This window comes from Beta vulgaris, chromosome 5 (genome assembly GCF_026745355.1).
Source record: "Beta vulgaris subsp. vulgaris cultivar EL10 chromosome 5, EL10.2, whole genome shotgun sequence".
NCBI lineage: Eukaryota > Viridiplantae > Streptophyta > Magnoliopsida > Caryophyllales > Amaranthaceae > Beta > Beta vulgaris.
In genome coordinates this window covers 59,208,927-59,330,822 of record NC_079206.1, presented here as the reverse complement: position 1 = coordinate 59,330,822, position 121,896 = coordinate 59,208,927, and the positions used below count along the sequence as shown (strand labels likewise).

At 35.2% G+C, this 121,896-nt stretch overlaps 7 protein-coding genes and 1 long non-coding RNA gene across 11 annotated transcripts; 1 reads left to right on the top strand and 7 right to left on the bottom strand.

Moving 5' to 3' along the window:
* Nucleotides 1-567: 567 nt before the first annotated feature.
* On the bottom strand, nt 568-13,059 carry LOC104894143 (AAA-ATPase At3g28580). Its single transcript, XM_048644199.2, has 2 exons — nt 12,544-13,059; nt 568-2,206 (listed from the first exon to the last, which is right to left on the bottom strand). The coding sequence occupies exons 1-2, from the start codon at nt 12,685-12,687 to the stop codon at nt 914-916; spliced, it is 1,437 nt and encodes a 478-aa protein (XP_048500156.1). The 5' UTR covers nt 12,688-13,059; the 3' UTR covers nt 568-913.
* A 1,938-nt stretch (nt 13,060-14,997) lies between these two features.
* On the bottom strand, nt 14,998-26,256 carry LOC104894142 (DDT domain-containing protein DDR4). Of its 2 annotated transcripts, none has more exons than XM_048644201.2 (12): nt 24,979-26,256; nt 24,779-24,889; nt 22,853-22,939; nt 22,720-22,757; nt 22,559-22,640; nt 21,853-21,959; nt 21,431-21,599; nt 18,021-18,113; nt 17,741-17,864; nt 16,715-16,757; nt 16,420-16,599; nt 14,998-16,324 (listed from the first exon to the last, which is right to left on the bottom strand). In XM_048644201.2, the coding sequence occupies exons 1-12, from the start codon at nt 25,606-25,608 to the stop codon at nt 15,571-15,573; spliced, it is 2,418 nt and encodes an 805-aa protein (XP_048500158.1). In that variant the 5' UTR covers nt 25,609-26,256; the 3' UTR covers nt 14,998-15,570. The 2 variants fall into 2 exon arrangements, with proteins under 2 accessions (XP_048500158.1, XP_010678621.2); XM_010680319.4 differs by having other exon boundaries at nt 14,998-16,333; nt 24,979-26,249.
* Nucleotides 26,257-29,499: 3,243 nt separating this feature from the next.
* Nucleotides 29,500-34,423, bottom strand: LOC104894141 (HIPL1 protein). Its single transcript, XM_010680318.4, has 7 exons — nt 34,298-34,423; nt 34,046-34,203; nt 32,322-33,122; nt 32,015-32,228; nt 31,322-31,500; nt 30,601-30,842; nt 29,500-30,013 (listed from the first exon to the last, which is right to left on the bottom strand). Exons 1-7 carry the CDS (start codon nt 34,386-34,388, stop codon nt 29,590-29,592), a joined length of 2,109 nt encoding a protein of 702 aa, XP_010678620.2. The 5' UTR covers nt 34,389-34,423; the 3' UTR covers nt 29,500-29,589.
* Nucleotides 34,424-35,898: 1,475 nt separating this feature from the next.
* LOC104894383 (protein NUCLEAR FUSION DEFECTIVE 4) lies at nt 35,899-40,335 on the bottom strand. The gene is made up of 2 exons (XM_019249685.3): nt 39,661-40,335; nt 35,899-37,509 (listed from the first exon to the last, which is right to left on the bottom strand). Exons 1-2 carry the CDS (start codon nt 40,111-40,113, stop codon nt 36,364-36,366), a joined length of 1,599 nt encoding a protein of 532 aa, XP_019105230.2. The 5' UTR covers nt 40,114-40,335; the 3' UTR covers nt 35,899-36,363.
* A 5,044-nt stretch (nt 40,336-45,379) lies between these two features.
* Nucleotides 45,380-50,787, top strand: LOC109135026 (uncharacterized). Its single transcript, XR_007274121.2, has 4 exons — nt 45,380-45,632; nt 46,059-46,133; nt 46,271-46,373; nt 50,275-50,787. It is a non-coding gene; the product is annotated as an uncharacterized LOC109135026 (long non-coding RNA).
* On the bottom strand, nt 46,315-50,278 carry LOC109135025 (protein NUCLEAR FUSION DEFECTIVE 4-like). Its single transcript, XM_019249686.3, has 2 exons — nt 49,425-50,278; nt 46,315-48,139 (listed from the first exon to the last, which is right to left on the bottom strand). The coding sequence occupies exons 1-2, from the start codon at nt 49,893-49,895 to the stop codon at nt 46,991-46,993; spliced, it is 1,620 nt and encodes a 539-aa protein (XP_019105231.2). The 5' UTR covers nt 49,896-50,278; the 3' UTR covers nt 46,315-46,990.
* Nucleotides 50,788-51,034: 247 nt separating the features above from the next.
* Nucleotides 51,035-58,580, bottom strand: LOC104894139 (hypothetical protein). 2 transcript variants are annotated; one of them, XM_010680316.3, is made up of 2 exons: nt 58,074-58,580; nt 51,035-52,206 (listed from the first exon to the last, which is right to left on the bottom strand). In XM_010680316.3, exons 1-2 carry the CDS (start codon nt 58,542-58,544, stop codon nt 51,106-51,108), a joined length of 1,572 nt encoding a protein of 523 aa, XP_010678618.2. In that variant the 5' UTR covers nt 58,545-58,580; the 3' UTR covers nt 51,035-51,105. The 2 variants fall into 2 exon arrangements, with proteins under 2 accessions (XP_010678618.2, XP_010678619.2); XM_010680317.4 differs by lacking the exon at nt 58,074-58,580 and adding an exon at nt 53,130-53,863.
* Nucleotides 58,581-63,550: 4,970 nt separating this feature from the next.
* On the bottom strand, nt 63,551-76,180 carry LOC104894138 (uncharacterized). Of its 2 annotated transcripts, XM_019249684.3 has the most exons (13): nt 76,036-76,180; nt 75,030-75,142; nt 74,829-74,946; nt 74,440-74,521; nt 73,740-73,836; nt 70,532-70,634; nt 70,311-70,444; nt 68,908-69,085; nt 67,753-67,910; nt 65,707-65,916; nt 64,320-64,667; nt 64,043-64,169; nt 63,551-63,866 (listed from the first exon to the last, which is right to left on the bottom strand). In XM_019249684.3, exons 2-13 carry the CDS (start codon nt 75,135-75,137, stop codon nt 63,715-63,717), a joined length of 1,815 nt encoding a protein of 604 aa, XP_019105229.2. In that variant the 5' UTR covers nt 75,138-75,142; nt 76,036-76,180; the 3' UTR covers nt 63,551-63,714. The 2 variants fall into 2 exon arrangements, with proteins under 2 accessions (XP_019105229.2, XP_048500159.1); XM_048644202.2 differs by lacking the exon at nt 75,030-75,142 and having other exon boundaries at nt 76,036-76,172.
* Between the last annotated feature and the right edge of the window lie 45,716 nt (nt 76,181-121,896).

Sequence of the window (121,896 nt, the reverse complement as noted above, 5' to 3'; positions counted from 1 at the left end):
ACGAGGGTGTTCAAAAGTGTTAGATCTACTCAACGATCGTGGTTTTATCATATTAGAATGTATTTATTTCATTTTGATATGTATTTGTTTAGTTTCTACTTCTATTGTAGATGTCGTATGACTTTGAATCAATGAATTGATGTTATTTTTTTTTTTTTTAAAAAAACAACTAACTTAAGACAGGGGGAAAAAGAGTATTGTCTCTAACCACTTCAGTTATTTATGTCGAAAGCCTAGGATGTTTTAAATTTACATGAGCGATCTCAATGAATTTAACCAGAGTTGTTATTAGTTAGTATGCTCAAAAAGGATTCATCGCCCAGAGTCTAGCATGGTGTAGGTGACATCCACAAGGTAGAAAGACAATTTGTTAGCCAAGTTCATGACATGGCTAACCATCATCGTCTAATGATGTTTTCCTTTAACAAGTAGTTCTAGTAGTTAGTTTGTATTGAACCAATAATGTCCCAAAAAGACCTCCACATAACATACCTTCAACAACAAATAAAAAAAGATTTCCACAAAACATAAGTGAATTTGATTATTAAAGCAATACTAAACCCCATGAACTCTTAAGTACAAACATAATCAAGTTCTAATTCTGTTCAAATAAGTGTTTTGATTACCTTACATCATTTTATTGCTTGAAGATTAATATGCATCTTGTCTTGTGACAAAAATCATCTTGAAAGTAAAATCTTCAAGTTCTTAGTAGATCCAAACAAACAAAAATGGGGCCAGAAATGGTGAATAACAAAAAGGCCATTTAGAAAGCTTAAACTAAGTAATGATAATGGTTACTCTGATCATCTTGTCTACTGCATACTTGTAATACTGTAAGTAATATCCTAGCTAGATAAGTATAATCAACTTCCTGATTGTTTCAATTATTTGTTCCATTAACTTGACATGCTTATTCATTCTTTATGGTACTTGTTTCCTTCTCTTCCTCCTCGACTTCTGGTTTATCATCTTTGTTCTCAACCAACTCTAGTTGTGCTTGCTCCGCTTTTTTATCCCTTCTCTTAGCCTCCTTAGCCTCCTGATCTTCCTTGGCTTTCTCAAGCGCGCGAATGAGATTCTCCAAACATATATCAGCATCATCATCTGGGGACTTAAACAATAAATTCTCAGCAACATCAGCAGGTGTCATTTTGGTTACTTCCAACAGAGCTTTAATCACATCAAACTTAGAATGGTCCTCAACCAACAAGTAATTCTTAGCAAGCACTTTAAACCCTTCAAACCCACAATAAGACAGCTCAATATGCTTGTCCATCCTTCCTGCTCTTATCAATGCCGGATCCAACTTAGCCACAGAATTCGTAGTAAAGACTATAATTCGCTCACCACCAAGCGAAGACCATATACCATCAATGAAATTCAACAAACCCGAAAGAGTCACAGTGCTAGCCTGCCTAGAGCCATTGGCAGAAGAAGTAGCAGTAGCAGTAGTAGTAGTAGTATTCCCTCTTGTTCCTACACTACTACCACTAGTACTAGATTTCTTTGTGTCCCTTTTTCCTGTAAGATTAAGCGCGCAATCAATATCCTCAATCGCGATTATAGCCCTGCTATTCGTGTTAATCAAAAGCTTCCTCAACTGCGTGTTGTTCTGCACTGCATTAAGCTCAAGATCATACACATCATACTCCAACAAATTCGCCATTGCAGCAATCATAGTAGACTTTCCAGTCCCTGGAGGTCCATATAGCAAGTACCCTCGCTTCCACGCCTTACCAATCCTTGAGTAATACTCTTCACTATCCCTAAACTTCAAAAGATCAGCAATAATCTCTCTTTTCTTCATTGAATCCATAGCCAACGTTTCGAAACTCGCAGGGTGTTTAAACTCAACAGAAGTCCATAAATTATGAGGGACATAAGAATGTTCAACTTTATTCAAAAACAATCTTCTTGTCCTGTTTTTTTCCCTAATTTTCTTCCCTTCCTTAATCACATAATCTAAATACTTCCCTGCTATAATCTCCCTATTTTTCCTATGAAAACTTAGCTTATAACTCCGTCTATTAAACGATGTCTTCAAAACGGCTTTACGGTTTCGAAACGTCCACCAAACTGTAATTCCATCAAATTTATCAGTCATTTCTTCATCATAATTCATGCAAAATATCCGTTTTTCACCCATATTGTTCAACAAACGTAGTTTCTTTGAATTTTTGGACCCTTTTTCACCCAGATAAGCCTGAATAGAAGCAAAATCATCGTTCTGGTAAATGTTTTCATCAGAGGAAAACTCTTCAATGCAGAGTTCAATATAAGGAGACAAAACGTCGAAAATTTGGCGTGTAAAGCGAGAAATAAAGCGACGAAATTCTGAAGGTGCGTATTGTCTGAGAATTGACCATAAAAACATTAGGGTTGCAAGCGCAGAGCTTGTGTTTACCCATTTTGCGAGGGTTAGATTAGGGTTTGTCTTCACCTTTGATTTCGCCATTTTTGCAGACTGAGAGTTTTCGGGGGTATTTGAACTTTTTTCTTACCAAGACTCAAACAAAGTGTTAGGACAAAGTTTCTATCAACCTTAAAAAAAAAATAGCACTTGTAAGGTTTTTATTTTTTAGGAAAGATTTTAAAAAAACTACCTTTTATAACAATGTTTTTCAAAAAACTTCCTTTTACAAAATAAATCTCATAAAAAATTACCTTTTATAGTAAAATCCTTTCCAAATACTACTAGTTAACGATTTTAGCTAAGTTTGATCATTAAAACAAGGATTGACCATCACATGCTATTCATGTGATCATATTATCAGAAGTTTCGAGTTCCCCCCTTCCGAATAGCCCATGTTCTCGTCGGAGCAGAACTCTCATCCCTCCTGAATGACCAGGACCTCATCGTAGCCCAACTACATTCCATTTGAGTTTGGTATATAACGTGCTAATGTGAATAACATGTGATTTCATACCTTGTTTTAACTGTCAAACATAACTAAAACCTTTACATGGTAGTGTTCTAAAAAGAATTTACCATAAAAGATGTTTTAAAAAGAGTTTGTTAAGGTAATTTTTTTGTAAATTTTCCTATTTTTTAAAAGAGAGATAACTGCCTCATTTTTAAGTGTGTTAACAATTAATATCTCTTTTTAAGTCACTTAATGAAATATATTAATTGTCCTATCAAAACGGTTTCATATCACATTTAATTAGTGAATACATCTTTTTTCTTTCTTCTTAACATAATATGCAACAAATGAGTATTATTTGTGACTTGTGAAATATAAAATAATCATTTGTTATGTTTATTTTATTACAGAGGAAGTATAAGTAATAAGAGAAAAAAATGTATATTTTGTTTTTCCTTTTAAGTAAACTGCAGCTTTGTTGTGGTTGTTTGGGTGTCACTTAAATTCTCATGAAGTGTATTTTTTGAGCGTGGGAAATTGTTGAATTGTTTGGTTGTGAAAAGTTTAGGAATTAGGATTTTGTAGAATATTTCCTACTAAACGAGGAGATTGCTTACTTAATGGGCCTAGGTGAGACTTTGTATAGGAAATTCTACTTCCATTGTTCAACCAAACACATATATTCATTTTCCATGTTTCTAAATTTATGCTGCCTCCTTCATAATATAGTGCTCGCATTTCTTTTAATTGTCCCAAAATGTTGTGTTTGTTTTCTTTTTTATTGATTTTCTTGGACTAAATTATCCTCAATTTCTACACAAACTTCCAAAATACCACTACTTTTCTTTCAAAATATGTTCCCCTATTTATTATAAAGTCCATTAAGCGAAAGAGGTCAAAAGTCAACAAAATTCAAAGGAAGATCATCAGGATTATCAAGAGATGAAAATCAAAGGAAGTGAAAGAATAGCAATCAAAAGACAATCAAGAGATGGTTCAACATAAAGACAAACGTGCATTAGTGGACAACGATTATTCAACGCCAGAAAACAGTGCATTAAAGTTTGAATCAAATATGATTCAAATATTTTTCCCCCAGCATGCATGAAAATTACACATTATGATTCTTTATAAAAAGAGAAATTGTTATCAAGAAAAGGGACAATCCATCAAACTCTGGCATTTCTTGATTCCTTAGCGTAGCTTAGCACTAGCATAGCCCAACCCCCTTATGGGGTTAGAGTTTAACCCTTATTATATTTAGCTTAGGTATACAGGCATGTTCCGGCGCCATTAGGCAAGATCTCAAATTCTCACTCCAACTGAAGTAGGGAACCATGGAGGTAACAACCTTCGTGTCTCCTCTTTAGTTGTCCAACCCGACTTAGGGCCTGTTCTCTTCGGCATAAAACAACTAAACTGAACTGATTTGAACTAAACTGAACTGAATTGAACTGAACTGAATTGAATTGAATTGAACTGAAATGAATAGTGATATGTGAGAGTAAAAGTATTGTCCAAAGCTGAACTGAACTGAATTGAACTGAACTGAACTGAACTGAACTGAAAATAAAATGGGGAGAATAGGCCCTTATCCTTTGTGTGTTGTAAAATTCATCTATAAGTTTGTGGCATGTATGTGGATTTTGTGCTTCAATTAAAAGCTTGATTATTGTTTGCTCTATTTATTGTTTTTCGCCTGAAATTAATTTATGTTGTAGTTTGATATTAAATTACAATAGAGTACGTTAGCAAGGTTTTATCTAATTAAGATCGGTAACCCCATGGACTAAGTCTCCCAAATTGTTCAATGTCAAACTATTGGGTGTCCATTAACTTGTTTGCAAGGTCAACGAACTGACTTTAAACCTACAATTTCTTATGTTAATTTTAACCAAACAACTTTTCAGTATTCAAATTCCCATCAATTTCTGTATCCCGTCTTTGTCCTTTTTAACTAAGCAAACATTCCTTTTCAAAAAAAAAAAAAACTAACGAAATAAAGGTTATTAAATTCTTGTTACTTTGAAGGCAACATTTGCTGAATTCCATTATATGGAGCAAAAACTATGGATTCTAACTTTATAAGAACATTTATTTATAAGTCTCCTTTTGAGCTACACACTCTATATTTTGACACTATAAATATCTAATTTAGATTGATCGTTGTTTTATACATAAAGGAAAACATAATCATGTGAGATCTTATTAAATCTGTCTCAACATACTTTCGACATATCAATTTTTAATAATATTGACTTATTCATAGTTGAATATATTAATGGTCAAAGTGGTACATCGATAAGCATGAAAATCAACCCGTGTTGTACTGTTTAAAAAGCATTAGAGGTAGTAGTTCGTTATTGTAGCACCTTTACATCTTAGGTTCTGTTTTGTAGGGTGTCAAACAATTTCCTGAAAAAACTGCTATTTTCAATTTTACATTGTTTAGTTTATAAAGGTGTGTAAAACTATTCTCCTTAGGAGCAAAATTGCTCTTCAAATGATGGAAAACTATTTTTCTTATATCTTTTGTACACTTCCTTCAGTACTTCCTTACTTTCCCTTTTATTTTCCTTTCGTTTCATCATTTTCTTTCATGGAACCAATTAACCAAACAATGAAAGATTAATTTTGACATTGTGTTTTTTTTAAAATTGTTTTCCTTGAATATCATTTTATACTAAAAATATTTTACACCCGAACAAACGCATCCTTAATGTAACTAGGAAAGTAAGGAAACTAAATAGAACATAAAATTATATATCACGCAAACAAATCTTGGTCCTTATGACTTTGCCGACAATAAAATCTTGGTCCATAATTTGCATCTTAGATTTCGCATTGCTTATTACACTTGCATTTATATGTATATGACACATTTTCGACCATGAATCTTGACATTGCACTCATCGGTACGATCTAAATGAGTTGATATCTAATTTAACCAGTGTTACTCCGACACCTTCATTTACCTAGGAGCGTGTCGTGTCCGGCACAATACTTTACTTGGATACTTCATTTTAAACTAAATACTAGTTATCAGGTCTGGGCTATGTCCCAAGTAAGAAAAAAGTTCATTTATTAATATAATACTTTATGATAATAACACTAAATATAATTTAGTCTAGTGGTTAAGACTTTAATATATGTACTTGAGGTTTCGGGATCAAATCTTATACTACGCAATTTCTGAAAAAATTTATTATACATGGATTACACTTGAACACCCGTATTCGAGTAGACACTTCATCCGTATCTGAGTAACATACAATTTAACATCTTGACATCAGTTACAAACACCAATAATAGGCAGCAAGCATATGAGGGGAACAAAATAACCCCCAACACCAGGAATGTTCATAGATATATTCAACATGGGTCCTGCTGCCGTAAGTAAAATTCCTAGCATCACTAGCATGTTGCTAGCTACCCGCCTTCGGGCATGTCCTTCAATGGCTCCTTTCGATCTTAAAAGCACTCCGCTTAGTAGTGAAATGAACGCCATACAATTGGCAACCATTGCGACGTACTTAAGGCCGGAAGATGAAGCCGCCAACGACGACGACCACGGCATCTGCATTGCATTTTGGCCAGTCACCCCGACCAATGTGATCAGCAGCTCATCCTTGAATCTCTCAGATTTTTCCCCTATTACTTGGAGTTTTTTGCTAATGATTTTATACAAATTCAATGAAGTCGTATTGATAACTTTGTTTTCTACTAGCATAGATGCTTCTTGTGCTATAGGATTAGGATTTATATTGGTCTCTTCCATGATGATTTCGATAGAATGGAACGTCTCTGGCTTGGGCGAACCTATATATTGAAGATTATGTATGCAAATAATTAAATTCAGTTTACATAAACAATACTCTCATATTGTTATGGCTTAAATTATGTGCCAACTAGCCTTCATATGCACGCGATGCGTGCGTTAATTTCAAAATTTGTTATTCTATTAGATACTCCATTCGTACTTTATTTATGATCAAACTTAAATGTGAAAAATTCAACAGTTAGATGAATTTAGATATATTAATTCGCTAATGTAAAAAAATAAAAAGGTTGTGAGTGATTGTTAACATTAATTTTTTGTGAATGAATATTGAACAGAATGAAACAAAAATAATGAGTTGGTTTAACTGAATTAAATAGTATCAAAGATAGTGAATGTTCAGACTTTTCATGTGCACGTTATGTATGCCATCTTTTTTATAAGGTATAAATATTTTGTCCATTTAATTTTTGATTGAAGTATTTGATGCATATACCATTTTAAACTTATTTTAAATGGCAAGTTGGAATGAGAATTTTTAAATGATTTGCTTTTGTAATTTTTTTCATTCCATTAATGAGATCATTAAGGGTATTTTAGTCACTTCAAAAGAGGACACCACACCTCCTCCCTTGGCTTATACTCCCTCCGTTTCCTAAAGATCTTCCCACTTACTGTTCCTACAGATACCAAGTAAAATCAAGTTGTGTGGGGCATGGTGTGAGTAAAGTAGGAGAGAGAAAGGGGTAAGATAAATAAACAAATAAAAAGGGGTTAAAGTAGGAGAGAGAAAGGGAGTAAAATTGAATTAATAATGTAATGGTGGACCATATGATAGTGACATGAGAGGGTAAATAGGGAAATTTGTTTTGCCAAATAAGGAATAAAGCAAAAGAGGGAAGATCTTTTGGAAACACCCTTAAACGGAAAGAGGGAAGATCTTTAGGAAACGGAGGGAGTATAATAGAGATCTTACTAGAATTTTTTGCACGCGATGCGTGCTTGATTTTTTTTCAAAACAGAAACTCGATTTTCTTCGCCATAAGAGTCAAAATTTGAACATTAGACATACGAAGGGTCTGTTCTCTTCGGCATAAAACAGCTGAACTGAACTGAACTGAACTGAACTTATCAAAGCTGAACTGAATTGAACTGAACTTATCGGAGCTGAACTGAACTGAACTTATCAGAGCTGAACTGAACTGAACTGAACTGAACTGAACTGAACTGAACTGAATTGAATTGAATTAAATTGAATTGAATTATATTACATTGAAATAAATTGAATGTAATAAATATATAAATAATATTTTAAACAATAATAATATGAATATTAAATAATAATTATAATGATAAGTAATAATAATGAATAATAATAATAGTAGTATTTTGAATATCTTTAAATGATAGTTATAAATAAATAATATTAATAATCATAAATTAATAATAATAATAATAATTAATGATAGTAATGATAATTAATAATAATTATTTTATATTATATGTATTAATATATTAATACTTGACGATGATATATAATAACAATAATATCTAAGAAGTAAATTAATATTACTATTTTAATAATTAGATTTAATAATTTAAAAATATTTAGTAATAAAAATAATGATTGGGTTGGACCGCGAAAATTACATCATAAACCGTCTTGACGCGATTTGATTGGTTTATGGGCTAAAAAAAGTGGGTTTATTTGTGCTTTGACCTAAACCATGTTCCTCCTAATAATAATAGTAATAATAATTAGTAAAGCTATAATAAAAAAAATATATAGAAACAACAACAACAACAATAATAATAATAATAATACTTAATAGTAATGATATATATTTAAATAATAATAATAATAATAATAATAATAATAATAATAATAATAATAGTAATTAGTAAAATAAATTATACCAACATAATAATAATAATATTTAACAAAATGGTTATAAAAGAATAGAGCTGAACTGAACTGAACTGAACTGATCTGAACTGAACTGAACTGAACTGAACTTATTGGAGCTGAACTGAACTGAACTGAACTTATTGGAGCTGAACTGAACTGAACTGAACTTATTAGAGCTGAACTGAACTGAACTGAACTGAACTGAAAATAAGCTGGGGAGAACAAGCCCGAAGTATAATTGTTTTTAGTTGTAAAATTTGATTGGTTTTTTTCTGTCACTTAAGTCTCTCACCATTCTTTTTGTTTTTTTTTAATTCTTCCAAGTTAAATTCTATGAACAAAATAGAAATTTTATTGAATTTATTTATGATTTCTAATATTATAATTTTTTAGTTGATTTTTGAATTAAGTACAGTACTTCATAAATTGTAAAGAAAGTGGAACTTTGATTTCAAGTCAATTTTTCTATAGGTTGTAGTTTGTAAGTGAATTTTTAAGTTTTTGTAAAGTTCCTCATTTTAGTGATTTGCATAACGCAAATTATGCAATTTTATGATTTTAGTTGACTTATGAGTGATTGTTATAATTATATTTTTGGTATTTTTGTTTGAAGTCCCCTTTGATTTGTAACTGAACTTGTAATTTAGAATGGGAAGCAGGTAACATAGTCTCTTCATTCGGGGACACCATAACTCCCCCCTTCTCTTATATAATAGAGATATGTTGTACTTTAATTCTTGAATGATATTTTACATAAACTTTTTTACCTTGATAATTAATCGCTATTATATATAATAGAAAAAGATAGGTCCAAATATATGTAAAAGTATCATTATATATAGGAAACACTATAAAAAAAGTAAATAATTTTTTTCCTTGTCTAACTTCTAAATTCCGATTTTACTACAAATACACCTCTATTTTTTATCATGGCCCACCATTAATTGATTATTAATGGTTCTTGAGAATAGTGATTTATAAGTAAATTTTTGTAAATATTTTTGTATGTTTTGACGTTCTAGGTTATTAGTTTTAGTTTGTATGTTAGTTTTAAGTTTTAATAAAGTTTCCTGATTATTTGAGTGATTTGCGTGACTTTTATAACGTGATTTTCTCAATTGTATGAGTGATTTGTAAAGTTTCTTCTTTTAACTGATTTGTAAGTGATTTGTGAGTGAGTGTTGTAAATTAATTTTTTGGTAGTTTTTCTTTTGAGTGCCGATTTTGATTTTGACATTCCTTTTGTAATTTAGAAAGGGAAGGGGGGTAAAATAGGCATTTCAAAAGAGGACACCATTGCTCCCCCCTTCCCTTATTATATAATAGAGATAAGTTTCATAATTGATTTTATTAGTGTTTCATATTTTTTTTTGTAGTGCGAAATTGTAAAATTGACGTTATGACATGATTGATTGTTTTAAAAAGAAATTCAAGAAATTGGGGATAAAAATAACAATGTCAATGGAATTGGGTAAAAGAACGTTATTACCTTAAAAAAGTATTAGAGATCAAAAGGCTTTGTCTATGTTTTCATAGTTATATACTAGCTTTCATATGCACGTGATGCGTGCGTTAATTTCAAAAGTTGTTATTATATTAGATACTTCATTCGTACTTTATTTATGATTAAACTTAAATGAGAAAAATTCAAAAGTTAGATGAATTTAGATATATTAATTCGATAATGTAAAAAAAATAAAAAGGTTGTGAGTGATTGTTAACATTAATTTTTTTGTGAATGAATATTGAACAAAAAAAATAAAAATAATGAGCTGGTTTAACTGAATTAAAGAGTATCAAAGGTAGTGAATGTTCAGACTTTTATGTGCACGTTATGTATGCCATCTTTTTTTATAAGGTATAAATATTTTGTCCATTTAATTCTTGATTGAAGTATTTGATGCATATACCATTTTAAACTTATTTTAAATGGCAAGTTGGAATGAGAATTTTTAAATGATTTGCTTTTGTAATTTTTTTCATTCCATTAATTAGATCATTAAGGGAGTGTTTGGTTCATATGATTTTGGTATGAGGTATGGGTTTAAAATGAACAAAACCCATACCTAATGTTTGTTTAATAATTTAATAGATTTAAAACCCATACCTCAAACCCATAAGGTATGGGGTTTAGAAACCCAAGGGGGAGGTGGGTTTGGCTCATACCAAGACCTCTAGGTATTAAATAGAAGAAAAAATTTCATTCCCAAACAAAACCAAACACATGGTATTAGGTATCAAGTTCCAAACCTATACCATCTTGATTTCATTCCTGATTCCAAACCCATACCACTATATGAACCAAACGCCCCCTAAGGGTATTTTAGGCACTTCAAAAGAGGACACCACACCTCCTCCCTTGGCTTATATAATAGAGATAAGTGTTTAGATATTTTTGGATGGAATGAGTATATTCAATCAACAAACTACAACGTTTGTCAACACACAACTTTGACCAAAATTATATTCAATTCTCAATTAGGCTCCGTTTGGTAGGGCGTAAAACGTTTTCCTCTATTTTCAGTTTTACATTGTTTGGTTGGCAAATGAGTGTAAAATCATTTTCGCTTGAAGTAAAATTACACTCCCAATGATGGAAAACCATTTTCCCTTCAAAATGAGGGAAAAACTATTTTCCTTATCTCTCTTACACACTCCTCTCATTACCTCTTTACTTTCCCTTTCATATTTCTTTCATTTCATTATTTTTCTTACATAGAACCAAACAACGGAAAACTAATTTTGGAAGTGTGTTTTTCATTGTAAATTATTTTTCATGAAAATCGATTTACACTGAAAAAGTTTTACGCCCTACCAAAGAAGCCTTAGTAAAAATTATAAGTGTATATTTGTGTTTAATATATACATTGAACAGATAAGTCCAAAATCGTCTTACATATATATATAATTCCTTCGTCTTTTATTGATGTTTCTACTTGGAATCTTGACACTTTTAAAATTGCATAGAATCTTCTAAATTTTTCCAAATACTTCATCCGTTTCAGTAAGTGAAAAATAGAGTGAGTAGAGAGTTATCAAGGAATTTAGATAGAGAAAGTTGGGACCACAATAGAGTAGAGTGAAGAAGTATTGAAATTGTAGTGTTCTCTTACTTTTTGGTGGTATATTTGTAATAAGAGTGAACTTTTTTTTGCTATTTGGTGCTTGGTTTCACTTATTGTGCTTATTCCAAATAAGAAAAGTGTTTCACTTATTGTAAAACGAAGGAAACATATAAGAAAAAACATAGTTGTGTGGGGTCTTATTTCAATTTTTTATAATTTTTTAATAATACGTAATTATGATGTAATAGGTCGGAGATGGGACAGGTGGACCCCAATCCTCCCGCTACCCGCAAACCAAATCTCCATCTACACTATCCATCACCCTCCAAAAATTTCACCCATATCCGCCCCATCCATCAACCATGGATGGGCGGGTGGAAAAGGGATGAAACTAGAAAAACTATTTGTATACTTAATTGACGATTTAAAAAATTATTAATTAAAAATTTAATCATTGATTAATCGCAAAACGACTAAATATCAATTGTCAATTCTAAAACATGTCAAAATTTAATACTAACAATAATATATATAGTAGTATATTATATATTATTATATATATATATATTGTATTTATTAGTATGTTAATATATGTATGACATGGGTGCGTGGATGGACGGAGCGAGTATTGAGTCAGAAAAATCTCATCCATATTCGACTCGCCCCACCACCACTCCATCCATTACCAACTTCATTGCTGGTTTTCACCCATTTATCCGGAACGTTTTAAGTGGATAATCCACTCACTCATGAATAATTATCAGCTCTATTTGCAAAAGTTCAATCAAACTAGGAACATAAATTAGGAACATAAAGAGTACTAGAATTTGTTTTACATATTAGTAAGAAAATTATACTATAAAAATCGAAAAAGTCAAAATGTTGCGACTATAAATATATAGTGGGAGTATTAATTATGCATACCCATATAGAATTGTTGATGATATTTAGAGGAAGATTCTGAAGCAGAAGTTGTGACGCACGAAGATGAAGACGGCAGCTCGAAGTCGGAGAATGCATTTGTAAGCCGGTCGAGCAAACCTCCCGGAAGTGCGAGCTCAATGTCATCGCCTTCGCTATCAAAAGGATCGACTCTGAGGCACATCTTACGTTCAGCTGGAGCAACAAGTAGAGCAAGAAGAAATCAAATACTGTATAATGCGATGTTATATGGTTAGATTTTGTGAAACTCCTTGAGTTTGAGTGTTATCTAGTGATGGATATTTATATTTTCTATCACATATATAGTCAGTGGTAGTTGAGGAGATGATAAGAGATCTATGTTCTTTTTGACGAGGTTTTTATTAAATGGAATAATTATCGATTGCTTATGTTAAGTTAGTTATCTTCAGGATGAGTATGATTGAAGTTGAAGCTGTGGGTAGCTTCTTGTTTCATGTGTGAAAATTGAAATTCTTCGTTACTGGTTTCATTAGTCGTTGGGCCAAAACAGGGGGGCAACAACGTAGTGTTTGACTTGCTTTTCAAGTCCACGATATATCATTTATCAACTAGTTTTTAGACTTGCGCTACCAGATATATTTAGTATTAATCATTTACTTTAGAATTCCCCTCAAAAAAAAAAAAAGTTAACACTTTAGAATATAAACTTGAAGTATGGCCTCCTAAGACCAAATCTTACAAGATGGGAATGTTGGGTGCCTTCATTGAAAAAAAAAAAAAATAGTAAGTTTTTCAGCAAAAATATGTTCTCATAAGTTTTAATACTAAATTTATATTTATTATTTTTTTAAATGTAAGATGAAGTCTCTTGTAAGGAAGGGTGGAAATTGGGGATTTTCATCTGCAAGGGGTGAGACTCGATCCCTTGACTCTGAGATCGAAGGTGATGCCAATACCACTAGGTTATCATGTGTTGCTCAATACTAAGTTTATATAGGCTGCAACAAGTTATCTATTTGTTTTTGGCCCCCCACTGGGGACCCCATGGTAAAATGAAGGGCCCTGCCCGACTAAAACCTCTCGCAAGTTAACCTTGCATGAATTTGCAAGAAAACACTTTGATGGTAAGGGAAAATTCGGTCTCAAAGTGGCTCTAGTGGGGATCGAATCTCAACTTTAAGGTTGAAAAGTTCTTACCTTAGGTACAAGTTATTTTTTATTGTGTAAGAGTAATTCTACTACTCACTATGTAGTATAAAACCTAGTGTTGTTTGTAGAAAACTATCCTACAGAAGTTTTGAAGTTCTAAATTTATTATGTAGTTAGACTAGTTACTAAAACACTTCATACTTTACATTAACATTCATAATATGATAATTTCTTTTGCATTTAATACTTGAATCATATGGGTTACACTTACACATACTTCATCTGTTAATTAGTGAATGATTTGTACTTAATTTGTTCATCTACCTTGTCTAATATGGTCCTAAAATTGTGTGCCAAACAAATTAGTGAACAATTTTATGAAATAGAGGAGGTCTATATATCTTATTTCACCACAGGATTTTATTAATATGTATAATCTTGTTGAGATTTGATCTGCCTTAGAGATTATCTTGATGTGATTACCGCTTCTATTCTTATTTCAATACCATTGCAACAATAAGCATCTTGTTTCTTTAGTAAAATACATAAATACATTTCTTCTGATCTCCTTCAAACTTTTGGGCAATGCTTTCAATTGTTCTCTGTCTATTTCGAAGCAGCTTACCAGTGAGCAAAGGTCATGTATTTCTTAAGGTTAGTTAATAAAGGTCTGTGTGTACGGTGTGTGGGTTAGGACAATGATATTGGTAAGTTGCTAAGTGCTCGTGCATTTCAGGGAGGAGGTCGGAAACCTAATTGGGCATGTTATTAACCGCGATAACCAGGAAAAAAGAACACACGACATAAATAGAAGAATGAAGAACAAGAGATTATATTAGAAAGTCATTTTCATTTTTCTAAATACCATTGTTGTACTATTGTTATTAATAATTTCATCATTGATGTCATTATTTATAATTATACTACCACAATTTTCATTTTGAGATGATACTACCAAGTACCAATAGCTCTTATAGTTAGAAATGTGTCGAATTATTATGAATAATAAAAAAAGGCAAATCTAAAATAGACTAAGACTGCATCTTTCCACTTTGTTTTTTCCCGAGCTTATTAGAACTTATTGAAACTCTTACAACTTATTAAAACTTCCCATACCTCATCTTATAAAGTATTAACAACTTATTTGAACTAATAAAACTTATAAAAACTTAAGGCGAAGAATATACACCCTATATACATATATAGCCAAGATTTGCAGAATTTTGGATGCATCATGATCTGGCTCTGCAGTTTCCATTCAGAAACTTCTATTGTCAGAAGCAGAAAAAAATTAACTGCACCCCAAAAAAACAGGAAGAAACAAAATGAGGAATTCCAGTATATGTGCATACTACATAATGGGAGCAACAAGGCAAAAGAATTACAAGTAGTATTATTTTTAAAGTTACAAAGAAGAACCAGAATAAGGCACTAATAGCGGGTGGAGGATCGAATTACAACATGAAATCCCATTAATAATTTTATGAAACAACCCAGCCAACCCAACTGCATACTAATACATAATAGATATATTCGTCGTCACTGTCAACAAAAATTTAAGAACAGGGTTCTTAATCTGGAGAACCTCGGTTATCGATTTGGTTAAGAAGCTATTGTACACTGAACGAACTCTTGATAATTCAGCTCATCTCTGTCAAACTCCATCGATGAGCGAATTCTGAAAAATGACTACTCAAATCTACCATTCCTCTGCACTGTGTTGCTCCCCTGCTGAAAATCCAGAGTATATTGCACAACAGGATTCCCTCGAGTATCCTTTCGTGGGCTCAATGTAAACTCATAATTTTGATATATGATACAACTAACCACCCTAGAGAGGGAAATGGATAAAAAAGAGAAGGAAAACTCCAAAGTCCGGGCTTTTAAAATATATATCACCTACTCACCTTTATGATCATCATCCTTCACTAGGGCACTGGGTCCATCATCAAAACCGGAACCCGGTGCTAATTCATTAAGATCAAGAAACCGCCTTGTTGCTCCAATCCCATCTGGGTCATCTTGTTTTGGACTTTCGGACTTTGTTGGGGGTCTATCTTCATCTTTCTCGAGATCCATAGGGATGGACTCACCAAATCCTCTTTCTTGCTGCTCGTCCTCATTACCCTCATCGGAGTCCTGACTTTCCATCGAGTACTCCGGATTATCAGTTGCATCATAATGTGCCTCGGATGGAGCATTTGACTTCCCATGTTTCATGGATGTCTCAGTTTCAGATTCGGATATCTCGTATTGCCGATAATCAATACGGTTCCTTGTGGCCCGTTTGCTGCGCCTCAAACCCGAGTCAAGGTCATCAACAGACCTTATTTTAGTTCCTCTTCGGGTCCGGCCCTCGGGTTTTTTAAACCTTTCTCTAGGTTGGTCACTGTCTTCACTGCCACTTGGTGAATCTTCTTCCTCTTCTTCTTCCACCTCATCTTCACCATTTTCCTCGCTCCAATGATATTCGTCATCTCCTTCGCCTTCAGAGCTGCTTGTTAGCCTCTTCTTCTGTTTACGCTGCTGCAAATATTCATCGTCGTAAACAGCTTCTCCAACTATATCGTCATCACTGTCTACATATTCCTCATCATTGTCTGAAACCGCTTCAACAAACTCTTTCATTGAATATCTCTGAGGTCTTTGTCTCCTACGGTTACTAAATGTCACAAGTACTTAATATAATCAGGAAAACGCAGCATTGAAGTTAATAAAAAAGAATATATGAAGTATAAAGAATCTAACCCACGATCCAATTGTTCAGAGTGGTTGTCTACGTCCATTTCATCATAATCAACAGGGGAAGGTGGACTAAATGACCCATGAAGAGAGGGGTGAGAAGAGCCATTCCATCTACCGTTGGCAGACGGTTCAGATTTCAAAACATCTCTTTTAACTCCAGGCTCTGGAGACGGCTGTTTACGCCTGATTTCAGAGATGAAAAGAAAATTTAAAACAATCAGAACAGAAATCATAAATTTTCTTACAGCTCCATAGCCAGAATTCACATGAATCTATTAATGTCCTGAATTTTCCTTACTTGGTGACCTTGATAGCCTCGTTGATTGACCGGTCGAAATCATCTGCATAAGAGTTAAATAAAACCATTCAATCTTTACACAAGCACCAATGACCTATTACATGATTACCATGTGATATCATACGGTGAAGATGAAAAACAAACTCTAAAAGAAAGCACGCCAGCTGAAGTGTATGCTAAACATACAGTTCGAATTTCTCGAAAGAGTTTCACATGAAAATCATATAAAAAAATTGCCCCCAAGTTTTGGAGAAATAGTATTAAGTTAACTTTTTGAAGCCTCTAAGAAGTATATTTGACCATATTTATCACCAATAATTTTCCAAAGGTATGCAGCCCTAAGGGTTGCATATAAGAATCGAATGTGGAAACACCATGCAAAAACTAAATAGTTAGTGTACACTAATCGACGTGTGATTTTGCCATAAATTTCTAAATCATACCAATTCAAAAAATATATTTAATGCTTATTGTCAGGGCTGCAGACTCCCTCTGTTCTTTTTTAACAGTTGCACTATTCACATTCACCACTTTGACTATCATTTGTGCTTTATACATAAGGAAAAATATAGTCATATAAAGGATCTTGTTTGATTTGGCTCAATACGTATTTTGAAACATTAAATTTTTACAAACACGTAATTAGAGATATTAATGCTCAAAGTTCTACATCAGCAAGCATGGTTTTCTTTTTATATGAACGTATCGGAAGTTATACTTTCTCGACTTAGTTTGCATCTGTCTAATAACAACAATTCATCATATACTATGAGAAAATATAAAACCTTCATCAATCATGTATTTCTCTCATCCCCCAACCCCCACAACTGGTAGAAGCTATATACTATGCTCATTCGCTACCTGTTAATGCAAAATTGGTAAGACTGACAAGGCATCCTTGCACTAAGAAAAGTCTCAAAAACCTTATCAAAAGTTACGGTAAATTTAGATGTAATTGTATGGCAAAAGGTTCTGCAAGTCTTAGGTTGATGCAAAAGCATCCAGGAGTAATTCTAACATTCTTACCAAATGTGTAAGTCACAGGTTTCCTGTCACGAAGGGAGCGACCACCAACAAGCCCATCCATGGTAGCGAAATTATCCAGAAGAAGAGCTTGCCTCTGTTGCTTCTTCAGCAATTTTTCTTTCCTCTGTTATGAGAGAGAGAGAGAGAGAGAGAGAGAGAGAGAGAGAGAAACAACCAACAAAGGCAATGTCCGATAAGTACAAAACCTCCATTCAGAAAAGTGGAAACTACCAAGAGGCATCAGTAAAATTGAACATCAGCAAGGAAAAAACTGTTTTACCTTATGAACCTTCTCAATCTCAGTGAGCATGTCATTCTTTAACTTCTTTCCAAGTGAAACTTCTGTTCTGTTCTTGCTTGAGAAAAGCTTCTCCTGCAGGCATAAACATGGGTATTAAGAAAGAAGACAGAAAAGCTACATAAAGCATGGTCTTCTCATAATTTGATTAGATATTCCAACCAAAAGTCAGGGACACTTGACAAACAACAAAATGGTAGATACTACCTCCGTCTCACAATACATGCACCATTTGCTTTTTCACGTACTCCCAACATATTTTTTTCAACATTAATATCTCTAATTGCATATATGTAAATAATATAAAAAGTTGATATTTGGAATCCTCGCACTGACAGGAATTTAACAAGATCTCACTTGACTATGTTTCTTCTTACATAATGGTAGAGAAAGATTGTCATAATGAGAAATGATGCATGTATTGTGAAACGGGGGTAGTATACGTTAAGGACCAAGGTAATTACAACTCGAATCAAGACAGCATACAGCCTGGAGAATCAGATGATTTGACCACTCTCGCAGCCTGTTTGGCATGCAATGATATGTGGTAAAGGTGATCGAATTCAATGTGATCTTGTAACAAAAAAGTCCATGCTAATGTCCATGATGATGTAGTCCTATTCCAAAGATGTAATTGTCTTCGACAATTTTTGATACCACTCAATAGGACCTTGTTGATAATGAATTTTACGAAGATGTTCGGGGATGAACAGGCATATAACCATGGACATTGATATAAGACCACAAAATTAAACTAAAATCCAATTGCAATACTGTCATTTATTGGCAGGTACCAAACAGGCTGTCAAAGTTGTTTATCCCTCTTAAGGTCAACTCTTCTCAGGGAAAGACACAAAACTAATGGCTAAGCCACAGATAATACCATATCCTACAATTAATTAATTATCAATCAGATTCAGAAATCTCTGGTAGATTCTCGCAAAGCACATAATAAGCCAAACCTATATACACACCACAGATAAATCAAAGAAAACACGGGCCGTGAATGCCAAGCCTAGAGGTGTTCTTTTACAGAAAAAACACCACTCACAATGCTTTCAAAAATATATAGAGATATATGGTTTGGCCAGATAAAACAGACCAGATTCAAGAGGTCTGCTTGATTGAAGAAATCCTTATGACTATCAGAAATTCCAATATAATGTAATTTGCTTTTAGCTTGCTTCTTCTCTCATCGAATGCTTCTATCTCTCTTCATTTTCTCTTTTCTCATTCTACATTTCTCCCTAACTCTCCTCTGCCCACCCCCAATTTTCTCTGTTCATATCTTGATTTCTTGCACTTCTATGGTTCTACCCTATAAGAATCACTATTCACTCCAACCTTTTCGTGCCTCCTCACTCCTGTAAGGTATCTTTTTTTTTTTCTATCCTCAATTCAATTCATTCGGCTTTCTTTCTCTCTCATCAGCCACTAACAATTCAAGAATAATATAGAATCAGCCAATTGGGGTCACAAAGCACTACAGCTTATAAAGATTATCAGATTGTTGGAGGTAATATTAGATGCACTACCACCTTAACATCACACTTATACATTAGTCTTTAGGACCATACACACCCTTCTTGTGCTTTCACAAATTACCGACATCCTTAAATCCAATATAAAAGGGAAATTTCTGAGGTACCCTTGAGGTTTGACTTAATTGTCAAAATACCCTTATTGAATTTTGAAGTTCAAAGTTAAAGTTTTAAGGGTACCTTAGGAAATTAATGCACTTGAATTTCGGTGTATGATAAGGGTATTTTGAGCCCAAACACAAAGTTCACGGGTATCTGAGGAATTCCCCTAATGTGAAGGGTAATTTGAGTATTACGTCAAACCTCTGAGGAAATTTCCCCAGATAAAATCCTTCCTCCGATACATAGGCAATCCACTACACAATCAGATCACGATTACAAGATGATATCAAAAAACATTTATTTATTACAAATCCTTCCTATAAAATACCCTTTAAAATTCATGTGTGCGCTTCTACAACTCATGGCACTTTTTGTTCCCTGTCTATCACAATGTACAATTGATAATACTCCTCAAACCTTGCACTTCTCTTTATTTTCTTCATTTTGGTTTCTTACTTTCCCTGTTTCCCTTTGCTATTCCCATCCTATTTAAGAAATTCATCCTTGAAGCCTGACTCCCCTATATCTCCAAATACTCCCTCTGTGCCATTAATAAACCTCATTTTTGGATTGGCTACAAAAATTGAAAATAAGTGCTAAAGTAGAATACGGAATTTCAAATAGATAGAGAGGGAAAGGAAAGACGCTGTTGGAAAAGACTAAAAAGCACCCAAAATAAGACAACCCAACTATAAACAGAACCAAAGTCCAAAACTAACCTGATTCACTGTATAAATTTGAAAATTAATATACTCTATCGCTTCAAATTCCCATATTTTTCTATTAGGGGGTTTTCTGAAAAAAAAAACTTTGCACATATATAGAAAACTTCTGTTCCAATATCTTCATGGTATGAACCCGTTTTGTGCTCTACATCCCAACAATTTCTTTAGCTTTAGAGAGGCAAACAAATTTTAAGGGGCTAAACTGCTAAGGTCTTCAAACAAGCTTTCTAACTGAGTCAAGAAACACAAAAGCTAATATTCGGCTCCAAAGAAGAAGAGAAACAACATATCCCAAAAAAGCACAAACTACTCCTTGACTGAATAACTGAACCTAATTAAGGGTTATATGTCACACTAAAAAGCTTTGACATTAAGGCAAGCATCTTTCAAATGAAGCAAGTCTTTAAAGTGCAGCTAGCAAGTTTATGCAACATGTCGTCATTTTGCCAGCAAAGTATAAGCTACAATTTCTACTGCTACTTGTATATGTCACAGTACGAACAAAAGAGCCAGCAAATGCAAGAAGCATCAAAACAACTTCAGGAACCCTACAAGCAATAACAAGGGGGTTCTTCCACTAAACAGGCCATACTTCAAATTCAAACTTAAAAGTAAAGGGAGTCGAAAAGAAGGTCCAACTCACAAAATTAGGCACAAAAAGACGGTATACAAGAGCATGGTACAGGACATGATAATAATCTCTCGCTTGGATGTAGGTAGCCTTCAAAAGACTATTAATGTTAACATCATAACTGCTATTATTCTGAGGAGTGAGGATTACAATGAGGCAGAAATTTAAGAGTTAAATTTGGGTTGTTCATAAAGTATAACCTTTACCAGTAGCCAAAACTTCAGGTGCATTCATGGAGGAAAATTCTATATAACAACAATCAAAATCTGCTAAACTGGAACTTTTGGTATCTTTTAGTTGTGGAAAGAGTATAAAAGAAAACAATGTGGCCATTTCCTTCAAGAAAAGGGGGAGAAAGAACCAGTCACAACAAAAGTAATTTCAATTACTTACAGAAACATCCAAGAATTCATCTAAATTAGTTGCCACCGTTTCCCACTCATAAGTTGTGCTAGGAAGAACATGAGAACCCCTGGTCTTTCCTTTTTTCATCTCAACCTTCCTCTCAACTCTCCTGATTTCTCGATATAGCCTATGGCCAACAAATTCGTCATCTTCATACCTGCAGAGCAACACCAACTTGACTTCTTTAAACTTGATGCATAAAGCATATTTACTCATTTTCAAGTAAGAAATTATAATAAAAACAAATCATAATGATCACTTCAGATATAAATGTCTTAAGTTGGCACTTGGCAGTATAAGACAGTCAGATTGAAGTTTTTCATAACACTATCCTGATCTTTTTGAATATCTTTCCTATCCAAAGATATGAAAGATAATCAGAAACTTGGATAACAGATAAGTTGTAATACCAATATGATATTCCATGTGAATCACCCCCAATCCGCTCTTTTCGAAATCCTGAAAGCTGACCACCATGTTTGAGTGAATTATCGATATAGCTCCTGATATCATCTTGCTGCAGATTACAGGCAAAAATGAATGACAGTCAGTATCTTGGAATCTGATACTGTACAGACATATAGAAATCAGAAGGTATCCCCAGCCATTATAAGTTGCCATGGACTCCAATTGATCCAATAGCATTAAGTACAGGAAAACAGATCACATAAGTCACACAAAGGACCCAACTATGGCAAAGTGCTCACGACCAACAATATTACTCCCTCTATAGCTCCGTTCCAATTTTGTCTTCCACTCAGGCTTTGACACGTATATCAAAAAACCAGTAGGGGTGGTCATATGCATCTTCAACGTTACCAAATATATGGAAGAGGATAGACATAGACAAAAGTTTGTAAGACAATTGTCTAAAAGGTGAGACAATTAGTAGAGCAAGATAGTAGGACCCAACTTCATGTGGGGGGGTGCTATGTATCTGTTAAGAGAGATTAAACTGGGAGACGACCAATATATTGATAACAAGATAATATTGTGATGTAGAAAGTAACAAATTGTGCAAACAACAAAACATTTGAAAGTAGACCTAGTGGTGATAACTCATACGACAATAATATGACAGAGGTAATTCAAGACATGATTTGATGATGGTGATACCTCAACACGAATGTCACACAGGGCTTTTAGAATCACCACACGTACCCCTGGATCAAGTGTCTTATACATTTCAATCTCAGCCCTACAGATTGACAGAGCTGACACGGTCAGAAACAGAATGACCAAAAAGCTTAGAGCACCCAAAGCTATCAAATACTCACCCATGGTTTGCAACTATAGGTAACTCTCCTTCAGCAACCTACAAACAAATACAAGTTCATATGAGATTAGGGCAATCCAGCAGAAGGGGAAATGTGACAGCATGTCAGTTGATAACAGAAGGATGACAATTACCCAATGCCACCAGTCTCGCAACTTTCGACATAGCACAGTTACCCAAGTGTCACGTCCACAAGCCATTCGGGTGACTGGGGGAATTGCCTGACAGAAACAAGAAATTATTTGTTCACTTAGAGAATAAGCAGTAAACTTTAAGACCGATAGTATGCCATTAGACAACATAAACTCATAAGCAACTAGAAAGTCACCAGGGTCAGAATCCTAAACCCATAATCCAAGTGAGCAAAAAAAAGGTTTTCTAGAGCAGAGCAAAAAAAAAAAAAACTAAATCAATCATCTCTTTCAGCATTCTATGAGAGCAAAAGCAACTGAAATTTACAGCGTTGTTGCAGCAAACCGAAATCTTCAAGAATTACCCATTTGGATGAGGGTTCAGTAATAGATGAAGTTATGAAAAGAGCACCCTATGCCATTGCAAAAGGCACATACACATGGAAAGGGCAATCTTGATAGACCATTCCGAAAATCAACCACCCACGCCAATATATCCACAAACTCACATTCCACCCCCATTTACTTACCCATTGCTCTACCTCTTACAGCTGGTAAACTTCTAAAGAATAATAATAGAGTCGTTCTACACAGAAAATAAGTGGACTCTTAGCTATTTTTTGCTTTATTTACCCAAATCACCTTCCTAACTAACCCAGTGATCACTCTCTTACTTGTTGGTAAATTAAGGTTCCTCCAGACAGACAGCTTGCAAGCTTCTTACTCTGAGCTGTATAATACCCTTGTTCATCATTAACTACCTCGACCAACTTAGTGACTGGAAACTTCGACAAAACATAAGCTTCTTACTAAACTTTTACCATTTTCCTTTCCCAACAAATTATCTCTGAATCAATTATGGAGTAATGAGTTGAGATGTTTCACTTAAGATATTTCAATATTTGAGCTAACTCGGTAATGGGTATTTATTGTTGCTTAATTTCTCAAAGTGGAGTAATTTCTCTAATTACTTTTTATGTCCCTGCAGTGCATCCTATCCATAGGCGCGTATAAGATGAGTCTTAAGTTCAAAAACTTTAGCTTTTAACCTGTAACCCAAGTTCCACCAAACTTGAGTACCCTGCTCTTGCCATCCTCTAGAAAACAGAATAATCCATGCAGACATAATTAATATAAAAAATAACCTCCTGTCTTTTTTTTTTAAGCGTATGTGAGTTCAATCATGTTTAGCAACAACTACAAACACATAATTCATCTAGCATAATTTCATAGGTCAGACACCCTTACATGCGATCTGTTAGTTCAATCTTGTACACATTATTAGGTGAATGCTTGATCACCCAGCAATTCAGCATAATGCACTCATCCCTTCTTCCTTACTAGAAAAAACAAAATTCCACACAAGCTTCTAGAAGCTCTACTAAACTCCCCTAAAAAACAGACTAGAATGAAGATCCTATCTAAATTTTGTCTTACATCTTATATCTCAAAGTGGTCAAATATCAGTAACTTTCAGTCTTTCACCCAGCTACAAATGAAGTCACATGAGCTAGACTTTAGCAGCCTTTAAAAGGTAAAGACTTTTTATGTACCTACGCAATGATGGTGGCAATCTCAGCTTTATAACCATTTAATAAGGTCTTAGGAGTTACTGATGAAAAACAAGCTAGTCCATTAAGAATATTAATGCAGGAAAAATTCATCCCCCAATACACATTGGCTTAACTGTCATTTTCCTACTGGGAGACACTCAATTGCCCTCAAAGTCCCATAAACATGATCAATCCACAGCTAGAACAGATGCCTCATTTGATTAGTGAACATTGTCAAATTACAACCAAATGAACTAAAGCTAACAATCAACAACGAAAACCCGACACATTAAATACAAAATGAAATACCTTATATCCAATATCAAACTCTATAAAAATTGCAAACTTGTAAGGAATTAAAACGCAAAGCACCAACCTTTAACAATGGTATATGTATATCACCCAATGTACTATTGGGAGTAAGCAATGCAGACTCCAGCTCCTCAGCACTGAACTCAACTGTAATGTTCAAAACTGCTCTAAATACCTAAAACACACAAACTCCAATAAATCTCAAAAAAACAAACAAAAACAACAAAACAAACAAAATTCCAATTCTTTTGTATCTTAACTGACATGAAAGAAATTAAGTATTGAAGCCATTTCCCACATGGACCTCAGGTGCCACCGCGGCATTTGCTCCGGCATAGGTGGATTCACCAATGAAGTGACAACCTTACTACATTGCTCTTTAAGCTCTTCCTCATCTTCCTCATCCTCCACCTCCTCCACCACCAACTTCTCAACTTTCTCCCTCTTCGCCGGCCTCGGCCTCCGCTCAATCACTGGCGGGTCCACATACTTAGCCGGCCGGGCCGTGCAAGCCCGAGTGGGCCTCTCTCTCCTAACTATAACATTATTACTACTATTATTACTCTCCTTCTTTCCATTTTTGCTACTACTCTTACTACCAACATCATTACTTCCCAACTCCAACTCTTTCTTGCTTTCTTCCTCAATTGGGTTTATCTCTTCAATTTTGGTTCCTGGGTTTCCACTGTTTTCTGGGTTTTTATTGGTTTCTGGGTTTTCACTGTTTTCTGGGTTTTTATTGGTTTCTGGAATTTCAGCAACACCATTGGTCTCTATTTCACCTGAAGATCGCTGGATCGGGGACAAAACGACGTCGTCCATTGCAGGAAGATCAAGAAGGTGACTTTTAGGGCTAATTATGGTGGGATTTGGCAAAAGATCACAACTTTCCATTTATACAAGGCAATGAAATTAATTCCAAGTTTTCAAAAACTTGGAAAAATACAAGGAAAACTGAAAAAACCCAGAAAATAGAGAATATAACATTCATTACATAGCAATCTTCTCTGTAAATCTCCCTGTTTGGGTTACAGGAAAAACGAGAAAACTGGGAGAAGAAAAACAAAATTAATGGATTTTAGCAACCCAGATTTTTATTAGGGGAAAAAAGAGTTGGGTAAATTTTAATTTTTTGTTTGGTATTGGGAATTTTGATTTAAAGCTTAACCCCTTCTGTTCTAGGTTTCCTTGTTTTGGGTAGTTTTAATTTTTGGGGTTTTTGGGGGTTAGTGGAATTTAATTGGAATTTTTGTTCGTTGTATTTCACTGAATTTTGATTTTTGTTAATTGGTTTTTTTTTTTTGTTTAGAGAAAAGGGAGAAAATGGGAGAAAAAGAAGGGTTTGGGTTATTAGGGCAACTGGGTAAAAAAAAGGTAGTGTGTGTGTGTGAGTATACAATAGGCATAGGTTTGCCTTGTTTCTACGGTCTCTCTTTTTTCTTTTGCTGCATCTTCTTCTTCGTTTGCCTTTTATTCTGTTTTGTTTTTCTTTGGACTTTGAAATTGTATTTGGGGAAATGATCGCTCAAGACTTTAAGAGTTACTACTTCAATGAGATTTGATCTAATAAGACCAAACCTAATTCATCGTTGGAGATGTTTAAGGAAAAAGTTCCGTTATAAGAATCTAACGAGTATAAAATTGAAGGGTAGTTATTGATCGTAAAAATCTATGATCAGCTCACCTTTCAATAGCAGTTTATGTTGTACGGAAAAACATAATAAAGGGCACATGATGTTTGAAAACAATATGTTCTAGTGTTTCGATAATCTCCAAAAAGTTTCTTCATGGGGGGAATATCATTGTAAATGTTTTTTTTCTCGTTTCCGTGTTTGTTTCGTATTTGTATTTCGTTTCCGTGCAACATAAGTAATAGTGCTTAAAAGAGACAAAGTCAGAGAAATGTTGATCTATCTCCGCATCGCAATCGATGTTGTGGATAGCACAAAGAATCTTTTTTTTTCCTTGATTTTCTTCTTTCTAGCATAAAGTTCTTTTTGTTCTCTTGATTTGATTAGGATGTATAAAAGGAAATTTTTACACGAAAGGAACAAAATGATGTTTTTTTTCGAACAGAAAGTATTATTTTTCTAGATTTCACTAGCAAGCACAAAGGAAATACTTGATTACGAAGCACAAAATGAATATTTGACTCACAAGCGCATTAATCCAAAACAACCTAAAAACTCTCTCGCTACAGGTCTCCCATATGCAATAACTAGCTTTAAATGAACGCGATGCATGCGACGATATTTCTCCCAAATCAAACCGCTACTCCTCCAGTTACCATACTCATATTCTGAATTTCACGCAATATTTATTCTCTCTCTATTCAATTGAACATCATCTTTATCAATTTCCTCCAATTCAAACCACACACTCGATTTTTGTTCTCTCTATTCAATTGAGACCGTCGATTATTAGCTGAAGATTATCTCAAGCAAGTTGGAGAGTTGGCTTTGACGGTCATGGAATTGGCTTTCGCTCAGCCCGTCATGGATCGTCGAGCTTGCTTGCGCTCATGGCCCAAACTCTGCAATTTATGTTGAAATTTGATTATGAGCACAATTTTTTGATTTTAATATACGCGTTTAAGTATTTTTTTGATTTCCCCTAAATTTGTGTTCTCATATTATGTCTCAGTTTTTTTTTTATATTTGGGAACGAAGCTTAAGTTATATTAACGAAATTTGATTTTTTGATTTTAATATATGGGTTTAAATATTATTTTTCTCAAATTCTTTTTTAATGTATGGGCACAAAAACAATTCGAGTTCTCATATTTTGTCTCAAATTTTTTTATATCGATGCATGGCACGAATATTGAAGTTATTTTTGACGAAATTTTATTTTTTTTTGTCCATTTATGATGTAATTTTAATTTGAATTTCAACAATCTTCGAATTAAATTTTAAATAAATTGTAATTTAAGTTTAAAAAATTTGAAAAAAAATGTGATACAACACATATTCGTAAGAGTTACTGTAATTTGAGTTTAATTTTACTCGAACGTAGTACGTATTTTTAAGATTTACTGAATATAGAAAGACACACATAATAATTTTATTTTCAATAACAAACTGCGTACCTGATAAACGGTAAAGAATCGGCAAATTTCAGAGTTCCGTATTTGAGAATGTCGTGAAGCTCCAATCTATGAAGAGAACTTTTTTTTTATTGGAGTTTGTGTTATGGAAAAATTGATTTGAGAGGATGTTATGCCGTATAATTTTTTTTTTTTTGTTATTGTATGTAGTATTAACATTTGTAAGTTCTTGATTACGAATCTTTTTGATTGAATCTTTTTTATTGGCAAGTTTATGTGATTGAATCTTATATGAGTTGATTGAGTTTAAATTTAATTTGATTGATATTTTTGTTTTGGCAAGTTTATGCATGGAATTGGGGTTGATTAGGTGGCTAGAGGTTGTTTTTGGAAACTTGAAATATAATATCTATGTTGGTGGCATTTAAGTAAATTCCAAAGGGACACCATTGCTCCACCCTTTGCTTATATAATAGAGATATGTCGTGATATAGATTTGTCTCCGCTTCGCAATTGATATTGTGGATAGCCCAAAGGATCTTTTTTTTCTTCTTGATTTTCTTCTTTCAAGCAGGAAGTTTTTTTTGTTCTCTTGATTTGACTAGGAAATATAAAAGGAAGTTTTTTCACGAAAGGAACATAAGGATGTTTTTTTTCTTGATTTTCTTCTTTCGAGCAAAAAGTATTATTATTTTTCTAGATTTGACTAGCAAGCACAAAAGGAAAATATTTGACTACGAAGCACAAAAAGAATATTTGACTCAGAAGCGCATTTAATCAAAACAACTTAAAAACTCTCTCGCTAACTGTTCGCTACAGGTGTCCCATATGCAATAGTATATCGCGATATGAGAATGTGTCAGTTAAATTTTTAGGTCTCTTTGAAGACTTAACTAAACTTTATTGTGTTCTTTTTAGTAATTTGTTCGATTTTGTTTTTAACATTAATCACGAATAATTTTAAAGTTATTTAATTAATCAAATATTACAGAAAAAATATTGTAAAGAAAAAAGAATGAATAATAGTAAGAAATTCGCAGGCACAAAGTTGTAACTTGCATGAATCGTTTTTGACGAAATCATAAGCATTTTGTACCATCAACAAATTCTTGTATGCCTTAATGATGACTTAAACTTTAGTATAAACCAATGGATACTATAGGCCCATCATATAAGAGTCAAAAAATAGTTGTTTTCTAAATTTACTATTATCAAAATGCATGGACATAAATTGTAATCCGCCACATGTCACCCCCTCAAATGCTTACATGATGTCATGTCATAGGACAGCGTGGAATGACATTTCTTTGAAATACTCTTCCATTACTCATAACATCAAGAAAAATGTTTGTAAGAAGTCTCGAAATGATTATCCAGCCACCAAGTTATGGAATCTACTTGTGACAAGAACCCAACCCAAATACTACATTCTTTTGCCTAATTGAAATAAACGAGGCATACCCGGACCCAACAACTAGTTTGTTATCAAAAGCCTCTTACACCACAAATGTCAAGTATCTAAATGGACCTCTCAACATTACGTATGAGCTCGATAATACTTGTTACTTGGGGATTTCTTTTTGACTTCACATTCTCGGATCTTATGTCCTATAATGTGTCTTGTATTGTTTCTCAACCCCCAACCTCTCCTCCTAACACATCACCAATTTTTGCTAATGTGTTTGAAAGAAGGGGTTGAAACACAAGATAAGACACACAATGAGACATGAGATCTCAACTGGAGGGAGAATGTATACTTAAACTTCATATGATATCAAGAAAAATTGATAATATTGATTCTATATGGAAGTCTCTCATATACAAATTGATCACAGATATGTCCGTTCCATCATAAATAGGACTAAGAAAGACAACAAAATCACCAAACTCGTGCATGTGTGTTTGCTCAACTGTATGGCTTGTGACTCTGAAGGAGATGACGATGGAGCCGAAGAAGGTGCTGAGACATCTGTGGTGTTTTCCTTTGAGCAAGTATACTTGCAACGACTCGGACGAACAACTCTGTACACACCACTGCTAGCTAGGACATAAACATCTTTACTCAGGTCTTCCCCAAATGAGAAAATGTATTCCAGAGCCGGTGTATTTGGACTTCCTGGGACAGAACTGCACTTTATAGGAGAGTCTGCAGCACAACTAAATGACAGTAGGCTTGTGGAGAAGTTCCCACTATCCTTTGGGTATTCAGCGCCTCCCCAAAATGCACCTCCGTATAGATCAGCATACAAGTACCTATAATCCATTGTGTACAATACATATATCAATGGCAAGAAAGGCATTCCAGGAAAAAGAAAAACAGAAAGAATGGAGGCTGATGGATTGGTCTCGGAGATTGACAAAATTTGCTGATCCCGATCACTCCAAACTCCTTAGTCCCTAAGGTACCAGTAGAGCCATTTCAACTACCCAACAAGAATGTATACTACTTACAAGTCTCTAAAGTACCGCAACACATATAATTTATGCAAATTCTTGTATCAAACAGTTTGACGCACAGACCAAAATTCAGATAAACAAATCCTAGTCAAAGTATAGATAAAAATTTAGTCTATGAAAAATGTATACAAAAACATTAATTAAGACTAGTCATTTAGGCAAATATACTTAAAAATTGTGCAAATATTACGTAAAAAGTTTATGTAGTCTAACCAAGAATGTTTGGTTAGACCGCCTGGCATAGGGACTAGGGTGGGTCGCAATAGACAGTTCAAAGAACGCCAGTGATTGATGCTATAAATCCTATAATAATAGAGTTAATGTAGGATCAATTTTCATGATTATAACATCACCTAGAGACACAGTAGTAGAAGAACACTCACCTCCCATGCATGCAAGGATCTGTTACAGACCGATAAAAATAGCCACCAGTGATTGATGCTGATCCAACTTTTGAACTCACAGCAGAATGGTTGTAACCCATCACAGGGAAAATAGGGTTAATGGAGTTCAAAGAAGTATTTCCTCCAGGTGAAGTAAGAGGTGTATAATGGTAAAGACCTTCATATACGCGCCAACCAAAGTTCCCACCCTTAGTGATTATGTTCACTTCTTCGACCAAGTCCTGTAGTAAAAGAATTAAAGTAGTAAATGAAAGCATCAGGCAGTGTGATAACTTTTTTCGGGAATTGACGATCAAGTAATATTAGTGCACTACCATAGGTAGTATTGGGTATACAGGTATTCTACAATGCAGCAACCTCTGAAGACCCATTTGGGAGGCGGTAATAAATGGTATTAATGGTCCATCTCCAAATCTTATTTTTCTTTGTTTCATATTCTTTACCAGTTCAGAGGTGGTATTTGAGTGGTCATAATGAAAAACATGTTAAGGAAGGAAGTTCTATTGCTTTGGGCACTGGCATGAGAAGTTCTTTACTAAGATACATATACATCCATTGCCTGCCATTATCATCATTCACTGGCTATCCAAAATGCAGTTAAGTTCTTCCATTTCATGATTATACAAGGATCTGTTGTTCAAGAAAGCAGTAGATTGTGAATGCTGAGAGCTACGAGAGAGAAAGAGGGAGAGACTCAAACCTGTCCAACATCAGTACACATAAAGTAAAAAGGCCTTTCAGCATCAAAACTGCATCTCCAGGGATTTCTGAATCCTAAGGCCCATATTTCAGGTTGTGACTGATTATCGTTGATATAGGGGTTATCTTTTGGGATAGAATAGTTACCCCATAAACCCTGTGTACTTATTTCTGCAGCACCTGCATAAAAAAGATAACTTACATATAGCGCAATATATGGACAGCATTGAACAACTGAACTAGCAACAATGCAAGACTCGGCTCCTGAAACTAGAGTATTGACATAGGGTGCATTCTCTTTACCTGAATCGAACTGACCAGATCGGATTGGACCCGATTAGTCCTGATGTCATCTAACTTTAATACCTGATTGGACCTGATCAGCCTCAAACCTAGTCAGCCTTGAAGCTTATTTTTTAAGTTTAAGACAATGCACCTTACATGGTTTCTATGGAGTAATGTAGCTAAGCATAGAATATGAAACATGAACATGTTTGACTTCCTAATAAGGTGTAATGTGGTACTAAGAAGTACAATTACTTTCTGATTTCTCCTACTTTAAACAACGAGAGGGAAGCACTACAAACAGCTTGCTTGGTAAATTCAAGCATTGAATTTGGAGTTTTGAACAAAGTGACAACCAAACATAGCACTAAAGTATACAAATATATAGGAATGTTAGCAGAGAACTCACTTGGGAAGTGGTTGACATCAAACCTCATAATTTTACCAAGCAATGACTTCTTGTTCTGGGATAAGTTATAGGGATCACCATTTCCTCCTCCGTCTCCCATCATGAAGTACAAGTACCCATCTGGGCCAAAAATAATTTGTCCACCATGATGAGTAGTGAATGGCAAGCCCATGGTAAATATTCTTCTGACTTCTGTTGGGCTAGCAGAGGTTGCCTGGATAAATTACGCACGGATAGCAATTTAAACAAGGTATCACCTAATTTGCCATTAATGGCTCTTTATCGTGATGAAAAGGAAGAAAATTACCATTGATGGATGTGAATTTGTACTACTGACAGTGAACTCAGCAACAACACTTTGATATTGGCATGGTTGTGCACCATTATCTGGTGGTAGCTTTGAGGGATCACAGTTGACATCAGAATTACATGCACAACGTCCTTCACATCCAGGCCACACTGTCTTATCACAATTAAATGAAGCAAAGAAACGGCCATTTTCAGTGAATTTTGGATGAATAGCTATACTCATCAATCCAAACTCGGCATCAAAATGTACTATATCACTTAAATCCAATAAGGGTCTCGATTCATCAAGCTCAATAACTCCAGATGATCCTTCTCGAGGAAGTGTTACCAACCAAATTTTTCCTTGTTGATTAGAGAAAAAAGCTCGGTTTGAGCCATCAGGAAGAGGCACCATACTAAGGTAAGATCCATTACCAATTTTCTCAAGGCATAAACCAGAGGGGATACTTGGGGCTTCTGCAGTAGCATTTAAGGATACAGGTTCCCCTGCAAAGCATAATGATCCATCATTTGAAGCTTCACCTAAGGCATTGCAGAAATCAGATTTTGACTGCCACATTTCTGTAATCTTGGTCAGATTGGAATCTACTGATGATCCACCTTGACGTTGTAATGAAGGTGCAAATGGGGAATTCGACACTGACACATTCATACATGTATCCCATACTTTTGAGCAAAAGTTGCTCTCTGCTTGACTGGATTGTGGCGAAGATGATGACAAAGTAGAGTTGCATAGAATAGGGACTGAACGAGGTACACTATTAACTCTGAACAGCTCCGCAGAGAATTGATCACATCTCTGTATTGATTACCCAACAAAGAGGGAAATATATGTATACGTTACAAAAAATATACACCCTAGATATAAAATACAGCAGCAACAACAAGAAGAGCAACAATCATTCGACCACCCAGAACGTGTCCCATCAAAGGAGGTCTAACGAGTCTAGAAGATGTAAGATGACTAATCTCAAGAGACCCATGGAAAAGAAGAAATATTGCACCAAACTATATACCTGCCGTGATTGTTGATAGTTGTGCACAAGTTAGGAAAGCATTACACAGTAGATTATTTACATAATCATATTTAAATCAAGTTGTCTAGTTACGAGTAACATAACTTGGTGTAGTATTCCTTCCAAAGGAAGAGTATATTAGACAACACTGTTTAGAAGGTGGGTGTAATGTGATACTGATGCAACCTATGGAATACTTAATGCTCATTCGTATATTTGGCCTATGATTAACTAGCATCATAGCATGTAAGTTTTCTTTTAAATTTGTCGTAAATAAATCTAATGAATTTGTTAATTCCTTCTCCCATTTTACTACTTTGTTTTATAAAGAGTTTCGGGGACTAGAGGAGGAATCTAAGTTATTATCTGACATTTGTAAATAAGTGTAAATTTCAGCCTCAAAAGACAGAATCTTTTTGTCTACACACATAAGAATAGACTTCAATACTTAGTGAAATACAACTCAACAAAAAGAATACTTCTTTTGTATGTCTATCTCATATTCTCATGTAGTAATCTATCCAGCGGGTTGGTGCAGCTTTGTTCAAAAGATCTCTTTTTCTTTCATAAATCCCCCCAAACCCCTAAACGCGAACTATGCAAATCTCAACATTCAACTACCACCCTCGCAGTACAGTAATTTGTCAAGCCCCTAAATATTGAAACAGCAGAAAGTTCTTTCTAATAGAAGGAAAGATAGTCTTACAGCACAAAGCACTGATTTGACAATCGAGCCACATGCAGGATCAGATATATTCATGGACTGAAATTGCTTTCGCAGTCGCACATCTTGTGCAGAATTGCAGCATGAACTCCCATCATAAGGGCAAAATTTCAAGGGACTCTTCAAGGTTAAAGGATATCCTAAAAACCACAAGGATAAATTCTCACTACATGAGATAAGTTAATAAATCATAAACCAAGAACTGAAACTAAGGCAGAATTAAAAAGGACTCACTTGAGTCAATGCAAAGAGGATGAGATGACAAATGATCAGCAAGAAACAGTAAGCTCAAAAGATAGAAACTTATAGGAAAAAGAACACCCATTATAGAAAAGAACTCCTTAGGATCCTACAACATAATCCCAGAAAAAAAATTCTGGGTTTTGAAGATTTCTATTCTTACATCATCTTTCATTATTGGTGCATTTAAAAACCAGTTATTTCCCTCTCTTACAATGACAACTCAGATCCCTGAAGAAATTCTTATTTAATTCTAGGCCTCCCAACCAACAACCCAACCCATATACTAGCTGATTATTCTTATGAAACTATGAAGGATAATAATAGAAAACCTACAAGTTGACTTTATCCAGTTTTCAGAGTCAAACTTTACAATGAATGGTTAGTTGAGAAGAAATAACAGTATATCACTGCTTGTCTTGGACACCAAGTTGTATGGATCTTGGTAGGTTCACTGTGTGTTGTGCAGGCATTAAATAGCCGATTTTGTTATAGCAATATTATAATTATACTACCTAAGATTTTGTTTTGAGGGATGTAATGCAAGATCTTAACTTAAACAGCACATGTGAAGAGAAGCCCACTTGCATTTCCCAATAGAAGAAGTCAAAGAAGATATAAATTTTCCATATAGGGATGTAAGAAATTCAGGAATAGAGAAACAACCATAGTGAGCAATAAGCTGACCTACTTGCACAATATACACAATCACATTGACATACATATGCCTATCAAGGTTAGAAAAAAAAACACCACCTAGTATGATCCCGTTTAAAATATATGTTCGACAAACTTTTGGTTATTGTAGTAGTTGTCAGGTGTCATATTAACGGTTAGCGCAACTATTGTAGCAAAACGATAAAGAACTAATATTATTTTCTACTACTTGTAAAAGCTGATTTTCTTTTACTTCTCCAAAACGTTGCCTCTACTTCATTTTACTTTAGTCAACTAAACTTTAATGTGCAAAACTTCATTACTCTATTAAGCATTGGCTTAAAGTGTTGAAAAGGACAAGGAGAGCAGCATAAGAATTAAGAAGGAAACTTAACTGCTTGAATGTGAATCTAAAAAATACAAAGTTAAGCATTAGCTAATCGATAATTAAAAATATTAAGAGCCAAAGCAACGGCAAATATAAAAGTCAAAATGGATCGAGTAGAAACGGAGGGAGTAATAAATTACACGAGTTTAGTCACTAATGCTTCACAAGATCACTATTGTACCAGAAGATGTTAAACAATAAAAAAAATTACCTAATTTGGCCAGTTCCCAGTAAGAGTTGGATAGTCAACTAATTTTGACAGTTTGTCAATCTTATAACTGCAGAAATTCAAAGGAAAGAGAGAAAAACCCAGGAAAAGTGGCTGCAAATGGGACTAGATCTCCACAGTTCCGGGTGTCTGCTTCTTCTTGTCTATGTGTGACATAGTATGCTGCACTTTTAATTCTTTTAAGGACTACAGAGCAAATATATACGTATTTGAAAGGTAGCTAAATATTACACTAATACCAAATGCCACATCGTATGCAAATATCAAATGGTGCCATATCCTCGCCAAAATAGACATCATGTGCAAATTTCTTCCAACAAATACCCTTAAATACAATAATATAGACATTAAAAGATACCTTCATTTTGAAGCTTAAAAAGCTTTAGCCTAATCAAGTTATGAAGTCCTTCAATAATAAGAGTGAGTTGCTTCAGCATATTACAAAGTAGACAATGGTTTTCCCCAATATATACAAGCACAAAGTATGGATGTTTGTGTTATTGTGTATCGACTATCGAACAAGCAGTTGGAAAAAATAATATGACAAATATGTACCCACTTCATATTTACAAGGGTACAGAACCTGAATCCCTGTAGTGTTCAGATGGAATAGAAGAGTGTATCAGGTACAAAATTATTCTCTGTCAAGAGAGACCGAGCCACCGAAGAATGAGGCTCATACTTTTATAGAGTGCAGAATGCAGAGTGGTAAAGAGAGAAACAATACAAACTAAACTTCTCCACACTTTCACGATGGCCATCATATGTCCTGAGCTTCCTTAATCCTTACTGCCTTATTGGCTGTAAAAATCTCCTACATATAACGCGCTCATAATAGCTTCTAGTCCTCAAAGACAATCCCAGAGCAAAAAGAGATCCCACCAAAGTAACAGCTGCCATGATGAAAAAAGACAGCATAAAACAATGTACACCAACACAAGTGTTGGTTTCATCAGATGTTTCCTTATCATATATATAACCAACCACCCTAACTGAGAGAATGTATGATCCAAGAGGGCCTGCTATAGTAATAGTATTGAAGATGGTACCCATATTTACAACACCGAATATCTCGGAGGCAATTGTTGGCATTAAAGAGAGCTGTGAACCGTAACAAATGCCCACCAAAATCGAACCTGCATAAAGGCACCCGGGCATACCTGAAGCAATCACCAAATGCCCAATGCTCATGATTGCCAAAGTAGTAGCCATGAAAAGAGGCCTTGCCCATCCCTTTATATGAAGGATGTAGTCTGATACATATCCACCCCCAAAACGCCCAAGAGAATTCCAAATACTCCACAATGAGACAAGAGTAGTGGTCTCCAAAGGCGTGTAACCGAGAGCCTCTCCAATTTGGGTAATATTGTTTAATGTTGCTAGACCAGAGCCAAGTGCACATGCTGTGGCTGAAAACAGAAGCCAGAAATTCATAGTCCTCATGGCTTGGAACAAGTTGAAGTGGCCTTCTAACTCTGGTACCCTTCTACTAGATTCTGTCTCCTCCTCGAGATGATCTGAAATCCTCTGGTAATCTTCTCTCCCGTGTATCTTTTCAGGATCAGTTTGGTCTGGGACTCCCTCAGAGGGTTTGTTCTGCTGAGCTCTGAGAGCAATCCACAGAGGTGAGGCGAGTAAGAGTAGCAGTACAATGAGTACGAGAATATGTGCAAACAATTGCACGGTAATTACATTCTCCAACACGATTACAACCACTAGATATGCAGAAACTACCAAAATCACCCAAGAGAAGTTGTTGAGATGCCGTTTTTCATCTCCTGAATTTGTGTCATAGACTTTCACAAACCACATAAGGAGTAAAGGGTTTAATGTAGACAAGAAGGAGACCAGTAGCAGAAATGAAGCGGGATTTCCCTTGAATGTCGTTTGATAGAGCTGAATTAGCATTGCTGCGCTCAGACCTAGAAAACCCTGAAATGGAAAGTCCACTCATCAAGCCATGCAACAAACCTTTTTGTGGATCTCAACACATCCTGTTGAATCCAATGGCTCGTTACATGACTACATGTAAAGGCAGTAGTTTATCTGCTAATATGGTTACCAGAAAACATCATGCAGTACCTGTTGAGATGATGAATCTCTATATCACAAAGTGTAGCAAGAGAAAAAGAAAAGAATATACAACTAAGACAAAAAACATGCGAAAAAATTGTTAAAGACTGAAGAACAAACGAGTTTACCAGCAACAATGGAGGAAGCAACTCTACTAAGACTGCTTTCTAAAAGACTCCATATGGTAAGGCGAAACACTTGAATGTTAGAGAATGATAACGTTTTAACTTGAAATATTTTAAGAGCTTATTGCAGGTTGAATAATTATGAAGTTGCTTATGATATTACACAAGATAAGGAGCCTATTACAAATGTCTCATATTCGTTATTAGAGTAAATCTACTCACTGCAAAATGTTACACAATTTATATATATGTAGCTTAAAGCATTTTGCACGCAAATGCATACACCATGCGACCATTTAGCCATGTGATAATTGCTTTGAGATAAAAGAAGCGACGGCAGTACCAACTGCATGGTGGTAGTGGTGAAGGAATATTGCATAATCCCCCTAATCCAATTCAAAGCCTCAGTAAGTATTAAGGTCCTTTACTTTCATTATTACTAATCCTGAAAGAGGCCAAAGCAATTAATGACAATGATAGCATTATCAGGCAATTGGCAAAAATCTTCATAATATCTGGTCAAGCTAAATGATCATTCAAGTAGAAAGAACAATCAAACCACTCAATGGAGTTTAAGAATTAGCTGGTTAAGCTAAATAATCATTCTTGGTTGTTACATTGACCACAATACAAGGTTATGTATCTAAACACAATTAGAAGCTCTATAATATCTTTTGGAGTACACAATTTAAGCCACAAGTCAATTTTAACACACCCCTGTACCATACGATTTTCAAGCAAGATATTTCGTTTATAGCTGGGTCATGGACTCATTTCTATCCTCTCCCGACCACTTACTACATGGAAGACGCAGCCAGCAACGTATAGGCCTACAATTTCATCAAGTTCCAAAAAATTGGGCGTACATTGTTCAATATCCCTATTCCCTTGTTTCTTATTTTAGCTTCTTTCCTTTGAGGGGTATATTATTACAGACTTATAAACCTCTTTTCCAATGATTATGCAAATATATTGGGGTTAAATTTTGCTCATCATTTTATTCGAACCATAGTCAGCTTGAATAGTGCAAACACAAATTTCATAATTCAATAACTACTAACAAGAACGAAACTAGAACTCTACATGCCTCATTTTATAAACTCCGGCAAAAAAAGGACTATTTATCACCTGCTGCATTTTTTCATACCCAAATGTCACCCGCGTCTTTCTGCATACCAAAATGACAAAGGATCGCAATTTCTATACCAATTTCATTAACGAAAATTCAGTTTTCAAGACCTATCGTAGCTTACTGTTTTTTTTTTATCCATATGAGCCACGAAGGCATCGTAGCTTACTGTTTTGAAAGCCTCATGATCAATATGGTAAACATGCAGTTACCCAATAAAGCCTATCATCAACCACCATATCATAGCTTACTGTTATTAAAACCTCATGATCAATATGGTAAACATGCAAACTAATACTACTCCTAAAATATCTAATTACCCAATAAAGCTTTCGTGAAACGCAAAATTTCCAAACATTAAAACTTATAACATACTAGAACAATCTATATTTCTTAAACTCATTTCAAAACCCCCCTATTTTCCCCCAAGTTTCTTTCCGAAATCCCTTATTTGAAAATATTCCTATAAGCTATAACAATTACAAATACGTTACTCCTCAAAGCTTCTAATCTAAGTTGCACATAGACAGATACAGGTACGGATTCGGGTAAATTGAAAAAAAACGACAAGATTTCAAAATTTTAGGAACGGGTACGCATACCATGCACATGAATACGTGACCTAATAGAAGTGCCCGTGCTACATAGCTTATAATCAACCACCATATACAACATGATTAAATGAAATAACCAACCAACAACTTAAATCAAATTCAAAAAAACAAATGAAAAAAAAAAGAGAGATTTATAATAAACCTTCATAATCCCAACAGCAGTTCCACTATAATCCCTAAAATTATGAACAGCAGTGACCACATCAGCAGTATTAAAAAACGGCATAGCATGACCAGCTAAGAACAAGAACAAACAAACCAGTGGAACCGGTGGCCGGTAAATAGCTCCGGTGACCGTTAACCAAATCAAGAAATACCCAGAAAAACATTGGAGGGCCCCAGCAAAGATTACAACTTTAGGCCCACCAAAGAATGACCGGCGATAGGCGGTGGAAGCATAAAGTATACCGGCTAAGATGCCGACGTTAGCACCTAAGTCTTTGAAAAGAGCAACAGTGTCAAGGGTAGTTTGGGAATAATTCTGAGAAGATTTGAGGGCAGGAGAGTAAATTCCAAAAGTGGAAGGTGTGCCACTAGTGGATTGAATCCATATACTTGCTACTGTTGATATCCATTTGTTGTTCATCATCTCCATTTTTGTGTTTTTTTTTTCAACGGTTAGATAGATATCTTGATTTAAAGAGGGAGTTGTTTAATTGGAGCTCATTTGTTAGATTTATAAAATTTGTTCTTGTTTGATAGAAGTATAGTGTATACAGTATATCTGTATATGTGATTGTCACTTTGTAAAAAGACGGGGTTTTGAAGTTTAGGACTTTTGGTTAGGGACAGGGTCCATTACCATGGGAAAATGGATGGAGTAGACTGTAGAATAGGTGGGGATGAAGGGGGCAAGTAATGAAGTAATTTGTTGATCTCTTGGTACTTTGACACTTTCTCATTGGCTCAAAGTAAATCAAAAGGGTAAATCTCCTACAACAGTGGAACTTCGTGACTTCGAGAAGTGAAAACTTTATACCACCTCTGTTTCTTAATACTTCATTTTTGGATAAAGTTTTAGTTATGTTTCCTCTTAATTTTACTTTAGTTTAGTCATAAAAATATAGGGTCTTAATATACATAGTTTGGCATTTACTTTCTCAATAACAAAAAGAATATAACAATTGAGTATTATTTGTGAGGTATAAAATATTCAATTGTTGCATTTCTTTTTGTTACGGAAGAAGTATATTTGTTAATATAGAATTTTCACCATTAATATCTTTCATTAGAGCTGATCATTTTGGCCTGGCCCACTTTTTAGATTTTTTCACGGGCCCGATCCGATTTTTTTTTTTGCTTTGATCGGACTTTGGGCAAGTCAAAAATGACTTTTTAGTCTATTTATTTGGCCCGAAAGCCCGCTCATGTTAGCCCGAAATAGCGGGCTTTGGGGACAAAATTTTGGCCCAGCCAGACCGATGGGCAATTTTTTTTTACGCGCGGTCCAGCCCGACCCGACCCATGATCACCTTTGTCTTTAAGTCTAAAAAAATAGGGCCTTACTTTACATAGTTTGGCATTCACACATGCCAATACAAAGTTTTGACCATTAATATCTTGGAAAAATTGATTTAAACAGTTCCAACTATGGGCGTCCTACAAAAACAGTCTCAACTATCATTTTTTATTGTTTAGTCACAATTTTAACCCCACCTTTATACTAGTGGTCCAAGTGGACTGGTGACTTGCTAAACCAGTAAAAAACGAATTAACTCTTATTTTTATTGTTCTTTCACCAATTTTTTCTACCCCTCTTTCAGTCTTTCTCTTTCCTCCCTACTTCCTCCCCTTCCCCTGCCACCCCACCACCATATAGCCACTAATGCCACCACCCTCAGCCTCCCCGCACATCCTTCTCCCAACCCCCACCCCGCAGTCCTAGAACACCCCTACTATGTCCGCCCACCCTCTAACTCCCAACCCCAATCCCCTGCATCCTCCCTATTTCTCTCTCGCCTTCATCTTTAAGGGTTTTCGAGAGGTGGCTTCAAAGGTGGCGGAGGTGTTTCGGGGGTGAGGGAGGTGTTCTGTGGGTGGGGGAGATTTTTGGGGGTGATTTCGAGGGTGGGGGAGGTGTTTCGAGGGGTGGGGGAGGTATTTCGAAGTGATTTCGGGGATGGTGGCAGCGGGACAAGGGAGTGAGTTTTAGGGCGGAGGAAGGGTGGCTAGAGCAGGAGAGAGGTTTGGGGACAGAATGGGTGGCTGAGGAAGGGGAGCTGAAGGAATGAGAGATTTCGGGGAGGGGTGGCTGGAGCAGGGGGAGGGGTTTCGGATGCAGCGAGTTTTACAAGCAGGGGGAGGGTTGGCTGGGCGCCTGGGCCAAGAGATGGGTGACGGGGGGAGGATTGGCTGGGGAAGGGGTAGCGGGGGCAGGAGGAGGGTTGGCGGTCGAAGGGTTAGGGGAGGTGGTGGATGGGGTAGTGGGTAGTGGTGTGGAAGGTGAAAGGGGTGGGTGGCAATTGATAAGAGGAGAGAGCAGTGAAGGAAGGATGGAGGGAGAAAAAAGATAGCAAAAAAAATGGCAAATTACCTGCTACAGCAGGTTTTTTACCTGCTAGGACTACTATTGTAAAACACCCTTCAAAGTTGGGATTGAACAATAAAAAACGATAGTTGGGATTGTTTTTGTCAGGACGTCCATAGTTGGGACTGATTAAATCAATTTTTCCCAATATCTTTAATTACAAACAAGTAAAAATTATATGAAGTTGATAATTGAAAATTTTGATGTTGAGACAAATCTAACAGATCTCACATGAATATGTTTCTCCTTAGATATAATACATAAATAATAGTCAAAATAAAGTATTTGAATAGTGTCAAAGTAAAAAATGAATAGATTAATAAGAGATGGAAGTAAGCATGTTCTATTCAACTTATTTTCAGTCCTTATTAGAAAAAATAAGTTAGGATAAGTTTAAATAAGGACTAATAAAGTCTAATATGTTCAGTCCGGCAAAAATAAGGTATAATATTCTTACAAAAATAAGTTTAAATAAGTTCAGATTAGTAAAAATAAGCTAAATAGATCGGATATTCAGATTACTGTACAAGATATAAACAAAAAAGCTTTTTCAGCCGTTTATGATTGAATTAACTTATCAATCTGGTTGCCTGTCTAAAATATAACTTATCAATTTTTTTTAGGGGATATAACTTATCAATTTGGTTATTAGATATGATTATACTTTTTAACTTATCTTGGAAGTTAAATTAATACACTAATGGGAAAAATGGTAGTAACAACATTCATGTTACAACTTTGCAGCAGACTTCATTTTAAAATGGTTATTTTGTGTAACCTATATAAATATATTAAATGGTGACTTCCTATCAAAAGAACGGTGTTGTGTAGTACTTTTCCCAAATTTATTAACAATGTGTAGCTACTAGGATTCGAACACATCACCTTTGAAATGAAATGTGAAAGTTTAATCACTAATCCACTACAACTTCAATGCTTAAAATTTTAAATGAATCATAATAAAGTCTTATAAATATATGTAACTATAAAGATATAAACAAACTTTTTGATCTCTAACACTTTTATTAAGTAATAAACTAGTTTTTTTTGCCCAGGTGATGTCTCGGGTCAGTTACAATAAAACAAATATGTTATTATTTTAAAATTTCATGATTTATTTTGCTATTTTTTGTATTTTTGTCCATTAACAAATTGAAAAATTCACGTCACTACATGGTAAATAAAAACAATTTTGAAAGGTTTGAGTTTGAAAACAATACCTTAAAAGAAATTGTGGTAAGAGAACATGACATCAATATTCTCTAGTCAGTTACGTAATAAAAGTATTAGAGAATATATACTCGTTTAAGTCTTTTTAGTTAATTATACTTATTACATTCATCATATTTTATTTGAAACATTAAAGTCATAGTGCATTGATGGTTAAGCTCTTACTTTTCATTTTAAAGGTCATATGTCCGATACCTTGCACTTTCACATTTTTTTAAAAGTGAGAAGTATACATAGACATAAAACATTTGCATTAGAAACTTGAGGAGAGTGCCACGTGGCACATAGGCTTTCTTTCGCACGCCTTTTAATATATTTTTATAGATTTCAGGCTGCCAAATTCATGCTCAAATTCGAAGAAAGATTGGATCCAGTTTGAAGTCAGTATCAAAAGCTCAAAAAATGTACTGAATTCAGGTCGGACCCCACGCAAATCATGCCATTATTTTTAGGATTTTTTAACTAGAATAATACAAACTTTGAGCGGTTCGCTCGTAATAATACAACCTTTAGATTATTTTTTAATAATACAAACTTCATACCAAAATTCCTACAACAAGACAAGTTTACCTGTGACCTATAAAGCAGGTAAAAAAAAAACTTTTAAAGCTTTTTCTATTTCTCTTTCCTCCCCCACCCTTGCCCACCCGAAAAGACCCCTGACCAATCCACCACCTCCCCCACCAGTCCACCTCCAGCCCGACCCCACCCCTGAAACAACCCCTCGTCTGAGACTCATTCGATTGCAGCGTCAAAATCGGCAGAAGTGGTGGAGGTTTTGCCGAGGGTTTCTTCAGAGACGATGGGTGGTGGCGGCGCTTCTTGTGGCACCCCATTTTTCGCCGGTGATGTGTAAGGCGGTACAAAGCTGGAAAGAGAAAGTGAGGAGAATGATGGGGCGAAGGTTTTCGGGGGCGAGGGAGGCTTGGTTTGGTTGCTTTTCAGGTTGGGGTGGCTGTGTTTGGTGGTTTTCGGAGGTGGGGGGAGATGTGGTATTATCGGTGGTTGGGGTGGGGAAACGTGGTGCTTTCGAGGATAGAGGCGAGGAGACGTGGTGTTTTCAGGGGTGGGGGAGGGCAAGCGCGTGTTTCCCGTGGTTGGGGAGGGTGGGGCGGCCAGCAATGTGTGGGTGAGGGTGGCCAATGCGGGTAGGGTGGGGGTGGCCAGTACGGGTAGGGTGGGGGTGGCCAGTACGAGTGTGGTGGGGGTACGGTGGGCAGTATTGTGTGGTGGGGGTTTGCAGTACAGGTGGGGTGGGGAGGGCAGACGTGGTTGGGGTGGTCGGTGGGGATGGGGTGGTCAGTACGAGTGGGTAGGGGTGGCTGGAAGGGGAAGGGGAGGGGGAGGGTGGAGGAGGGGAAGTGAGGAAGAGAGAGAAAAAGATGAAAGAATTTTTTTTTTAACAAAATTTTGAAAACAACCAACGAGGTGGTGACACGTGTCTCTTTAGACCTGTTTATTAGGTTACCTCCGGTTTTGTCTTGCTGTAGGAATTTTGGTGTGAAGTTTGTATTATTAAAAAATAATCTAAAGATTGCATTATTATTAGCGAACCGCTCAAAGTTTGTATTATTCTAGTTAAAAAATCCTTATTTTTAAGCTAAAATCAAGTTAGGTCAAGCAAAACAATCAAACTTACAAGTTACAATATGACCCGAATCAAATCTACTCATAATCGAACATCAATGTATTTTTTTTTTCCTCGTCTCCTCCAAATTACAATATGCTTCCTCTTACTTCTTCATATATAATATAAAGAGGCTTGTTTCTAATCCTTATGAGAAAAACTAAATTATAAGAACATAAGTTTAGATAAACAAAAATAAAATTTAACATACTCACAAATAAGTATTTAGTTAAACAAAAAGTTCATTTAGTATTTAAAAATTCTGATAAACAAAAATAAGGTGAGAGGAGCTGATCCAATAATCCATATGATCATATCCTCGCCTAAAAAAAGGATGAGGAGCTAGCTCATGTGGTAGAGCACTCCCCTCTGATCTCTGAGGTCAGGAGTATTTCCCTAGCCTTGGTAGGGGATTAGCCCTTGGGCTGACTTAATCTCCCCATAAAAAAAAAAAAAAAATCCTCGCCTAAAAATAATCTCCAAAAATTTTAGCCCAAGTGCTCCCAACTATCACTGAAGTATGACTCCTGCGCTCCATGTGTTGCAATTGCAATTCAGGAAAAAACCCTAATTTCGAACCCCAATTTCACCATCTTCATACCTCTCATTCTTTCTCCTCTACCTCCACTTTTTTCTAATCTCTCCGTTTCGAACTTCCTCATTGTTCATCAATGTCGCTGGATCTGGCAATCATTTTCTCGTTCTTTATCGCATTAGCCTCAATATCAAGGTACTGACATTTCTATAATTTCTTCTCAACTACACTAGTTGATCCTATATAATAATCTGGGAGTGTAATATAGTGATTCCGTATATATTCACTGAATTTTGTGTCGAAGATTTGATTCTTCAAATTATGATGATTGTAATATCTGTTGGAAGATTAGTAGATTATAGCAGGAAGCAGGACATCATGGCTTATAGTATATTGAGAATTGATTTTTTTTAATGATCAATTTCATATATTTTTTGGAAATTTTTGGTTTTTTTAAGCTGTAAATTATGTTTCTGCAGAATTAAATGGACTAACGTTTGTAAATAACTGCATGATTTTTAGTACAATAAGGAGGTTAATTTGGTAGAATTGATTGGACTAATTTTTATGCTTTGTCCATTTCTTATTCTGATATTAATTGATGTTGTTGCTTTCTGTTAGGATCTGAATTCATTGAGTTACAGATATGGTGGTGTAATGGAGTAATCGATGTTGTCGATGGCTCGAGATTCTCTAGTATGTATATGTGTGTTTTGACCTTGCGAGTATTTGAATATTGTATAGTGATTCTTTTTGGATGTCTAAAGGAGTTTTATTTGGATACATTTATCTCTTACGTGAATTCTTCTGCTAAAAGTTCACTTCTCGTGCAGATTTCAGCTAGGAACTCAAAATGTCTGATCTGTACCATAAGCTTTATGGAAGGACCATATTGTGGTCTTGTGGAGGAAGCGCCTAATACTTTGAGGATTCGAGGTAAATGGTGTTAAGCATATGAAGTTAGCTTTCTATGACTGTGCTAAACTGGAATTCTCTCAGTCCCCTACACCACTCGAAAGGGTTGCTTTTGTTTTGCCAGGGATGAATTAGTGGAGAATCATGTTTTTGAGTTTGTGGCATCATGCTCTACGGTTTCAAGCAATATAAGTGGATACCAATTTTTAGTTTGTTGTTTTTGGTGTCATTCCTTCTTTTGCAAGTTTTTGTAAAGTTGACATCATCTTGGATATGCCATCCATAATTATCCCATCTGCTCCTACCTGCAAAAGCTTCACATTTACACATTTTTGCTGCCTGAGGAACAAAACGATTGTCGCATGAAACTGTTATTATCAAGGGAGCACCCTGTATTAGGTAGGTTGAATCATCAATGGAGGACAATAAACTTTTCTTTACAAGAGACCAAGGCCTCTATCAGTAGAAATCACGAGCTTAAACTTGTTAGTCCTCCCTTTACCGTGCCTCTATGTTTGACATCTCATAGAAGAACTTTGACTCAATAACACAGGGTACAAACTACAAACAAGAACCTTACTGAAACTCCTTTCTTGAGGGGGAAAATTAGGATACTGGTTTATCCAACCTCTTCTTTCTCAAAGAGTACGTAATCTTCTTAAGACAACGGACTTGTAAAATTCCCTTGTTCGGAAGAACAACGTCAGGGAAACAAGGAATCCTAAAAAGCTTACAGATGCCAAGATAAAGAAGGATACCATGAAACAATGCACCCCATAGCAAGAATTGTCTTCTGCTGCTTCTTTGTCATAAATACGGCCAATCACCCAAACTGAGAGTATGTAAGTTCCGATAGGACTTGCTACACCAATAGTATTGAAAATGGTACCCATATGACGAACGCCAAATATCTCTGCAGTGATAGTGGGCATCAGACTCCACTGAGCACCATAACAAATCCCCACCAAGATAGTACCCATATACAAATTTCCAGAGAAGCCCAAAGAAATAATGAGATGTCCTGCTGTCATGGTCGCTAGAGTGATAGCAATCATCAACGGTCTTGCCCAGCCTTTTTGGCGCAATAATATATCAGATATGTACCCTGCTCCAAAACGGCCAAGGAAATTCCATATAGACCACAACGAAACCAATGTGTTGAGCTTCACCGTACTATAGCCAAGAGATTGTCCTATCTGGCTCATATTGTTTACAGTAGCAAGTCCTGAACCCATTCCACATGACATGGAAACGAACAGCAACCAAAAGTTCAAGCTCTGTGTGGCCTCTAAAATATCCATGCTTTCTTTAGCTGGTTGAATCTCATCTGAAGTACTAGGTAATTCATTATATTCCTCATTTATTTCACCCTCAAACTTCGCAGGCTCATTTGCATGAACACTATTGGCTAATGATTCCTCTCCCACAAGCATGTGGTAAGACTTTTCCTTGCTAGTAACTTCTATAGCAATTTTAAGAGGCAAAGAAAGCAAGATAAAAATTACTGCACATGTAACAATGTGTGCCCACCGTGGGAATTCAACAATGTTCTCCAATATGATAATAATCATAAGAAAGGCAGCCAGAACCAGGACAAATATGGAGAACTGATTCAGGTGCTTTTTGTCATCAGATGTGTTTGCTGGGCAGATTCTTACCAAACACATCACTGAGAAAGTGACTGTACTTGGCAACAGAGCCAGTATCAAAATGAATGTGCTCTGATTGCCCTTGAAAAATGCTTGATAAACTTGGATTATGATTGCTCCAGTAAGTCCAAGAGATCCCTGAACATTTGAAAACAAAATTCCATTTAAATTACATTTATTAAACATTGGGCAATAAACACAGTCACAAATATGCAGAAATAATAAATATAAGGCAAGTAGGTGTTAATTCTATTAGGTTGATGTGCTGGGAGCTGGGAGGGAGGGAGGGAGCTAAAGTCACTCGAGGTTAATCCATGTAATAGTTATATGAATTATTATTAAGAAGTCCAACAATTGAAGTTTTTAGAGTTTTCATGAGTTCCATACATATTAACTTCCATGACCTGTGAGGACTTGGAATATAATAGTATGCTTATTATATTATATATTTAACTTGTTGAATGCATGGAATTAGGTTGGTTTGGGCTCTCTTCCTCTCTGGGGTAGGGGATTGGAGCTGTGGCCTTTAGGGAGCTAGAGTAACGTGAAATTGACTAGTTAAGTGCTATTACAATGATACACTAATAGACAGTCGAAGGTTAGCAAGAGAAAGATCATTATGAGGCCTTAGGCCATTGCATCACCACTATGTATGTAAGGCATCATAATTTCCTTAAGATGCTACTTAAGAGATGGGAAGACTTTGCCTTTTCCCCTCTGTCTTGAGATTTCTGAAAGGAATCTGGACATGATATCTTCCTTTGATAATCATCAATGATTTGAGGGACTTTGTAGTATCAGGATACTTCAGCCTTACTTTCATCAAGATTCCCGTCAACTGTGGAAGCGATTCTTCATATGAATTATAGTTGTGAAGTTAGGTTTGACCTTGGGTGATTATTAGTATTTAACTGTGGTATAACTGGTCAAGTAACATATACATATATATGATGTGTATGTTTAAGCTGGATAATTGGTGATGCTAGTAGGCCATTTGGGTGCAAGAAGACCTCCCTCTAATTCTTCTTTGCTGTTCACATTGCGTCTTGGAAAGAGGTTTTTTAGGGATGATCTAGGTAGCCTTTGCCACAATTCTGGATATGTTCTCATGTATGATCTCTCTATTCTGTGTGGCTGTTGATGAGTTAATTCTTGCTGTCTAGATCTTTCTATGGGTTCCAAACAAAATCTTGTGATTACAAACTTGTTGCCATCTATGGTTTAGATGACTTATATGAACCTGAGCGACCTTGGTTTGTTTGCTACCCAAGAATACTTCCTGTATATGCCCTTTGAGATGGTCTTTGCTGGGGTGACTTTGGATCATGCTTTTAATCAATGGTATATAGACAATTATTTGGAGTATGACAAAATAAAACAAATAGAACATTCTGTAGAGTATGACAAATTAGAATGTTATTACCTTCAAGATCCCCACTATAGTACCGCTATAATCTGGAAAATTCAGCACACCTGTGACAACATTGGCTGTACTGAAGAATGTTTGAGCATGGGCAGCTAGGAACATGAAGAGACACATGAGGGGAACTGGTGGCCTAGGGATGATCCCAACAACAGCAAGCCACATGAAGAAGTAACCCAAGAAGCACTGGATGGCCCCTGTCGCAAGAACTACCCAAGGGCCATGAAAGCAGCGCCAGCGACGTGACCCTGAGGAGGCAGCAGTGGCAGCATACAAGAGGCCAGAGAGAATACCGGCATTAGCACCAATGTCTTTGAAGACAGACACTGTGTCGAGGGTAGACTGATCGTAGGATTGAGAGGATTTGAGAACAGGGGAGTACACACCGAAGGCGTAGGAACCGCCCATGGTTGCTTGTATCCATATACTTGCCACTGTTGCCACCCATCTGTTGCCAACGATGTTGTCCATTGCAGTTGTTTACGTTGATAGATTTCAAATGTGTTTTTCCTTCTCTTTCTCTGGAACTATAAATGGTAAGGGACCGTTGATCACTTTGTGTCCATTAGTTGGTCCTGGTAGTTGTTCTCACGTTTGGGGGCATTATTGCTAAAATACAAGGACTTGATCGTATTAGCGAAAATTTCCCATTTGATATGCTACTAAATGTGACCCTTATGAGTCTGCAAGTTGTACTACTAATTAAATATGGCTCATGTGAAGCATCCGCAATCGTAATTAACTACATTTTCTGTTCCTAGATATAAATTAAACTAAGCTTCAATATTTTAATTTCTTTTGGATGTATAAATATTAATAAACTTAATAATTAAATTTCTTTTGGATGTAGAGTCCAGAGTTGGAGACCCAAACCTCCTGGATTGAAAGTGACCTTCAACCAAACCGAAGGCTCGGCATCAATATTTCAAATCACTAGGCGAAGAAGAAGAATGCCATGTATCATGTATGAGTTATGACTTACTACGAATAAATGAGATTGGTTATAAATGTATCTATACCATTTACATAAAAATATTACCTCCGGTTTTTATTAGTTTATTCGTATTCCTTTTTGGGATGTCTTTTATTAATTTATCCATTTCTTTTGTTTCTATTTTTGGAATGGGACCACTAACTTTCTATCCTACATACGTTCAACTTTAATATAAAATACTGTAATAGTTTCTCTTTCTTTCTATGTCTCACAACATTGTTTCTCCTAAAATTGTGCAAAAGAAATGAGTAAACTAATAAAGACCGGAGAGAGTATTTACTACCTTTGAATTTGATATTTCTTGTGTCTAAAATAGTTGGGTTAAATTTGAAATCATAATGTTAGTTAGCAGTGATCGGATTTAGAATAGTCCATTATTTGCTATGTGTATGTTGACATGATAAGAACATTACATGCTCCGGACGCCAATTTGAGGGTATAGGATACCAAGTACCAACACAATGTGGGCGAAGGAAAACACGATCCAAGAACACAATAATCTAATAATAGCATACTGTTTTTTTTTTCCTCAAATAAATGTTTACCTTTATAGAAATCAATTTTACATAATTAATATGATAATTTTAAGCAAACATGAAAACTTACTACAAAAACCTTCAACAATAAAAAAAAACACTATCATACAAATAATGCGTATTGAATTTGTGAGTCCTTAACAAACTTCCCCTACCTTTTTAGAGAATAACACAATCTTCTTAGCACAACACACCTATAAAACACTCTTGTTCTGAAGAACAATATAAGGGCAACAAGAAAGCCCATAAAACTAACAAAAGCCAAGATAAAAAAGGACAGCATAAAGCAATGAACCCCAAAACAAGAATTATGACCTTCCCCTGCTTCTTTATCATATATATGCCCAATTACCCAAACAGATAAAACATAAGTTCCCAACGGATTTGCTATTGCAATTGCATTATAGATAGTTCCCATATGCAAAACACCGAAAATTTCTGAAGTTATAGTAGGCATTAAACTCCATTGTGCTCCATAACATATCCCTACCAAGATTGTTCCTATGTACAAATTTCCAACAAACCCGGTACCAATTATCACATGTCCTACTGTCATAGCTGCTAGTGCGATTGCCATCACAAACGGCCTTGACAATCCTTTTTGACGTAGTAAGAAATCCGATATGTAACCTGCTCCAAAACGACCAAAGAAATTCCATATCGACCATAATGAAACCAACGTGTTGACCTTACTCGTGTTATACCCGAGTGATTGGCCTAACTGGCTCATATTGTTAATGGTTGCGAGCCCTGATCCCATCCCACATAACATAGTAACAAAGAGTAGCCAGAAGTTTAAGCTTTTCGCAGCTTCCATGAGATTCATACTTTCCTGAGATGGCTCATCGTCTAAATCACCATATTCATCGTAGAGTAATAATGGTTCGGATTTTTCGATTGGATGAGGTTTTTCTTTGTTTTTAGCTTCTGAAGCGATTTTTAGAGGTAACGAGAGGAAGAGTAGGAGAGTTAGAAATGTGAGGAGGCGTGCCCATTCAGGGAAGACAATAATGTCTTCTAGAATGAGGATGATCATAAGATATGCAGCAAGAAGTATTGAAACTATGGACATAGCATTAAGGTGGTTTTTGTCCTCTGATGTTTTATCAGGGCATAGTGTCACCAAATACATTAATGATAATGATACTATACTTGGTAATAATGCAAGCATAAGTATGTATGTGCTTGGATTTCCCTTGAAAAAGGCTTTATATACTTGGATTAAGATTGCTCCACTTAGTCCTAGAAAACCCTGGTCATGAATCAGAAAAACAAAGAGTTGTCAGTGTCATATTTTAACAATTATCAATATATATTAGGACATCAATTAAACATGTTGCTCAAACAAATATACTAGAGAATCCTAATTACTAGATTATTCAAGTGGTTGATCCTAATTCTTTTGTGGTCCATGAAGAATGTTCATTTCTCAAGCTCCTACCTTTTGAAAATTATCCAACATTCATTACGATAAGTGAGAATATTCATCGATTTTTCAAATACACTAAAATTTACTTCCTCCATTCCCTATTAATTACGACACTTCCCTCATTTAGAAGTTTGAGATTTTTCTTTATATCTAATCTGATCATTATATGAGGTCCACTTTTTTTTAACCTCTCTTTCTTCTCGAAAGATATGCCTCCTCCCAAGCTGCAATTTAATTCATGTGTTTTCAAAAATTATGGGATTTGAACCAAACTAGTCCTAAAATTGAACGAAGGTACTCTTTTTTGGATGTCTCAAAATAGTTGTCAAGTTTTTAATAATAAACAATAAAAGCATAAAATCTTTGACTAAGCTCAATTTCTATTGGTCAAAAAGTGATACAAAAGATGGAACACAATACAATTAATGGTGTTTCCTTATGTATTTTGTTCTCTAAATATGACAACTAATATGGGACGCAGGAAATATTACTGTTCTTCATTATACTAACTATATTTCTCTCATAATTCATAAAAAGTACATATTAATAAAATACATACTAAGACGAATCTAACAAGATCGTACATGACTATATTTTTATTTACGTATATCACAAACGATGCTCAATGTGCAATTTGTGAATAATGTAAAATGTCAAAGTGTAACAATTAAAAACAAACGGAGGTAGTATTCACTCTTTGAAGTTGGGGCCATCCTTATCAGTATCACCCCAAGTAAAAAACATACCTTCATAAGCCCTACCACAGTCCCACTATAGTCAGGGAAATTCTGGACGCAAGTTACAACATTCCAAGTATTGAAGTACGTTTGAGAATGAGCAGCAAGGAACATAAAAACACACATAAGAGGCACAGGCAGTGGAGGTATGAGTCCAACCACAGCTAGCCAAATGAAGAAGTAACCCAAGAATCCCTCGACAGCCCCCACCACATGAACCACCCACGGCACACCATATCGGTTGTGCCCTGAGGAGACGGCGGTGTAGAGGAGGCCGGATAAAACACCGGCGTTAGAGCCAATATCTTTGAACACCGAGACAGTGTCAAGGGTGGATTGATCATAGGATTGTGAGGATTTTAGTATAGGTGAATATATGCTGAAAGTGTAGGAAGCACCAATTATTGCTTGTATCCATATACTAGCAGCTGTTGCTATCCATCTATTTTTGCTCTTACTAATATGACTTTCCATTATATTGCACTTGAAATTGTTTCTTAGAATACAAGTTTATGTATGTTTATGTAGTAGGAAAAATGGAATTAACAGAGTTTTATACTACTATATAAGTATATGGTTTGTATGAAATATGGATGTCGTATAACTTATGATGAGTCGTGATTTTCTTGTGGTTTTGACAGTTGTTGATGGCCTAGTAGTGCCTACATGGAGCATTATTGTCGTTGTTTAGAGGAGTAAGAGAATTTTTCTTCTTTTTGGTCATATTTACGAGAGGACAAACAGGTCATAGAGAAGATCAGGGGAGTGGGGACTAAACAGTCTCACGTTATCTTCTCTTGTAGATTATCTTAGTTCACGATATGAAAAATTAGATTGGGCAATACGACAATATAGCTAAGGCTTATTCTCTTCGGCATAAAACAATTGAAATGAACTAAACTGAACTAAAATGAATAGTAATATGTAAGAGTAAAAGTATTGTCCAGATCTGAATTGAACTGAACTGAAAATGAGTTAGGGAGAACAGGCCCTAAGAGTGTGTTCTTGGTTGGGAGGAAATCAAATTTTCTCTTCCCTTCTATCTCAGCTTTTTAGTTTTATATTTATATTTATTTATTTATCACTTGAGTTTTTTCTTACCATCATCCGACATATTTGAATAGTACATATATAGATGGTACGTATTTTATAATTTTGGAGAAATGGGAGAATTTTTTGAGTGTTTCTTAGAGGGTGAAGGCTTGATTTGGAAATTTATTGTTACAAAAAGTACTATTAATATATGCATTGTTTGGATAGATCGTATATTAATTTGTAATTTATTGGAAAATCATTTTTCAATGGAATTATAATTCAACATTTAGTAAAATAGGTTATCCATACAGCTAAATTAGAAAATGTTGGAGGGTATGGTTGTGATCTTTAATCCTCCTTGTTAATGAGGTTAATTAGTACGATGAATTCATTCGATTAATACTTGCTTAATTATGAAAAAGAAATGGTTAAAGATGAATAAACGTAACTGTCATGTAATTCAATGAGAAAAATCCTTTTGTTGAAATACTATGTGTATTCTTGTGTCTTGTGAGCTCCACATTAGACTAGAGAAAAGTATATACACCTCTTAAGAGTTTTAGAGTTGTTTAGTAAAATTACTTCTCCCAAAAGTAACTTTGAGATGGAAACTTTGTTGCACTTAGTTAATAATGACTCAATTCTTCTCTTTTAATTTTGGAAAAATTTTAAGTAATATTTTTATAAGGAACTTTTGTCAAAAAACTAATTTTTATATAAAAAAAAGAGTTTTTTTTGTCAAAGACAACCTTTTAAATACAACTTTTTGTGAAAGACAATCTTTTAAAATTTTTTGGGCAACTTCAAACCTTAATGATTTTTTTTTTGTCAAAAGCAACCTTGACTAGAAATCCGGCATTGACTCACCGGAATCCGGCATTGACTCACCGGACATACCTTTTTCATCCCAAATTCCCCCCATTTCCCTACTTTTACCCCCTTTTAATCATCTCACCACCACTCACCTCACAACCCTCCATTTTTAGTTTTTTCTTCCTCAATAGATCGCCGACTATTAGCCCATAAATCCACCGGAATTTTGGTCGGGTGCAACGACGATGACAAAGAGGGATGGTGCTTTTCAGCACTCACTTCGAGGACAGAGAGATTGCAGCCTTTGAGAGTGCGTGAGTGCCAACGAGAGAGAAGATATGAGTTGCGGGAAAGAGGGAGGTCAGGCGAGGCTTGCGGAAGGGGGGCAGATAGGTGCGTCAGTGGCTGGGGAATGACGTTAGCAGTGGGGCATGGTGCTGCAGGTGGTTCGGATTACTTTGCAAGGTGGCAGGCGGTGGCGGTGTTGTGGGCAGTAGCCCAATACAGAGGAGAGAGAGAGGGGATCCTTGAGGCTTGTTTGGGCTATGTTTTTTCGGTGGATTCAAGGGATGATTCCGGCGATCTATTAAGGAAGGAAGAACTGAAAATGGAGAGTTGTGAGGTGAGTGGTGGTGAGATGACTAAAGGGGGGTAAAAGGAGGGAAATGGGGGGAATTTGGGATGAATAAGGTATATCCGGTGAGTCAATGCCGGATTTCTGGTCAAGGTTGTTTTTGAAAAAAAAAAAATCATTAAGGTCTGAAGTTGCCCAAAAAATTTTAAAAGATTGTCTTTTGCAAAAAGTTGTGTTTAAAAGGTTGTCTCGGACCAAAAACTCTAAAAAAAACTACTTTTTATAACAAATTTCCTTTCAACATCGGTCTAGTTTGTTTTCGACATTGAGAAAAACTGTCACAACTTTTGATTTTGTTAGCTTAAAAGTTGTAGAAGATAATCCAAGTGTGAGATAGTATTGAGAATTGAGATCCTATATACATGTATACATGTAAGTCTTAAACTCCAAGTAGATTAGAGGAGAAAATTAATAGCTTGTCTTGTTAATATTAGCCTAGATACACCTATATTTGGGAAATGCATAATGTGTAGAACTTGAACTTGTTTAGCTATAGTCCTTACTCCTTAATCCAGAGATACGACAAATTCAGTGGGTCACTTGTCATAATACTGCCAAATGAATGGGTACTTGAGTCAGGGTTTTTGTGGGTCATATCCATCAAGAAAGGAGCACGTAAGAGCATTGTCAATGGTTGGACTCTTTTTGGGGGTCATCAATTATTCAATTACTTTCTCTCTCCTTCCTATCACATATGCCCAACTTACATAAAAGACCATATTTTTTTAATCTCAATGGTTAGACTTATTTTTAGGATCATCAATTATCTATTTTATTTTCTCTCTCCTTATATCTCATCCCAATACCCAATGACATCATGCCACATGTTCTCTCCTCCCCAAATTGTCAGCTTTTGTGTTTTTGCAAAACCTTCATAAACAGTCTATGAGGAAGAACCGTTTATGGTTCTCTTTCCTCTCTTTTCTTCTCTTTCTTCTTTTTTTATTAGTATTTTCAAATTCTCTCTCCTCATAAACCTCTTGGGGTTCAACCATTGGCAATGCTCTAATGTGTGATATGTATCACATATATTATATATATATAGATATAATTAACAAAAGGTATCAACTGGTGAAACTCATAACTGATGTTTACAATAGATTTGCTTAGCTTTAAATTTGAGCTACATAATTGATACAAAGTAAGATAATTCCATCATGGTGATGCCGTGATGGTGATACTACGTACCTTTCAACTATGTGGATGCATGTGAATTGTGATTGGCTACTATCGACACTGGTCGAGTTTCGTATTTGGGCTAAGTAGAGGTCGATTTTTTAGATACTATCTTCATTTCTCAATTCATGTAACATTTTTTTTGGTACAAGAACCAAGGAGAAGGAGAGAAAGTGTTCCCTTGTACTCTATTACACATGTAATGATTTGTGTAATGGATGAGCTAGGATAAATTATTTAATGCTTAAAAACTTATCAAATAGGAAAATGCTGCACGTATTAAGAGAAAAATGTTGCATGTATTGAGAAACGAAGGTAATATAACAGATACGTGGAAATATAACTTCATATAAGAACATTAGCATAGTGGTGAAGCTAAGTTATTTAACTTTTAGACTGGAGTTCGAAATTTTGCCTATCATCAAGTAGCTGTTTTTAATGGTAGAGCTTAGTTTGTTCACCACTCTCATTAGAAACTTTTTCCTTGAACTCCTCAAAACATCGTTTTACTAGGATAGCCAATGTCTATTATAATTTCAGGGGATAAAGTAGATTCAACGTTTTAAGTAGTGGTAACAATGTTTTAAAAAACTTTTAAGTAGAACACATTTCATTTTTGTTTTTTTACTTATGTAAACCACAAGTTTTACCAAACACTAATAAGGGCTTTACAAGCTATTTTTGACTAGCTAACAGCCTAACAAGTATCCCCAAGAACTATGTAACAATGTTTACTAGTTTAGTTGCTAGTTTTGAAATAACTTTTTATTAGAACATATTTAGTATCCGTTCATTAACTTATGCAACCTCGAGTGTTACTAAAAACTAATACGAAGTGTTTTAAACGCTATCTTTGAAACTTTGACTAGTTAACAACCAACCACCAAGAACTAACAACGTTTGCTAGCTTAAAGTTGATCAACATGCTACCTAAATTCGTAAGATGAAATCTCCTTTACATCATTGTTATATACTTCCTCCGTTTCAAAATAAGTGCAACATTTGCATAGTGTTTACTATTCACAGTTTAAACTTTAATTAGCTTTGGTGATTTACATTTTAGGAAAAATATAGTCATGTGGGATCTTGTTAGATTCGTCTGAATGTGAATTTTTTTAATATCAACTTTTTATAATTTTTACTTATTGATAATTAAAGATATTAACGGTTAAAATAATGCATTGGCAAACGTGAAAACAAGAAGTGTTGCACTTGTTTAGAAACAGAGGAAGTATATTCCAATAAAACTGTATTTCACGTAAATACATTTTTACAAATAAAAAAGACGAACGTACCTTCATAAGCCCAACCACGGTACCACTATAATCAGGGAAATTTTGAACACACGTAACAACATTCCAAGTATTAAAGTAAGTTTGAGAATGAGCAGCAAGGAACATAAAAACACACATGAGTGGCACAGGTGGGCGTGGTATGAGTCCAACCACAGCTAACCATATGAAGAAGTAACCCAAGAAGCCCTCCACCGCCCCCACCACGTGAACCACCCACGGCACGCCATATCGGTTGCGCTCGGAAGAGACGACGGTGTAAAGTAGGCCAGATATGACGCCGGCATTGGCACCAATATCTTTGAACACTGAGACAGTATCAAGTGTGAACTGATCATAGGATTGTGAGGTTTTAAGGGTAGGAGAATAAATGCTGAAAGTGTAGGAACCACCTATAATTGCTTGTATCCATATACTAGCAGCTGTTGCTACCCATCTACTATTGCTCTTACTACTAATCATGGAGTTTTCCATGGCATTTAATTAACTTTATTGCTTCTTTTACAAATTACTTTTATGTTTATGAAGATATATATGTTACATATATATATATATATATATATACGTGACTATATGTCTATATTATGAATGTCGTGTAAGTCGTGATTTCTTTGAGGTACTATGTTCTTTTGATAGCGTAAGTGGAGTATTATAAGTGTTGGGTGGAGTAAAAGAATTTACCTTTTGTTTAGTCGTTTTCTGCTAAGAGGTGTAACTGAAATTCAATTTATTTTTGGCCTTAAATGGTGGAAACATCCAATGTTTTAGGTTGGGGAAGCGTTTTCCCTATATGTGGTTTTTGGGCGAGTTTTTCACCCCATTATTGATGAAGGTTTTGTTTGGTTCTTTGGTTTAAAGAAACCTAGTTATTAGGTCCGGGTAAGAAAAATTTTCATTTATTAATATTGTACCTTGATATAACAACACTAAATACAACAACTTGGTCTAGTGGTTAAAACTTTAGTACATGAACTTGAGGTCATGTGATCAAAACCTATACTATGCAATTTCTAATTTTTTTTTTTATTGTACATGGATTACATGAACTGAAACTCCCTAGGGAGAGCGCCACGTGGCACCGTTCCTCGTTTACGCACGTCTTTTAATATATTAGTATAGATATTTCATTTTTTAAGGAAAAATACAATAGTAAATAAATTAATACGGTGCTGAAATTTCAATCTAATAATAAGTTGAGATTGATAATCTTTTGAAGCAAATTAGTAAGGATTTTGAACTTAGTTCGATATTTAAAGGAAAAAGTCATGTTTGAGAATTCAACAAGAGTACAAGGTCATTTTTGGGAATTTGAAAATCATAGGATTACCATTGGAAAACCGAAAAACTACAAGGTTACTAATGAGAATTTTCCAAAATTTATATGCAACATGAGCACACATACAAGATAGCATGATCTATATAGATGTATTATACTTCCTCCGTAACAAAATGGATGTTACACTTTGACTTTCACGCTTGTCGATGCAATATTTTGATTATTAATAACTTTAATTGTGCATTAGCAAAAATTATAAGAAGTTAATATTATGGAACTATACATTGAGACGAACCCAACAATATATCATATAGTAACGGTTGATTTTATCTAAAACTAAAATGTACATAGTCAAATGTAGTAGGTGTATAATGCAATTTTCGAAGTGTAACATCTATTTTGTTACCAATTCCATCAACGATGACATGACCTTAGTGCAAACCCTTGATATAGTTTAATCTAAAATCTGATACGTCAAAAAATTGAGAATTGTATAAGTGGAAATAAGTCATAAGACTAGTAGTAGTTTCTACTTATTTAGCTCATATGGTGTTACAAATGACATAAGGGGTTACAACAATTATTAAAAGAACAAAAATTAATAAAAGAGACGGCCTAATTTTAATATAAAAATAGACCTGATCACTAAATGGATTAAACTAGTCACCGAAAGAAATTCACCTAGTTACTATCGGGATAATTTTTCTTTTTAATATTGGGTCTACCATTGCCTAATTTTAAATTTAAAGTAGGCGGTCTCTTAGAAGACAAACTCTTAAAAGAAACGGCCTAATTTTAATATAAAAATAGACCTAGTTACTAAATGAATTAAATTAGTCACCGAAAGAAATTAATCTAATCATTATTGAGCTAATTCTCTTTTTAATATTAAGCTTATTATTGTCTAATTTTAATTTAAAAATAGGCGGTATCTTTCAGGTATTGGCCGTATGGTAATATTGGAGACTTAAGTAACATCTGGAAATAAGTCACGTCTCACTGTATAAGGGAGACATGGACCATCATATAACTAATTATAATGCGTATTGAATGATGCTTTAATTTGCCTTAGTCCCTAAAAACTGGCACGTAATGCAAAATTTGTGACACAAAACAAAAGCATCAACTGGTGAAACAAAAACCATAACAGACGCGTACAAGAATCTGATTACCCATTCTACTACGTTAAAGTACAGAAATTATTCCACTAAATATGCTTAGCTTTTAAGCTACAAATTAAGATGATAGAGATTAGAGAATCCATAATCTCATGATGATTGATGCTATCATGCTACTTTGTTACTTTTCATAATCCGAAGCATGGGATGCTACTATTGCTGGGGTATTTGGACGTTCTCATGGGATGCGTCGAACACTCAGACCAACAGACGATGATAGATGAAAGTGGAGTGAGCATATGAAAACAGTAAATTTAGGAAGTTTTGTGAGAAATTAAGTACTGGGTTTTCAGGGATCCAGCCCGATAAAAACAAAATTAATTGTTACTTTTAGTATGTGGGTGGCAATAGGTGGGTATGAGGCTATTTTATTACTCATTGATCAACCTTATAGTGGTTATAATTTTATTGTGATTGGGATGGATTTGATCCACATTAATATCATTGTGATTTGTGGAGTGTGGAGCATAACATTGTCAAACTCTCTCAACATAGTGACACTTTTTTGGGATAATTTTACGACAGCTACAATAAAATTATAACCACTATAAGGTTATACCTTGTGTAATTTGAACCATTGGTTTTAAAATTTAGATCACATTATTCGTTGAGTTGACTATATAATTTAACTATAAATATAATTCATACATTAATAAATTCGTACACTAAAATTTGTATATTTTTTTTATTGACCTTATATTCCACAAATCTTTGTTAAAGTCCATTATGTTCAACTTATATTAACTTATATAAGATCTTATAAGATCATATTAGATAAGATGTTATGTTAACTTATCTTCACTCATTTCAGAAAAAAATAAGATAAGATAAGACAAAATAAGTTAAACAAAACAAACCCTTAATAATTGATAGCAATATATTCAAAGAAAGGAAGGAACAATACCTCAAAAGGGAGAAGATAACTAAGTAACCGACGTTCAACAACGGTTTATTTTTCAGTTTTTTTTCTAGGAAAAATTGTCAAGAATAAGTCAACCTTTGCGTTGACCGCTTTTAACAAGTCAACCTTCATTTATTCCAGTAGCAAGTAAAGCTTGTACATGAATTAGCTTTTAACAAGTTTTTTTAAATGGTAACCTGCAATAGTAGGTTCCAACGGGTAATTAAAGATCTGTTAGGTTTATTGCAATTAATGTTTAAATTTTTTCCCACCTGTTATAAAATCCACCCAACTGCTTCTTCCTCCCTCTTTGATACTCTGCTTCTTCTTCCCTTCTTCCTCCTTTTCGTTTTTTTTCCTCTGTTATCTGATCCCAACTGACATTACTCCTCAAATGAACAACAAAGCTATCATTTTTATAAGCCCTACTCAAATTTTCATCAGAAATGATAAACCCATTTGTTAAATTAACAAAATCATCACCTACAGCACCCCACCATTGCACATGATCAGACCTAGGTAGCATATCAAATTCACTAACCCTAAAAGAACAATTGTCAACTACTGCAAAAACACCTCTCAATTGATGTTGCAACATTACAAATTCAGACTTTAAACCAGGCAAAGAGGTGTCATTCGAACATTTTGAATCAGAAGAATCAGAAATACAGCAGAGATTCAAAACTATAAAGAACATTAAAAGGGATCTTAGAAACCCTAAAAAGACCAATTTATATGCCATAGGAAGGGACGATCCAAAACAGATCTGGGCACCCCTCCCTACCTATTCCCCACAACTTAATCCTCAAATTTGGAGGATACCCTTTTCAATTGAACTTCAAAATACCCGAAATCAGGTCAGAACTTTGCCTAATATTGTGTAGATGGAAAGATAGAGGAGAAAGAATCAAATCAAAGAGTAGCAATAATAGAAACAATGAAGATGAAAAAGGAAGGTGAAAACATAGAAATAGTGATTGCTTTGCCCAACATATGTCGAGAAAAAAAAAGAGATGAAATTCGTGAAGGGTTTACCTTACTGGCGGAAACCCAAAAAGTCAGAAACTTTATCGTGTCAATGAAATCGGGACTAAGCACAGTGCAGAAGAAATTGGGAGGAGATAGACAGGGGAATTCTGGTGCGAGACAAAATTGCAACCCTAATCAAACACCACACACATGCATTCAGCCATGACTTGGAGACGAAGAACAGGAGAGAGAGAGAGAGAGTGTGTGTTATACGAACAGTTAGGGGAAACGAAATGTGGGGGGGATTTTTTTTGCTAGACTCAATAAGTCAAAGGGAATGGTAAGTTTAAAATGAAAGTTTACAGGTTGTTCAGGTCATAAGTATAAAAACTCGTTAAAAGCTAATTCATGTACAAGCTTTACTTGCACCTGGAATAAATGAAGGTTGACTTGTCAAAAGCAGTCAACGCAAAGGTTGACTTATTTTTGACAATTTTTCCTTTTTTCTATTGAACTAGCCTTTTCTTCGTCTTTCTATGTTTATTTAAATCAACGGGCAAAATAAGTCTATAAAAGTAAATAATTAAAACTTCAATAATTATAATTGCCACAATTTTATTGTAACCATTGAACAATCACAATAACCATATTCAATTATAGTTACTCATCTCCGTACATATTATATTCTAAAACACTGATTTTTTTTAAAGTCCCCTTTCTTACTAATTAACCATGTGAGAATTGAGATACACCCAATCTAACATAGTAACGTTTTCTCATATAGATACTCCATAAAACCTATAGCTACCCCTATAGCTACCTTTTCGATAATCATTAGCGACCCCTTTTATATCCATATAATTACTTATTAACATAAACAAACCGCACCCTAAATATGCAATATGTATACTTGAATGGTCAGCAAATCTTTTTTGGCCAAGTAATTAGAGCTTGCGCAACAAAATTCAAGCTCAAATTATTCATGACCTTGTCATTACTCGATAGTCAAATTTCCTTTGGAATGTACTGCTCGATGTCTAATTGCCTAAGCCTAAGAGGCTAAGAGTCTTGTCATTACTCGAGAGTCAAATTTCCTTTGGAATGTACTGCTCGATGTCTAATTGCCTAAGCCTAAGAGGCTAAGAGTGACATGCCCTCGATCCAAAAGAACACATCTTTTTGGTACATTAACATTACAAACTCAGGTAGATTAAACATTATCAGGCGACCAAAATTTCGACATTTACCCCTCTAATCCATTATGGTGTACGACAACTCTTCTAATTGTGATGATATGAAAGGCAACACTGGCTACATCGATCAATGTCGGAAATGCCTCACTTCAGTAAAGAAAAGTGAGACACCATATTTATTGCAACAATCTACAGCATCCTTATCTCTAATGCTGCCACCAGGCTCCGCTATGACACTTACGCCACTCTCACAAGCTTCTTCTACTGCATCCTTCCAAGCTGTTAACAGAACATATAAAGAAAGCCCATCAATAGACCTTCCTATTAGGTCAACTACTAGCAATATTAAAATAATATAGCAGTAAACAAGTGCAGCTAAGCTAGCTAATCTGACTTTGCAGGAGAGAAGTCTTCAGAGATGAAAGAATAGTGGAGTAATATGAAAAGGAAATTACCAAATGGGAAGAAAGCATCACTTGCCAAAGATGCTCCTTTGACCTCGTCTCCCGCTTTTCTCATAGCAATTCTCAAACTTTCAACACGGTTTGGCTGCCCACTACCCATGCCTAGCATGCATTTATTCTGCCAGAAAAGGGAGCAATTTAAGAACAAAGTAGGCTAGCATGAACCAAAAGCTATTACAAATATGAGGCTACTCAAAGAGAATGATGCGAGCATTTATTCGGTGGGAAGGTACCCTTCTAAATTAACAAAAAAACTAGTGTTTTTCACCTTAGCGATCACTATAGCATTGCTCTTCACATGCTTCACACAAAGCCAGGCAAATTTTGCATCATCTAGCTCCTTTGCTGTTGGGCTTCTTTCGGAGACAACTTTAAATTGGATATCTTCAGGTGTCAAATCATCAGACTCCTGAGCTAACCAACCACCTCCAACTTGTCGCAAAGAAAGTTTTCCTTTGTCATTCTTCTTTGCCTCAAGAATTCTCAGGGTCTTTGACTTTCCACGGAGTACCTCAAGTCCTTTCTCTGAAAACCCGGGCGCAACCACAATTTCATAAAACATCCTAGTCTCACCATCTATAGGGCTTCTAAACTCTCGAATTTCCTTCGCAAGAGTCTGCAAAGAAAAAACAAATCAATAGAATGATAGATCGAATCATTGATTGGAAGTATGCAACAATACAACTTATAAGTCCTAAGGAAATCATATGCAACTTCATTATTAACAGGTTCAAAACTGATGCAAAGGTTGTTTCAGACTAATAGAGCTGTTTCCAGAAGAGGACCCACACATTATCAGTAGTAGTGAAAAGTACGAACAGCGGGACAGGTGATACGATATTGAGATAGTTAAAAATGGTAAGAAGCATTGTCGAAACTAGTCCTTCAAAAGTTATTAGAATGTTGTGATGAGATAGATATATTCCAAAGGTTCCTTAACCATCTACAAATGAAGTGCAACTAGTGATGCATATAAATATACATATATGTATATATGAAAAAAATAACTTAAAAATGAATTTTTCACATATGGCACATTCCATGATCAACTCAACAATCCACCAACATCTCTTGATTTATCATCTTGTGCCAAACAAGATGTAAAGGTAAAACCAGGCAGTAATAGTACAATGAGGGAGGTGTCGAGGGGTGGGGCAATATAGTAATGATAGTTCAATAACAAGAAGATAATGGCGTTGTTGGTAAGCCTCCTCAGTCTTAAAAAAGTACTCCCGCCATCCCTTAATCAAAGGGCCAAATTCAATCAGAGGCCATTTCTTAAGAAATGAGTTAAAAAATACCATTATATTTAATAGCTTTATATATGGATTCTTTATCAATTATCCTTAATGATAATAAGAAAGTTCCAAGTCAATTTAATAGCTTTAAGAAGTGGGCCATTATATTTGGCTGGCTTCTAAAGAAACGTGGCCTATTCAATCATGACATGGGAGCACAATTATGAAAAGACAGGCAACTTTCAAAACTTTATAAAAATATTAGCTTTACCTCAGGATGACATTCTAACTTAGATAAGAACCAGAACCTGAATGATTTGTAATTATTCACATTAATTATTAATATTGAAACTAATGCCTACGACAATGCCTATAAGTACACTATCACCAGAAAGTGGGATTAAAGCAATTGATCACCTCATCAATTATAACGTTAAAGGCCACAATGCCACCGAATGCGCTAACTGGATCTGCTTTGACAGCTAGTCTGTATGCTTCAAGGATGTCATCACGTGAAGCAACTCCACAAGGGTTTGTATGCTTCACCACCACACAAGTGGGATCTTCAAATTCAGAGACACAATTCCAAGCTGCATCAGCATCTAAGTAGTTATTATACGACATTTCCTGCAGACAGGAACAATTCAAAAGAGTGTTAAATAGAGTGCACATATTTTCAATTACATGGGGAAACCCAAAAGTGTAGTAGTAGAGGTATCAAGTCATGCCAAATTGCCAAACAGTAAGAAAGGACCATCATAGACGGAAGTAACGAAACAGCATAGAAAAGAACTAGCCAAGATACTAAAATAGAGACAATATTTGTCACTCCACCCAAAATAAATATCCACATTACAATATTGGGATGCTATGTTACTTGGACTCTTCGTTTTACTTCAAGTACCCGTGTCGGATCCTCAACACTTGGACATGGGTATAACTCTTAGACACTTCATTTTGGGCCAAAATCATTGAAAACTTTCACAAAATAGTCGAGTCAGACACTTGGACGCTTACCCATGTTAGACATGGGTACCCAAGTCCGAGTAACATAGTTGGGATGTCATTAAAAAAAACCTCTTCTCTTTCAACTAAAAGTCAACTGGTTAAAATTTATTTTCCACTGTCTCCTTACCCAAAGTCAGCCATAAGGTTTATATTTCGGACAGAGGGAGTCTTAATTTTTTAAATCAAATCAAGTATGTTCTAATAGTACAAAACTTTTTCAAAAGAAAGTGACAGGCTGCTTGCATCATGTTTTAGAAAGGAAATGAAATAAAGACATTAAAGGACAACAACAAAGCCTTATTCCCGAAATGATTTGGGATCGGCTACCATGAACTGTCACAAGGAACTGTCCGTGAAAAATGAAACAAGAAAACAGAGGAACATGTTAAGTAAAACAAAGAAAGGTGAGAAAGTGGAAGCGAGAAAGTGGAAGCGAGGGAAGTAAGACAAGAGAAAACAAGGAATGAGAAAACAAGGGTGGTGAAAGGGTTCATTATTTTTACCTGAAATGAACTCTAATTTCACCTTGTGCCTATACCTGATTAGAATTGATATTAGACTTGATTCACCTTTAAACTTAATTTTTTAAGGTGAAGAGGAGCAGAGGACACACCCGAAAGTGGAAAGCAAAATAAGAGGATATAGATAATATTTGAGAAAGTCTTATAAAAGAGGGCTTAAGAGAAAAAAAATAATTACAAATGTGAAAAAAAAAAAATGAAGTGGTTTGAGAAAATCTTAAGAAAGAAATATGCTTCGGGAAGAAAAGTTTGCAAAAACAAATAAAGTAAAGAGAAATTAGTACGGATAAAAGAAATATTAAGTGAAGTCGTATCATCTACATAGATTCTCTCCCTCCACTCCGCCCTAACTAATGCCATATGTTAATCCCAAATAAACTCATATCATAACACTCATCCAAATTTTCTAAGGTCTTCCCCTACCCGCTCACAATCCCATCACTTCACCCCTTTTCGTGCCTCCAAGCTGGTGCATCACTTGCTTCCTCCTTACATGGCATACCACCTTTAGCAATTCTCCCTTGTCTTATTCTCAATAGGTGCAACCCCTACTTTCAATCCTCATCTTATTTTCAATAGGTGAATACCTACTAAATGACAAAAAAAAATATCAATAAAAATGGGGAATGGGCATTCTTTTCACGACAGAATATTGAAAGAACCAAGACAACAATGACCTCTCCAGTTATGTTTAAGTCCTAACTACCTGATCATCGTTACTCATGTAACTTTCTCCTAACTGGCAGACAATAAAGAAAAATCAAATGAAGGTTCCTGCAAACTAAAAAAAAACTCAGTATACTTAATGTACTTAATGCTGAATGAAGCTCCATTCATAGACAATAGTCCTTTGTGGTTAATGGAGTGCTAGTATGAAAGAAAAACTTCCCAAGGTGTTAAATCAGAATATAAATGCAATCTATACTTGTCTCACCTTTCCATGGTGTTGAACAGCTGTAGCAATACCACCAGAATTGACCTCAGCAAGTCTCTTGTCAACATAAAATGCTGCTTTTTGGTGAGGATTCTCTCCATACCGAAGTGAGCTTTTAAGGGACAATGGTATTGTGAAGCTGGGTGGAAATTTATCTTCTAAAAAATGAAAAAACCATTAGTCTCGTCCACAATGATAAGAAAAATAACTAAGTTGTTTATGATGAACATATTGGATGTCTGATTGTGTGCGGAGATACATATTCTGCATATAAGGAGTTCTGATAAACTAAAATCACAAGAATTAAAGGTTAGGTAGGAACAGCCAAACAGGAAATTCTAGTAACTCATAATCGCCTAACACAATAATTAGAAAATGCTTTTCCAGAGTGAAAGTAAATCAAAGAGGTGACGTGACATACAACAAGCAGCAGTGCAGAAACAACATTTCGAACCTAAGTGTGCAAACAGCATGTCAATTCAAAATCTTGTCTAAATAATACCACATCAATGTCCATACCCCAGTGCCTCTAATGAACCTCCAGCCTATACAGAGTAGGGGAACAGATGCAAGCAGCACTAACCCCACAATTGCAAAGAGGCCTGTATAAGTTCAGCCCACATCAATGTCCATACCCCAGTGCCTCTAATGAACCTCCAGTCTAGGCAGAGTAGGGGGACAGATGTAAGCAGCACTAACCCACAATTGCAAAGAAGCCTGTATAAGTTCAGCCCTGCAAATGCAGAGAGCTTGTTCCTCTTGAAAATATGGGAAAGGCAATTTACTGCCCTACAACTTACAGAAATAGGAAGTAAATCAAGGTTCGGTCCACCAGAATCTGAAGTTGGAAATTAAGTCTTCGCCGAAAAATAAGGATTGCTAATTCTTTTGTACTCTCAGATTGCGGCAAATCTCCCTAACCGCACAGGTTGGGCCACGCCGGGTTGAGTCCAAGATTTATCATGCCGACTCAATGTTAACTTCACTCACATCAAACAAGGAAACTCAATTAAGAGGACACCAGGACGCTCTCCTGGGTTCCTAGCCCAAAGAAAAAGACAAGGCTCAATTTGCCCGTTCTACCATTTATTAGGGGCCCTCTCTAAAAAGTGTTAAGTGTGTTATACATAGCTCATAATACGTACATAGACATACCTCCTTCAGTCTCCTTCCACAGCCACTCTGAAACTGCAGAATCATACGCAGCTACATGCTGAAAAGCCTTCCAGGCAAGCTTCCTACGGAATTGTTGGTCATCCTGATCACCCTTAAGATAATCTATCAGAGAGCAGTAATCTTGTGGATCAACCACCACCAAGACATCCTTGTGGTTCTGTTAAAGTATCAACAGGTAAAAACTCAAGTAATTAACATTATTGAAAAGTTGAGTCTTAGACAAGCAATTACAAAAAATAAATATAATATAAATCCATTAAAAAATATGAAGAAAGAACATCACATAATGGTCAAGAAAGGTATGGTTTAGCCTAAGAAAGTGGAACCAACTATATGTTCTAGAAGATAGTTAGCAGAATTGGATCGAAACAGTCAACAAGGAAAGTGTTTGTGAGCAACATGGTTAAAAGATCAGCCCACAGTTGAACCAACAAGAAGACAGTTACCACATGCTGATAGAAAATTAGGATAAGACAAATAGGACATGGTGCTTGAGCATCAAGTTTGAGTTATTATGCTTCCATACATACTTAAGGTTAAAACTAATAAACATCAGCCCTAAATCAAATAAAGATGAAGAGGCTGGAAACTGGAAAGCAATACTACGAAATCTCAACAAGAGCTAAGATCTGTGCCAAAGATGCATAAAGTGGATGGCTCAATGAAGAGTTATAAATTGTAGAACTCGGTTTATAGCTCATCCTGTTATAGGAACTCATCACCAAGAATACTTTATGAATTTGATGTCCAAAAAAAAAAGGAAGGGGAATACACTTGTAGAGTTAAGAGTTCATTCTTTTCACCAGAATTCCCCATACCTGAACTTATTATAAGTTATCTAACGTGTAGGTTCTTATGTGAAGTTAGCTAAACTTAACTGAACTGATATCTAACTTAATTAAGCTTATAGTTGTGAAAAAAAACATTATAACCCTTATCTAAACTTAGCTTATGAACTTATTAGCTCATTTTTTTATTTCCTAAAATGTCTTTTTGGGTGCAAATAAATAGTCTTGAGACTAACAATTCATTTCAGCAATGGAAGAACAAAGACTCTTGAAATGTTTATTTTATAAATTACTATATGTATTTCCCACATGTTCAATCCCTTACGAACCCTGTTCAACCAGGATAAAAAAAGACAAGATAAATCCTGTAATGTCCTTCCATCTCTCCTCTTTCTCAATCGCTATCCACTCTCACCCCATACCCCCTCCCCGACCTCAAAGAATGAACGAAAAAGCAAGAAAGCGGGTAAAAGAATTCATCACTCTGAAAAAGTTGGATGACCTTTATCACCTAAGTTACGAAAAAAAACATATGTGTTGAGATATGCAACTAACATTCTAGTAAATCACAATTTTGCCAAGCAGGGTAATTACCTTTGCAGCACCTCTGATCATTGTAGGCCCGCCAATATCAATATTCTCAATTCCCTCCTCAAAATGAACTCCTCCAACTGAAGTTACTTTATCATAAAAGGGGTATAAATTTACAACCACCACGTCAAAGGTTCCTGCACATATATTGTACCAAACTATGTTAACCACACAAAATTTACAAGGAAAGAAATAATCAAGTATAAACCTACAGTATAACTGACCAAATCCATGCTTCTCTAGAGCATCCATGTGATGTTGAAGGTCTCTTCTAGCAAGGATGCCACCATGTATGTAAGGATGCAAAGTTTTGACACGACCATCAAGCTGTAAACGGAGATCTATTAGATTTCATAATGATATATCACATCACGACACTTTCTTGCTAAGTTATGCACTTTTTACCCCTATAGTGTGTGCATCTGTATGTGATGACTAATATCTTGAGTAAATAGACAATTGCAAAAAATAAAAACCTCCACAAATTCGGCCCATCAAGACATTTTTATAATCAGTGCAAAGTGCACACCAGTCGTGAGTCGTGACTTCCAGTAAAAATTGGTAAACAAATCAAACAACATAAAAATAACTTAAGAGACAACTATAGGGGGTATGGTTCAGGATGAGTAAAAGGCTAGATGACTGGGAGACTTTATTTTGTTAAAAGATTGTATAATGCTCATTCAGCCTTGTGTTGCACCTAGGAGTGAAAGGTGTTTGGGATTTGGGAACGAACATGCTAGGGTGCACAAAGATGGAAACGAGGAATGGAAATGCAAAAATGCTGAAACATGAACATACACAAACAATTGGAAAACATGGGAACACGAACTCATAGAGTAATAAAATCTATTGCCTGAAAATCGAACATACATTTGACTGCTATTAGCAATACCGTAGATAAAAAGGGTACATTAGTAAGTTGAGTTCTTTTAAAGAGTTCATTCACATCATAGTTCAAGAATGCAGTTTCAGTCATGATCGCGGTAACGGTCATGGTGATGCAGGAATGGGTATGATGCGGTTGTCGTGCCGCCAAATATCGGCTCAGACCATGAGATATCCCTTGAACAAGCCTAAAACACGGCTTTTTTTACCCCTTTCCAACAAAGGTAGTATTGGTTCGGTATATTTGAAATCCTTTAGAACACGGGCGATACAGTACGATGTGCCCTTGTTTTGACACCATGATTCACATATTATAAGAAATACTGAGACTTTGAAGATCCACGAGAGAAAGACGCTTGTTTGTCGTAGAGAAAAAAGGTATCCTATAAGTTCTGCTGAGTTTCCAATTTCTAAAGTTATGTAATTTCATGAGAGTCTTCATGCATCAAAAGTGACATCTGAAAACATTTTCTTAGAGGGAATTTGCAATTTGAATCAGTGAGTAACCATCTATGGCACTTAGTGATCGAAGACAAGTAAGGTATGGACTTAAGAAGGATACATGAACAATACTTATGCGCCCTAGAGTAGTCCTTTAGGGGGCGTTTGGTTGGAAGTGGGGAAAGGAATCAAGTAGGGTTAGGAAAGGAAAGGAAAGGAACCCCAAACCCCCAATTTTACCCATGTATTTAGTTAGACAAGAGAAAAGGTTACAAAAGTTGACCCTTTACCTCCCTCCCATCTCTTTCTCTCATTTGCACCGGCACCGACGTTGATCGCTCGACGCATCGGGGGGTGGTTGTCTCATAGATGGGATAGGGTTTTCCAGGGGTGGGGTGGTGTTTCAGCGGGTGGGGTGGGGTTTTCGAGGGGGTGGGTTTTCGACGGGTGCTTTGGAGTTTCGGGGGCTGGTTGTGTCGAGGGTTGTAGAGGGGTGGGGTGGAGTTGCGGGGGGTGGGGTTGTAGGGGGTGGGGGTGGGGGACTCAGGTGGAGGGTGGTGGTGGGGGTGGTGGCGGCGGCTCAGGTGGTGGTCAGTGGTGTTATGGTGTAGAGGGATTTGGGGGTATCCAAAACCTTTAGGGGGGGAGTAATGAATATAAAGGTAAGGGAGGTAATTCTAAATTGAAAAATGGGTAAAGGGAAAGGAAAAAATCATCAACCAAACATCAAGTAAGGGAAACATAAGTTTGGAAACCCTTTTCCCTTTCTTCACACCCCTCAACCAAACGCCCCCTTATAGTTTATAGTCCTTAGTCAACTAAGGTGACAGGAAAGATACTTCTGTAGTATTTTCTTTAAGTGATGCACCATGAATGCCAATCTTCTACTTATTTTACTTTCGCTGAGATGGAGGACCCCTTGTCCTATGTAATGGAAAGCTTGTGTGTCTGTTAATTAATTTATTTTTTCATCTCTACACGGAGTAACCCCTGACATTAATTATCCTTTGGAGAACCCCTCAGACAAACATATATAAATCATGAGATCAACTAATACGTAATTGCGGGTCTAATACTTCTTCCATTTTCTCCCACTTGTGTTGAATTTAAATTTACAAGTATGAGAGACGAGATATTTCAACATACTGGCAATTAAACAGCACATGTAGCTTCCCACAAAAAAAAAAAAAAAAACAGCACATGTACTAAGCTGTTTGACTCAAAGCATCATATGTTAACCTAATCAATTGAGTCAAACAGCTAGGTATGTGGTTCCAAGCATGAATACTTCTCTCTTAGTATTTCTTGGATGGTTGTCGGCTCTTAGGAGAGTCCTATTACGAATGGGAGTCTTCATATCCTAGAGTTAGTAGATTTCTATTTATATTTTTGCTTGGACGGTTTTACTATTCCACTTGAATAGGTTTTATGTGGTTTAAGCTTAGTAGGTCTCTTTTCGTGCTTTGTTTCGATTTATTTTGAGCCTTGGTTGCTGTTTATTGAGTTTGAGACCTTGTTGCTTGCACAGCTACACACAAGGTTAGTACACTTTTTAGTTAAGTTTCTTTATTCTAGTTAGTTTAAGTTTTAGGTAAGTTTCCTAATTCTAGATGTTTACTTGGGCGGCAATCCTAAGGGATTTAGGAAACTAATTAGGGTTCTTTCTTGCTTATATATAGGGTTTACATTCATTCATAAAATCAGTTTTGAGAGAGTATGAAATTACAGTACTCATCGAGAGTCCTTCATGTGTTAGCTAAGCACAAAACTCAAACCTAGACTTTGAGAGGAAATTGTGCCTAGACCATAATTTTCCACCTTGAACCGAGACTTCAAGGATTGATGCATCTTTTAATTTTCATGCCTTCATAATCATAAAACACAAAATATATTTCCAGATTGTTCATTAGTTCTAGCGAAATGAGATTGCATCAAGTTTAAGGTTCAAGGACTCCAACAAGATCCGATATTTCTCTATAGATTCTTGTGGATATTAAAGCTTCACCAAAAGGGGGTTTTAAGATCCATATCTTCGGGTATACAAACAAATACTATCAAGATCATAATCATGAGGGTGAAGTACAATACATTTAAAAGGCTCACCATTTCAGGAAAAGAAGTTAGCTGCTCCACTTTAATTACAGAAACACCAGCATTTTCCAAAGAAGTTGCGGTTCCTCCGGTTGAGACAATGGTGTACCTAGAAAATTATAACATGTCAATATCAAATAAAGAAGCTTTTTCCTCGTAATATCATCTATCAAGAGACCCAACAAAATAACAAGCAAACACTAAGAAAAAAAAAAGGTAATCACGCAGCTTCTAAGGGTCACAGTTTGAGTGTAAGGATGTAAAAGGTATGACACAAATTCACCTTTCTTGGGGTAAATGTATAATCCTAGTGTGCAGTAAGATCCACGTGTGTGTGGCAAGCATAAGTGAGGATGATAATCAAGAGTGCAAGTTCGGCAATGCTCAGGGCTTGTATGTGCACAATAGGCACAAGCGGGTCTGAGACAAAGAAAAAATTTGGTGATTGGGAAGCCTCAAAGTGAGTGCACTACCAAGTTTGAGATTAAGGTTGACAAAACAACATCAACTCAAATATATTAAAGCAAGGTGTAAAGTTTTGACTTCATTCATCAATACCCTGCAAAGAGGCTCAAATCATATATAGTTATACTTGTAAAAGAAATTAGTGATCAACATTAAAAAAATCACTAAAATTCCTCCATAATATAAAAATCAACAACAATCCAAACGAAGAAATAAAAAGGGAAGTAAAGGGCAAGGTACAACTTACCCTAAGCTCTGTAACCCGCTTCCAACCAGAGCTAAATCAGTCTTATCAGACAATGAAATCAATGCCCGCTTGGTCTGTGAGACTAAAAGTCAAGTAATCATGTAAACAATCATGCAGAAATTTCATAATACCAAAACAAGAAGCACTACCAAAATCAACTATGTATGCAATAATCATAAACATCCCTTCGGTATAGTGCAAAACCTGAGGAGTAATGTATTCCTAACTGTTATAACTTTATAAGGGGGGATTTCGGAAGAAACTTGGGGGGAAATAAAGGGCTTTTTCAGATAAGTGTGAGAAAATATAGAATGTATTAATGTGTTACAATTTATAACATAGTAGACTAACAGTTACACCATACAAGAACCAAAGAAGAGTGAAAGCACCTGAAGGTGAACTTTCTGACTGCGATGCGGGGATAGTTGCAGACGAAGTCATAGCTTTCACTTGCTTTGACATTAATTTTAGTGACAACAGTCCAATGTCAGCTGAACCTGATGTAGCCTAAAAAGATACTCTAAATTAGAAAATGATAAATATTGCAACATCAAATAGTTATGTCCAAAAAAAAAAATTCAATGAATTACCAATTCAATGCCTAGTTTTGGGGTAAAAGAAGGCTGACAAAATCTGGAACAATTGATAATTGAGGTCGTGGGTGCTTTACATGCACTAGCCACAGAAAATGCAGGCATTTCAGCTGCAATTCATGACCCACAATTACAATATTACAAATTGCGTAAAATAAACAAGACCCACCATTACAAATTGCAAGTCAGTCTCAAACTCTAAAGTTTTAGAGTAAAATAAACAAAACCTACTCTAACAAATTCCAAGAAAGTTCAACTCTGGAAGATGATACTTTGAGTTGTAATTTAGAAGATGAAAGGCTAGTCATCTACTCCTACTTAATATGAGGCAAAATTCGCCTCAAAAGCACCAACTATGGTAAAATTGGCCTTAATTAAAGCTTGACCTTTACACAAACCCCGTACTTAACTCAAATTTAACACACCAGTTAATCACCCTCTCACTTTTGACTTCATCTAATTGCCCTTAATTCCATGATTGACTTATTATTTTCAACTCGGAAATTCGAGGAAATTTTATCAATTTACTGATTACTACTCCAAGGATACAAATACACCATCTGTGGCAGGCCCGTCCCTGAGCCAGGGCAGGAGGGGCGGCCGCCCTGGGACCGGGGATGACAGGTCCTTCATCCCTGATTTCCAGCCACAACATTTGAAAAAATTGATCTGATGAAATTAAACAAGAACAAGTGAACACAAATATGCGTATCTACAAGTTGTAACATAAATTTTCTTATCATTTAGTTCCATGAAACAAAGATGAATTAACAAGTTATACCAGAAATTCGAATCATAAGTTTATAACAGGTAAATTATCCCTAAAAACATGAAATAACATATATGAGATAAAAAAAAAAAAGTTGAATTCATGAAACAAACAATAACAACCGCATAAAACCAATCGCATGAATAATCACATGAAGTACATCTTAAAAATCGCAATTCCACACCAAAATCCGCAACAAAACAAGTAGATTCATCTAAGGAACAAACCAACAACCTGCTATTCGAGCTTTGGAATTAGCGTATGAGTGACGAATTTGCGTATGAGAGGTTCTAAAAGGATTGAATTTGCGTCTTTTGGAGTGTTACTATACACGCCAGTACCTATGTAGTTTAAGATTTTTCTTTTGATGCAAAACACCCGAAAATGTAAGACTCCAGAAGATTTTAAAAAAAAATTTGAATTGACGAGTTTATAATAATTTATTGTGTACCGAAAATTTATTATGACTCTAAATATTATCATATAGATACGATTCCAATGAACCTTATTGATGCAAGACTCCCTGGTTAAAGATCTCTTTAACTTGAAGGTGCAATGAAGAAATCGCATTTTCGCGATCTCGAATGCGATATTCGTTAGCTCAGTATGACAAGACGGCATTGGTTGCCGCGGTATAAAATGACTAAGACGACAAACCCGAAACTCAGGAGAGCTTTATATATTTTATATAAGCTCGGGGGTAGGATCGGAACCACCTGTGTGATGCAAGCCGAGACCTACTCGTTTTTCGGGTTTTACATTTTTATACTAAGGCGTGAAAAGACTCAAGACGGAGGAGTTGTGACCTCCTACAAGCTTGAGACACCTTCACATGCTATACTGCTCACGACGGTGGCTCCATACGATATCAAAAAAATCCCATGAGCTTGAGAAGAAAAGAAAAAAAAATTAAAATTTTCGCCGATTTTTCGGAACGCCCTAATTTTATTTCCTTACGGAAATGGAACGGGCGAGCAAAGGGGATAAAATCCCCCCTGTGACCCCCCTTTCGGCCTTAACCCCTTTGACTCCCTAATGGGGGACCGAACAGAAGCAATTATTGACTGCCCCTTGCCCCCTTTCTCTACCTTTTTGGAGTACGAGAAAGAGGCGGGGGCAGAAATAAAACAACCAGAATCGTTCAATACGATAAGATCATAAGACTTCCTCTACTTATTGATCAAGTACGAACTACTCGCTTCTAACCTTTTAAGGAAGTCCTTTTGTTACTAGCTTCTTCATAAACATTCGGGAGCATTTCGAGGGCTCCCTCACTTCTTGGAAAGCAGTAGCAACAGGCTCAATACAATACAATCTCTTATAACTAACGAGAAGTTAAATTCTTTTAACTCTCGAAAACAGTAAACTTCGCATTTTGAACTCCATACAATATTATTAAATGGCTCATGGGATACCGGTGGTGAATTAGAGAATTAGGCAGCCCTCGCGGGGGATTGTGCTGCATTGCATTTTAATAGGAAATTAGAGCATTAAATTACAGTTATAAACTACAAAACCAAGAGCAACATTAACTACATAAGGATAAGATAAAGGTCCCCTTACTCTATTCCCCTCCGAAGGTCCGGGAATAGAACGGGGTTAAATAGCAACATTAGCTACAGGAAAGGAACGCCCTCATCCCATTTCTTAGCAGAAATGGTACGGGCGGATAGGACAAGAACTACAATAACTGCAGTTACCGTAGCTGCAGTAAAGATTAAAGAATTAAGTTACAGTTAATTGAATCAACTCAGTTGAAAAGAGAAGGATAACTCTGTGTATTTTTAGTCTGTTCTCTCCGTCTTATTTTCAGTTCATTTACAATTAGTTGGATTTAGGCTCTGTTTGGCAGGGTGTAAAATATTTTTCATGAAAAATAGTTTTCTTTTTCATCTCATTTTCGTTGCTTGGTATGCTAAAGGCGGTAAAACAAGTTTTCTATCAAAGTAACTATAGGTAAAAATTATTTTCCTTTAGAAAAGAAGGGAAAATACATTTTTCTCCCTTCTCCTTAGCAACCTTTTACTCTCCTCTTGTCCATCCTCTCCCTTCCCCTTCTATTTTTCTCTTTTCCATAGCGTTTTTAGATTGAACCAAAGAAAAAAATTAGCTTCACAATTGAATTTTCCATGTAAAATGTTTTTACATCCAACCAAACGGACCCTTAATTCCAAATGTTTTTGTGGTGAAATTTGTAGAAAGTATTTTTAAGAAGCGTAATTACAAGAGGAATAACCATGACACAGGTATAAGAGTATATAAGAAAAAAGACTAATGCTTGCTTAAAATTCTTGTAACACCCCCAAGTTCCTCAGTGGAAAGCAATGAAGCTAATTCATATTATTTTTCTATTTCTTTCTTTAATTTTACAAAAAAAGAAAACATGTATGTTTCTTACATGATTTTTTAATGTAATTTTATAATTAGTGTGCTCAACAACCCGGGGGAACCGAGTGTGGCTACTATGTGTTGAGGTTCATGTTCGATATAGCCTCAAATTGCAAGGAAGTAGGGGATATTGAAGAGTATTATACATGACAACCCATTTTCGCCTTTTTGGACCTATTTTGGCCTTTCAAGTTCAATTTACATATTTTTCCACATTTAGCAACATGTTAGGACATATATAGTTTATACTAATAGCAACATATATAACCATTAGAGTCAAGAACGACCATTTCTCATGCTTTGAAACCCAATTTGGTAAATGAAGGTCATTTAGGGTCGATATTAGACTTTTATGTTCATTTTCCTTAAATTCCCACATTTAGCCACATGTTAAGACATATATAGTACTAATAGCTACATATAGGGGTGGTAATGAGCCTGACAAGCTCGCGAGCAGCTCGGCTCGGTCAAAGCTCGGCTCGTTGAAGCTCGGCTCGAGACTTAAACGAGCCGAGCCGAGCTAGGCAAAGCTCGACTCGTAAAGCTCGTGAGCAGCTCGTTTATTATTTTATATTAAAAAAAATATTTATATTAAAAAAAAAAATTATATAAAAAAATTTAATCCTAATTTATATTTTAATTTAGATTACAAATTATATATTTTAATTTGTGATCCAACTTCACCTCTACTCCACTAGGCACTAAAGTCCCACATTGGTTAAGAAAACAAGGATCAACCTTATTTTCTTTATAAATAGCTACTATTCCTTACTTAACTTAAAGTTTAATTTTGTATCTCCTTGGTTGGAAAACAAAAACTATACTATTTTTTTCTTCATAGAGGAATGAAGTATAATTTTAAATAGTTGATTATTTAATACTTAAAATATTTGATAATTTTTTCTTTAGCAAAACATGGGGCCCACATTGAAATTTTAACAATGCTAGGAGGGATTCCAAGTTATAAAAGCATATGTAAACAAAACAAGAGTATAAAGAGTTTTTTTTCTTAACAAAACATGGAGTCCCACATTGAAATTTTAGCAATGCTAAGTTATATAAGCATATGTAGAATGAGTTTGTTTATCTTAAACAAAACATAAAGTTCCATATTGAAATGGGGATAGTGAGTTTGTTTTTCTTTAACAAACCATGAAGTCCCACATTGAAATCTTAGCAATGCTAAGAGGGAAATCAAGTTATAAAAGCATATGATGGGTGAGTGAACAAGCTCACCTACTTCGAGCCAAGCCGAGCTCATTAGTCGAGCCAAACAGAGCTCGCGAGCCGAGCCTAAACGAGCTCGCGAGCCGAGCTCGAGCCCCAAATTTCCATCACGAGCGACTCGGCTCGAGCTCGGCTCTCCCAAGCTCGGCGAGCTCACGAGCCGAGCCGAGCCTAAGAAATTTTAAACGAGCTCGAGCCGAGCCCAGTGCTATTCGGGCTCGACTCGCTCGATAAGCACCCCTAGCTACATATATAACCATTAGAGTCAAGAAAAACCATTTCTCATGCTTTGAAACCCAATTTGGGTAAATGAAGGTCATTTAGGGCTGAGAATTTAGCCACATGTTAAGACTCTTAACATGTGGCTAAATGTGAGAATTTAAGGAAAATGAACATGAAAGTCTAATATCAGCCCTAAATGACCTTCATTTACCCAAATTGGGTTTCAAAGCATGAGAAATGGTTTTTCTTGACTCTAATGGTTATATATGTAGCTATTAGTACTATATATGTCTTAAGTTAAAACATATATAGTACTAATAGCTACATATATAACCATTAGAGTCAAGAAAAACAATTTCTCATGATTTGAAACCTAATTTGGATAAATGAAGGTCATTTAGGACCGATATTAAACTTTCATGTTCATTGTCCTTAAATTCTCACATTTAGCCACATGTTTAGACATATATAGTACTAATAGCTACATATATAACCATTAGAGTCAAGAAAAATCATTTATCATGCTTTGAAACCCAATTTGGGTAAATGAAGGTCATTTCAGGCCGATTTTTCCTTTTCATGCTCATTTTCCTCAAATTCTCGCATTTAGTCACATGTTAGGACATATATAGTACTAATAACAACATATTTAACCATTAGAGTCAAGTCAAATCATTTTTCATGCTTTGAAACCCAATTTGAGTAAGTGAAGGCCATTTTGCGCCGATTTTTGACTTCTTAGCTCAACTTTCATTAACCTCCCGCACTTAATCTCATTATTGACTTTTTATTTGTGTTTCGTTATGATTGTTTTTATAAGGTGTTCATCAAGGGCAAGCCAAGGGAGGATTCTTTCACCACCTCCGAGATAAACGAGGTTCGGGATTTGCTAGCACGCTACCTTACCGACATTTGCATGTGAGGATGATGTCGCGGTTTTGAGTTTTTTGTTAGGATTATGTTACTAGCTACACTCACTTCATATGTTTATTTTTTATTTTAGTACTTATTTATAACTTCATTTGTAGTACATTATCAATATTATATATAATAACACCATTTTGAGTACTTTATACGACGCGTGTGTGAGATGTTTTCTAATTAAAGCAGGTTTAGATACAAGCTTTATACAAATATAATATAATATAATAATATATATATATATATATATATATATATATATATATTATATATAATTATATATATATATATATATATATATATATATATATATATATATATATATTATATTTATATATTAAAAATCTTATGCGGTTCTAGAGAAAATCGCATCAGATTGTACCCACCAGAGGTCCAAAACCTTGGCGCCAATACCACAATCTGATGCGGTTTTCCCCAAAAACCGCTTTAGATTATGCCTTTTTAATGCGGTTTTGGACCGCGTCAGAATGAGTTACACACCTGATGCGAGCCTACCTGATGCGGACCAAAACCGCATCTGAAAGGCCAGTTTTGACCGCATCAGGTGGGGTTTTTTCCACTAGTATGTAGTTCATAATGAAACTCATAATAAAAATTAAATTCAATCCAAAATATTTTCCTAAAAACATGATACTACGCTTGCAAAATAATTATTAAAGATCTACATATACACGTACCTTGAAAACTAATAATTACTAGGGAGAAAGAGAAAAGTAGACTAAAAGAAAGAGAGAGTTTAAACTTGAGAAAAGAGATTTATTTCTCAAATTTGGTGTGAAGAATATGATGGCTGGAGACCCCTATTTATATACGAGTTGGATAAATAGAATAGGAATAGGATTAGGAAACTAAAAGATAAACTAATCTAGCTATGATAAAGCTAATATTTACAATTATCTAACTAAGATTATGAAAAGATAATAAATTATCCTGTAATACATAATTCTATAAGGTTAAATTAATCTAAGGGTTTGTTCTCCCCAACCGATTTTCAGTTCAGTTCAGTTCAGCTCCATTCTTTTATAATCATTTTATTAAATATTATTATTATGTTGGTCGAATTTATTTTACTAATTACTCTTATTATTATTATTATTATTTATTATTATTATATCATTATTATTAAGTATTATTATTATTATATATTATTTTGTTTATTATAGCTTTACTCATTATTATTACTATTATTATTATTAGGAGGAACATGGTTTAGGTCAAAATCACAAATAAACCCACGTTTTTTAGCCCATAAATCAATCAAATCATGTCAAAACGGTTTATGATGCAATTTTGCACGGTCCAACCATATCATCATTTTTATTACTAAATATTTTATATTATTAAATCTAATTATTAAAATAGTAATATTAATTTACTTCTTAGATATTATTGTTATTATATAATCATCATCAAGTATTAATATATTAATACAAATAATATAAAATCATTATTATTAATTATCATTTTAATAGCCCTATTTTTAAGAACGTTTACATAAATGCTAATTATATTCATTAAATTAATTATATTTCAGAAATTCTTATTTTATTTGAGCAGTGGAGTATTATTTTTATTTGTCTTGTTGTAATATATTTGTTATATTAATTTTTATGAAGTTATTATTATATTTTTATATATCGTATTTAATGAGCGATTTGTTGATTTGTATTTACCCGATTAGAAAGTTAAAGTCGGTCTTGCACCCCCTTTTGTCGGTTTAATGAACAAAACCCCAATCCAATTGTTTTCTCTCTCCCCGTGGTACTCTCAAGACCCAAACCCCAAAACCGTCACCCCAAAACCGTGAAACCAAAAACCCCAATTCTCCTCTCTCGTCTGATGCCCTCACCGGAGCTTTGATGCTCGATGACGTCGTCGCACCAACCTCCGGCCTCGCCGGACCTGCGACCATAACATCCCTTTCCTTCTCTCTATGTTCTCGCTGGTTCTCGTCGGTTCTGCTGCACATGGTTGTTGCAATCACCGGACTTGCGACACGCCATCTGGTTACTGCTGTAGCTCCGCCCGACTTGCGCCGCCTCACCACACCTACTGCTGCTCGTCGGTTCTGCCACCGTGCACTGAAGCTTCGAACCCCTTCCCCCTCTATTCTTCGTTGCTCTTGTGAGCAGAGGTATATTCATACTCTTTTCTTTCTCTTGAAATTCCGATTTCAAGTTTTGTAAATTAATCCCAAGTTGGTGTTGTTTGTTGTTGTCATTTATGCGATGTTGTTATTGTTGTTGTTGTATTAAATTATTGGAGTAGTAGTTATTAGTTGTTGTTTTGTTGGTGGTGGTGGAGGTGGTGTTGGTGTTATATTATTGTTGGTGATGGTGATGCTTTGTTGTTGATGTTGCGTGGTAGAGGTTGTTGTGGGTAGGGGTGTGCAAAAATATCCGATCTGAAAATCCGCCAATCCGATACGAAATTTCGGATATCCGATCCGATTTTAAGATTTCGGATTGGGTATCCGGAAAAAATTTTGGTTTTCGGATCGGATACGGATCGGGATTTTTCAAAAATATCAACGAACCCGATCTGAAAACCCGGTGATCCGATCCGAAAAGTTCGGATATCCGAAAATTTCTAATCAGATTCAGATCGCAATTCCTCCGATCCGAAATTTTCGGATCGGATCCGATATCCGACATTGAACACCCCTAGTTGTGGGGTGGATGTTGTTGTTGTTTGGTGTTGCTATTATTGTTGTCTGTTGTTGTTAGTGTTGTCGTTGCTACTCTTTTAGTGGGTTGTGGACTTGTGGTGTGTGTTGTGATGGAAGAAACAACCTCACTAAGGTTGTAATTTCTTAATGGATAATGGTATAATTTAGTTGTCTTATTTTCATAGTATTAAAATTAGTTGCTTGCTTGTTTAGGGAAGTTATTAGTAGAGTTAAGTTTGTTTAGTTTGATTAAGTTAAGAGTTATAGTTCTTGATTGAGGATAAATTAAAGGAAATTAGAATGATAAGTGGAGGTAACTTCTAAATTGAGAATTGGTTATGAATTCACTTTGTAGTTTAGATTAGTTTAAGGATGGTTTTTATTTATTGTTATTGTTATGAGGTAAATTGTTGGAGAACGATTATGGAATTTGAGTCTCATTTGGAGATGAAGATTAATGAAGGAGGTTGTATTGTTTAGAATTGGATAACGTTTCAGGTAACTTTTATGTTCAGTAAAATTATTTACTCATGCCCATGTGTGTGATCTCTATGTTCTGTTTTCGTAAATAACTTCGTACTATGGTCATAGATATGAATGTCATGATGAAATGTCATTGATTGAATATGAATATGCAAATGTTTTGTTGGCTTAGTTTATGAACTGAAAATAGAAAGTGGGAAAGGTATGTGTGGAGGACGGTTACTCTTTGACCTGATACGGTCGGCTACGCTTCATAACGAACTTTGGGGGTAGTATTGCTGGGCTCCATAATGAATCTTGGGGGCAGCGTTTGTTCTTTGTCCAAAGCCTGTACTTGCCACTGATTTGTTTAAGAGAGTGAGCTATGCCAGCGGTGTAACGAGATGAAAATGATTTGAGAAATAAAAATGTTTACAACAGGCTGAAATAAAGGTTGCGAGTTTTCCACTCATTTTGGAATTTTGTTTGTTTTGTATTTTCTCCCTGAATTTGCAAGTTTGGTGTTATGAGCTCGGAATTCGAAGTGGATCAAGATTAAGGTGTCATAGTGGCTTAAGGATTAAGCTTGTATTCTAGATAGTTGGTTTGAGAATAGTTATTTATATTTTCATTGTATATCATTTTGGGAATTTGAGTGCAGATATTTGTGTATTTAAGGATATTTTTCTGCTGCGAAATAATCTAATTGAGAGTTAATTATAGTTTATGGATGTTGATTGTGTTTCGCTAGCAGCTCGGATGAGTGGGCTGTAACAATCATCATTATCATTAATTATTATTATTAATTTATGATTATTAATATTATTTATTTATAACTATCATTTAAAAATATCCAAAATACTATTATTATTATTCATTATTATTACTTATCATTATAATTATTATTTAATATTCATATTATTATTATTTAAATATTATTTATGTATTTATTACGTACAATTTAATTCAGTTCATCTTAATTTAATTCAATTCGATTCAATTCAGTTTAGTTCAGCTTAGTTCAGTTCAATTCAACTGTTTTACGCCGAAGAGAACATACCCTAATTAGGAAGATAAGTAAAATAATGAAAATAGCAAATATTAAAACTCACTGGCCACAGCGGCATATCCGTGAGTTTGGCAGCATATTAATTTTCTGATTTTTCATATTATTTTTTTTTTTTTTTGTAAAATCTCTTTATTTTCTTCTTTTCTTTTTGCAAACCTTTTTGGATGTTCTTTAAAACATTTTTAATTTTATTTTGAACCAACTACTTGAATGTAAAACTTAGGAAATTTAGGGTCAAAATTCATTTGGGCTAAAATTTGTTTTAAATACTCAAAACCTTTCTTACAAAAGCCTTTCTAAATAATAAGCCTTTTTAGTAAATAAAACCTTTTTAAAAACTAAAAATTTTATAAAAATATAAATATTAACTTACTAAAAAATACGGAGTATTACAATTCTCCTCTTTCTTGACAGAAATATATGCCAATGGAATTATGTGCTTGGGTTCCTTTCTACTATGTCTGTAATATCTCGAAAATTTATACTTTGCTTAAATTAAATAATAATAATTAGTGGTTAGTATTATCCTTTAATCATAAGTTACGATTGAAGTTTTGTTACTCTATATCCAAGTGAAGTAATAACTAATTCGTTAAATAAATATATGTTACAAATAATAACAAGGTATGTTAGATTAGATAATTACATTAGTTAAATCAATAATAAACAAATTAACTAGTAAAACTTTGCAAGTACTCCTAATTCAATGTGCGAACAAATTTGTTAGTATTAAGAATAAAAAGGAAAAGAAAAAGAGAAAAGAAAAGAAAAGAAAAATAAAAAGGAAAACTCAAAATAGAAATTCTGTTACTTTCAACACATCCCCATTTTTCTTCACAAACGAACCCAACAATGTATTTTTATTCAACCCACCATTTATTTTACACATATAAACTCTTATTCAATTAAAAATCCCAATTCAAATCAAACCCACCCAAATTCAGAAAATTCAACCCCCAACAATGGCTATAAATAGCTATGGTTGCTTCACCATTATCACCCACTCACCATCCACAACTCCACTTAAACACTTGCTGGAAAACTTCCACCCTCGTCGGAAAATGCCACTCGAAACACCCCCTTAAGTTCCTCTATTTTCGCCCCACACCACCCCCTCTCTCTCCTCTGTTTCGAGTTACCATAACTCACACCACCACCCTTCGTCCCCGCACCACTGAAGCACCACCCTCCAACCTCAGCCGTACTTCTTCCACCACACACAACCACCTCAACGCCGCCTTCTCACTCCTCCTCACGCCCTTCTTCTTCTCCTCTCTCTTGCGCCCCACCTTCTCACGCTGCAGCCACTGTTGCGCCAGACCATCGCTGGTCGGCGAAATCCAACGAGCCACCCCCGAAATTGTCGGATTCCGTGACGCCTCGCCACTGCTGCCGGAGCTCCACCACGTCGCCAACCTCCCTTTTCCTCCCTTCCCTGTTTTCGTGACTGCTCAGTTGAGCAGGAGGTATGAAAATACCTCTCTTAACTTTGTTTTCATTTCATTCTTTTGTTTAAATGAGTTAAAGCCCAAACATCATGTTACTCACTCAACTTGTTGGGCCAATAATCTAATTTTTGGTTTCAATTAAACTAATCTACAATATGCACCTACCTATTGGACTTAATGGACTAATTATTTAGGTTACATCTTTAATTAGTTGTTCTAATCAAGCAATAAGAATTAAACTAAATTAGATAATTATCACCAATGATTCACCTTATTTTTATAATACGAAATTTGATAAATTTACTTAAGTTTATAAATTAAATTATAAATTTATGACAACTATTTATGATTATGTTTGAGCAAATTAATATTATGTTAGCAATCACTTTAGTTTAGCAATCACTTTAGTTTAGAACTAGTTATGTATTTCCTCCGTTTCCTAAAGATCTTCCTTGTTACTGTTCCTGCAGATACCAAGGAGGACCCACTGTGTGGGGTGTGGGGTGGGTAAAGTAGGAGAGAGAAAGGGGTTAAGATAAATAAACAAATAAAAGGGGTTAAAGTAGGAGAGAGAAAGGGAGTAAAATTGAATTAATAATGTAATGGTGGACCATATGATAGGGACATGAGAGGGTAAAAAGGGGAAAAAATCCAAATAAGGAATAAAGTAAAAGAGGGAAGATCTTTTGGAAACGCACTTAAACGGAAAGAGGGAAGATGTTTAGGAAACGGAGGGAGTATAAATTATAATATGAGTTGAATAAAGTGATTATTAGTAATAATAGTTCCACTCAAGTTTAGTGAATGAATTATTAGCAAGAATAACAATTAAAGTATAATCACAGAGTAGCAAGTACTTATATAGTTTAGATTACAAGAATGAAAAAGTTAAAATATGGAGCCCTTGATTACGAAATTAGTATGAATCATGAACCACAAGACTAATGGTCACTGTTTTAAATTATAAAATGGCGAATATGTTTAAAAGGATCCTATGACTAGTGGAACGAAGTTTCGAACTAAAGGTTAACAAAAGTATAACATGATCTTAATATTCAATTTATAAAATACGAAATGGATATAACAAGACATTCATACTCACAAATCATGAACTACGACTTAAGCGCTAAGTTGTTAAGTAGAAAGAATGCCTTTGACTTTTATCAACCACCCAAGATCTCAATATATTGAACTCCTAAGTACCTCCTACAACAAGCACATGATGGAAATGGATTAAGAGACTCAAAATTTAGAATAAAATATTAACAAGTCTTTTATTAATCCCTGAATTGATTAGATTAAAAAGGAAGAGATATTACAAGCCTCCCCCAACTATCAAGATTGTTAAGCAGGATTCTAGGTACATCTATTGCTAACACCCACGATCCCCTTCACAATGTATTCGTGAAATGATGTTTATAATTATGTTAAGGATTTTGCGATGTGATTCTTATATGGATTGTGGGATTGAATTGTTTGCTAATGAGTTTCGTGAATGATAATCTTATGAGTTATTGATGCTCAAGTATGACTCATGAAAGATCTATGGCTTATGCCGATGTAAGCTAAACAAACGAAACATGATAAATAAAAGTGAAAGAGGTTATGGCAGTATAATAATGTTACGCTTATCCACTTTATGGTCGTGCACGTACCTTCGCACCCGCCGTACACTCGAAAAGGGAGATGGGCTCCTTGAGGGATACCACATGTTACGCTACTACTGTATTTTGGTGCGAGCGGTGTAACCAACAAGGGAGCCGGGCTCCTTGAGGATCATCGCATGGTGGTGTATCCAACAAGGGAGATGAGCTCCTTGAGGATCATCACATGGCGGGAGACGTCCCGCATGTCTATATTTGTATAAATTGTCTATGTTGTACTTGTACATCAAAATTATATCTGAGTGCTTTTATATGCAAATTCTTGGTTAAAACATAAAATGTTTGTTCTTATCTAACTCCCCGAAGCACCCGTTAGTAATATTTAATTAGGTAATTATATACAAAATGATACTATCTAATGCCTCGGGTGCCTGTTAGCGGGCTCGTTTTTCAAATTCTTACAAATACAAAACTAAAGATATTACTGTTTAAAATTTTACATTAACATGCATAGACAGTGAAAATATAACAATCAGTTAGAAACATACGGAGACAGGAGTATTTTTTTTTGTTTTGTAATGTTCGTGCATTTTTTTTTTGTTCTTCTTTGTTTTATTATGCTTTTTTTAGGTTCTCAATAAATGCATATACAATGCAATCTTGTGGCACCTAGAAATTATAAGCGGATCTCCAAAGTTTTTCCACAAACTTTTGTATAAGGCAGACCACACCTTGAACAAATGATTTGGCCGGCTAATAAAAGGCCCAAGCTAGGCCTTATAATGAAGTCCGCGTTCCCTAAAAAAAAGACCAAGCACAAATCTATTTTCAGAAGGGTTACTATGGCAATGGGGGTAGTGGTGGAGTAAGGTGGCTGGTGGTGGGGGTGGTGATTGAAGGAAAAAGGCAAAAAAAAAGGTTATAAATGTAATTTCAAGTTTTTTTGGGTCGATTTTAAGTAATTTTGGGCGACGAATAGAAGTTTAGTTCTTTTTAGGTTGTCCCTTATTAACTTCAATGCAATATGTAAACTTATTAGGTTGTCCCTTATTCTTGGTAACATTAACTTCAATACAATATGTAAATAGATAAATACTCCATCCGTTTCGTTTTAATTGTTACACTTTTCACGCATGCCAATGCAATATTTTGAGAATATATATCTCTAGTTTTGTATGTGTAAAAATTATATATTAATAAAATACATACTGAAATGGATCTAACAAGATCCCACATAACTATGTTTTTATACATGTATAAAAACACAAACGACGATCAAAGTGCAACTTGTGAACAGTGTAAAATGTCAGAGTGTAACAATTAAAAAGAAACGGATGTAATACTTTCTATTCCCTTCTATGACCCACATACTTATTTCTCCTAAAACTTTGTACCAAAAGAAGTGGGTAAACTAATAAGAATTGAAGAGACTATGTACTTTTTGTCTTTATTTCATGAATATTAATTATTAAAAAAAATATATTAGAAATTTGACAGTTTATAGACTTCTACAATGAACATATATAAGATCCTAAAAGGACATGCTCACCCCACAAAAAAACATCTTATATGAACATTAATAAAAGATACAATATTTAACAATACTTTGTCTTGCATGAATATTGATGAAAAAAAGCTTTTATTAGATATTTAACGTACAATTCAGAATACTTCTACAATGAACATGTTTAGACCTACATGCTACAACAGAACAAGGCCACCCCCACAAAAGAACATGTTTTATGAACATTAATAAAAATATAATACTAAATATTTAATAGTTTATACTATATAGGACATATTTATCAATTATAAGCCAACATAAAACATATATTTGTCCTATTATGCATATGTTCATTTCCCAAAAGAACATTAACTTCAATCATATTATTAAACAGTTTAAAATCTTCTACTCCCTCTGTCCCAAAATATAGTTCTCATTTCCCTTTTTTCACGGTAATTTATGCAAGTAGAATCTAGGAGGATAGTAAATATTTTTGTTTATTTGAATAAATGTTGTATGGAAAAAGATGATTTTAGGAGAGAGAATGGAGGTTAATTGGTGAAAGAGCATTAATTGTAACATTTTGGTTGAATAAACAAAGGAAAAAACAAATTTCAAGAAGCAAATAAATAATTGGACACGGTTTTTCTAGACAATTTATAGAAAATGTAGAACTAAATATAGAAATGGGAACTATATTTTCGGACACCCAAAGTGGAAATGGGAACCATATTTTGGGACGGAGGGAGTACAATGAACATATTTAGAACTCCAAAAAAAACATGCTCACCCCATAAGATAATATTAAAAGAGAAAACGACACATTCACCTTTCCCCCCAAAATTGTCCTATGTGACATGTTATGGTAATTCTAATTTCCATCTAACATAAAATCTCTGCTTTACAAAAAAAAAAAAAAAAAAACACACAAGCTATCCTACGTAATAATTATTCTGTAGACTGTAGTGCTCTAGGTGTAGCAACAGCCAGCAAGCGCCCAGCGCCCAGCGCCCAGCATGTTTAATTAGGTAATTATATACAAAATGATATCCCAATTTATTTGCTACATTTTGTTATTTAGGGGTGTCTCAATTTATTTGCTACATGTCTACATTTGTAAATATTTCCATATAAAGTACATAGGTTCCACACTTTATTTACAATCACTCCCTTCTTGATTTTGTAAATGTTTCCATATATAATACATAGGTCCCACAATTAACCTATTTGCTTTTTGTTAATTCCATTTATGTCAATGGTCCCCACTCCCTCCTTGGTCTTTGTGAAAAAGTGCTTGTAGCAAATAAATTGGGACGGAGGGAGTAATATCTAACGCCTCGGGTGCCTGTTAGCGGACTCGTTTTTCTAATTCTTACAAATACAACTAAAGATATTACTGCTTAAAGTTTTACATTAACATGCATGAACAGTGAAAATGTAACAATCAATTAGAAACATACGAAAGACGGGAGTATTTATTTTTCTTTGTTTTGTAATGTTCGTGCATTTTTTTTTCTTTTGGGTTCTCAAACAAATGCATATACAATGCAATCTTGTGGCGCCCAGAAATTATATATAAGCGGATCTCCAAAGTTTTTCCACAAACTTTTGTATAAGGCAGGCCACACCTTGAACAAGTCGTTTGACCGGCTATTAAAAGGCCCAAACTAGGCCTTATAATAAAGTCTGCGTTCCCTAAAAATAAGGCCAATGACGAATCTATTTTCAGAAGGGTTACTATGGCAATGGGGCTGGTTGGTGGTGGGGGTGCTTGATAAGTGCGTTTCAAACACATTTTATGGAATCCTTTTAGCTCATTTTGATCCTCTTTCTCCCCTTTCTTCCCTCTTTTCTCTCACTTTCCCCTTCTATTTCATTCACTTGATCATAGTGACATTTTGCTAGATTTTCAGTCATTTTTGACTGAATTTCTATTACATTTGATTTCACCTTGTTTTGCCATGTTCTTGATATAGGTGAAACTACTAAGATGACTACGATTCGTAGAGTTGAAAAAGATAGCAATGAAATAAAAGCACGCATTGAGAAATGGTGCGCTTGCACTATTCCCCATGTCCGCTCGCACAAAGGAGCACATTGCACAATAGCTACTTGAACAGAGAACTTCAAATGGATATAACTTTCAAACCACAAATTGAATGAAGGTGATTCTAGTTGGAGGTGAAAGCTTGTTTCCATATCTTTCCAACGACTGGTCATAAGCTTGATTTGGATATAAATCGAAGAAGTTATGATCATTTTAAGTTGAACTATCTGACTAGATAAGAAAGAATTGTGGGCCCGCACCTGGTTTTGCTGCGCCCACACCTGTTTTGGTGCACCCGCACATGTTTTGTTGCGCCCGCATAATTTGACGAGAAATCTCAAGTTTGAGGCAGAAGGGTGAAGTGCGCCCGCACCTTGCCCGCACCTATTTTTGGTGCACCCGCACCCTTCATTTTCGGAAAGAAAAAAATCGAGCCTTCATTAAAAACGATAGTTCTGTATTTTTTGAGACTTATGCTTTATTTCTAGTTTTAAGAGAGGATTATTAAGGTTCATACTAGATAGAAAACACTTGAGTTTTATTGAGATTTGAGATTTAGTAATCGTAGTTTGTGATTCTGATAACATTGAAGGTACTTTTCATTGAATTTAATTTGAAGTTTCAGTTTTTATTTCATTCTCTTCGTGTTTGTTTTTGTTCGTAGTTATTCTTAGATCGTCATTCTCGTAGTCTCATAATTGTGATTTCTATTAGTTTAATTATCTCTTAATCATATTTAGCCTTAGATTAATGATAGATTTTATGTTTAATTGCTTGGAATCCATGATTAGTGAGTAGTTTCATATCTAGGGTTAGGGTGAAAGTATGAATTAGGGTTTTAAATGTTTTATTGATGTGATTGTGATGTTTTAAAGAAGTTTATGCATTGGTCTTGGTATTTTGAGACCTTTTGATAGATATTGATCACATTTATGCTTTGGTATTTTGAATTCAAATGTTCTTAGAACTCTTTTATCATCTCCAAGAATCAACTTAATTTCCAAGCCAAGATATTGGGTAGAAATTAAGGGGATCCTTTATTAGGAGTTTTCCGACTTTATCGAATCTCTTAATCAATTGACTAAAGACCATTCGAGAGAGGATTTAATTGATTGATTAAGTGATTATTTTTGAGGACCATTTGAGAGAGGACTCGAGTTTATTAGAGGGAAACTAAACCTTGCATAATCATCTCCGTACATCACAATCGCATTAACATTCATTGTCCGTTCTTATTCATACTAGTAACCTTAACTCTAGTGTCTTCCTATTTGATATCTAAACTCGTGTTATTTGCTAGTTCTAGTTTTTAGCTAGTCATAGTTGTTACCAAACCTTTTCAAACCCCCAAATACCCTTTAATTAGGTAATTTAGACTTGATAGACTTTAAGTAATCCCATTTTCCCCGTGGATCGACCCTTGACTTGCCCTTACTATTTTCTTAGCAATTGCTTGTTAGGTTTTATAAGTATTGTTTGAAAAGCGATTTTTGGTGCCTTAACGACACACTAAAAACTTCTTATCAGTGGTGGTTGAAGGAAAAAAGAAAAAAGGTATAAATGTAATTTCAACTTTTTTGAGGCGATTCTAAGTAATTTAGGGGCGACGAATAGAAATTTAGTTCTTTTTAGGTTGTCCCTTATTAACTTTAATACAATATGAAAACTTATTAGGTTGTCCCTTTTTCTTGGTAACATTAACTTCAATACAATATGTAAATAGATAAATACTCCATCCGTTTCGTTTTAATTATTACACTTTTCACGCATGCCAATGCAAAACTTTGAGAATATATATCTCTAGTTTTGTATGTGTAAAAATTATATATTAATAAAATACATACTAAAATGGATCTAACAAGATCCCACATAACTATGTTTTTATACATGTATAAAAACACAAACGAGGATCAAAGTGCAACTTGTTAACAGTGTAAAATGTCAGAGTGTAACAATTAAAAAGAAACGGATGTAATACTTTCTATTTCCTTCTATGACCCACATACTTATTTCTCCTAAAACTTTGTACCAAAAGAAGTGGGTAAACTAATAAAAATTGAAGAGACTATGTACTTTTTGTCTTTATTTCATGAATATTAATAAACAAAAATTTTTCATTAGAAATTTGACAGTTTATAGAATTCTACAATGAACATATTTAAGACCCTAAAAGGACATGCTCACCCCACAAAAAAACATCTTATATGAACATTAATAAAAGATACAATATTTAACAATACTTTGTCTTGCATGAATATTGATAAAAAAAAAGCTTTTATTAAATATTTAACGTACAATTCAGAATACTTCTACAATGAACATGTTTAAACCTACAAGTTACAATAGAACAAGGCCACTCCCAAAAAAGAACATGTTTTATGAACATTAATAAAAATATAATACTAAATATTTAATAGTTTATACTATATAGGACATATTTATCAATTATAAGCCAACATAAAACATATATTTGTCATATGTTCATTTCCCAAAAGAACATTAACTTCAAAAATATTATTAAACAGTTTAAAATCTTCTACAATGAACATATTTAGAACTCCAAAAAAAAAAACATGCTCACCCCATAAGATAATATTAAAAGAGAAAACACATTCACCTTTCCCCCCAAAATTGTCCTATGTGACATGTTATGGTAATTCTAATTTCCATCTAACATAAAATCTCTGCTTTACTAAATTAAAAAAAAACAGAAGCTATTCTACGTAATAATTATTCTGTAGACTGTAGTGCTCTAGGTGTAGCAACAGCCAACAAGCGGCCAGCGCCCAGCAGGCAGGCGCAGGTACTTCCAGACTTCCCTCCTTTAATTTTAGTTCTATAAATAGTGTGGTTTTGTATTTTGAATTTTCTGAGACTCTGAATGAAATACTCAAAACATCAATCTCCCTCGTCACTGCTCGTTTCTTCTCTCTATTGAATATTTGAATATTGATACTCAATTACTCACACTATCCAAACTCTTCATCCCAAACCCTCCTCAAAAAAACAACCAATCCAAACTCCAAAGGGCCGGGTTCGCCATTCTTCTGCCACCATGGTATACTATCAAAACTTCAGTGTTATTTTTGTAGGCTCTAGTTGTTTCTTCACTATTATTTTATTTCTTTATGATCTTATGTAACAGGAACGAGGAAAAATTATTTGTACGGCTGAGTATCAATCTTTACCTGATGGAAATTTCTCGGTAGCGTATGACAACAAAACCTACGCTGGTTTCTACCTTGTTGAACATGAGCCGTCGGCCGGTAATGAAATTTTTCAAAGGATTCACAGAAGTACCGCAACGGGTTTCGCGGATTGTTTTCCGCCGGTCGTTGCTAGTACAAAATATGTTCTTGTACATCGTATTACGGGGACTGATTTGAGAACCTGGATACAAACTAGCACTGATTTGGTGCATACCGATCCTCAGCAAAATCTAATCCAAATGACTGATAAGTTGAAGTTAATTATACAGTACGTTGAGTGTACTTTAATATATATTCATTTTTAAATGTTTGTTTTCATTTTTTTTCTCTAATTAATAATAATCTATTATGTAGGGATTTGGGTTTTGTTGTCCTGCATGGTATCGAATCTGGAATTAAAATGTATCTGAGTTCAGATAGGATCTATTTAAGCAACTGTCAACCTCCTCGCGTGTCGGCTATTGCAGCTTCTTTATCTCAAGGTATTATTATAACTTCTTTGTATGTTTGTTTTTTTTTCTGTTTTTGTGCGAGTTAGTTGTAAATCTATAGTATAACAATTCTAAACTTAGTTATAATTATGTTAATTTTGTTTGTTTGTAGATGACAACGCTAGTTTGAAGGGTTTAACAAGCCTATTTAATGAAATCTGGACTCAATGTGGACTCGAGAAAAACAATGAAGCTTGTCTGATAACTCGTTTGTTGGGGGAGGGGAGAACTAAAAGGTAAGCTTTAATCTTATTTTTAAACTTTCCTAATCTTTTGTATTTATTTGTTTTGATGTTACTCCTTTAGTTGGGTATATGCTCTTATGTTATATATTCAAAGCCACTGCATAGAGAGGGTAGTGCTTTCTTTCAAAGTGAATTTAGAGCCAAATGGTTGTTCTTCTTTGTTTGCTCCATTCCCTCTTCTTTTTCACTTTTTTTAGGAGTTATATTGAGTTTTACAAGGAAATGATATAATTTTTTCCATATTCCTTTACGAAAAAATGGTATAAATTTCAAGATGCAAACTAATTAACCATATTACTAGAATTAGAGTTAATTCAACAAAATTGCATGTATAATTGTAGTTAACAAGGATGTCGTTTTGAGTTAACAAGGAAATGGTATAATATGGTTTCAAGATGCAAACTTGAGTTAACAAGGAAATGATATAATATTCAAGACGCACACTAATACTATATACGAGGCAATCTTTTAGTCATGGATCGAAGAGAGTATTATTTTATTAAAGAAAGGTGTAGTTGGACCGTTCTAACGTATTATTAGAAGATTGAATTGGAAAGGGATTCACTAGGAAAGAGAGTGTGAACTGATATGAGTCCTTTCCATTTATGGAAGTTGGGAACTTATAGGGACGGACACAAAAAAAAATGTTCAATGCTTTCGTGTTTGGGGCCATGCTTTCCCTAGCTCAATTTAACACAACTTTGTTTCTCGAATCAATTAGCCCATATTTATTCCATCAATTTAGATGTTTGAGAAGATATAAGCTTCTTCACACAAGTTAGTTTTACATTTGAAACGATGGAAGGAAGTGTAAGCATACGATGCATATATAATAATGTCCCTTTTCATAGGTTTGGGAGAAGTTTCACAACAACAAAGTCTTAGTGCCAAAATGATTTGGGAGAATCTTGAACTTGATGGGATGTGTTCAATAATGAAATTAAGAGCTATTATTTGTTTATGTGTTAGTGTACTTCACAAATTCAGTATTGCTATTGTGAAAACATGGTGGACAAGGGGTAATGGTGTATTGGTTTGTCTGTATGCACAAACTACCAATATGTTTTAGATGAGACTTTAGGAAAGGTACTTTGGAGATGAGGATTCTTCTTACTCCTCTCTACTTTTAAGGATCCCGAGGTACTTTGGAAATGAGAATTCTCCTTATATTCCCAAGTAGAGATGGCATGGGTTTAGGACCTTACCCGGACCATGTTGGACCTGATCCTAATTTAAGGGTCTGCGTCCAACTTTTTCAAACTCTAAGGATCCGGGTCCAAGTAAATTTTTTAGGGCTCGAGTCTTAAATTTTGGACCCTTAGACCCGACCCGACCCTTAGACCCTAAACTTATTTAGCATTCATATCTTACCAAACTATTAAATAGTTGTTCATTGTCTATGGTCACCCTCATTGAAGCCTTTGTCATTCTTATGCATATTTAATTAACTATTATGAAGATTTGAGGAATAGTTAATAATTAAGCTTCATATAGCCCATGGGAGAAAAGTCTTTGTCATTCTTATGCATATTTAGTTAACTATTATGAAGATTTGAGAAATAGTTAATAATTAAGCTTCATGGCCCATGGGAGAAAAACCTTTGTCATTCTTATGCATATTTAGTTAACTATTATGAAGATTTGAGGAATAATTAATAATTAAGCTTCATAGGCCATGGGAAAAAGCCAAACAGTTTTTAAGGGTGACAAATAATTACATCATGCCAAGGATTATAACTTGCTCTAGAATTGCAACATCTTATGTTTGTCAAGCTCACATAATTCAGGCACCCTTCATCCCAACATAGCCTTCTCTCTGTTCATGGTTTTGGAATTTGATTCTTGTGAAATTCCATACCCCATACAAGTATATTTAATTAATAGTGAGTTTAAATAATTCATGTGGTAATTAATGTGCATAATATAACACATGATTTGTTTCTATTTGCTAGTTCAATTCAACAATTTCTGTGTTCGCCTACTTTTTGGACAAAGCACATCAGGATCTACACTCTAATCAGACTTGGGGAGATAGTGACAAGCGTGAAAGAAGGCGTTGTTAAGAGTCTGAAACGTCCCCAAGATGTGTTGCAATGGCGGACACTGTTTTCCTTCGATCCAAAACTGAAACTTTTAGTTGGACAAGCTCCAAAAAACAAGTTTCAAGGACAGCAGCAGCACATGTCATATGATGGTACGGAAATCGATTGCGGTATTCGATTTTTGTCCGATACTTTAGCACATTTCGAGCGTATGTGCAAGGTAGGTTTGAAAATTACTAATTTACATAAGTTTATCTTTTTTAAATTACAAGATGTTTGCCGAAATCTTATAACATGTGTACTCTTTTATAGGCACAAACAGGTTTATCAGACAGAGTTGAAATGATCCAGTATTATGACCTCCATTTTCCAAAAATGATGAATGCGTTGTATGAAGTAATTGAGTTGATGGAAAATACTTTTAGAAGATAATTATTAGTCCCAAAACTCCCAACTCTCCAACTTTATGTTTGAGCAGATGTTGTTACATTGCTTTGATTATTATTTTTTGTATATCTTGTACTAGCATTATAAATTTATAATATGTAATGCTTTCAGCTATGAGCCTTCATTCAAATTGAGAAAAAAATATCCACGCAATTTGAGGAAAAGTACTCATTCAAATTGACAACATACATACTCTAGTCTCTAATAGTCTTAAATCTAGATACAAACTTGAACTTTTAGAAGATGGACTGTCCAATTCTCCCATTTATGCTGAGATGAAAGAATGGAAGGAATCATGATGTATAATAGTGGTAGAATATTAGTGGGATTAGATGCGGATAGTAATGGCAGAATATTTTTAGTATTTCTTAGTCGAGACTTGTTTGTTATTATTCCTTTTTCTGTGCTAGTTATTCACTTATTCATCAGTCAGCTCTATATAAAGAGCATGTTGATTTACTGAGTTTATTCATCACGTAAGCAATGTTACTTTCCTTTTCTCCTATATTCTTCTCTTTTCTTTTTTATATATATTATCTGTAGTATAACAGTGGTATCCGAGTCCGGTTAATCAGAGAAAAGAGGGAAAGGTGAGTTTAAGAGTCCACATAAATATGAGGGTTAGCATTGCAATAACAATTATACACAGCTTTTGAAAATGTTACATGATTTTGGAGCTCTTGTCGTTAGCTTTCGAATGACATATTAGAAGCCTAAATCTGATTCCTAATGGAGTTATGAGCTTTACACAAGAGTTTGTCTGATTATGACTAGTTCTCACTCTTTAGTACACAACTTTCATTCTACTATGAATTTTGATGCAAGGACAATTAATTCGGAAACTAGACTTCAAGAGTTTCCGATTATATATTATACGTCATATATCGATCGACACATAAAAAATTATAGGTCTCAGAAATCAGCAGTTTTGCACATACGAACTAACAAAGCTATCCAACTAGCTTGTGGAGGCGTGTCAGAGCGCTTGTCTCCTACTTGCGCCACCACCTGATGTAAATCTAAACACACTCTCCAAAGAGTTGGATGATGAATCTAAACTTAAGAAATCAAGAACACTCACAATAACACTTTTAAACACTCGAAGCAAGGATAGTGACCAAATAACAAGAACACACTCAATGATTTGGGGTTTTAGGCCAGAGATAAGACTCACTCAATCTCTCATAAGACTATCACTCAAGACAAACTCAAAATAATAAGGGTTAGTTTAAGCTTGAGACAAACTCAAAGCAAAACACAAAGGTTTTTTATTAGCTAACTCAAAGTTGATTTCTATTGCTTATGGGCTCTCCTTTTACAGAGTTGAGGAGCAGTAAAAGATAGCAAAAAAACCTCCTTGAAACCTTCTAAATGTAAACAACCATAAAGGAGTAACAGAGGAGTTTGAAACTCCTTAAATCACGCCCCTAATCAGCAAATAATGAACTCATTAGGCTCCTAAACACACTCTAAATAGCTGGCCAAAGAGTTTACTCAAAGAGTAATCTTTAGGCTGTATTATAAACAAAACTTTAAAACAACAAAAGCTAATAAATCCAAAACTCACCCGCAAAAAGAACTTGGGCCTTCTCCATGCTCACGCCATCTTGTTGTTCTTCTCATGTTGTTGTAGCTTCATGTTGTGCTTCATTCATGGACCCATGTAATGCATTTTTAGCAAATTTTGAGAATGCAAACTTCTAACACAACGGTCACTAGTGTATGAGCCAAAGAAAGCTCAGAAGTACTCACATTTGGTTCATTCTCCCTTTCTTTGAAGAAGTTTGCCCTCAAACTAGATCATCCAAGCAAAGAGATAAATCACTCATATGGAATGTCGGACTTACACCCATCCCACTCAATAAGCAAAGGAGCATTGCAAAAGAGGTTTTTGACATTCTCAAAAGTTCTTGTTGTATCACCCCACACGAAATCTCCTTTCTTTAACAAGTTCGGTGAATGGACTCATGAAAATAGAGAAGTACTTGTTGGACCTCTTAAAAAAGGAGGCCAAAAGCACTATCAACAACTCATACACACCTTGTTTAATTTTGGAATCGTTTTCCCTCGTATCCCTCTCTTGAGATCTCTTTTGATGGTAAGTACTCCTTAAGTTTGTTTTGGAGAATACTAAGGTACCACTCAATTCATGCACTTTTATTGTCAAGTTCGTTGGCACTTCCAAGGCACATCTATAGGCAACCTTGTTGGCAAAAGGTGCTCTTTGAATCAAATCAAGCAAGTCAATGTCATGCTCAATGTCTCTTATAGGAGAGAGGAGTTTGGGCATGTCATTGGAAATCACTTCTTTATACTCGTCTAACAACTCATTCAAAGGAGATGTGTATGTCATTACAAGTAGTACCATTATCCTATGGGCTCTCATAACCTTTAAGTTATACTCCATCCGTTTCCTAAAGATCTTCCTTTTTTCCGTTTAAGTACATTTTCAAAAAATCTTCTCTCTTTTACTTTATTCCTTATTTGGATTTTTTTTCCCTTTTTACCCTCTCATGTCCCTATCATATGGTCCAACATTACATTATTAATTCAATTTTACTCCCTTTCTCTCTCCTACTTTAACCCCTTTTATTTGTTTATTTATCTTAACCCCTTTCTCTCTCCTACTTTACTCACCCTACACCCCACACAAGTAGATCCTCATTGGTATCTGTAGGAACAGTAACAAGGAAGATCTTTAGGAAACGGAGGGAGTAAGTCATAAACTCAAGTACTAATAAAAAAATTATTATGATAAATTTTGTATGTGAATTGGAGTACAATCATGAATTTGGGTAACATGTGAATTCAGTTCAGCTACAGTTAAAAATCAGTTAAAACAATTTTAATTTAAATTAGTTCCAGTTCAGTTCAGTTAATTCCACTGAATCAGTTTAGTTGGTCGATCAACATTTGAGGTTTTCACAGTTATTGTCAGTTATAGTTTATTTCAATTAAGTTTTGGTTTTTCATTTAGAGTTTATTTCAGTTTCAATTCAACATTTTTCAGTTGATTTCAGTGCAGTTACTCCCAATTTAGTTTGTTTCAATTCAACCATCAATTCAATAACCAAACTGACAGCTTTACCTACAAGTCACTTTAGAACAACAATGTTATTATTTCAATTATAATATTGTTATCATTAATTATAATAATATAGTTACTGTAATAATAATTATAATCCTAATTATTATTATTATTACTTTAAAAAATAAAATTAATAATACGAATAAAATAATAATAATTACTATTGTTATTATTATAATAATAATGATAATGATAATAATAACGATAATGATAATGATAATAACAACATATAATAATAAAATGACGATGATGATGATGATGATGATGATAATGATAATAATAACAAATAATAATAAAATGATAATGATAATGCTAATGATAATAATGATGACGACGATGATGCGACAAGGAGATTCAAGATAATTGAATTGGTTAATCTATTTAATTATTGGGTTTGGATCATCTTAAAATTCAAAGTCATAACTAGTGTTTTATTGTTAGTTTTAATTGTTAAGGGCTGAAATTCTCTTATTTAAATTCGATTCCTAAGTTCTTTTTATTGTTGTATTAGAAGTACTATAAAAATTCCTAGTTTTGTTAGTATGTGTGTTTTATTGTTGTATTAGAAGTACTATAAAAATTCCTAGTTTTGTTAGTGTGTGTGTGTGTGTGTGTGTGTGTGTGTGTGTGTGTGTGTGTGTGTGTGTGTGTGTGTGTGTGTGTGTGTGTGTGTGTGTGTGTGTGTGTGTGTGTGTGTGTGTGTGTGTGTGTGTGTGTGTGTGTGTGTGTGTGTGTGTGTGTGTGTGTGTGTGTGTGTGTGTGTGTGTGTGTGTGTGTGTGTGTGTGTGTGTGTGTGTGTGTGTGTGTGTGTGTGTGTGGAGTAAGTTTTTTATCCTAGTCCTTATAGAATTGGTAGTCCTAGTTGTGTGTGTGTGTGTGGAGTAAGTTTTTTATCCTAGTCCTTATAGAATTGGTAGTCCTAGTTGTGTTAGGAGTATAGTTGAGTTATAATTCTACTTTTAGTCGGATTCCAAATTAATAGATGTATTTTTTTTTTGGTGCTAAAAGAGAGCAAAGCTCAGGAATTACAAAGCAAAACAAAGTAAAAAAACAGCTAACAAAAACGAAATAAAAACTTGAACTAGGGAGGAATGAAACGTGGAAGAGCCACGCCAACAACATCCTCAAACAAAATACGACCTAAATTAAGCGAGGGGGGGGGGGCTTGAATAAACTTAACTTTGTTGTTCTGCAATACACCTTGATTAGCCAGCCAGTCTGCCACTCTATTACCTTCTCTGTAGCAATGTTTAATGTCCACTATCCAGTTTGAATCCTCTATTAGCTTCCAGCATCTATTTATAATATGAATACAAGCACCTCCATACATATCATTGTTTTTCAAGGCAAGGACCGCAACTTGGTTATCCATTTGCACTTGCAACCTCGGGATATTCATACGTTTGGCGAGATCAAGACCGAATTCAACTGCTTTTACCTTCGCCATAAAAGCGTTACATGACGCAAAGTTCAAGGAGTATGCATATTGGAGGATCCCCAAACTATTTCGGATAACCCCTCCCCCCTGCAGGCCCAGGAGATCCTTTTGCCGCTCCATCTGAGTTCAAGACCATCCAGCCCTCGGGAGGCGCCTTCCATCGCACAAAGGACTCAACCCTTGGGTTAGGATTAACATTGGATTCTAAAACACTGTCGCCTAGAGACCTCCAGGCCTCCTCAAAGCGAGTCATGAGAAAGGCATTTACATCAATTGGTAAGGATTGTGTTGTCCCCAAAGCCACACAATTTCTCCACCTCCATAGCCACCAAATGACAATAGCGAAGAAGATTGGCCAATTAAGTTTCCGGAGAGAGGTCATTTCTTGTTTGAATTTAATGTTGCGAGTGAGCCATTGCCTAAGATTACCTGTTCTGAACGAGGGAGAGTGCGCTGGGCCTCCAACTTGACGCCAAACCTCCTTGGCGGCCTTACAGTCTCGGAGGACGTGCATCACTGTTTCATCTGCGTCTTCACATAAAGAGCAGCGGGGAATATCTGTTAAATTCCGTTTGTGGCGATTCGAGTTAGTCATAAGCCTATCATGCATCGCGAGCCAAATGAAGACCCGAATGCGCTGCTGAACTCGGAGTTTCCAGATTAGTTCCCAACATCCATCGCTTGGTTCCAGTTCATCCCTCCGAATTATGTTTAATGCGGACTTAATGGAGAATTTGCCCTTATTACCACTACACCAATAGAGGAGGTCACCAGTGGAGGGGTCACTCTTCAACTCATGAGCATCTATTTCCTTAATAACATCCGGAGGTAGGAGATTCGCAAATGCATCCCACTTCCAGCCAGCATTCGGATCCCATAGTTCTTCTACAGTGGCACCATCTAGATCCGGTGGGATGTCATGGAGGGCCAGGTCTCTGAGTTTGAGATTAGTGGCCCAGCGATGATCCCAAAAGAGGGTTGAAGAACCATTATTAACCGCAACTCGAGCCCCCAAAACTAAAGTATTCACATTATCTGTGATCCCCCGCCATACATTAGACATGTTAGCCTTGCGTTCAAACATATCCAAGTCACATCTACCCTTACAGTACTTGCTCCTGAGCACACGGGACCAAAGTGCGTTAGGTTCAGTTAGAACCCTCCAGCCAAGTTTAGTAAGGAAGGCAGCGTTGGTTTGCCTCGCAGAACGAAGAGCTAACCCCCCTTGATCCATTGGTTTTTGAAGACATTCCCAAGATAGTAGGTGAATTTTACGCTTTTCTTCATCCCCTCCCCAAACAAATCTTCGCGTTTTCTTATCAATGGTGTCGCATACATTGCGAGGAAGCTTGGCAGTTTGCATTGTGTAGGAGGCTAGGGTGGTAACCGTAGATTTAGCTAGGGTTATTCGACCCACTAATGATAAGTACTTGATCTTCCAACCTGCCAGGCGACGATCCACTTTTTCACACAAGTACCCGAACACGTGTCCTTTGTTACTCTACTAGTCAAGGTTGGCATACCGAGATACATCCCAAGGTCTGCCGTGGCTTCAATTCCAAGAGTTTCGCTAATAATCTGGGAAGAATCAGCACTAACATTGTTCGAAAAATATACCCTTGATTTCCCGAAACTTATTTTCGAGCCCGAAGCTCCACAAAAGCGGTTCAAACAATCTTTGATCACCATGGTCTGGTCAACTGTAGCCTCTCCAAAGAGTATGATGTCGTCAGCGAAAAACAAGTTCGACAGTTGGGGACTATTCCTACTGGCGTGAATGGGTTTCCATCTTTGGGCAATAATAGCTTCCTCAATGACTTGGTTTAGACGCTCCATACATAGTACAAATAAGTAGGGAGATAGTGGGTTTCCTTGCCTTACCACCCTGCTAGGGTTAAAGGATTCAGTTGGTTCACCATTCCACAATACTCTCATGGATGAAGTAGTAAGACATTCCATAATTACAGATATTAGAAGTTGGGGGAACCTTATTTCCAAGAGCGTCTCCTGAATAGATGTATTATTCATTGTTTTTCTTTTCGTAGTTTATTTAGTATTCCTAAACCTAGTAGAGGTAGGAATCGGTTTTTGTAAGCCTATGTATATGGCATGTTTTTCATTAATAAATAATAGATTTATGAGATTATAATTAGAGTTTATTTTTTTTTTTTGAAAATCCACTACTACAAAAAGGGTAAAGATATAACTGTTAAATAAGGCTTTACATAACAGTTTTGAGGTGTTATCCAAGTCAATGTAATGTAAAGTAAACATAACACCTGAGAAAAGTGTTATGTTTGCCAGAGAAAACATAACAGACATTTATAATACACGTTATGCCGCTAGATAACATATTTTGTATATAAGTATTATGTTTGCTATTTATATGACAAATTGAAAGAAGGAAAATTTAACACTTATCTTGAATAAGTGTTATGTTTTCCTATAATATTTATAACATATATAACCTATAACTGTTATCTATGATATTTTTAAAAAAAAATCAAATTATCATTTCACGCATATATTGGCAGTAGGCGTTGCAGCACGCAGCACAACAATGTCGTACACTACAATTCTTTTTTTTTTATACAGTACCTATATCTGTTCTATAATTAATACTCAACCCATAAGATCTTACAACCAATAAATTGAATATGATATTCCAAACTTCAAAAATTATTTATATTACAAAATAATTAAACTAATATTCATAATTCTAAACTTCTAAAAAAAAAACTATTATATATACATATCAATATTAATCTAAATCATAAACAAGATCAAATCTAGCCTATATCCACATCCACATGATATCAATATCGAAATCCAAAAAATAATGTATGTAAAAAAGTGGATTAAGGTAAAAAAAAATAGGCGGAAAGTTAGAACTCATTCATCATTTGTGATTCGTGTTGATCTCCAGTATATGCAATCCACAACTCCCTCAGTTCATCAAATCAAATTTCTCCTGAGAATAGGTTGGACCAATACCTTGATAGTACTACAATAAAGGTAATTACAAAATAAGTATTCATATATATATAAACTTGAAAAGTAATTAAACTTTATAATTAATCATGCACAAATTAAAAGGAAACAAATTAGAAAATGAATTTTTATTCTTTCCCAAAGTTTGAAGTGAGAGTAGTTATCAACTATTGAGACTAAAATAAAAGTATGCAAACACAATGAGTTCTAACAAATTCAAACAGGCAAGTACCTCTATTTAATTCCATCTAATTTACGGACTCTTTTTAATCTTCTTGATATCTTTTTGATGGTACGTGATGTAGAATACAGGAAGCTGTCCTTTAATAGAGAAGATAAGAAGCTTCGAGAATTCAACATTCAACCAAATGTAGTTAGAGAGAGAGAGAGAGAGAGAGAGAGAGAGAGAGAGAGAAAGAGAAGAAGAAGAAGAAGAGAGATGATGAGAGTATGATTTTGTTGTTATTATTATTCATGATCCCAATTACAGCCAACATCTTGGTATTTAAAGGCTAAAGAGCTGAAAGTTTGTTGTAACTAACTTTCCCGCCTAAAAATGGGTCTAATAACAAACTTTAACAAACTCTCTAATTACACCCTACATCATACCTTCCCCCATTTTAAAAGAGACTTGACCTCAAGTCTAAATTGGAAAGGTAGGGAACTGAGCTTCAAAAACAGAAGCCAACATCCAAGTAGCATCACTAGGAGGGTGGTCTTCCCAATGAACCAAATATTGCACTTCAGCAAAATTATGACGTTTAATCACCCGTTTGTCAAGTATAGCCAAAGGCTTAAAGACATGATCAGCAGCCACACCATGAAGCCATGAAGGGATATGAGGGGGCAGCAGGCAAAGACCCCATGAAAAGCTCCAATTGAGAAACATGGAAGACATTGTGAATCTTGACAGTTGAAGGGAATGTCAGCTTGTAGGCAACAGCACCCACAGTATCTGCCACCTGAAAGGGACCAAAATACTTGGGGGAGAGCTTTTGATTCACACGGGCTTGCACAGTAGATTGCCTATAAGGTTGTAGTTTCAGCCAAACCCAGTCCCCCACATTAAAGGATCTTTCAGTTCTGTGTTTATCAGCCAAGACCTTCATCCTGTGCTGAGCTTTAGCCAGGTGAGTTTTTAAGGAAAGAAGCATAGCATGCCTCCTTTGCATAGTTCTATCCACAGCCTCATTAGAAGATTCACCAGGAAGATAAGGGAGGTAAACAGGAGGAGGTTTGGTTATACACAATCTCATAAGGGGTCAACTGAGTAGCAGTATGGTAGGTAGTATTATACCACCATTCAGCTAAAGCAAGCCAAAGAGACCAATCCTTAGGATGTTCACCACACATACATCTCAAATAAGCTTCCAAACATCTGTTCAACACCTCAGTCTGGCCATCAGTTTGAGGGTGATAAGCCGAAGAGAGTAAAAGCTGAGTACCTTGCAAGGTAAACAAAGCTTGCCAAAAATTGCTGAGGAATAAAGCATCCCTATCACTAACAATGGATTTAGGCCAGCCATGTAATTTGAACACACCATCCAAATATATCTGAGCAACATCAACAACAGTATAGGGGTGATGAAGAGCAAAGAAGTGAGCATATTTGCTCAACCTATCCACAGCCACAAAGATGACTTCTTTACCCTGAGATTTAGGGAGACCAGTGATGAAATCCATGGAGACTTCAGTCCAGACCTCTTGAGGAATAGGGAGAGGTTGTAAAAGTCCTGGATAAGCTGAAGGATCATATTTGCTAGCTTGACAAGTTGCACATTGTCTTACAAATGAGCTAACATCTTTGTGAAGACCTTTCCAAGTAAAGAGAGCTTTAAGCCTGCATGTGGTAGCATCCCTACCAGAGTGACCTCCTTCAACAGAGGAATGTGTCCAAGACAATAGAGCCTGTTTGAGAGTCTCACTAGGTCCAATCAGAAATTTGCCATGCTTCCTGATTAGACCATCATGTAATGTTTACTTATAGAAGCCACTGGTTACTGGTGTTGTAAATCATGAAGCAGATTTATCAAGGCAGGATCCAGTTGGTAGCTATCAAGGATCATGGATGGTAGATTAGACTGCATGGTAGTCAAAGCTAAGCAAAGAATTTCAGACTTTGGGAGCCTAGATAAAGCATCAGCCACTACATTCTCTTTGCCAGATTTGTAGTGAATTTCATAATCATAGCCCATCAATTTGGAAAGCCAGAATTGTTGAAATGGAGTACTAATCTTCTGCTGTAGAAGCCATTTGAGGCTCTTTTGGTCAGTATGAATAATGAATTTCTGACCAGTAAGATATTGTTCCCATCTCTGAACAGCAAACACAATAGCAAGTAGTTCTTTTTCATAAACAGAGAGTTTCTGCCACTTGGGACCTAAAGTCCTGCTATTAAATGCCAATGGATGATTATCTTGCATGAGCACAGCACCAATGCCCTCACTGGAAGCATCAATTTCTACTATAAAAGTCTTGGAGAAATCAGGGACTCCCAGAACAGGTGAAGTTACAAGAGCTAACTTCAAAGCTTCAAAAGCTGTTTGAGCTGCCTCATTCCATACAAATGCCCCCTTTTTAAGTAGCTGAGTCATTGGTCTGCTAATAATACCATAGTTTCTCACAAACTTCCTGTAGTAGCCAGATAAGCCAAGGAAACTTCTCAATTCTTTAACTGAAGCAGTAACTGGCCAAGCTTGAACTGCTGCTATCTTAGAAGGATCAGTGGATACTCCTTCAGCTGAAATGTAATGCCCCAAATACTCTACTTTGGAAGTGGCAAAAGCACACTTGCTAGGCTTAGCAAATAAGTGATGTTGTTCCATTAATTGGAACACTGCATCCAGATGTTGCCAATGTAGTGACAGACTAGGACTATAGACTAGAATGTCATCAAAAAAGACCAAGACACACTTCCTTAACAATGGCCTGAACACATAATTCATCCATGATTGGAAAGAGGCAGGGGCATTAGTCAAACCAAATGGCATGACTAGAAACTCATAGTGGTCCGAATGAGTTTTAAATGCTGTTTTATGAACATCAGCTAAATGCATTCTCAGTTGGTGATAACCTGCTCTCAAGTCCAACTTAGTAAACACTACAGCACCTCCTAGTTCATTAATAAGTTCTTCTACTACAGGGATAGGGAACTTATCCTTCACAGTTCTTCTATTAAGTTCCCTGTAGTCTACACATAGTCTCCAGGAACCATCCTTCTTCCCCACTAACACCACAGGGCTTGCAAAAGGACTGGAACTATTCTGTATAATGCCCTGAGTAAGCATCTCCTGAACTACAGTTTCAATTACATCCTTTTGTTTAAGGGGGTACCTATAAGGCCTAATATTGACAGGCTGAGCACCAGACAACAGGGGAATTATATGGTTAAATAGAGGTCTGCTAGGAGGAAGGGTAGTAGGAACTTCAAAAAGAGATTTGTATTTGGCTAGAAGGGTAAGCAATTCAGGGGTAGTGGATTGAGTGATAATAGGGGAGGTATTGGCAGGTACACATACAAGCAATCTCATTAGCTGATATGGAAGGTGGTTGTACCTGTAAGAAACATAGCTGTACAGTGGTAGCATGAGAATTGACCATTTTCTGCACAGAAGAGCCCTTAATTGTTACCACTTTGTTAGAAGAGAGCCCCCTGAGAACATGATGCACACCATTATAGTGAAATTCCATTCTAAGATTCTGAAAATTCCATTGAACTGTTCCCAATGATTGCAGCCACTGAACTCCAAGGACCATGTCACATCCCCCCAGTGAGATTAACATAGCATCTGTCACAAAGTAGGTGTTTTGGAGCTTCCACCTAAACTCCTTACACATAGATTGGCAAGAGAATGTGTTACCATCTGCTACAGAGACAGATTGCACTGGCATGGAAGTGATACTGCATCCCAACTTCCTTGCAAGTGATAGATCCAGGAAGTTATGAGTACTACCTGAGTCTATTAAGATGTGGAGTGGTTTCTTTCCAACATATCCAGTCACTCTCATTGTATTATAACCAATATTTCCAAACAAAGCATTTATGGAAATGTGAGGATCATTTTGAAACATCTCAATGGTATCCTCAAGGCCTTCTATCCCATACTCCTCCTCATCCAAGCCTGGAATTTCAATGGTGAACAGCTGAGTTTGCTGTAAATTACACTTATGACCTCTCTCATAAGGTGCATCACAAAAATAGCATAGGCCTTTAGCCTGTTTATCTGCTCTTTCAGCTGGAGTCAGATATCTGGTTGGTCTATAAGGTCTTGAAGCAGTAGGTTGGTTTTGTTGTGAAGGTAAAGGAGTTGGTAGCAAAGGCTTAGTATTAGGATTTGGCAACAACATATGTTTCTGGCTAGGGAAAGGTTTAGGTTGATATTTAGAGGTTGAAGAAGAGGTAGCTTGAATGGTAGCATTCTGGAGTCTAGCATACTCCACTGCAGTAATGAGAGTATCAGGTTTAAAAGCTCGCACAAAGTGTTTGAGGTTAGATTTCAATCCTCCTATAAAACTGTCCAAGAAATGTTGCTCAGGTATCAATGGATTCCTTTGCAACATTAATCCTTTTAAGTTCTCAAATGCATCTAAGTATTCATCAATTGTACCAATTTGCGTCAATTTATTGAATTCCTCCACTACATTACTCCCTATTTCTTCTTTAAACCTCGAACATAAATCCACCACAAACTCCTCCCAATCCACCTATTTCCTTACAGCTATATAACTAGTGAACCAGGACTACCTTCTGATTATCAAGAATCTTGCATAATGTAAAGTACTTAATGCATTTTTTAATCCAAACTCTAGGTCTAGATCCATCAAACATCGGAAATTCAATTTTAGGTACGAAACCCAAAGTTTTACCTCCTGGATTTGCTGAAAATCCTACAGATTCTTCGCGTTCACCATTACCACCATTTCGCTCTGCACTACGAGTTCTCAGTAGCTCCAGCATCTCATCCATTTGAGTAGATTGCGCCAACATTTTCTGCTCTAATTCTAGCAATCGTGACTCCATTGTTGACTTCAATTGAGCTACTGTTAATGTTTTACGTTTCGCCAGATTATCTTTATCAAACTTTGTCAGGTCAATATTCTAGCAAAGCAAGATAAAATGGTTGGGTTCAGGAACAATATTGCTCTGATACCAATGATGATACCAATGATGTAGAATACAGGAAGCTGTCCTTTAATGGATAAGATAAGAAGCTTCGAGAATTCAACATTCAACCAAATGTAGTTAGAGAGAGAGAGAGAGAGAAGAAGAAGAGAGATGATGAGAGTATGATTTTGTTGTTATTATTATTCATGATCCCAATTACAGCCAACAGCTTGGTATTTAAAGGCTAAAGAGCTGAATGTTAGTTGTAACTAACTTTCCCGCCTAAAAATGGGTCTAATAACAAACTTTAACAAACTCTCTAATTACACCCTACATCAGTACGTGCTAAAGAAGCATTTTGGTCCTAGGTGGAGAAGATACTTGGCATACTGCTTGCTTTTTAGTTCCGATGAGCAGTAAGGGACATAAAACCTAGAGCTAAATCACCAACTTAGCTGGACAAGTAAACCTTACACTTTACAGTAGGATGAAATTAAATATTTGTAATAGTGGTGATGTTGCCTCACTAATAATAAGCCAAGAGGTGAATATACTACTCCTAGAAACCGCTCTACCAATGACGATCAACCACTTGTAGACCCCTACCCCTTTGGCATGCTATTATTGAGCAATTATCAAGTGCCAAACACCATACTATATTGCACTGGTGGTGGTAATGGTAAAACCCGAAAGTACATTAGTCACATGGAATAGATAAAACAGAACATCACTTTGATCAGACTAAGAGCAGCAGCAGGCCACCCAATTTTCATAGAAAATATAAAAACAAATTGAAGTTAAAGCCCAAAATCTTTCATCAGTCTCATCACTTTCATCAGACTAAGACTCCAGAACAACACCTTAATTCACACAACTTTAACACTGACTCATGATAGTTGAGATATAAAAGTGACGTTAAAACACTTTGAAGTTGTTCACAAGATCATATTGCTAAAGATGTCATAAGAGGACAACTTACCTTTTATTCATGATTAAAAGGTCATCATCCACAGATTTTAGCAGATGCCAAGGAAATAACAATAACTCTTAATCAAATTCAACAGACTTCAAGCCTGCATCTCTTCTATACCCTAGCTTATCCAACAGCCATGTCCACAATCCCATTCTCCCTCTAAAATTGGAGGTTGGATACACTGTTTCGAGGACTCTTCTACCAATATGAACTCTTCTGATAGCATGGTTATTCATTAACAAAGACACACAAAAGGAAATTTCATAGCATCCCAAAGTGATGTCAGAAAATAATAAAAAGATCTTTAAAGAGAAGACCCCTAATCCAACCAGGGCAAATTTATTTTCTACTTTCAACCTGAGTCGAAGAATTTCGGAAAATCTTCACAATGGATTTAATCAATTATCACACTAATATTCTCTACTGACTGCGCGCAGTCAATTAAGTTTCCCATCAGAAGCCGAAAATCTTTACGAAGTGCAAGTGTACTGTTGCATAAATTTGGTCTCATACCCTGCCTTAAAAACGATCCTCATCTAGGCCAAAGAGATAATGGTATGATGTGGTAGGAAGTAACAAATTCAAATAGGCAGGAATGAGCAGGCAATTGCGCTCCTTTAGCTATGTCTTAGCACAGGTAAAAAGGGCTCAGTAAGGTAAAATCTTATAATCTTACAGAGAAAATAAGAGCGTGCGTTAGATTCTTTAAGTCAAACTTCCAAGCACTGGTCCTCTCTTTGTACGTGGAAGTCACTTAAATTTACATAAATGTTTTTTGGCTTAATTTTGATGCCTAAAAGGGAGGGGAAAAAAAGGATAGTCAAAGACCAAAAGTTCTTGTTCATCATCAGGAATCAGGATAGGAAGAAAAAGGTGGGTCGTGGGTATATTAATATCAATAGTAAATGTATGAGGTTTAGACAAGGTGTCTTTCGCTGGTATATGAAGTGCAAAGAGAATAGGATGTAATCAGATTGATAAATGAATGAAACAGTGGCAACCTTTCTCTATTCCTAAGTTCAAAAAGTTCCTTACAATCAGTGCTTTATTTCTGTTTTCATAAAGTGATAAGCTTAACAATAATCAAATTGTTTGCAACATTGTATGACAACAATTTGGATGAGAGTTTTTCTACTTGCATGTATACATATTTGTTTGCTTTTTTAGAGTCCTTCCACGTTTCCTGTTCCATTTGTTTCTGTACTGATGAAAGTTTACCCGTGAACGATTTCAAAGGCCACCGGTTGGTGAATTCATCAATCTATGACACCACCGGTTGATGAATCTCTCTCTCTCCGACTCCATCATCCGTTCTCCGTCGCTTGAATTTTAGAAACATGGAGAAGAAAAGAACTAGAGAAGGAACATTAGATCTGTTAGTTTTTCTAAGATAAAATGAAAAATAACATATCATTCATATACTAGATTGAATTTTAGAATTAACAATAGCTAAAAAAAACTTCTCTCTTTTAGCCTTTTGTTGTTGTTGTGTTAGTTGTTGTGCAGAATATGGGATGGTTAGCTAAGAACGGTTTAAAGAGAAGAAAGAAGAGAAAGTGGGGCTTTATGGCCTTATGGGCACATGAGGCCAAGAGAGATAAGCGGTTTGTGGAATGTGGGATAAATTAGTTATAGGTAATTAAAGGATAGCATATTATAATTAATTTTATAAAAATTTAGAAAAGATAACAGTCAAGTGATATAAGTGTTAAAGTGAGAGATTGCTAATAGGTTTATTAATTTCTTTGCTAATCTCTTTAGTAGTGAACAAATCAGTGTGGATCGCAGCCCCCTAGAGTTTGGCGAAAACATCATTGATATCTCCCCCCTCCCCGCAAACGAGGAGATCAAGGATGATGTATTCTCCTTAGGGAGCCTCAAAGCGCCGGGGAAAGACGGCTTCCACGCCCTCTTTATCCAAAATTTTTGGGAGCTCGTGAAAGAGGATTATATCCATATGACAAAAAGTTTTTTCTCCACAAGGAAAATGCCCACCAAAGTTAATCAGACACTAGTAGTGCTTATCCCAAAAATCAAAAGTCCTGAGAAAGTTCAGCACTACAGACCTATTAGTCTTGTGAACTCGAGCTACAAAATCATCTCTAAAATTATTGTTAAAAGACTAAGAAAAGACCTCGCTAACAAAATTTCCCCAAACCAAAAAAAGTTTCATTCCTGGAAGAGGTACGGAGATCAACTTTATAATGGCCTCCGAGATAATGCATTCTATGAATAAAAAGAAAGGGAAAAAAGGTTTGTTCGCCATGAAAATAGACCTAGAGAAAGCTTAACACAGGCTTGAATGGAGTTTTATTCGGAGAGCTCTAGTGAACTTTGGCCTTAACAAAACTTCCGTAGCCCTGATCATGGAATGCATCACTTCCACCAAAATTTCTCTAGTCATTAATGGATCCCACTCCCCGGAATTCTCCCCGTCCAAAGGAATCCGCCAGGGGGACCCCCTATCCCCTTACATTTTCATAATCTGCATGGAAATGCTCTCAAAAGAAATCCACAAGAATAAAGAATGGAAAGGGTTTAAACTTAGAGGTAGTCAAATGGAAATTACGCATCTGATGTTTGCGGATGACCTCATCCTTTACGGGGAAGCCTCCTTAAACACTCTTAGAGCTGTGATTAAAACCCTTGAGGCATTCTTTAGTGAGTCAGGCCAAAAGATGAACAATGACAAAAGTAAAATCTACTTCTCTCCTAACACAACCCTGGACATCAGAGATGAATTTGAACAGGAACTGGATATAAAAGCAACCCCCGACTTAGGTGACTATTTAGGTTTTCCCTGGCTCATAAGAGACCCTCAATGCACAAACTTCTGCCTATAGTGGACAAGTTCCAGTGCAAATTAGCTTCTTGGAAATCAAACTGCTTCTCTAAGCTAGTCGGATGTTGCTCATAACCACCACTCTCCAATCGATCCCTAGGTACTTCATGCAAGGTATGAAATTCCCCAAAAAAATCCTAAACAAAATGGATAGTATCTCAGCAAACTTTTTGTGGAAATCGTCCAATCCGACCAGGCATAAACTGGATATCGTGGGAAAATCTCTGGAAACCTAAAAATAGAGGTGGGCTAGGTTTTAGGAAAAATGAAGTTCTAAACCTTGTAGGGCTTACAAAACTTTGCTGGACCCTGGATAACAAGAGTAACTGGGCGACAAAATTCATATGTTGAAAAATATCTTGCCAAGAGAAAAGAACCCCTAAGTTTTAAGAAAGGCTCCTTTATTTGGAAAGACATTGGAAAAGGTTGGAACATCTATAAGGATAGCCTTAGGTGGAACCCAGGAGTAGGAAGTGAGATTAGTTTCTGGAACGACAATTGGATTGGAAGTAATCCCCTAAGAAACTTTCTCATTGGCCCCTTGACGGAAAGTGACAATAACCTAAAACTAAACTCCATAATCTCTAATAATAAAATCCCCCTTACAGCCATTCCCGATACTATTCCCTTGGAAGTAAAATTCCTCATTAGCGAAAAACAGTTCCCAAATGAACCAGATACAACTTTCTCAAGTTGGACTAACTTTGGAAACTTCGACTCAAAAAAAGCCGCACTATTCATCTCAAAGAGTTCCCACCACCCCCTCCCCAGCCACGAACCAGGTGACTGGGACTTAATTTGGCAGGCCCCGGGACACCCAAAAATCAAAATGTTCCTGTGGCAGGTCCTCAGGAACAGAATCCCTTCCAACGAAAATCTCTACTTTCGCAATTGCAGCTCCACGAAGAACTGTACTTTCTGTTCGGACATCCCGGAATCAACCCTCCACATTTTGAAAGAGTGCCCTAGAGCCAAAGAATTGTGGGCAACCCTAAACATGAACCACAATGCCAACCCCACTACGTTAAATCTATGGATTACGGACAACCTGAAAAAAGAAAAAATGTTGAACACTCTTATTCCTTGGAACGTTTTATTCGTCTTCACATTATGGCTACTTTGGAAAAGAAGAAATAACTGGATTTTTAACAGAATTAACAAAAAGGTTGATGACTGTGCCAAATAAATCATATGGGCTGCTCAAGAGTGGTTTTACTCACAACCAAATACCCACGCCGCAACCTCGACCACCCAATCCCCGAAAGATGAACCTTAGTTACCCCCCCCCCCCCCCCCCCCCGACAATCTTTTTAAAATTAATGTGGATGCCTCTTTTGTTGTTAGTAATTTTGAAACAGGGCTAGGAGGAGTCTGCAGAAACAAAGAAGGTCAATGGGTCCTCGGATTCAAGAAAAAGGTTTACCTCGAGGAAGCTTTCGAAGCTGAGTTACATGCCATAAAAGAAGGCTTGGAATGGGCTGAAAGAAAAGGATGGACGGATTATATTTTGGCAACAGACTGCAAGCGCGCCGTGCTGGAAATTGAGAAGATAGAACAAGTGAAAAATAGGCTAACTCATGTGTTAAATCGTTGCAGGACATTACTAGACACCCAAAGAGGAGCTTCCCTTAAATATGAGAAGCGTGTCACCAACAAGCTAGCGGATCAACTGGCGAGAGAAGCTAGGAAGGAAGATGTTCATGGTCGGCTTGTGGAGACCTTTACCCCCCCATCCCCGGCATGTACTAAGCTACTAGTAGAAGATGCTAAAACAGTAAACTTTGATAACTATTCAAACTCGGTTTGTAATATGACTTTAAACTCTTAATTTAATGCTAGCGTTTTCCTTCAAAAAAAAAAAAAAAGCATATGCTATGAGAAAAGATAACATCTAACTTGTAAAATGTTAAGTCTACTTTTTTTTTTTTTTTGATCATTTGGCCAACTAAAGATAACACTTTTCTGCAGAAAATGTTAATTTAGATCAAAGATAACAGTTGTGAAATTAACTGTTAAGATAGATATGTTATCTTTGACCAAAATTGTAGTAGTGATCTTCGGACTTCTTTGTGATTTCCAAATCTTGAATCAATTGCTTTGTGTTTGAGATTTAAGATTGATTGCTTAATTACTTTGTGTTTGAGATTTAGGATTGATTGCTTAATTACTTTGTGTTTGAGAGCGAATCAAGACCCATTTCGTGAATTGCTTTGTGTTTGAGCGAATTGTTCTATCCATTATACTTAAAGAAAATCCTAAAGATCTAATTTTTCTTTCAAGATTCTTAGATTTCCATAAAACTCATGTGAAGTACATCCACATAAAATTGGTATCATAGGTGGTTGAAAAAAAGTTGAAAAAACTTGCGGTGTGTTCATCCAGATTCAAACAGTTTTCAGGTGTGTTTTGTTTTTTTTTGATCTCCTAGTTGGAAAAGAATTTATGGGTGATTCTTGAGCCTAAACTAGACTAATACATGTCTAGTTTAATTTACTAAATTTTCATAATATTTTAATATCGTTTGGTATAGTTTCAAGACAATTTTGGTACGCTGGTATGATTTCGCTGGAATCTGGCACAGTAACTTATTTTGCCTGTTGTAGACTATATATATACTGGAAATTTTTGAGTGATTCCAATTGAGTTGATCTTATAACATCTGAAACTTGTATGTGCTGATTTTTCATGAGATTTCATCAAGATTTGAGCTTAATTGTCGAGTGACTTGGAACCTGAATTGCGGCAAGTTTTGTCAACTTCATTGCTGATTTTTGCTCATTATCATGGGTTATCTTTATAATGTGTTTTTAAGTAGTGAACTTCAATATATTCAATATGTTAAATATGAAAATCATTGTCGTGTGTCTAAATAACTCCGAGCAAATATTCAAGAGTTGAGAGAATCATTGAAAAATCTAGAACACCTAGTTCTCAACACTTATCCTCAAACAAATATCACACAAGAAACTGAGGATGTTACTGATTTTGAAAATCATATTACACACAAGAATATAGTTTTAGATCGAATTCTCGAAAACAATCAAGAAGAGGAGATAAGAGAAACTTCAAGTCATACTTCTCTTGCTATCGACAATGTTACAGAGTTTCCCAAAAATTCCATTCTCTGCAACTTGCCAAGTAAGGTTCTCATGAGAGATCTTGATACTATTTTCGAATCTCCTCTAACTTGGTTAGTTCGTTCTTTTGGGGGTCGACAAGAGTAATTTTGGTCGTGGTGGTAATTTTGCCGCCCCTAAAAGTTCATGTGATTCGATACAATATATAATACTAGAATTTTTTGCACGCGATACGTGCTTGAATTTTTTTCGAAACAGAAACTCGATTTTGTTCAGCATAAGAGTCAAAATTTAAACATTAACCATACGACGTATAATTGTTTTTAGTTGCAAATTTTGACTGGTTTAGTTTCTGTCACTTAAGTCTTTCACCATTCTTTTTGTTTTTTTTTTGTACTTTTCAAAGTTAAATTCTATGAACAAAATATAAATTTTATTGAATTTATTTATGATTTCTAATATTTTTTTTTTCTGATTTTATATGAAAATGAATCAAATTTAAGTTTAATTATATAAAAGCCCTCTTCAACTAATTGGTATTATCTCCATTTTTTCAACTACATAACAGTCGACTAATGTGAAATAACTTTGAAGATTAAAAGAATTATACCTGTTTGAAAGTTCGCAAATCACCGATAGATGAATGTGTGATATCACTGTCAAAATTGTATGTTTTTCTCAGATTTGTATTTATAGGTAATTTTTGTGAGTATGTAATTATGAATGGTTATTGAGAACAATGATTTGTAAGTGAATTTTGTGAATGTTTTTGTATGTATTGATGTCATAGTATATTAGTTTTGCTTGTAAGTTAATTTTTAGTTTTTGTAAAGTTTCCTGATCATTTGAGTGATTTGCGTGATTTTTCTCAATTCTATGAGTGATTTGCAAAGTTTCCTCATATAAGTGATTTTTGAGTGATTGTTGAAAATTAATTTGTGATGGCTTTGTTTGATCCCCATGTTGGTATTGAGATTCCTTTTGTAATTTAGAAAAGGAAGGGGGGCAAAATAGTCAGTTCAAAAGAGGACACAATTGCTCCTCCCTTCCCTTATGTAATAGAGATTCGATGACGTCCTCATTCCTTTTGATCAAGTTCTACTATTGAGATTTAGCAAACTTCAAGGTCAATTTTTTTTTTCGAGAAGGGGAGAATGATATGGATGCGACAAGGAGATTCAAGATAATTAAATTAGTTGATATATATATAATTATTGGGTTTGGATCATCTTACAATTCAAGGTTATAATTACTGTTTTAGTATTAGTTTAAATGGTTAAGGGCTGAAATTCTCTTATTTAAATTTGGTTCGTAATTTGTTTTTATTACTCCTAGAAATCCTAATTCTGTTAGGATTTATATATGTAATCTTATTTCTTTTAGGATTAGATTTCCTATTTGTTTTAGGAGTAAGCAAGTTTTATAATCCTAGTCCTATAAGGATTGGTAGTCCTAGTTGTGTTAGGATGATAGTTGAGTTAGAATTCTACTTTTAGTCGGATTTCTAATAGATGTAGGAATTATGTTCTTCTTCTTTTCCTAGTTTATTTAGTATTCTTAATCCTAGTAGAGGTAGGAATAAGTTTTTGTAAGCCTATATATATGGCTCGTTATTCATTATGAGATTAAATTAGAGTGTAATTTTCTTTGGGAAAATCTTCGGACTTCTTTGTGATTTCTAAACCTTGAATCAATTACTTGTGTTTGAGATTTAAGATTGATTGCTTAATTACTTTGTGTTTGAGAGCAAATCAAGACCCAATTCGTGAATTACTTTGTGTTTGAGCGAATTGTTCTATCCTTTATACTTTTAAAGAAAAATCTAAAGATCCAATCTTTCTTTCAAGATTATTGGATTTCCGTAAAACTCAAGTGAAGTACATCCACATCCATATCATAATGATGATGATAATAATAATAATAATAATAATAATAATAATAATAATAATAATAATAATAATAATAATAATAATAATAATAATAGTAATAATAATAATAATATGAAAATAGAGAGAAAAGTAAATAAGGGAAGAGAAACTGTAGAATCAAACTGTCAGTTACCTTATTCAAGAGGCAAAGAAATATATATATATATATATATATATATATTATATATATATATATTATATATATATATATATATATATATATATATATAATATATATATATATATATATATATAATATATATATATATATATTATATATATATATATACATGTCAAGGGTACAATGGACTTCCACAATATATAGTTGTAACACTCCCTATTCAATATCCATTATCTAAAATAATACAATACCACGTAATCCACATAAAATATTGCCTGATTAAAACCTTGCTTGAAAAACCCAGTGGGACAAAGCTATGATTAAGGAAAAAGAGTACAACGTAGTAACTCCCATGATGTTTACATCACTTAAAATATCTGAGTTAACATATTTCAATCTTGTGAGCTACTTGATTGGATTTGTAGAATCCGCACATCTCCATGCTTGTGATATATCATCTTGTACGCCAAATGTATCATAAGAAAACTCTTTATTCAAGTTCATATAACTTGTTTATGTGCATGTTTTGTTGCTTCGTTTAAAACCTTGATAGAAAAAATCCAATGGGACAAAAACCTAGTTGAAGGAAAAAAAGTGCAACGATTAATAAAAAACTTCTCTATTGAAATATCATGTGCCTATACTTCAATGTACATGTGTCAATTCATCTCTTTATATCATCAGATGTAGGGTTTTTTGTCAGAAAGAACCTATATAATACAAGTTTTGTGGGAAAGACCTAATAAATTTTTTTTGTCTAAAAGGACCTAATAAAATACTTTCGATTGTGATCAGGAACCACTTTATGAATTTTCGGCCAAATTTACCATTTACCGGCGTTGATCCTTTTTTTACCCCTAGTTGACTCTTTAATGTTCTGTTTCTATTTTACAGCACACAAATCCCTATTGAATCCCCAAACTTAATGTTCCCGTTGGCTTAACCTTCTCCTTCTTCATCTTTAATTTCAACTTCAACTTCTCAAATTGTGCTTCAACTTTCTATTTGTCAGCCTTCATCAAAGTCATTTCTTGCTTACCTTCAACTCATTCAACAAAAACTTCTTCTCATTAACAAGATCATTAATCACAATTCGTTGCCATTCTGTCATCTCATCATCCACCCATCTAAAAAATTTGCATCCCCTTGGATTTAAAATAGGAACAAAACATTAAAGAGTCAACTAGGGGTAATAAAAAGGGTCGACGCCGGTAAATGGTAAATTTGGCCGGCAATTCATAAAGTGGTTCCTATTCACAATCGGAAGTATTTTATTAGGTCCTTTTTGACAAAAAGTTTTTTATTAGGTCATTCCCCACAAAACTTGTATTTTATTAGGTCCTTTCTGACAAAAAACCCTAAGATATATTTACACGTCTTCTTTAAGAAGTTATAAGTGCATAAAATGCTTTTTCATCCAAATAAGATTACACAATTATCTTTCCATGACAACATTTAATTCATGAATTGAATATAAAATTCAATGCACATATGATCACTTTATCAATTGAATGTCACATACTCAACTTCAGGTTAAGTTTAACATCAATCCTTCTCTTTAGTACTCTTGTGGAACTTCCACAATCATATTGAAGAGGATAAATACAATATTATTTTTTCATAATCATGCATAATTCATGGTAAAGGTTGATATATTGATAACACAATTTCTTGAGGAACTTTTCCTTCAATAATTATGATCAACCACTAAATAATCATATAGTCCTTCTAGGACTATCAAATCGTTGGAGTAAGCTTCTTTTACATAGCATCAAGATCTAATATAGTATTAGTATTAATTTATGTGCACATAATATGACTCTAAAACTAGACTAATAATGCATTGTGATATGATACAAATACATACATGATAAACTTACTATGTACTATATGTATATGAAGATCAACTTAGTAATGTAAAATTGTACAACTCGAATAAAATTCATGAATCAATCGGGCTTCAGGTCCACGAGCTCATTTTTATCACTAAGGTATTTGATTTCCATCAGTAGTCCAGTGTATCTTACGTGCATATTCATATTATCGGTTCCATATACATACCAATATAGATATTATAAAAACCTTTCAAATATGTATAATGGGTATTGTTCAATGATATATGAATAACTATTTGGGAGGTACGTACCATTCTTTTCCATATAGGTCATCTATTTTCTTTCATATATCTAACCCTTTTCTTAGGCACTTCATATTTTGTAACATTTATCTTAATTCCATTATTTATCAAGATACCAACTGTAACTTCCTTGCCATGAATTAAACATTGTAATTACAATAATATATGAAACCAAAACTTAATAGTACACTTTAGGTTTATCAATACGATTAAGATAGCAAGATACTCTAATGTTCTGTACACCACTCAATAACCTGAATGATACACCTAGTGTATATATGATAATGCATCATCAAGTAAACCAATACATAATATCAATTCAATAATCTGAATTTCTATTTGACGTATCTCATATTCATAATAATTCTGAACTTCTGGTTC

Coding starts and splice junctions, on each gene's coding strand:
- LOC104894138 (XM_019249684.3), bottom strand. CDS start 75,137: ATGCCTGCATTTTCTGTGGCTAGTGCATGTAAAGCACCCACGACCTCA. Junction 65,917..67,752: donor CTGTTCAACACCATGGAAAG/GTGAGACAAGTA, acceptor TCCTGTCTGCAG/GAAATGTCGTATAATAACTA. Junction 64,668..65,706: donor TTAACGTTATAATTGATGAG/GTGATCAATTGC, acceptor TTTTCTTTGCAG/ACTCTTGCGAAGGAAATTCG.
- LOC104894383 (XM_019249685.3), bottom strand. CDS start 40,113: ATGGAGATGATGAACAACAAATGGATATCAACAGTAGCAAGTATATGG. Junction 37,510..39,660: donor CTGCTGTTGGGATTATGAAG/GTTTATTATAAA, acceptor TTTCCATTTCAG/GGTTTTCTAGGTCTGAGCGC.
- LOC104894141 (XM_010680318.4), bottom strand. CDS start 34,388: ATGGGTGTTCTTTTTCCTATAAGTTTCTATCTTTTGAGCTTACTGTTT. Junction 34,204..34,297: donor TCCTCTTTGCATTGACTCAA/GTGAGTCCTTTT, acceptor TGTGGTTTTTAG/GATATCCTTTAACCTTGAAG. Junction 31,501..32,014: donor TGATGTCAACCACTTCCCAA/GTGAGTTCTCTG, acceptor TTTTTTATGCAG/GTGCTGCAGAAATAAGTACA.
- LOC104894142 (XM_010680319.4), bottom strand. CDS start 25,608: ATGGAAAGTTGTGATCTTTTGCCAAATCCCACCATAATTAGCCCTAAA. Junction 24,890..24,978: donor CAATACTTAATTTCTTTCAT/GTCAGTTAAGAT, acceptor TGTGTGTTTTAG/GTATTTAGAGCAGTTTTGAA. Junction 18,114..21,430: donor ATGAATTCTTGGATGTTTCT/GTAAGTAATTGA, acceptor TTATGCCTGCAG/GAGAAGCTTTTCTCAAGCAA.
- LOC109135025 (XM_019249686.3), bottom strand. CDS start 49,895: ATGGACAACATCGTTGGCAACAGATGGGTGGCAACAGTGGCAAGTATA. Junction 48,140..49,424: donor CTATAGTGGGGATCTTGAAG/GTAATAACATTC, acceptor TCAAATGTTCAG/GGATCTCTTGGACTTACTGG.
- LOC104894143 (XM_048644199.2), bottom strand. CDS start 12,687: ATGACATTGAGCTCGCACTTCCGGGAGGTTTGCTCGACCGGCTTACAA. Junction 2,207..12,543: donor TCATCAACAATTCTATATGG/GTATGCATAATT, acceptor GCTTCTATTCAG/GCTTATCTGGGTGAAAAAGG.
- LOC104894139 (XM_010680316.3), bottom strand. CDS start 58,544: ATGGAAAACTCCATGATTAGTAGTAAGAGCAATAGTAGATGGGTAGCA. Junction 52,207..58,073: donor CCGTGGTTGGGCTTATGAAG/GTACGTTCGTCT, acceptor ATTCATGACCAG/GGTTTTCTAGGACTAAGTGG.